The sequence below is a fragment of the Sturnira hondurensis genome, unplaced genomic scaffold (genome assembly GCF_014824575.4).
Source record: "Sturnira hondurensis isolate 20B ecotype Veracruz unplaced genomic scaffold, ASM1482457v3 Scaffold0022215, whole genome shotgun sequence".
Classification (NCBI taxonomy): domain Eukaryota; kingdom Metazoa; phylum Chordata; class Mammalia; order Chiroptera; family Phyllostomidae; genus Sturnira; species Sturnira hondurensis.
In genome coordinates, this window is record NW_028094846.1 from 5,531,224 (window position 1) to 5,656,933 (window position 125,710).

Here is a 125,710-nt window from a genome sequence, read left to right on the forward strand (position 1 = left end):
CTTGGGGTCAATTTCACTATTGTTAAAAAGCTACAGACACAGGTAGGAGCCAAATCAGTCGTGATGGTGTGGGCATCTTGGACGTGGACTCATACTGAGAGAAGAAGGCACCAACTAATCTCCGTAGTACAGAAACGGCCTCGTGGGGCTAGAGGATTACTTCGGCAGCTTCGTAAGGGGTGGGCCGTGTGGATTCGAGTGCTCAGCTAAGGAGAGGCAGCCAGCTCAGTTCCCACACGGGGCGGTTAGTTCAGGGCTCTGTTCTGATAGGCACACCCTGCTCTCTTAAGACCGAAGTAGACAAGCCCCATCCCAAACCATACACAGAAGGAGTAGGGCCCTGGCCTGCAGTTGGTGCTCAGTAAATATTTCAATGAATGGGTGACTATATAAATAGCTTTGACTACTAGAAGGGAATAAAAAAAAAACACTCATCCTAGTAAGCAGGCCATCAATAAATCCTATTTATTCTGTTCTATTCTCGTCTGCCACGGGGAAAACAAGAACTAGGAGGCCCAATGCTTGGCCACTGGCTCATTCATTGATTTCACAAACTTTGCTGAGTACATAGAATGTTCCAGAAACTCTACAAGGCACTGGGACCACTGGCAGAGCAGGGCTGCCACACAACATTCACGGGCCCTTGGCACTGTCGCCCCTCAGAAAGAGATTAAAATTTGTGCTTTGCATTTAGCAAAAAAATCAATATAATTCAGACTAGATTCATTCTATGTTCCGTACTTCTTCTGAGTGGGAAAAAATATTAAAATTATGACATGGCTGAGGGCCCTTAAAAGTCTCACGGGCCCTGTGTAGGGAACTGATCAGCACGGCAGTGGCGAACGTAGCCGGAAACCGATCAATGCGAGGCGGCGCACAGGAGCCAGATGTGCAGATCGGCTTTCCCATGGGGAATCAGGCCTGCATGGTGCCTCGGCTGCTGTGAGACTTGCTTTTGCCAAAACTCCCTCCCTCTGAGTTAAGACTGCAGTTATTTAATGTGTATCTCTGAAGCAACCCCTTAAGTCTGTGCTAAGACGCCCCGAGGACAAAATGTAACCAAATCAATCATTTTTATTGTTCCCTTGCATTTGCAACGTTTTTTTTGTAACCTGTAAGAAGTCACCGCATAACTAAATCTAGAAATAATGAGAACCTTCTCTGATGTAATGTGACTGGAAAGCAATAGAAGCCTGACCAGGCAAGGGTTGGGGCGCTTTCCTCTTGAGAGAGTGGCCACGCGGTCCCTTTTTCTCCACAGGGCTCAGTAGTCCATGTGAATTTGTTTGCCTCATCCACAACACACAGACTCCAGAGGGCCAGAGTCTGCATGAGCCCTGGGAACTGTGTCCACGAGGACGATGGAGAAGCCAGCCTCACACCAGCCCGACACGGTCTTCGTCTTCCTGCCTCTGTCCTCAAGAACTCAGTCCAGAAGTCATTCAGAGAGGCTGAGCGAGGTAGGCAGAGATGACAAGCAGAACTCCAGGATGTGGGAGTCTGGAGGTGGTGATTATGGAGAGATTCTCAACTCGGGGGGGCAGGGGCTGTGTCAATGAGGTAAGGAGAGTGTGTGGGGCACAGTGACAGCAGCCTGTTGGGGGTATTGGGTTCTGAGCAGGTGGAGGACAGAATCCAGTTACAGAGTACGGACCCAGCGACAGTAGCAAGGGAGAATAGCAGGCAGAGCAGACGAGGAGGGTGACCACACAGCCCAGTGCTGGTTGTCAAAGCCTGAGTGGGGTTGGGGAGCACAGGTGTAATGGGGTCCAGGGTGAGGCGTATTCCTGGGAAAGTAGGAGAAAACCCCCCCAAACTACGGTTTGGGGGTAGGGGGAGGGGATCACAGGCTGTAAGAGAATTCTCACAACAAAGGCTAGTTCAGTCGCTGTGTTACTACCAGGGACAAGTTGGGCATGACTTCAAGGGTGTATCCTGACTTAAGATGCAGCCAGGGGAGGCGGGCTCCCCTGGATCACTGAGTCACTCTCGCCCCGACTGGGAAGGGCACCCAAATAAATGCAGAACTGGCAGCAGTTGCTCATTGTGGGAGAAGTCAGAGATGAGGTCACACAGGAGGTCAGGATTTAAACAAAGGGTGGAGAGCCAGGAGGGATTTGGCCGTGAGGCTTGGCATGGAGAAGAGCTGAAAGAGATCCATGATGCAACAGAGAGAGAGGACAGATTCCAGCAGGCTGCTGGCAGTCAGACAGGAGCCACATGGGCTGTTGGAGCTGGTCCACCACAGGCTAGGAAGAAAGCAGGCTGCTGTTCTGATTGTGCCCACTCTACTGGCCTCCGAAGTCACCGAGGACGTGCCTTTGCAAGACGCTGACCTGCTGCCTTGTAGACCAAACCCTATCTGGACTCTTGGGACTCGTGCCTTTCCTGGCCTCCACCATGACCCAGGGCAACACGGTCCATGCTGTCCTCAACTATAACACAGAGGCAGAGGACCATGTACCCCAGATCCTGACGGAGAGAGCTGCTTCGAGACCGTTTGCACAGCTGGCCTAAATTTGGATAAGGAGATGGGGGACTTTGGGGCTTTTGACTTACAGCCTTTTGGGGGGCAAAGGAAGTGCTGGGTCTTGTGGGAAAGGAGGGCTTCAAGCTGAAGTGCTCTGAGCCCCACCCCACAGTTGGAATATTGTAAATAAAGACCTGTTCCTTCCAGCATCAATCGTTGGGTCATTCACCAAGGTGCCAGGTGGACAGGCCCCTGTCTGCTCAGTTAAACAGGTGGCGGCAGTGGTCCATCATGAAGACACAGGGGGTAAGGAAGGCCTCCAGAAGGGCTAGGGGAGCAGCAGAGACAGCCCGGCACAGGGTGTGGGGGCCCAGGCAGGATGAAGAGGGTATTAGCACAGGCCCATGTGGGTGTCAAGCCCCGAGTCAGGTGGATCAAGAGAACCAGTTTCACACAGTCACAAGAAAGAGTTACAAATACGGAAACAGAGAAAACTAGGGTGACTCAGTGGTGGTAGAATGATCAGTATCCATATGGACTTACGCCTTTCAAACATAGAGACAGATATAAAAATAAATATAGACACAAAGGTATATGTGCATGTGTGCATGTGTGTGTTTGTGTGCGTGCACCCTCGCTCTGTCCGTTGAGAGGACGCGTGAGCAGTGACATCCTGATGGTGATCAGTGTATCTACCGTCCACGTTCCCATTCCCAAATACCATTCTCCAGGTAAACGAACCAGGGCTCTCAAAAGAAATGGCAGATACTGCTGGCTGGATGGCTCAGTTGGTTGGCACATCATCCCATCCACCAAAAGTTTGCAGGTTCCATTTGGTCAGGGCACATACTCAGGTTGTGGGTTCAATCCCCGGTTGGGGTATATGCAGGAAGCAACCAATCAATGCTTCTCTCTCACATCTCTCTCTCTCCCTCCCTTTCTCTTCCTCTAAAATCGATAAAAATATCCTCAGGTGAGGATTTTATATATACATATGTGAATATAATCTACATATAAATATAATATGTAATATAAATATATATTCCATAACATAAATATAATATATAAAATATAAATATTATATCTATAATGTCAGGGAAATTACAAGATGAGTTATGAGTTTGAAATATCTAGGTACTTCAGAAAGTAAGAAAATACTCATGGAATGATAGCAGCATTGCCAAGTCAGGGTCAATTCGAAGACAGATTTGCTAAATAGTGATGATAACAAATTAGAAACCAATGAATAAAATAGGAATCCATGAGCCCACACATATATAAATGAATTAATAAGTTAATTGATCAATTCATAGGGGTTAGAGACAGTGTCTCCTTACAGCAGAATGCCAACTAATAAATAAAGAATAAATGGCCAAATTAAATCGGAAAATCGCTCCCGGGCCACCATCATCGTAACACTGTTGATTCAGATGAGAATAATCAGTGGATGCTAAATCTAATGGGTAAACATCTGACGCAGAATGAGATATTTACACAGTCTCAAAGTGCCACCCACAAAATACACATTTTGAAGGGAAAAAACAAGGCTTTTTACAGTTAGGAAACCTGACCCTTTAAGCTCACAGCACTACTAAATAAAACAAACTGAAATTGTGCGCCACCTATTGGCGGCAGTGAGAAGACCATCACTTTTGTGATACTCCCACCAAAAATAAAATTTTCCAAGCGTTGCCTAAATCTAATGATGAGGAAACATCAGACAAATCAAGTTGAGGTACATCTCATAAAACACTTATGCCCTGTAACTTTATAACGGGTAAAATTCCTGAACGTCAAGGAAACACCAAGAAACTCTCCTACTCTGCCAGCTAAAGAGACAAGACAATGAAACTCAGTACTTGACTCTGGACTTGGAGAGTGGCACCTGCAGATTATTGGGCAACAATGTATCCAGCTCATTTTTCTGAGCTTTTGAAAGTTGTATTATGGTTATGAAGACGGGTGTGCCCATCAGGGAATCACCCACGAAGATATTTCTGGTGGAGGGAAGGGGGTGGGAGCTCAGAGACAAGGCATCAATACTGGCAACTTCCTCTTCGGTGGTTCAGGGGGAAAAATTATCAAGCTATTCTTGCCAGTTTTCTTTAAGTGTGAGATTCTTTTAAAATAAGAAGACCAGTCGCTAAAAAATTTTTTTTTAAATAAATAAAATAAGAAGACCAAATTCAATTGGAAAATCTTCCAACTTTTACAATAAAGCCCAGGACTGCAGAAGATGTAACTAGAACTTATTATGTATTCCCTGAAGGACATTTGCTCTTAGTGATTTACAACATTTTTTAAAATCAAGTCTTTTTTTTTCCTGACATAAAAATATCGCTCCCACCTGCATGACTCATCTACAGAGCGAGAGGCAAGGCCTCTGTTTACCCAGGTGGGAGGGCAAAGGGGAAGTAGGGAGGAGAAGACAGTGGTGAGGAGATTCTGCAGTTCTAGCGTTTTCTGCCTCCTGATCGAGGCGCTGGTCCCTGGGGGGATACCCGTTGTGTTTTCCCTCACGCTGTACTCATAAGATCTGTGTTCTTTTCTGAATGCGTGTCACTCACATTTAAACACCCATAGTCCCTGATCTTAGAAAATTCACAATCCACCATGAACACCAGCGGATGACAGCTCTGTCAGAACCGCATCTCTAATGCTCTCAACAGTGGACCATGAAACTAAGCCACAGTGAAGCTCTCCATGCGCAGTTGTCCGGGAATTCCAGGCGGAATGCCGATGGGGACCCAGAGGAGCTGGACACGTACTCATGCACCAGCTCTCCGTCTCACCTTATTCGAAAGGGGCACATCGGATGCCGAGATCCGATGTCACAAAGGGACTCGGCCAAAGCGATGCTTTCACAGTTAGGAGCGTGCCCCAGGGAGCCTGCGTGCTGCTGGCGTGTACACAGCACTGACGGCAGCCCTCCACTGGACGTGGGTAGAAAGAAGGGGCCCATCTCCCATGTGCTGGATGGCGGGAGGATGTGCTTCCTATGCCGGCACCCGTCCAGGCCGGCCGTCCCTCTCCCTCCTCACCAAGGGCGAATGATTCTCACCTACAAATTTCAAGTCGCCCCATCAGAAAACCCTACCACTGTGCAAGCCCTTGCACCCTGCTCCTCAGGTTGGGCTCTTACTCCAAATGATGGTTCTGCCCTTTTTTTTTTCTCATTTACGGTTGACATTCAATATTATGTTAGCTGCAGGTGTACCGCATAGGGGTTAGACATTTGCATAACTTACAAAGCGCTGCCCCAATTAGTCAAGTACCCACCTGACACCATACATAGTTATTACGGTATTATTCACTATACTTCCCATGCTATACTTCACACTCTCGTGTCTACTCTGTGACGACCGCTCTGTGCCTAATCCCTTCACCTCTTGCCCGTCCCTCCCCCTGCCCCCCATCTCCCAGCCACCAGTTGGCTCTCTGTGTCTGTGTACGAGTCAGTTTTGTTTGGGTTGTTCATTTATTTTGTTCTTTAGATTCCACAAATAAGTGGTATTTTCCTGTCTGTCTGACTTATTGCACATGGCATGATACCTTCTAGGTTCATCCATGTGGTCCACTTCTGGGAAATTTTTCTGAAGAAGTCCGAAACACTAGTTCGAAAAGATAACACACACCCCTGTGTTCATCCCAACATTGTTCACAACAGTTAAGATGTGGAAGCAGCCCTGGCTGGTGTAGCTCAGTGGATTGAGCGCGGGCCTGCGAACCACACGATCCCAGTCAGGGTACCTGCCTGGGTTGCAGGCCAGTTCCCAGCAGGGGACTCATGAAAGACAACCATACATTGATATTTCTCTCCTTCTCTCCTTCCCTCCCCCTCTAAAGATAAATAAATACAATTTAAAAAAAAAAGACGTGGAAGCAACCTGAGTGCGCATTAATAGACGACTGGATAAAGACATGTAGATCATGGAATATTACTCAGCCACTAAAAAGAATGAAATCTCACCAAATGCCATAGTGCGCATGCGTCTGCCTCTTGATGCTTTTCAGACCCCAAACCTGGTGACTTTGCTCAGAACACGGGCTCAGCCTGGGGTTTGCAGACCGGCCCTGTCCATCCCCTCCGCTGTGTGGGGAGGTGGTCAGCCGGCAGANTCCTTCTCTCCTTCCTTTCCTCTCTAAAGATAAATACATACAATTTTTTAAAAAGATGTGGAAGCAACCTGAGTGCGCATTAATAGACGACTGGATAAAGAAGATGTACTACATGTAGATCATGGAATATTACTCAGCCACTAAAAAGAATGAAATCTCACCAAATGCCATAGTGCGCATGCGTCTGCCTCTTGATGCTTTTCAGACCCCAAACCTGGTGACTTTGCTCAGAACACGGGCTCAGCCTGGGGTTTGCAGACCGGCCCTGTCCATCCCCTCCGCTGTGTGGGGAGGTGGTCAGCCGGCAGACCCCCGAGTGACCAGTGAAGTCCTTGTGCTGCTTCACAATCACACAAACGCTCTCCACACACAGAGCCCGAGAGGAGGCCGTGAGCGGCGTCTCCTCTCACTGCCCTGGACGCACAGTTCTCTCAACGTTGCCCCTCTCGGCCATAGAACCCCACGGCCCGCGTTTAGGCTTCGGCTCTAAACATAACTTACAAGTTACGTGATTCGGGGTAAATTCCTCAACTCCTCTGCCCCTATCTCCTCAACTGTAAGTTCAAACTACTAATACACACTGCGTCCTGTGCCCATGAAGTCCAATTTAGTCTGGGAAGTTTTCCATAACGAAGCCATGTTGATACATGGCGAGGACAGAAAAAGGAGCCCTACCGATGGAGAAAGAGGGAAAAGAGATGTGGTCATAATAATGGGGCTTATGGGATGACTCACTGCCCTCCCCCCCTCGTTCTGCATACTAACACGGCGGGTTGGGACGGATGTTACTGGGACCCCCGCCCCCCATTTTACAGACAGGAAAACCGAAGGCTCAAGAGGCTGTTTGTGTGTGAGAAAACACACTGTTCCGCTGGTAAAGCACAGCCAGAATTGAAACCCAGGTCGGCTGCAGCCTGCGCCCTAAATAGCAAAATGAGTTTCAGAATCATCCGCTCTAACACAATCACCCGGGGGGGCTTGTTAAAACCTCGGATTCCCAGGCCCGAGCCAGGACCCGCCGGCGGGATGAGCACACCGCAGAGCCCCCACGCCCGAACTGAAGAATCGCCGTGGAAACGCTCCGCTTTCCACTAATGACTCGAGGGAACGTGCAACAGACGCGTATCGTGAACAGACGTGACCAGTGCAAAGACCCAAATGACTTGTGCACATGCCTAAGTGAGTCCACGTGGTGTGGTGAGAGACACCCAAGTGGCTGTCACTTCCCACCTGTGACCAGGGAGAAGACGCACTCCGGCAGGTGTGCAAACCAGCATGAACCCTCTGACCTCGGCAGAGTCAACCCCAGGGGGTAGCAGTCCCAGGCTGGAGACACTTACTTACTCAGCCTGGAAGGCTCCTTGAGGTATTGTTTTTTCCTTCATGAAGGTCATTAATGCTTCTTTCTTTGACAGGAAGGACCTTGGGGAAGTCCCTCTGAGTTCCCCCTGCTGATACCAGCCCCTCGCCTGGTGGGGGCTTCCTGAAGCCTCTGCCCCTGCAGGCTGGGGGGTCAAAACCTCCACCACCACCATCCCCCCAAGATAGGCTTAGGGAATGGCATTCATGGTTACAGTCCACACTTCTCAGGCCTTTCTTTGCTAGACTGGGGGGTGGGGGCGGGAAGAGAAGGGGATCAGTCAAGACACCTGGGTGTTAGCTGTGGCTCTGGCACTGCAGTGGTTGTGCCCTGGCTATGATGATGAGAAAATGATTATGTCCTCATCTTGGCTTCCTGATCTGGGATATAAAGAAGTGTTTTTAAATAATTTCCCAAATCCTCTTGTGTGTACATTGCACGAGAATGTCACGTTACAGAATGAGCCCTCAGTCAACACTTTATCAAGGAAGAGCTAGAGAGCCCTGGCTGGCATAGCCTAGTGGATTGGGTGCAGGCCTGTGAACTAAAGAGTCACTGGTTCGAATCCCAGTCAGGGCACATGCCTGGGTTGCAGGCCAGGTCCCCCAGTAGGGGGAATGGCGCTCCAGAGGCAACCACACATTGATATTTCTCTCCCTCCCTTCTCCTCTCTCTAAAAATAAATAAATCGAATCTTTTTTAAAAAAAAAATAACTAAAGAAACAATTTTCAGAAATCAGCCACCCTGCCACACCCTCTTGGCCTGCCTCCCGACTTCAGCCACAGCCACAATGGGGCCGTTCTTGGGAAGCTGGGGACATGGGCAGTGCCCCACACCAAGGCCAAGGCCAAGGCCAGCCTGCAGGTCTGTCTGCTTCTGCCTCCATGCCCAGCTCAGCCTCACCCCTCACAACCTCAAATTCAACAACGAAAAAGAACCCATTTGCCTCTACCTCCCTCCCAAGCTGCTAACTGGTTCACAATCTCCAAGGAAGCAGAGTTTCTAAACAGATCAAGTTAAAAAGCACTCACCCTGGAAAAGACTCGTAAACAACGGATGGTCCTAAAAAGACATCGTTAAGGGGATGAAGGCCCACACCATGGGGTAGGTGACTATGTTCGCCGTGTATCTATCAAGCAAATAGCTATATCTGGACTCACAACCTAATAATGAAGAATGGCTGGAGATTAATCATTAACAAATGACTGGCAACCCAATGTTACTTAGAAGTGGGTAAAGTCTTGGACAGCCAGTTGACCAAACAGGAGGTCCAGATGGCCAATAAGCAAATGAAAGTGTTGGGCACCCTTGGTCATCACGGACATAGAGATTAAAGCTACAATGTGAGTCCCGGCTGGTGTGGCTCAGTGGGCTGGGTGTTGTCCCACAGACTGAAGGGTCACCGGTTTGATTCCCAGTCAGGGCACATGCCTGGGTCGCAGGTTCAGTCCCTGCTCAGGGCACACACAGAAGACAACCGGTTGACGTTTCTCTCTCTCTTTCTCCCTCCCTTCCCCTCTCTCTAAAAAAATAATGAAAATAAAAATAAAACTACAACGTGACACTGTGGTATCCAAACAAAATGGTTACAGTTTAAGAGGCTGACAATAGTTAGTACAAGAAAGGGTGCCGAGCAACTATAAATTGGTACAATACCTTGGGAAAACTATTTCTTAATACCTATTACCATTATGTATGTTTTTCTATGACCCAGAAGTTCCAGTCCTGATATACACCCAAAGAAATGAGTGTTATACTTACCAGGATCCATACAATAAAGTACACAGCGACATTATTTAATAGCCCCAACTCAGAAAAAAACCCAAAGGTCCATCCTCAGTGGGATAGATAAATAAGTTGTGGTATAATTAATACAGTGGAATACCATACAGCTGTGAAAAGGAATGAACCGATACTCCATGGATGAATCCCACAGACACAATGTTGAGCGAATAAGCCAGACACCAAAGATTGTATTCTGCAAGACTCCACTTAAACAGAGTTGAGAAAGGGGTAAAGTGTCTGTGCGTGGTGCTGGAAGTCAGAGGAGTGGCATCTCTGGATGGAGCGTTGACAGAAAGGGTCAGCAACGGAGCGGCCGGCCATGCCCCCAAGCTTCATCTCAGTGTTGGTTCCACGGCACAGATATTTATGTAACTATCTTTACGTGTCGTGTTTATATAAATGCAAGGTGACGTGCAGAGACATGGAAAATTCACGGAGCCGAATTTAAGACTTGTACGCTTTACGACGTGGACGTTAGAGGTGCCGTTATTTTATTTCATTTTATTGAATTTGTTGGGGTGACACTGGTTCACAGAACCACACAGGTTTTCAACCAAATGTCGTCTGCACACTGCCTCACATACCCATCGCCTGAGCAAAGTCTCTGTCCCCATTTTCCCCCACGGGGCCCCCTCCCTCTGTCCCACACCCCTTCCCCTCGGGCTGTCACCCTGCTGCTGAGTTTGTCGATGTGATAAACATGTTTGTTTGTTTGTTTTGCTTAATCCCTTCCCCCCCTTTCATCCACCCCCTGTTCCACGTGTCCAGACCTCTATTTCTATTTTGTTCACCAGTGTTTGGTCTTTAGACTCCACAAACAAGGGCAGGCTGCCTAAGGTCCCACGCCCACCCCTGCATGGATCACTGTGGCCCAGGACTACAACGATGGGCATTGTCCTGGGTCACACCGTTTATGCCTAGGGCTGGGGGTGGAGCCCACCCAGAGCGGGAATGGACAGAGGAGGGGACCTCAAAAGGGAGGAGGTTCTGGAAGATGAGGAAGCAGGTTTCCTACAAGAAGAGAGACAGAGAACTCATTTCCATCGTTCTGTTGGGGGTGGCTGTCACCACGAGCAAGTGGGATCCAGAAAGCACAGTGGCGGGGGGGATTGGGGGGAGAGAAGAAGAGCGCAGGGAGCCACAGGTGGAGCGGCCTGGGCCCTGGTGCTCCCCTCTTGAGTCCTATGAGTGACCTTGCACTTCCTGCTTTGGGGCTCTGTGAGATTCTGCAGTATCTGCGTGGGAATTTCTCATTCTCTTATGCCCTCTGGCATTTTAAGCCTCCTCCTATTGTTTGGGGAAGTTCCCCACCTTAGGAATCTGCAGGGAGGCAGGGTCACCACCCACTGTCCTTGACGCAAAGGCCAAACGCTCACTTTCCCCTCCTTCCTTGCAGCTAGAATGCAGGTGGGCGGTATGGCCCCTCCAAGGAGACAGCCCCACTTCCGAACCCACAGGGACCACAAAGCATACCCACCCCGGCGGGTGGTCTTGACATGCAGGTGCCTTCCCAGGATCCAGCGCAGTGGCGGTGCCCCGACATGTGGCCCTGTGGCCTTCACATGCCAGTCTCCATGCCACACCGGCCCTTCACCCAGGGAGGCCCCACACCCGGGACCCCAGCCTTCCTGACAGTTTTGCACCTCGTTCAATGTCCCTTTTTGGTAATGCCTTTTGGGCCGAAATCAACCGGAGTTTGTTTGTGCTGCTTGAAACCAGGCCCCCTAACTAATAGAACAGCAGACTCCCAGAAAACTGCCCTTGTATGGTTTATACTGGTTTACTTGCAACGTGGAGAAACGAAGCCCAAGCCAAAGAAGGGTTTCTCCTGAAGGCATTTCCCATGTGTCATTCGGTCGCAAGGAAGGTGCTTAGTAAACAAGCCCTTCTGACCACCGCACAGATCATGTGACAGGAAGAGGGGTAAGCTAACTAGCCTGGTGGTTACCCACGAGGAGATAGTGTATCAGGATGCTGGGGCTGCCGTCACAAAATACCAGACACAGTGGGACATGGGGGTGGCTGGGGTGGGGGGCTTGAACCACGGACACTTCTGTCCTCACAGCACTGGAGGCAAGAAGTCCACGATCAAGGGGCTGTAGAGTTTGGTTTCTGGTGAAGTCTGTCTTCCTAGCTCACAGCCAGCCACCTGCCCACTGGGCGCTCACATGGCCTTTCCTCTGTGTATGCGGGGAGGGGGGGGGGCGGGGGAGAAAGGAAGAGCACAGGGAGACGCGGGCGGAGTGGCCTGGGCCCTGGCGCTCTCGCTCCTGGGTCCCACAGGTGCCCCTGCACTTCCTGCTATGGGGCCCACTGGGTCAGGGCTCGGTCCTAATGGCCTCGTTGGACCCTAATGACCTCTTTAGAGGCCCTATTGCCACGTAGAGTCACACGGGGGTTGAGGGTGTCCATCTGCAAACCTTGGAGGACACAGTTCAGTCCCTGACAGGTATTTTCCTCAATATTGCAGAAGGACACAAGGTTAAATCCATGTCCAAGGTCTGCATGGGGCCTTTGTCCTTTCCAGTCCTGCTGTGGAAGGAAGTATCAAAATCCCAGAAAGGCAAGCTGGCGGACCCCAGGCGAGAGGTACTGGGACCAGGGCATGGAGGCAGCATGACCACAGGCCCCGGACCAGTGGCTGGAACAGCCCAGCGACCCCACGGTGCCTCTCTGAGCTACAGCTGTGCCGGGGCCAGTGCACCGTCCAGCCCCGACTCTCGTCGTGGAGTCTCTCACGTTTGGTCCTGCCTTACTCTGCCCTGCTTTGCAAGTGTCGACAAAACCCCCTCCCAGACCAAATGCGGCTCAGGAACCCTGGAACCCTCTCCCCTACCAGGCCTCCCTTGGCCTGCTGAGCCCATTTTTAGCAAAGAATCCCCCGCCCTGTCCTTAACAGCGAATCAAGCTCCTCTCTCTGCACCCTGATACTTTACCAAATTCCTCTTACTCACTTTCCACCCACTCCCTCACCCTGCCATTGGCTCGAAGTGCCCGGTGTTGTAGTAAGAATCAAGTTCTATTTTCTTACTTACTACACGGCTTTTGAATAAAATCAGTGATTTTGCCATTTTTTAAAAGATTGCATTTATTTATTTTTAGAGACAGGGGAAAGGAGAGAAGGAGAGAGACATCAATGTATGGTTGCCTCTCTCACACACCCTCTACTGGGGACCTGGCCTGCAACCCAGGCATGTGCCCTAGACTGAAAATTGAACCAGTGATCCTTCGGTTTGCAGGCCAGCGCTCAGTCCACTGAGCCACGCCAGCCAGGACTTCATTGCCGTTTTTAGCAAGGGTCAAAATTATTTTTCAATGGACTAGAGGCAAGACCCATAGCTGACATTTCTTTTTAGATGTCTCCTCAACACTTAGCATGTGTCCCAACTGGTACTTGGTCCAGAGACGGATGAGTAGGTGGGTAGTTGGGTGTTAACAGAGAATCCCATGGACTAGCTACAGGGAAATGCCTAAAGCAACTTGATGCCCATGAAGAACAGCAGGCGGGCTCAACCTTGGAAGAGCAGGGTGGACACGGATCAAGCAAAGAGAGCCGGGGGAGCCTGGCACACACGTGAACTACTTACTGTCACTTGGAGCCACCGCAGAAGCAAAGGGCCCCAACCTGGATGGTCCCCGGGCCCCCTGAGAGTCCCGGGTCCAAGAGGCAGCCTTTGGCAGAGAAACGAACCCTGGATGGCTTTTAGGGTTGTTCTGGCTCTGGCGTTGCTTCTAGTGGTCTGAGGTCTGACTTCCTGGTGTTCCATGTGTGACATAAGGGTAACGAGCCTCCCTCGTGGGAGCAAACTGAGAACCACAGGAAAGGGATTTATTGAAAAGAATGCAGCCCTGGCTGGTACAGTTCAGTGGATTGAGCGTGGGCCTGTGAATCAGACAATTATGGTTCGATTCCCGGTCAGGGCACATTCCTGGGTTGCAGGCCAGTTCCCAGCAGGGGCCAGTTCCCAGCAGGGGCCAGTTCCCAGCAGGGGATGCACAAGAAGCAACCATACATTGATGTTTCTTTTCCTCTCTGCTTCCCTTCCCCTCTAAAGATAAATAAATAAAATATTTTTTTTAAAAAAGAAAAGAATGCAAATGCTGTTTCCAAGGAGCTGGGCGGGATGCCAGTCTGTGTTTTGTTTGTAGTATGTCTTACTCCCATGCACACCTCCACCAGACTGCTGAAAGTGTGAGAAGAAAGTGTGAGAAGAAAGTGACAGCTGTGTAAATGTGGCGAAGAGGAGGCGAAGGAATGTCCCGATCTGGTTCCCGGGCACAGCCTTGGAGCCGTCGGATGGGCAGGAGGTCCCGGGACCAGGTGGGCAACTAACCAGGCCAGGAGATTGGCCTCTTTAAGGGACAGCCAGCCGACTGGGTCAATGTCCAGAGAGGGGCAGCCAACTCTGCCTTCTCTTAGGGTGGTCCTTACCTCCACGAGGGTTGCTGAGATGGAGTGGGTGCAGGGGAAGTGGCCAGGGAGTGGCAGGGCTAAGGGTGAACTGGCCAGTCCGTAACAGGGGCCTGGCCTCCAGGAGGGGTCCAGGGGAACAGTCACATTTGAAAAGGGCTCGGGGCAGATGTGAGCGGGCAGCTGTGTGTTTCAGAGGAAGACTCTAGCCCCGTGACAGGTAACTGAGTCATCACTCCCGGAACAACAAGCAGCGGAGGACAGCACCAGAGGGCAGTGGGGAGGCGAGAGGACCAAAGGTACCCGGGTCGCTGGGCCTAGGAACTGTCCTCTTTATTTTCATCCCAGCCAGAACCTGACTTCATTTTATGGAGGACACTACCAGCGCCATTTTTAAATAGCTTCCAGTGGAAGATATGTGATCTCGGCACTCGCACACCGTGCGGAACACGCTTTAACCATCCCAACGCCAAGGCTGTGTCATTCTCTCTGTCGTACAGACAGGGTGCAGTGTTTTCCAGGGCCCGCATCTCCCAACTGGGTCCTGTGGAAGGGTAAGAATCGTGCTGAGTCAGGAGGGGTCCGTGGTTAAAAAACAGCTGGGGCCAGATTGCGTCTGAGAGGTATTACAGCAGAGAGTCACGTCCGTGAGCCCCAGCAGGAGACAGAGGCCAACCTGGGCATCAGGTGGGGCTCTGCCAACTGTTAGCTATGTGGTTTGAGCAGGTAGTAGCCTCAGTGGTATAATCTGTAAAATGGGAGGATGAAACACCTACTTCGTCAGGCTGTTGCGAGGATCCGCGTGATGAGTGAGAAAGCTCTCAGCCCACCTCTGGCGCAAAGACAGTCCTCGTTAAATATGAGCTCTCATCGGTGGGGTAGTGGGTTACCTGTTGATACTATCTTAAACCTGACCCCATCATTCTTTTTCGGGAGAGGTCCATTTACTTCAGGAAAGCGCTCTGATAGACCAGTTGGGCAGAGGAATGAGCCTCTGAAGTTTTAAGACAGCAAGAGCCAAGATCAAAACCTGGAAAATCAGTCTGGGGAAATGAGTCCCCAAGGGCCGGGTGCCCAGTGAGTGGCTGACCGGTTTCTCACCCAGTCTGGCATTATCGAGAAAAGCTTCTGGCCAGAGGACAAGGTCCCTCTGGAGTCTTCATCGCCTTCTTTTTGGCACTCTCCAGCCCCCTTACACTTACACACGCACACAGGCTCACACACAACTCCCTTTCGGAAGAAAGCCACCTGCTCACCTGAGTAAAAATCCTACTGATCGAGTGTTCTTCCTTCCTCTTCAACCCATAAACTTCTAGAGGAACTAATTTCCACAAAGTTTAAATAATTTGCAGTGAGATGTGTTACCTTTGGAACTATCTTTTAAAGCACTTTTTAAAAAAAAATTATTCAAGACTCAGTTCCATCCGTATGCTCTCCAGAAAGCCTTCCCTGACCACCCCAACATTAGACGCCCCTCTTCTGAGCTCCCCCTTCCCACCTAAGCTGCAGGATGCACCAGGGTGCACTGAAGTGACCCGAGCATTTCCGTCCCTGCCTTAACCAGGCATGAAGCTCCTGGCGTGCAGGGGCCCTGACTTCCTTCCTCAGCCAGAAATTCCCAGCACCTGGGTCCGGAGCTGGCCCGCAGTTCCCTGGCACCAATGCCATAGGACCGCATCTGGGCATCTTCCCAGGAAAAGAACCCTGGGCAAGGAAGGGTGGGTCTGAAATGCTACCTCCGTGCCCTGCAAGATGGGTTCTCAGATAGTGCCCCTTCCAAGGCTCAGAGCGGGGTTCTTATTACATCCCGGAAATCCCCTGGTCGGGGGCTTTTGGGGTGACTCCAGTATGTAAATACACAGGGCCGGGTCCCGGGGAACAGTCGTGACAGCGCTGTGTGTGAAAGTTCCACCGGCAGCAGACAGCTCTTTCATTAGTCATTTCGACGCACACAGCTGTAAGGAGTGCAGCAGGGTTCGATCGGGCTGGGGGGTGCACTTTCCACTCGTGGGCGTCTTGAAAACTTTCACACTAAAAAAAAAAAAAAAAAATCAGAGAGAGAGAGTCCAAAATGGGAAGCCAGAAATGGAAGGTAGCCACGCGAAGGCGGCAAATAGAACAGAGAGATGCCTGGACTTGGGTTCGGGGGCTAAGTTGTCCCTGGGGCCCTACCGTTTACTGCCGAAGGGACAGAGGGACGTGTGATGGCCTTGGGCAAGTTCACGCAAGTCCGACCCCTGTCTCAGGACCCTCGAATGCAAACAGAGACACTACTGCCTCCCTGAGAGGCAGGAAGGATTCACTGAGTTGGTGGGTGTGAAAGGCTGGGCTGCCTGCCAGGCCCAATTTAAAGGTTGGGCATGATTGGGGGGCTCACAGGTGGTAGACAGGGGGTTCATGAAGAGGAGAGAAGGGTGAAGGCTGACGAAGAGGGAGGAGGTGTGTGGAGAGCAAGACCAATCAATGACACTGGTTTGATCAAGATAATGTGAAGTATATAAAACAAAGTGGAGTCACTAATGTCAACCAAGATGGCTGCCAGTCGGCCATGACACTTTGGTTCAAGAGGGAAACTACCTAAGTAGGAGAAGACGCATCTGGCATGGAGACACACCCAAGATAGCTACACACGTGATCAGAACAGCTACGTCAGCAGAGCAGGACCACCCATAGATGGGCTCCTGGGGAGATCCCCCACTTGGCATCAGGGGGGCCAAGACACTTATCAAAAGACCCAGGGGGTGGAGTCCACCACTGTCCAGGTACAACTGAGGCAGGTCCCAGACCACTGCCAAGACAGCCAAGCTCCCCACACCAGCACTGCTCCCCGCCCCCCTGATCTGACCGCCGAGGGCTCTGCCCTGCTGGACTGAGGACTTCGCCTGCCCCACCGCCCACCTGGCTCCGGGGATCCTTCCCTGCAGGACGCTGACGGCTCCCTTGTCCACCCTGCTGTCTCCCGGACCTGCAGTCCGAGACTCTGGGACTCGGGTTCATCATCCCCCGTTGACTGCTGTGGGTGCGTTGTATTTCTCTTAGGCTGTTACAGTGTGAGTAGGGTATTCCTGTGTGTTGATGGTCTACTCTGAGTGCCCCTGCGTTCAGTAACAGCTGAGTGAACAGCATAGTCCCTGCGTGTGACTCTTGTCTACTCCTTGGTGCCAGCCTGCTCGGCAGGCAGCTCGCAGAGCCTGGCTGACTTATAGGAAAGACTACATGCCGAACCTGCACTCAGGACGAGGCGCTCGTTGAACCAGTGGCCAGCTTTCCCTGCAGTGCATGCAGAAGAGCCTCGGGGAGGAGATAGAGCAAAGGAAACCTCCCCTTGCCGGGTCAGGGTCAGGGTCAGGGTCATAGGCCCGGAGGAGCTTCGCTCACACCCCTGCTCGGATGGACGTGGGCATTTGTCCAGTTTTAAAAATAGATTCACCCTGAGTCCTGGAGCTGCCTCCACTGATTACCCTGCAGTGACGTCTTTCCTGACCCTGATTCGCTCGGGTGTGACGGGAGAGGCCAGATCCTCCCTGGCTTCACTGTGCTTCCTTCCCCCGAAGTTCTTCTCACGCTACATCTAGGCCTTTGCGACACATTTATCGAATGAGCTGCATTCGACAGGATACAAATACGATGTATTTTTTCTTTTTTTCTCTGTCCCTTCAATGCCTTTATCTGTATTTGCGCGTTCTCTGTGGACGAAAGCTGAGCAATACCATAGACGTTCTAGCCCCTTTTGGCCGTGAAACAAAGAGGCCTTTAAAAGACCGGCCCGGTATAGCCGCCGCCAGGTCTCCCTCCACTCAGTGAAAAGCTTCCCTCTGAGGTTTTGCACTTCGGGCTTGGAAACGCCCAGTGCGAGGGGAAGGTATGGACTTCACCGTTTTTCCAGCTCTGCTTCCCTTAGCCAGCTGCTAATCCTCAACCTCAAGCCTTGGGAAAGAGGAGATCGTGGGAAAGGACGCAGCTGGTTGTGATTGTGGGTGGCTCTTAATGTCATGCACAGCCTCGGTGTCCTCAGGGTTTGGCCAAGTCCAAATGCTGACTTCAACGGACTTCTCCAGAGCACATTGCAGTAAGAGGGCATGGCCACCAGGTGGCAGGAAAGGCCTTTTTCAGGCTACTATCAGGCTTAACGGGGGCCCTCCAATTTCCTTAAGATAAAGCTGAATATGCTTTCTGTCAGTTTAAAAAAACAATAGTATAATAAACAAAATGAATGCCTGAAACCACAAGCACGTTAAGGTGGCTATCATGAACTAAGTATAATTTTTAAATGATACTAACAGCGATTCCCTGCTTGGCCAAACTTGGTCCCGCTCCGGAGGCCTCCCCAAAAGGCCTACAGGTGCACTTCCTTGTAAAGTCCGGGTTCAGCCAGAACCCTGCTCAGTCGGTTTCGCCAGAAGCCCCGCCCTCATATCTAATCGCCTTTGGTGTTTGCTCAGTGACTTCTGAGCGCCCTGGCCTGTCTTCAGCAAGAATCCTGTTGGGTCGGTTTAACCAGAACCTACCTTAACCTCAGTTATTTCCACTTAGTCATGTTTCTTCTTTTTGTTTCCTGCTTTTACTTTTATTAGCATTTATTTCATGCTGAAGTTACTCCCGGGCCACCCATTTTCTTCTATGATGTCTTTTTCTTCCGTGCAGCCTCCTCCCACAGTTTAGGAGCCATCTGCTCTTTCTTGGTGGGGTCCTCTCTGTGTGGTGGGGAGAGCTCCCGTGTGGGGGAAGCGGCCGGGAGCTCTGTAAGTTCTGAGTTCATCTCGGGAGCTTTGCTCACCGGGACCAGCTCCATGACCAGAGACTCTGCATCTAAACCCTTAAGTTCAGCATTCCTCGCTGTACTTTTAGGCATGTGCAGCAGAAACTCGGCCCTCTTTTGGGGCCACTGACCCTGTGTCCAGTCCCCCTGTTTGGCCTGGGCACACCCACCGACTCCACCATTGTAACGACGGAAGGATACACATTGCTCTGTGGGGTGACATCCTTCAGCTCCCCAGTGGCTTTTCGGACGTGCATACCTTTGGTGGCCTGAGAAGTTTCACGAGTGTTTTTCAAGTAAAGATGGAGATTTGAACCTCTTGATTTGCATAGTTTGGTGGGGTTTTCTAGGTCAAGTGAATAGCAAACTATTTTCAGAGGTCACCTGGCAGAGAAACCAGAGTGATTCTAAGGTCACTACCAGAAGGAACTCCTCTTGGTGATCTCTCACCCACTGGCCCCACCGGCTCCTTGGCTATAAATCCCCACTTTCCCACGCTGTACGCCACAATGAACCTGATCGGTCTCCCCGGCCCCCCTAGAAAATCTCATTGCAATGGTCCCTGTACCTGTCACAATGGTCCTGAGTAAAACCTGCCTTCTCATCGTTAATATGAGTCACTGAGTATTTTTTTCCTTTACCAATTCCCCAGAGAACAAAACTTTAAAGAAAATCTTTTACACAATTAAATAAGTACATAATTCACTGGAAGAATATATCTAAAATGTCTATACAGCCCAGAGAGATATACAGAGTCAGTGCAACCACCATCAAACTTCCGATGACATTCTTCATAGAAACAGAAAAAAAACAGTCCAAAAATGTGCATGGAGCCACAAAAGACCCCAAATAGATAAAGCAATCTTGAGAAAGAAGAACAAAGCTGGAGGCAGCCTACTTCCTGATTTTGAACTGCATTCCAGAGCTACGGTAATCAAAACAGCACGGTCCTGCACAAAGGCAGACACATAGACCAATGGAACAGAAGAGAGGGCCCAGAAATAAACCCATGCATACATGGTCGATCAATTTTCAACAAAGGGGTTAAACTATACAATGGAGAAAGGACAATATCTTTAATAAATGGCACTGGAAAAACCAGATAGCCACATGGAAGGAAGGAAGGAAGGAAGGAAGGAGAGAGAGAGAGAGAGAGAGAGAGAAAGAAAGAAAGAAAGAGAGAGAGAGAGAGAGAGGACCCCTGTCTTATACCACACAACACAAAAGCAATTCAAAATGAATAAAGAACTTGAACATAAGACCTGAAACCATAAAACTCCTGGAAGAAAACACAGAAAACTCTCCTTGACAGTGGTCTTGGCAAGGACTTTGGATCGATGCAAAAGCAACAAAAGCAAAAGTAAACGGGTGAGACGACATCAAACTAAAAACCTACCCAGCAAAGGCAGCCTACCCAATGGAAAAAAATATTTGCAAATCTCATATTGAACAAGGGGTTAATATCCAACTTATATAAATAACCGATATAACTCGCTAAGAAAAAAAATCCAATGAAAACTGGGCAGAGAAACAGAATACCTGTTTTTTTTTTTTTCCAAAGAAGACATATCAATGGCCAGTAGGTATGTGGCAAGGTGCTCAGCATCACTAATAACAGTGGATTACAAATGACCCGCAGCGACAGCACCTCCCACCTGTTACAATAGATACCGTGAGAAAGACAAGAGAGAAGTGTTGGCTAGGACGTGGAGGAAAGGGAACTTTCGAGCCACTGGGAGGAATGAAAACTGGTGCAGCCACTAAGGAAAACAGCCCGGGGGTTCCTCAAAAGATTCAAAATAGAGCTGGCACACGTGTTCCCAGTGGAAACAGAATATCGACAAGATAGCTGCACCCCCACGTTGGTCACAGCAGGATTCACAACAGCCACAGCGTGGAAACCACCGAAGTGCCCATGGGTGGATGAAAAGATGCATGAGATGTGGCGTGTAAACCCAAGGGAGTGTTATCCAGCCACGAGAAAGAGAAACCCTGCCATTTGCAGCCACATGGATGGACGCTGAGGGTATTAAGCGAAGAGGAATAAGCCACAGAGAGACGAACAAATCCGGCGCGGTATCCCCTTAGATGTGGAGTGGGGTTTTTTTTGTTTAAGTCTAACTCATAGAAACGGAGAGCAGGAAAGGAGCTGCCCGGGGTGGGAAGGGTTGCGAGGGGGGTGGAGGATGAAGGAAGGAGGGAGGAGGGGTTGGCAAAAGGGTGCGGACGTTCGGCTCCCAGGTGGCGGAGATCTGAGGATCAAATGTGACCCGGGGCGACTACAGCTGATGACACTGGGTCGTGTGACCGAAATTGCCTGAGAGTAGGAGTTCCACGTTCTCACAAAAAGGGGCAGAAAGGGTAAACACGTGAAGTGTCAACAAACTGGATGGGGAAACCCCTTCTTGCTGCATACACCCCATCACCAGGACGCACACCTTAAATATCTCACAGTTCTATGTGTCAGTCATTCCACAGTACGGCTGAAATTTTAAAACTGAAATAAATACCTTCAGGAATGTTGACTCTTACTAGTAAATATCCTTCGGATTTTGACGAGTCACCAGTGACTGGGTTCAGACTTAAATGCGGCATTATTTTATCCTCACAACATCCCTGCAAGCTAATTCTTTATATCGCCCTCCCCATGGAGGGTTGCCAGGTAAAATACAGGGTGCCCAGTTACATCTGAATTTCAGATATTGACTGGAAGCTTGTCCATACAATATCAGGGGCATACTGAGGATGGCAGGAGACACAAACATTTCACAGGGCACACTGATATCAGAGAAAGGCTGTTTGTCTGAAATTCAGATTGAACCGGGCGTTTTTTTATTGTTTCTTTTTATTTGGTGAAACTGGCAACCTGACCCCTATTTTGATGGATGAGAAAAATGAGCCCCCAGCAAAGTAAGTGACTAGAGCAAAGCTAACACTGGCAGGCACTGCCAGGCTCTGAACCCCAGGCCCACTGAAGCCCACTCCCTCGCATCACATTGCTGCCTCCTTATCCGTCCGGGAAGTTCTCGTCACCTGCCAGCTGCTTTCACGGTGCATAAAACAAGCCTTGTCACCATGCCCAGCTAACAAGAAGAAACCCTTTCGGGCCCAGCCAAGAAGGTGTCCCTGCAAGGTGAATTCCTATGACTAGTTTCCCCAAATCTACCTTCCTTGCTAATTTTCCTCTTTTGGAAAAACAATCAAAACCTCCCTCATTCTTTTTTTTTTTCACACTGCTGTTCATGTTTCTGTAACTCTTCCAAGCTTACCTCTGTCACCAAAATTTAAACTCACCGGCCCACCCCGAGTTGTTCTCCTGGCTTCAATTACCTGCTCCTTCGGGACGAAACAAAACACATTTGTGTAGGATACCCGGCTGGGTAAGCGGGGCCCCAGGGAACGGGCTGGGCTGTTCTTTGCCAGCGCGGCCTGAGGATCGGATTCCCCAGTGACCTTTGGGTTCTGTGACCCGTGTCCCTTCCCTTCCCAGCTCAGCTCCCCTTCTCTTTTCTTTTTTCTGTCCTCACCTGAGGACATGCTCCTGGATTTTAGAGAGAGAGGAAGGGAGGAAGAGACAGGGAGAGAGAAAAACATCAATGTGAGAGAGAAACCTTGACCGGGGATGAACCGACAACCCAGGCATGTGCCCTGCGACCTTTTTGGCGTACACAGAGGACAACGCTCAACCAACGGAGTCACTGGGCCCAGGTGCAACCCTTCTTTAAAAAGCAAAAGTCATTTTATTTTGACTGATATGCAAAAATAATATGCATATTTAATGTACACATGTTGGTAAGTTTGGAGATTCACCCATGAAACCATCGCCACAATATAGCCATACACATACCCATCTCTGCCAACAGTATCCCCCCCATCCAACACACACACACTCGTTTTTGTGAGGGGCACACACCATGAGAGCTAGGCTGTGCAGACAGTCTCTAGGCAGGAAGGTGTGGGTGTGACCCCACGGCCGTGGGCGAGGCCCTGCACACTCTATCCCGAGGGCTGTGGTGAAGATTAAAATAGCTTGCAGAGTGAGTGGGCCTGTAGGAGTAGCTATTTAAGTACAGGATGTATCTGGCAAAGCCCAAGCTGACAGCTTCAGCCCAGCGCCTCCCAGAAAGCTCCTGCTAACTCAGGGAGCCCCCTCACCCCCCCGATGCCGTGGCACTTTCTGACAGAGGCGCACCTGCAGTGAAGGTGTTTGAGGAGCATTGGAAGACATTGCCAAAGCTCTGTTAGCAATTTCACTCCTGCTCCTTACAAAAGCAAACCCATGACCCTGACCAGTGCGGCCCAGTGGGTTGAGCATCGTCCTGCAAAGGGAGAAAGGTTGCCAGTGAACTCCTGGTCAGGGCACATGCCCGGTTGCAGGTTCGGTCCCTGACCGGACGTGTACAAGAGGAAACCGACTGATGCTTCTGTCTCACGTCAGTGTTTCTCCTTCCCTTCCCCTCTCTCTAAAAATAAATTTCGATTTTTTCACTGAACCCACGAAATCAAACTCCTCACTGCCTTTGCAGACACTGGTAGAGCCCCCAAGGTGTGTGTTAGGGGGAGTCAAAGGTCAACAAGCCACCTGGTCTCTTTCTCATGGTGGGGGGCGGGGGGCACGGATGTGGTTGCTGAGCCTGTGCCCAATGCTTAGGTCAGCCTTTTGGGGTCATTTCCTCCTCGGAGTCACAGAGAGCTAAGGGACAGGGGGCGGTGCCCTCCCAGCCACTCTCTCTTCACAAGCAAAGGGTCCGTTAACATTTACTTAGCACCTAACAGACGGTAAGCGAATTCTGCGCATGTGCTCTTTTCTGTCTGGTTGGGAATCACGTTTCTAAGCATGTCAGATGCCAGCAGGTCTTTGGAGAGACGAGGGACCATGGGAAGGAGGTTACTTTCTCTCTTTCTGAAAAAAACAACTCCACATTTTTCATAGAAACAGGTATTTTTCATATTACCTCTTTTTGAAAAATGTCTGAGTGTGGAAGAACTTAAACGTGCCTACAAGTGGAGAGACTAATAACCCCCACGTGCTCTCCGCCCGGCCTCAGCACCGGTCCAACCTGCCCTCACACCTGGTCCTCACTGGATCACTGGGGAGCAAACTTGACACACTATTTCATCTGTAAACATTTCCACCTGCAGTTCTAATAGCTAAAGGCTAACTGTGAAAAACAGTGGCAAGACAGTTCACCCAACAATTAGAGATAATTCTCTAATATTGTCCAACGTCTATTCGGCACTCCAGTTTCTAGAGGCCTGGTCAGATGCAGGTCCCATTTTCCTGTCCAAATGGCACCCTCACAGTGGGATAAGCTTTCTCTCTTGTGTGCATCCCGGTGTTTTTTATAATGGCACCAAGGTTTCAGAACTTGGGGGCTGGATGACGACCAGTGGCCTGGGCTGTCCTCTGGATGACAGCACGGGGAGCAGCGTCGTAGCTCTTACGGACGCCTTCACCTGTGTGCTCTCGTTGCTCCTCGTTCTGTGAGCGGCGTGGTGCCCAGGGGCCGGCCAGAAGGGCAGCAGTTCAAAGTCCCAGCCCGTAAGGGGCACTGAGACATTACTAAAGAAGTTAAGTTCACCAGGAGCTCCGTTAATCAGCTCTCTCTCTCAGACACCCCACCGAGCCTGAGGCGGCTGGATCCGTGTTAGAAACTTGCAGTCAGAACTAGAGTGTCCTACACTGAATTGTGTCCGCCTCCAATTCATGTGTTGGAGCCCTAACCCCCCCCCCCCGTGCGATTCTGTCTGGAGGCAGGGCCTCGAAGGAGGTAATTAAGGTGGAAGGAGGTCGGTCATAAGGGTGGGGCCCTGGTCAGTAGGACTGGGGTCCTTACAAAAGGAGAGAGACCAGAGAACCATTTCTGCACCCGGAGGAGATGTGTGCACAGGGGCAGGTGGCTGGCTGCAAGCCAGGAGGAGACATCTCACCAGAAACCAGCCCTGTGGACACCTTGATCTTGGACTTCTGGCCTCCGGACTCTGGGCAATACATTTCTATTGTTTAAGGCACCCAGTCTGTGGTCATCTGTCACCACAGCTTACTCTGACCAATACAGTGAACAATAAAACCTAATAATTTCTCATTGACAGCTGTATTCAACAAAAGTTCATCTACCTCTGAAGAAAAAAATTGTAAAGTTTGTTAGTTGCTGCCAGGAGGAAAGCTGCCTCGATTATTCATGGTATCCTGCCTTAATTATGTGAGACAAAATTTTGCCTATCAAGGGTATCTTTTATGGTCCTTTTTCTCCTTTTGAAAGTAGTTTATTGTTTAAAACCCCAAACTTTGTGCACATCCGCAGCTATTTCTCAGGAAGCATCCTTAGAGATAGAGTGATGATGTAACTCAAAGATTTATGGACATTCCTAACCTATTCAGTGAACATTTCCAAAGTACCCGCCAACAATGTTGAACCAGTTTATATTCCACAAAGGAGTAGGTGAGACTGTCTAGCCCGAAAGCTCATGCCCTCCTGCGTATAGTTTTTAATGCTGTGTTTGGTGTCTCCCAGACACAGACTCTGAGACAAGGGTTCAAGTGCAAGGAGTTTCAGTAACAGAGAGTAAGGAGAGAAAGGGGTTAGTGGCACCTAGCAACAAAAACGGCTGGTGAAGAGAGTGACACTCCACCAGCCATCGGGGTGGGGGGGCACAGCTGGAGCTTAATCACATAGGGACATTCTGGACATGGTGTCAATGCCGCAGAATAACCCCACCTGCTGGGGCAGGACAATTCAGTGGCAACCTCAAGAGTCATTTATGTGACGGCTGCTTGAAGGGAGGAGACGGGGAGCCCTCTGTATTAAAAAAGAAAGAGAGGGAGCAAGAGTTTTATTAAAAAGTTCCCAGGCACAGAGAGCAAATCCTGGCTGTTGAAAGTCCCCTGGAGCGTGCCCAAATGCCCCGGGAAAGGTCCTGGACATGGAAAACCCAGTTCAGCTTCCCTGGTTGCCAATGCTCTCGACATACGGTCACCCACAGTGGCCAGGAGGGGACATCACGGGGAAGGACAAGCATAAGCCCTGCCGTGCCCGTCTCGGGCTGTGCACGTTGTGATTCTACTGTTTCCTTCTACAGTAAAACGCCCGTGACCACAGTCGTGCTTTCCGAGTGCTGAGCCATCAGCCCCGCCGGGGTCAAGGACAGGCTCGCCAGGCTTTTCTTCTGAAAGGACTCCAGCTTTGTGCGTTCTCGTTGAGACGTGTTCACTTGCCTGTTCCTTCTGTTTGTCATACGCAGTTTTAAAGGATTGTATAACCAGGTCTATCAATAGACCTAACCAGGTCTATTTCCTTTTATGTTTTTTGTTTACTTAAAAGGGCCCTTCTCACTCTAAAATCCTGTAGGTATTCATCTTTATTTTCTAGTTTTTTTACAGTGTCATTCCCCCGATTTCACTCCTTGCATTTGGAATTTGTTTTTTCATGCGCTATTAGGTAAAAATCTAGTGTTACTTTTTCCCAGTTTCTCAAATTATTCACCATCTTTCGAATCATTGTATTTTTCTACGTTTTTATCACAGGCTCAGTTCCCACCTGTCCTGGAGTTTATATGTGTGGTCGCTTTATGCTATTCAATCTATCTAGATGTCTCTTTTTATACCACCCTTGTCTAAGACATATTAATACCCCACTGAATATACCTTTCCTAGTTACTGTTCCCATTTAAAATCCTCTTGGCTCACTTTCCTATTATTCTTTCATAATAAAATTGCATGTGCCCCCAGAAAATGATTAGTTAAAACCACAATGAGATAGCACCTCGCCCCTGTCAGAATGGCTACCAATAATAAACAGACAAAAGACAAGTACTGGTGAGGGTGTGGAGAATGGGGAGAACCCTAACCCTAGTGCACTGTTGGTGGGAATGCAGACCGGTGCGGGCACTGTGGAAAGCAGTAGGGAATTTCCTCAAAAAACTAAAAATGGAACTGCCTTTTGGCCCAGAGATTCAGCTGCTGGGCTTATACCCTAAGAACCCCCAAAACACCAATTCAAACACATGTATGCACCCCTACATTCATGGCAACGCTATTTACAATAGCCAAGTGCTAGCAACAGCCTGCGTGCCCATCAGGAGATGAGTGAATGAAAAACCATGGTACGTTTACACAATGGAATATTACGCAGCAGGGAAAAAGGAGCTCCTACTTTTTGCCACAGCATGATTGGAACTGGAGAACACTATGCTCAGTGAAGTATGCCAGTTGGTGAAAGACAAATACCAAGTGATATCACTTATAAGGCGAATCTAATGAACAGAATAAACTCATGAGCAAAATAGAACCAGAGACACAGAAACGTGGAGCAGACTGACAGCGGCCGGAGGGGAGGAGGGAGGGGGATAAGGGTGGACAAAAGGGACTGGTCAAGGAGCGAGTATGAATGACCCACGGACGTGGACAACGGTGTGGGGATTGACTGCAGGAGTGGGGTTTGGACCAGGTGAGGAGGGCAAAGAGGGAAAAATTGGGCAAGTGTAATAGAATAATAATTTTAAAAAGGGGAAAAAAATCACTTTATTAATTCCCATCAGCCTCCCCAAATAAAATCCTACTAGAGTTTTTCATTGGAATGACATTAAACTTAAATTTTAATTTTGGTAAAATTGATCTATTCACAAAAACTGAATCTTTATATAAAAAAAAATGTAGCACACCTCACAGTTAAAAGTAAATATATAGAATTGTTAAGTTAATGTTCTTCGTGTAGGTCCAGCAAGTATCCTGCTGACCTCAATGAAATAAGAATTTGTATAGCTCTTAATGCACATTGCTATATCGTCTCCAGAAAATTTTCACTTCTACCAGAATCATATAAAACTGAAAATGTCAGCTTCTGGTCAAGATGGCAGCATGGACAGACATGGTTTGCCTCTTCTCACAACCACAACAAAATTGCAACTAAAATATAGAACCACCATCACTCAGAACCAGCAGAAATGGAGTTGAATGGAAGCCTGACAACTACGGAATTAAGGAAACCACATCCATCCAGCCTGGCAAGAGGGGCGCAGACGCAGAATGAGCTGGTCCCTCACCCACATGTGGTGGATAAAAATTCCAAGGGATATCTCAGAAGCAAGGAGACCCAGCCCCACATCCGGGCCCCCAGCCCAGGGTTCCAGGGCCAGGAAGATAAGTCCCCACAACTTCTGGCTGCAAAAACCAGCAGGGATTGAATCGGTGGGAGAAACTGCTGGACCCCCAAGCAGTTCCTCGTAAAGAACCCACTCACGGACTCACCTACTTGGATTCACTTCCTCTGGGCTCCAGCGCCAGGGTGGTGGTTTGAGAGGCACCGGTGGTGTGCAGGGGGGCGCTGAAGTGTCTGGCATCGAGGAGAGCAGAAGCCATTGTCCCTTCTCTGGGCCCTCCCCCTACAGAGCCAGCAGACTGATACTGTATCTAAGATTCCATCAACCTAGCAAACACTGTTTGACCTGCCTTGGAGACCCCCAGAGATTCCATCCCACCCAACATATGGGCCCACCCAAGACGCTTTTCCATGTGAATGGCTGATCTTGGCTCCTGCTTCACAACTTCCTAAATCCTCTCAAATAAGCAGCACCTGGCCTCAGTGAGCCTCAGGCCCAGCACTAGCAGCCTAGATTCACAGCTTGGATTCGCCTAGAAATCTCCAAGCCCAGCACAAGGAGCAGCCATCTCAGACGGCTTTATAGCTCAGGAGGGGTGGCCCTGGGCAAAACACAGGTGGGGGCTGACCTTGGCCTGCACCACCTGGAAAATCCCACGGCCAGCGCCCCCAGTGGACAGCTACAGACCATATCAGAGCACCACCATGCTGCCCCGGCATAGCTGATCCTCCTTGGAGGTTGGAGGTTGGTGGTCAGTAGTCACAGCCAATCCTTGCAGCTGACTGGCCTAGGTAAATCCTTCCCATTGATCTGCCAACAGCGGCCAAGGCTCAATCACAAGAGGGGGGTGTACTCAGCCCACACAAAGGGCACACCTCGAGTACCCAGCTTGGGTGATAGGGGAGGCTATGCCACTGGACTCTACAGGACACCTACTACATTAGGGCATGCCACCCGAGACAGGGAGTCAAAGCAGCTCTGCCTAATACACAGAAACAAACAGGGAGGCTGCTGAGATGAGGAGACAAAGAAAATGGCCCAAATGAAAGAACAGTTCAAAACTCCAGAAAAAGTGCTAAACAAAATGGAGATAAGCAATCTGTCCGGTGCAGAGCTCCAAATATTAGTTATAAGGATGCTCAAGGAACTTAGTGAGGCTCTTGACAGCATAAAGAAGATTCAGTCAGAAACGAAGGATACACTATTTGAAATAAAGAATAATTTACAGGGAAACAACAGCGGATTGATCAGCTTCTGGATGAAGCTGAGAATCAAATCAATGATTTGGAACATAAGGAAGAAAAAACAACTGATCAGAACAACAAGAAGAACAGAGAATGCAAAAAAAAAAAAGAGGATATTGTAAGTAGCCTGTGAAACAACTTTAAGTAATCCAACATTCCCTTCATAGGTGTGCCAGAAGGAGAAGAGAAAGAGCATGGAGTTGGAAATCTATTTGAAAGAATAATGAAACAAAACTTCACTAATTTGGTGAAGGAAATAGACACACAAGTCCAGGAAGTATAGAGCGTCCCAAAGAAGGTGAACACAAAGAGCCCCACCCCAAGACACATCAAGATTAAAATGTCAAAGGTTAAAGACAAAGAGAGGGGAGGAGAATGGGTGAGAGGTGAGGGAATTAAGAAGTACAAACTGGTAGTTACAGAATAGCCATGGGGATGTAAAGTACAGTATTGGAAAGGGAATAGCCAAAGAATTTACATGCATGACCATGACCATGAACAAAGGTGGGAGGACTGCCTGAGGAAGTGGGGGGTGCTGGGTCAAGGGGACCAATGGGGGAATAAATCAGGACCACTGTAATAGAACAATCAATAAAATATCATTTTTTAAAAAACCTGAAAATGCCCCCTTGCCAATCTATGCAGGTAAAAACATATTTATGAATTTAATGTGCACGTCTCTGACTTTCTGTGGATTTAAATGATTCTACATATATTTACTGGCTAGTTATATATCTTCTTTGGTGAACTGTATCTTTTGCCTATTTTCTATATTAAGAATAATAACAATTTGGAAGTGCTTTCCCAGCATGTCACTTGCTTCTTAATTTTGTTTATCACATGTTCTGATATCTGAGATATACAATTTTTCCATCTGTGCAAATCTATTCCTTATGGTTTCTTCCTTTACACTTAGGAAGTCTTCCCATTCAAAGACCATACAAATTGTCTATATTTTATTTTCTTTATGTTTCATTTGTTGTATATCTCACACTTCAGTTTTAAGTCTGGAATCCATATTGGATTGGTATCAGCTTCTGGTACGGACACAGTCAAGACTGGGCTGTGCTTTGAGTTTTAAGGCTTGGTTGGTTCGAGTCTGTTGAATAAGCCATGACCATCTTCGTTTTGGAAGTTATTCTGTGCCAGAGCTCTTTGGTTTACTTAGCGGCAATTTTTAAGCCCAGAACTCCTTGGCACACTGTCTTCAGTGGAGTGCTACAATGTTCTCATTATGAAAGAAATCCGAGCAATTACAGCAGAAGCCTTCTCGCCAGGGTCTCGGACCAGGCCCCTGTAGAGTACAGGACGCTAAGGATGACTCAGCGGCCAGCGGCTGTGCCCTGGGGCCTCCGTGAGCCTCCTCCAAGGCTGCTTCACCAGGAGTGAAACTGGGTCTTTCACCAGCAGCGTCTACAAAAGTGTGCCTGACAATGCACTTCAAAGGTCAGTCCCCTGAGGGTACACAGAATGCCCAGCCACAAGCTTGGCATTCCTTCAAGAAAGCTGCTGGGCCCAAAGGAAAGCATGACCCTTGGAGAAGCCCGAAGTCTTTGGCAGACCTGATCCAAGATTTCCCGCCAGGTGCTAGCCCCGCACAGCAACCCCACGGAGCAGGAAAACCCCCTCTCCCATCGACTGTGCGGACCCTCTAAAGAACATCAAGCTGAATGTCTGAAACCTGGTTGGAGTCCTTCCTCCAACGTCAATGGTTGGACCTTGGGTGAGCCACTTCCTGAGCTGCTTTCCTCTTACGAAATGGGTGACTGCCTAGGATTGTCGTGAGAACGAAGTGACAAAAATCCACGACAGTGTCCTGTGTGAGCCGTAAAGCCCTGGTCGAATACTGGTAGTTATTAATTAGCTTAGGATTTAATGTACAATATCCTACTTTTCTTGCTACGGAGGAAAAGGTGGTGCTGGCTGCGCTTGGCCTGGTCAGCCCACCACCTCCCCCCACCCCGGGGGTCAGGCCCACTCCCAACCACATGCACCTCCTGCCTGCAACATTGCCCTAGGCAGGCATGGACAGCCACCTCCAGGAAACTCAGCACTGCCTCTGGGAGGAAGGAATAACATTTACTGAGCACCTACCTTGTGTCAAGAACTGCAAGACAAGCGAGCCCAGACAGAAATGGGGGAGGACAGCCCTTGTGACTTCTTTGTTCCAACTTTCAGTTGTACCAGGATCACGAGGTCCACAGGGATCCAGCATGCGCCCCAGGCCAGCGGGTGTCGGCCAGCATAGATTACATTTCCCCCCCGGGGGGGGGGGGCAGAGCCATGAGCAAGTTGGACGGGAATGTTACTGTGCAAGTTGGGTGGGGTCCCTGGAATACTTGGGAAACGATGAAAAATTTGGCTGGCTCAAAGCTCTGTTTCTGCACTCCATAAGACTCCCACACTCTTCATAGGAAACCGTGACCCCACCCACCTCGTTTTATTCCCCTGGGGTCCCCTTTCTTCTTATCTCCCCCCTTTTAGTGGGGGCTTTTCTCCCAGCCTCAGACCCCAGCTTCTCTGCAGGCCAGTTTTTTAAATGTTTTTTATTCCTTATTGAAAAAGATATCGGACATACAGTTTTAAAAATTCAAGTAGCACAAAAGAATCAGCCACAAAACGTAAATCATCCTTCCCGCCTTGGGGTGGCCACTGTCCTTTCTTCCTTCCAGAAAGTCCTTCCAGAACGTTCCCCTGCAGAGACAGGGTGGCAGTTGAGTTTCTGTGTGAGAGACAGGCTCCTGCACACTGACAGACGCCCTGACAGTTTCCTGGCTTCTACCTAGAAGTGAGTTTATTAAAGTTGTGGATTTTGAAACCTGGTTTAAAGACACTTTGAGTGAAAACTAGTTTTAAAAGTGTAAACTCCTCCTTAAAAAGACTAAATGTGAAGTGTTATTTTATTTATAAACCGAATAATGTTGGCACAAAAATAAGAATTATTTTACTTGTAGTTTGATTTTTTTAAATATGTATAAATTATATTTACAAATATAGCCCATCTGGGCTTGTCCACCCCTTCGGGCCCCCGACATGGCTCGGTCTAAGAAGAAAACTAGGAGAGCACTTGCAGAACTTCTGCACAAGAAGTTGTGCAGAAGAAATACACACACATGTCACCAACCAGGGGATCTTAAAACTACCATCATCACTTTTATAAATTTAACTTTTCATATATTTCAAGTTCCTAAGTCTAATATGAAGTACTTTCAAACATGTCCCACTGTAAGTTCCCTGCAGATGACAGATGTCCGGCCCTGACCACGGGGACAAGGGAGTGACCACACAGAACCTGAACGAGAGGAATGGGGGTGAACTGGGGGGCCAGATGGTCAGCCCCACCCAGGCAGCAGAGACGGCCTCCATCAGTATGTGTTCCGGACCTTTCTTTTCTTTTTTTCCTGAAAAGACCTTCAAATCCAACAAGAAAACTTCTACGAACTGGTTTTCAAACACCAACCCCATCTTTTTAAGATGGGTTACAAGCTTCATCTCTCTCCGCCCACATGCATAAGAATTTCTGCCTGGCTACAGTTCTGATGAGGGACTCATGGCTTGCTCCTTGATTCCCAGCTGTCGGCAGACAAGAAGCTGCTCTCTGGCTGCAGGAAGGTGGCCAGGTGCCTCTCTGATACTTCGTGCTCTCTGGCCCCACGCCCACTCTGTCCAACAGGTCACACGCAGGAGCTCCCAACCTAGTGAGAGAGATAGACAGACAGACAGACATCACAAGGCACTGCCCTTCCCCAAAATGGCCACTGCCAACCTTTTCCCCTTCTCCTTCAACCTGTCCAAAGCAGCAAGGATGGAAGAGACTTGACCGGCCCACAATCGTGGCCCTCTGAAAGTCCATGCATGCCTTCCTTCTCCCCAACACTGACAGCTGCCTGAAAACAAATTTTTTTTCTGATCCCAGAGCCTCCACCCACTCTGTAAAGTAAATATTTCCCTTAGCTTCGCTTTCCCTTTTCCACATTCTGGTCTCTCTCCCCCTGGCATGCCTCCCTCGGCCCTCCCCCACCCCTCCTTTCCCATGGCACTTCTCGCAAGCCCTTGGGAAAGGAGTGTGCTTTTTCCCCCTCTAGAATGGGGTTCAGAGGTGAAACCCAACTGCCTGGGGTCGGGCAGCACAGATGGTTCCTCCCAACTCCGTTTGCATATCAAGTACGTCGGAACATCTGTTACATTTACAAAGAAATATGCTTTATCTTGTTCCTCCTTGGAACGTGCAGCCCTCAGTCCCCCTTCCATTTGCACGGTTGTGATAAAGATAGTGATATACGGAGATAGGATTCGTTTTCCTCCTACTTCTAGTCTAATGCAGATTGTAGCGCAAGAGTGGAGCTAACATGACAATAGACAATGGCAGCAAGGATTTGAGAACTTGCTGAACAAACAGGGAACGTGGGGTTCGAAGGTGGCTGCTCTCTAGCCCGTGTCTAGCAAGTGGAACATCGGCCCAGCGGGGCCAGATCTTCTGATGTGTTAGGATTCAGACATCCAGATATTTTTGGTGGGGAAAAAAATCGTGTCTGTCAACGATGATAGCTAATTCAGAAGATGTGAAAATGCGGCAAAGAATTAAAGTGGACAAGTTTGCAAAGTGGGAGAGGATAGCCGGGCTGCAGTCCCTGGTACTGTGACGTCTCACAGATTCTTATTTTATTGTACTTGCTTAATTTATACTAGTCACGTCTATGATTGTGCCCTTTAGGGAGATCAATAACCCATTTCTGTACTCCTTCTCCGTATTTGTGGTGTACCCATGTTTCCTAGCCTAGGTCCACAGCACTACTAATAGTCCCCACAGGTCAATGACTCTCCTTTTCTTTTCTTTACCACCCACAAAAGGAGCTAAGACATAGTGCTTCTAGAACCAAAGCTTGGCGTCAAATCAGGTTAAAGATGCAATTATAGCAGCTTTACCATTTTCTCGAGTGGCTAGAAATTTTAGCTATAATTTTACTGCAAGTCCTTGTTTCAGAGGAGAACTGATGAAATATGATTAGCACGCACCCACACGTGGGAAAACACCACGATGATGAAAGCCGAAATCGGCAGTGTGTGACTCACTTCTCCTCTCAGTTCACCATGTGCCTTCCTTGACTCTGAGAGACTCCCTCCGGAGCACTTTTTCCCACTCTGGAACTCCCACCATTTGGCACCTTCCCCCAAGGGCATTCACTCTGCATTTGCATCATAACCATGTGCAAGCTGTCTTCCCTGGAAGCCCGGGGACCACACCTCTCCATTGCATCACCATGCCTGGCACAGTCCCTAGCTTACAGTTGGTGAAGCAAGCGTTATTGCGTAAACCATTGTCATCATCCAAATAATAACTACCATGTCCAGAGCACTTACTACGTGCTAGTAGTTCACCTACCTACATATCCTGGAGGCTTTCCCGCAGCGGACCATGCGATCCAAAACAGCACCCCAGTCCTCTCTAGCACACCGTATTTTATTTCTCTGAATAGTACTTACTGCTATCCAATATATGCATTCACTTCTAATAGCATTTATTTGATGCTGAAGTTACTCCCAGACTGTCCATTTTTCTTCCTTCAGTTTCTTCTGTGATATCTTTTTCTTCCGTGCAGCCTCCTCCCCCAGTTTAGGAGCCATCTGCTCTTTCTCGGTGGGGTCCTCTCAGGGTGGTGGGGAGAGCTCCCGTGTGGGGGAAGCCGCCCGGGAGCTCTGTAAGTTCTGAGCCACCTCTCGGGAGCTTTGCTCACCGGGACCAGCTCCATGACCAGAGACTCTGCATCTAAACCCTTAAGTTCAGCATTCCTCGCTGCACTTTTAAGCATGTGCAGCAGAAACTCAGTGCTCTTTTGGGGCCACTGACCCTGTGTCCAGCCACCCTGTTTGGCCTGGGCACACACACTGACTCCACCATTGTAACGATGAAACAGTACACATTGCTCTGTAGGGTGACATCCTTCAGATCCCTTGTGGCTTTTCGAACGTGCATACCTTTAGTGGCCTGAGCAGTTTCACAAGTGTTTTTCAAGTAAACACGGAGATTTGAACCTCCTGATTTGCATGGTTTGGTGGGGTTTTCTGGGTCAAGTGAATAGTGAGCTATTTTCAGGTCACCTCTGGCCACTGTCAGCCAGAGAAGTCTAATATATTTTTTAAAGTATGTCTCCCCCACTAGAAAGAAAGCTCCAAGAAAAGTCCGCCTGCCTAAGTCATGCTTAGCACATAGAAAGCAAATGAATGAATCTTAAGCTTCCCACCTCCTTGGGTGGCAGAGTTGACTTGCACACATGTCTTACATTTAGATTTCAGATTTATCGTGTCGATTATTTGAGGTTCATTGTGAGCCCTGGGAGTGGGGAGTGGAATAAAAATTAAGAATTTGGTTACATTTCCCCAAGCAGTGAATAACATGGTGCGAGAATTTTTGCTGCAATAAAAAAGCCACTTCCTTTGACATATAATGCTTCACATGGCTGGGTCTTGCCACATCCGCCCATATGACACAGTTCATGATGGCCAGGGGGGCTGGCCCAGCCAGATTCCAGACGCTTGCCCTTATCCGAGTGGGGAGTGGAAGGTCGCCCGGATTTTGCAGCTCCCGGGGTGGCTGTGGGATTCTCTACGTTGGGGCCCCGTTCCTACTGCGTTCCATGTTTCTTTCACCTCCAATGCCCGAACACACCGCAGGATCAAAAAACCTACGAGCTCCCAGCCTACGGCACCGTCGAGAAAGTGGAGGATTCTGGAGAGCGTCAGAACTCCCTTGCCCTGGCCCCGCCCATCGCCCCACCCCACTGGCCTAGGCCCGCCCACCTCGCTACGCCCCGCCCCCCGCCCCGCCCCGCCCACCCCGCCACGCTAGGCCCCAGTTATTCCGCACTAGCACCTCCTCCTGCCGCTGCTGTGCTTTCTCATCGTCCGGCGTCACTGCTGCCGCCATGCCCGGAGGTCTCCTGCTCGGGGACGAGGCTCCCAACTTCGAGGCCAATACTACCGTCGGCCGCATCCGTTTCCACGACTACCTGGGGGACTCGTAAGTGGCCACCGGGTCTCCCTGCCTTGGCCTCGGGTTACTCCCGGACCTAGAGGTGCCTTCCCTGTTTCTTCTCCCGGCGCGCTCTCGCCGCTCAGTCCTCTGCCCGCCGCCCGCCTCCTCCCCGCCTACACCGGTTCCTGCACGTGCCTCTCGGCATGTGTCCCCAGTCCCACATCGGCCATTTGGTCCCCTCCCTCGTCCCGGCCTCCCAGCGTGGCCGGGCTGGCTCGGGGCGGGGAAGGGGGAGGGGAACAAGGTTGGGTTTCCGCAGGTCTGTGCGGTGCAGGGTTTGTTGTCTGTTTAACTCTGTTCGGTAAACTGTTCAAGTGGCAGGGTCCAGCCGAGGCCCCCTGGGGACAGAGACCGGGCAGGTAGCCTTGGCAGTCACCTCCCTGGACTTGTGCCCGGGATCGTGTCTTCTCCCTCCCTCGGTTCTGGAATTTGCTCCCGGGAGAAGGTGGGTGTCTACTAAGGCCAGAGTCCAAGGACACTCACCTGAGTGTTCTGTTTGCTGCCTGGCTTTTGCAGACTTCTTGGTACAAAATGTAAAATTCAAAACCACCAGCTGCCAGATACGTGGCCAAAAGACTTTACAAGCCAGGATAAGATTTGTTGACTCCTGTGGGAGAAATCAAGAATACTCTGTATGTAGGTGTGTCCTGCATTCCAAAACTCGCCACACTTTGAGGGAAGGGCCTTCTGAGGTTGTTCAGTTGCACGGACCTGCTCTTGCCAGGGAATGCCTAGGAGGGTGCACCTCGGCTCTCTGAGACCCTTTGTTTCCCAGTGGTGTGACCCCACTACCCCTCCCCTCTGCCTTGCTCCAGCAGCACGTGGTCTGGCAGTTATACCAATATGCCTAGGCGTAAGTTGATTTTATATGTGATGTCCAGGGATCTCTGTATAGACAGAGAGAAAGGAATTTACGGGATTAATCAGTGATTGGACAGGGTTGCACAGAGAACCTGGGAGAGATTCTGTAGGTTAGGCCTGCCCCTTACAACCCATCATCAAGTCCATTTCCAGCCACTCATTAAGGGAAAAGCTAACCTTTGTGAAAGAGAGGACTCAGCCAGGAAAAGGAGGAGAAAGGGAATGTTCAGGCCGTGAAGGCAGGAACAGGCTTCAGAGATACAGACCAAAGCCAGTCTCATACTCAGAATCTAGGCATTAGTATCTCTCCCAAACCCCGTGGGGTTTTCAGAGCCTGTTCCTTCCCATTTCCACCCACAGTCCTCACCTCCATAAAACAGGGACATCTCACCGGCACTCTTAGGCTGTATGGATTAAAAATAAACATTAACATGAAGCATCGTTACTAGAACAACAATGATAAATACTGTCACTATTTAAGGTAACTACTGTCTTCAGAGTTTTTGTTGTCATTCGCCTAGTTTATTGGCCTCTGGATCTGTCTTGATTTGATTAAAAGTGGTACTGTCTCGGCGACCCATCAGTGGGAAGATGAGAAAAATGCCCGCATCTATAAAATGCTATACAAGTCTGCCCCACCCCCAAAAGACCTCTGAACCCTTTGGGTCATTGTAGTGCATGGGTTTTTGCCTAATATACAGGGTCCAGCACAAAGAATGCCCCTTTTTTATCACAAAATCTTTCATTACAAAATCATAAGCATGTAATTCTGTGACATAACAATATCACACTCAAGCACACCACATGACATTTTAGGTGAAGTGTTCAGGTTAAAACTATACATTATTACGTCCACATTGTTACCTGACCAACCACACTCAAGCAGGCATTGCTTCTTCCAGACTCTGTATTTTCCAGACTCCATTCCATATGTGATCTCAGTTCAAACTGTCATTTTTGTGTGTGAGAGACAGAGAGAGAAAGAAGGTGGGAGGGAGAGAGAGGAGAGAAACATCAACTTGTTATTGTTCCACTTATTTATTATTTATGCATTCGTTGGTTCTTGTATGTGCCCTGACCAGGGGTCAAACCCACAATCTTGGCCTATCGGGACGATGCTCTAACCAACTGACCTACCTGGCCAGTGCCAGACAGTTAACTTTTGATTCAAATTATTCTTTTTATGGGGGGCCAAAACTTTAAAATAATTTTAAACTTTACAGACACCCACCCTGACAATTGGATACAGCTAAGAGGTTTGGGAGCTGCATTGGTGTGAGTTTATTGAGGATTAATCACGGTTTCTTTACTCACTTGGTAGAAGCTGCTGCTTCACAGTACATCTGCACTGAACAAAACTGTGTGTTCCCGGGGCTTTCTGGGGGTTAGTGGGTAGGAACTGTTCTCTTGAAGGAGGAAACCCTTTGTCTTTTGAAAATGAGGAAGGAAGGAAGGAAATGGGATCATGTAATTGACGTTCTCTCGGGGCACAGGCTGCAGTCAGAAATTCTCAGAGTTTATTCCTTTTCCAAGCCAAGTGGTGAACTGGAGTTTGGCTTCTCAGGGAGGACAGGGTGTGAAGATGCTTAAAACAAGTTCCTGAGCGTGACTTGGAAATGGAAGGGGAGCGCCTGACTTGCCCAATTAAGCGCTCCTTCAACAGGAAGATGCACCCCGTTCCATTTCTTTTCAAAAGTCTTGTCTGAGCTTTAAATGAATCCTGTTCCATAGAATCTAAGACCTAGATTTTACTCCGAGCTTACTTATTTCAAAAGATACATGCCCCTCTCATTGTCCTTAACAAAAAAGTAAACATACAGGACACCTCCACAGTCTTAACCATATGTCCTCTTTCTTCCCAGTTTTCCCCTAGAGCGCCCCCCACCCCTTTTGTAAGATCTTTTCCTTTCCCAAAGCCTTGGGAATAGGGTGACAGATGTAAGTGGGAAGGGGGTATCCTCGTCTCCACTTTGGGCTTCAGGAAACTTGGCCAAGTTGGAGAGGTCAGCTTGGCACCTACGCTAGGTTCAGTCATCTGGGTTAGGGCCCTGCTGTGATGCCCCAAGTCCTTGGGAGTATGGGCAAATGAGCATTAAACTTTCCTTCTCAGCAGAGAGAGGTGTTTCGTGTTGCCAAGGAGAACGAGACGGTCCTCCAAAGTTTCTTGTGACCTAGCCTTAAAATCTTTAACTTAGGTAACTGTTTACCTAAGAATCTGTAGTTCTAGAAATCTACCTGGTAGGTTGTCAGTTTTCTACCCACTTGTTCTGAAGCAAGAAGAAAAGGAAGCTGCAAACGAAGAGACAGGTAAAGGCCTCCATTGCTTCTTTATCGAGGTACAACTGCTGGGTGTCCTGTTTAGCAAGTGAGCTCAGGCAAGCAGTTTCCTAAAAGATCTTATACCCATTCCCTTCAAAGAAGCCACATGTCACCTTGAATTTTCCATATAAACAGAGGATACAAGCCTGTTTATTTCAGGTTATGTAAGCTGTTTATTATTGCAGTCAGGCGTTTGGATTCAGGGCCTGAGGGGACACCCATTATTGGAGCTGAATGTCAGGGCTGATGTGCTCAGAAAAAAGAATTTAGAAGAGGGTAAGAAAAAAAATAGTTACTTCAGTGAGCTACTTGGTTTGAGTCGCACAGGTTTTATTAGCTGAGAAGGAGTCGGGGTGGTTCCGAAGTGGTTTAAAGAGGCAACACCCTTAAATGAGTCCTTTAAAATATGTGTGTCATCTTAAAGGTCGTATCCTTGCTTGAACTGGGCTTTAAACATTGGTTTTTCCGGAGGTAAGATTAAGAAGCATTCCTCAACAGAAAGACTTAAAAGTAATGGTCTTCATAAGCATTCGTTTAAAAAAAAAGAAGAGGGTCATTTTCGAACGTCATTTTCGATCTCGGATGTGTGGCTTGCTCTGTTGAACATGCTGTTAGTGATAACCTCTCCCTTCCGTTGTGACCCTGTTTTCCCTCACCGCAGATGGGGCATTCTCTTCTCCCACCCCCGGGACTTCACCCCCGTGTGCACCACGGAGCTTGGCAGAGCGGCAAAGCTGGCGCCAGAGTTTGCCAAGAGGAACGTTAAGCTGATCGCCCTCTCAATAGACAGCGTTGAAGACCATCTTGCATGGAGCAAGGTATTGTATCCATGGGCACGTGCCGTGTGGTTATACATCAGGTTACAAATTACAGAGTGGCTTGGGCTTTTAGATAGGAAGGTTTAAGCAAACCTCAGGTTCAGACTTCACCGATCATTGGAAAATCTGCTTTGGTTTGCACGATGACCTTCACCTGGTACCATCCAAAGGCCACCTCCCAGCCCTCATCTTTCTTAGCCTATCAGTGGGCCACACATTTTCTTCTCTTCGCTTGCAGGACACCCCGTCTAACCTGCTGGCTGGTCCTTCTCAGGCTCACACTGAGCTTTGTCCTCTCCCAGCTCCTGATCTATGCTGGAGTTGCCCTGGGTCATTTCTTGGACCTCTTCTCTTTCGTGGACACTCTTTCTCTCAGGGAGTTCATCTACTCCCATCTGTGTACCGATTCCCCAGTTTTCATCTCTAGGCCGGACTCTCCTGGCTTCCCGATTGGCTCAGCCCCTGCCTACTCAGCATCTCCCCGATCTCCCAGCACGTCAAACCTAACCTGTCCGGAGCTGAGGTTCTGTTCTTCTTCGGGGGTCCTGCTCGTCTCAGCTAATGGCCTCAGATCCAGCAGTCCTCTTTAATTCCCCTGGTTTGTCCACATCCTGTGGCCGATTCATCAGCACACTTGTCGGCTGTGCCTGCAGACCATATCCAGAATCCCTTTAGGAAGTCTCTCTCTCCAGGTATCTTTGTGACCTGCCATCATCTCTTTTCAAGTCTTACCTCAAATGACACCTTCAAGGCTGCTCTTGGCTTCCTTCGCTAAAACTGTAACTCCCTTCCGTGCTCCCCCCTCCGGGTCGCTCCTTGGCACATGTCACCGTCTAAAGTACTTGGCACGTTGCCGATTTCACTTGTGTGTTTCTTGCCACCAGAGCGAAGGCTCCCAGGGACAGACTCCTTTGTGCTCTGCTGTAACAGTGCTTGGCACTCAGTGTGTCCGAGGCAGTCGGTCTATGTTATCATAAATGAATACGCTAGAGGAATTGTCTTCTTTCAAAAGGCGGATTTACCTGGGCAGTCAATACGGTGGTCCAAACCTAACCTGAGAACAGTTTAATGACTGTGCTCCAAGGTGCTACTAACTAATGATGTAGGCAGCTGGGGAGGGATGCTAACCGTGTGTCAGGCCCCAAGTCAGGCATTTCCTGGTGCATCCGAAGAGGAGATGCAGTACTGCTTGGGAGTTGGCCCCTGGGGCTGTAACCCTTGGCCATTCCGTACCAGCCAGCCCTGCGTGTCTGAGGCTAGAAGAATCACGTCGAAGAGGGAAGGGCATTTCACTCAGAGAGTTGGTGGGACCTGCCCAAGAATGCCCTGCTGGCAAATGGTGGCATTGCGACTTGAACCTCTGACCAATGCTCTTTTTTGATACTTGATCACAGGGAGTAGGAAGGAGCCTAATTTGGTTGGGGTAGAATAAAACCAGAGCACACGGCTCTTTGGTTTTCATGGGTGCAATGTCACACCTATCAGGCAAGTGGCAGGGCAGAGAATTGCTGCCTAGCAATGATTAAAATAACAGACGGCTGGAGGAAGAGCTCATAGCCCATTATGTAATAGCTTTTCGGGTACGGGAACACACCCAGCCTCCTTTCATAGCTGGTGAGCTTCTGCCCTAGAATTTTCAAAACTGCGCTTGCATGAAATAGGAAACAGGCCCCGAGTATCAGAAGCAGTGCCTAAACTGGCATGCGATTAGTTTTGTGGGGACCCCCAAGTGCCTGTAGAACCAATCTGATCGTCCAACCAAATTGATGGTGGTGGCCTGATAGGCAGCCAGTGGCAGCAGAAGGGACGTGAAGACACTACAATTAAGGATCCACGTCAGAGCGCTTCCGTGCCCCTTTTATTCTTCAGCATCTCTGTTGAGAAATGCACGCCGGTTGTACCTGCCGTTTATGGACTCGTCTGCGCACAGTGCAGGTTCCTTTGCCAACAGGAACTGCAACTCCTGTGTGCTCACCGCAGTCCTGAGCCCACTAAGGCATGTCAGTGCCCTGTCAGATCAGATAATGAAGCTAGATCCCGCTCCCCCCCAAAGTCTTCCAGGGATAGGAAAAGTAGAAACGAATGAAGTTTTGCTAGGAGACAAGGAGAGAGAGAGAAAAGGCAAGTAGGTCGTTGTCCTTAAGTTCCGACTAGAAGTGCTTTATTCTCTGTGCATTTCACCCCAGTGCACACTTTCCTCTGCCCTTCCACCCGTAGGAGGGCTACTCTGTACTTGTCCTTGAAATACATGTTCGACTCTCCAGTCTTACATTTGCTTCCAGTTTTGTGGTTTTGTTCTTCATTTCTTACTGTCTGTCTTGACAGCAGCTTAATGTTTGAGTCGGGATGCCTCTTGAGACAGGGATCGGATCTATAGAATTACCTTTGCACGTGACATTGTTTCTAGAGGCGATGGACTGTAGGGGACCCATTGTTTCTGGTGGATTTCACAGTATTTGGGAGGCCAGAGGTACCTCGGATTGGGATCTGACACTGCCCTACTCAGCTTTTAAACAGGTCACTGCTATTTCTCAAAGCAGTGAAAGCAAGCTGGGTTTTAAGAGACCTGGGCGTGGAAAGGGTCTGTGGTTACAACCGAAGTGCAACACCCTGCTGCCCTTCCTGTCTGTGAATAATTGGGTGGGAGTTTTCATTCATTCATTTGCTTATTAAAATTGCTTAAGATAGCTACTGTGATTATAGTCCTCTTCCCTGCCTTGCAGTGTGCTGGCTGTTCCCAGACTGAATTCGGAGGACCAGCCTGGTTTCGATTTTTCTCTTTCCTCTTCACCTGCCTTTTAGGACATCAATGCTTACAACTGCGAGGAGCCCACAGAAAAGTTACCTTTTCCCATCATTGACGATAGGAATCGGGACCTCGCCATCCTGTTGGGCATGCTGGACCCAGCCGAGAGGGACGAGAAGGGCATGCCCGTGACGGCACGCGTGGTGAGTGGGCCAGGTCCGGTCTGTCGTCCTCGTGACTGGCCGGGCTACACGTCACAGGAAACACTGGGACCAATGAGAGGAGACAGGAGAATGCCTGTTAATATCCATTAACAGCATAACTGTGTTGGTGGCCATCTCAGCGATGGTCTGCAATGCTCAGGCGGAATTCTCAGCTAAACTTCCAAACTGCTTGTTTCATAGCTTTTGGAAATCCATGTAAAATAAATAAATAGGAGAAGGGGTCATCTAGAATTGGGTCATCTTTTCTCTGGCTCACCTGACAGCCCCCCCTTTCGAGTGGTGGGTCCTGTCCTCTTCATAAGGCAGCTCTGGGTTTCAGTTCCCGTTTGTTCTGCCCTTCCTCGCTGGAGAACTAACAGTCCCGCGTCTGCTAAAAGGGCAGCCAGGTGAGGGCCAGTGTCCATTCCCATTAGTATTATTTCTATGATAATCATCCCTACTTAACACAGTACCCACCTGAGGCCTTGCCCGGTCAGCTCTTCTTACTGGGACAGCCAGAACCAAACAGAACTCCCTTCCAAGTGCAGAAAAATACCACGAACACTGGGATGTGCACCTGAAACTACAGTGATACTGACTGTCGACTGTCACTGAAAAGTTGTTGTTGTTTTTTAAATAAAAGTAACGAGAAGAAAAGGATCTAGATCCCAGCCTGTCCCCCCTCCATTACATTCAGAGTGTCATTCCAGATGTGTGGGAATTTTTTGTTTTGTTTTTGTCCCCTTGAGCATTTGTAAGGACAGTCCAGCATTCTGAGAGGCTTTCGTATCAAGAACATTCAAAGGACTCATCCTTTTGATGTGTCTGTGCTTTGCAGGTGTTCGTTTTTGGTCCTGATAAGAAACTGAAGCTGTCTCTCCTCTACCCAGCTACCACGGGCAGGAACTTTGATGAGATTCTCAGAGTAGTTATCTCTCTCCAGCTGACGGCGGAGAAGAGCGTCGCCACCCCGGTTGACTGGAAGGTAAAGGTGCCGAAAGAGCCGGCCCCCAGCGGCCAGGGAAGGCTATGGGGCCAGTGCCCAAGTGGCTGCCCTGGGGCCTCCCCTGGCCCAGGGCTCTTTTCCCAGCACGCAAGTCCACTGGGATGATGTTTCCTCATGCCTTTCCTCAGAGCCACGAGTTTATGGCTCTCATTTCCTCATGAGTTTAAGCTCTTCTCAGAGGCTGTGTTCAAGGTCCTTAACACTATTCTATAAAACCCAGGCTTCCTGTATTGCTTTCTAGCTTTCAGCTTATTTGGACACATGAATTGGTCAGAATGATGTCCTTTCCTAATAAAAGGAGTTTTTAAACCTTGACTCCTTCCCTGATGGCAAAATATTTACAACAAAACTTAGATTGGCTGATTAAATAGTGGCTGGAAAACTCAGTGTCTTACTGTTCTGAAGAATTTCCCTCACTGAAGCTTCATTAAAGCCGTGTAGAATTCTCTAACACTTATTCTTAAGCTTTTAATGTCTAGGATTTCTCCAGTATGTAAGACCTGGGTAATAGCACAAATATTTTAATGTTGCTATCTTTTTAAAATACGCTAACCTGCATACCAGGTTTTGGTTTTTTCTGATGAGCAAATCAGTTAAAATGCTCTATCCGTTCACTGAACATACGTTTGCGGAGCCCAGGGAGAGCTGGGAACCATAAAGTTCCAGCCCTCTTGGACTCACATTCTCCTGGGTAGAGCCAGACAATAAGCCAGGTTGTAGTACACTAGGTGGCGGTAAGTGCCACAGAACAATCGAGACAGGCGGGGACAATGGGAGTTCAGAGGTAGGGAAGCTGTCTTCCCACGCAGCTGCCATGGAAGGAAGGCGGAGAGTAGGAGGCTCTGCCCGAGAGCAAGCTCAGCAGGTTCGAGGAACAGGGAAGCAGCGAGCCTGGGGGTTCTGAAGTGCATGCTTGCCTTTAGGCTTGAACATGGAATTTCACTGTTCTCAATGTCGTTCATTAGGTTGGAGATAGCGTGATGGTCCTTCCAACCATCCCGGAGGAGGACGCCAAGAAACTTTTCCCTAAAGGAGTCTTCACCAAAGAGCTCCCGTCTGGCAAGAAATACCTCCGCTACACTCCCCAGCCGTAGGTCTGCTCCAGGAGGTGCTGGGAGCCAGAGGGTCCAGCCTGTGTCCTGCTTGCAGTCCCGTCAAAACATCCTGCTGCGATCACGGCCGCAGGCTTTGGGTGGCTGTCCTACTGGCTTATTAAATGAAAATGACACTGAAAAAACTCCACGGGATTCTTTGCTTCGTGCCTTCCTCTGCATTCCGTTCTGTTCGTGTATCCCAGCACTCTCTCCTGGCTCTTGTTGAATGCAGTCAACGCTTGAGACTCAGATCCTGCGGGATCTCTGCAGGGTTTCTGATGGACAAGGGAGGGTCTGTCCTGGAGTGACCATCAGGTTTCTTTTAGCTGTTCTTACCAAGCCCTCTCTTCTGTTCCCCATTTTGGGGAGCCGCAGAATTTTTCTGAGGTTCTTTTTCCTCTGTCAATAAGTATGTGACCCTAGAAGATAGAGTAACTGGACATTCATCAGTTTTTGGTGTTTTGATCACAGCTAAGGGAAAAAACTTTTCAATTCTGTACTTTTCCAGTAGATCATTGATGTGGGGTCAGCAGGAGGAGGGTCCTTTAAATATTTTGCTAAGTAAATTTCTATCAAAAGAGGGAGACCACAGAAAAGGCCCCACTTCCCTACACGGCTGTTGCAGGTGTGGGGACCGAACGAGAGCACCAGGTGCCTTTCACAGCAGGTATTTCCGGGGTCAGTCGCTCCGTAGTGGCAGACACAGAAAGGGGTTGCCCTGAGGAAGAGAGGAGAGGAATCTAGCAAATAAATCCTTTGTTAAAACTGGATCGGAAGGTTCTGTGGTCGCATTTTGAAACACTCAGCCTCATGTCCTGAGGGCAGAGGTTTCCTCCAACGGGCTTGGCATGGATGCTTTTCGCCGAAGGCAGAGACGTGAAATGTCTGATAACGAATGGGCAGGCGCAGCTGACCTCACGTGACTTCATTGTGGCACCAGCCTGGGTCCTGTAGTCCCTTGAGTGTGTGACCACTGCTGTCACATGTTCTCCAAATGCCTTAATGGGATTTCAGGCTTGAGAATGAATCTCAAGCCAAATGGTATGTTCATGCTTTGTACTCCAGGCTCACGATCTCTTGGACTCATGTGGTGCTAGTATATCCTATGTGTAGAAAGTGCTGCACACCTGGTACAGCCTCTTGCAGGCAGCCCTCCGTGCTTTGATTGAGTAAAATACTGTAAGCAATAACCCCTGGTGCCACATGTTGGAAAAGTCATGCCTTTAGTTTCCTTGACAAGGTGGCTGACACTATAAAGGTGGAGAATGGAGGTGAACACTCCAGGATTCTCACCGGATCCTGGGGGAGGCTGGTCTGACACGGACGGACCAGGGCTGGCTTCCTGCCCTCACTCTTCAAGTCACAATGTGTTTCGTCCTCAACTAACACTCTGGTCCTGAAAGCATCTCTGACTAACCTCTGGCTCCGTCTCCGGTCACCTACCTACCTGTTAGGTCCCTCGCTGCTCTCCTCTCTTCCACGCGTCGCCTGCCGACCACACTTTGTCCCTCGGCATAACCACAGTTCAGCATCCGGATCACCAGCATTGATTATTCACCCTTGAGTCTTTCCTGCCAGGATGTTGGCCACTGAGTGAGCAAAATCAAAATGGAATTCGTCAACTTTTCCCCCAACAAATGATTGCCCCTCCCCATCCCTCACTTGGGTGCCAACCCTTGGTGTTTCATGTGTCTGTGTCCACGCTACTCACATCGATGGCAACACAAACATGCTTTAGAAGCTCAGAAAAGGGGTTCCCTCAGATTGCGTTCTGCCTGTGCTACCAAGCAGCCCGGAAGCTTGAACAAATTCTCCAATTATAAAATACATGATGAATGCACTTCTGGGTAGAAGTCCTGTCGACACTTCTTGACAGGAAGCCAGCTGCAGAATGGGACTAAAGGTCAACAGCAGAGGGGAGAGAAAAAATGTTGATCAACTTCCCTGAGTCTACTGGCCTCAAACCGTCCTACCTTGTGACTTTCGCCACATAAAATAATACATTTCTGTATGTAGTGTCGCGGCCTTTCCGTGTTGGGCTTCCTGGTCTCTGCGGCCGAAAGCATCCTAATGGATACACGTGCAGGATTGTCCTGGAGTTGTTTCAAGTGCATGGTGATGGGCCTCCTACAGGAAACGGGAGGGCAGACATCTGTTTTCTGCTACTTCATTCCCTGTACTGAGGCTCTCAAGCTTCAAAATGCATTAAAGCCCAGGAGGAGCGTGTTAAAATGCAGAGCCCAGGGCCCCCCCAGAGACCGATTCTGTCAGTGTCCAGAAGTCTGCATTTGTAACACCCAAATGACCATGATGCCCAGCACACAGGACACTGCACACGGCATCCATTTCCCCTGCTTTACTACAAACACCCAGGTTGTATTGAGGTTGGCAAGGTGAGGTGCCAGGCAAAACTCATCTTAAGGTGCTAGGTGTGGGCAACGTGGCAGCTGCCCTGAGTGGGGTCCCTCCCTGACGACAAGGCAAAGCCTCCGGTGGAGAAAGCAGCCCGTCCGACTGAAATGCCAGCAGGTGCCTAGAGTTACCGGTGGAGGTTGGCCAGCCTGAGAATCTCAGTTACCGGCCAGCCCAGGACATGGGAGGGGGAGGCTGCAGGCACCCTGGGGCAGTGATTGGTCAGTCCTGGTCGGCCTGTTTCCAGCCGTCTGGCGAGAGCAGAAGAATGAAGCCACGCGGGGTTTCCGGAACGTGCAGCCACGCCCGACGACTGGCACACAGGCACTCCGCAGCCACTCTGAAAAGTCCTGCCCTACGTGCTCGGTGTCCAGACGGCCCTTCACAAATAGGCTTTCCCTCTTGTTTCTCCTCCTCTCGTGGTTTTCCCTACAGTAGAGAGCCTTGTATTCCTCCAAAGTCTGGTCATAATGGAACAACAGATTCTAGTAAACACACCATAGAATTCAACTTTATTTAACTTTTAAAAATAAAACAAAAAGCATCAAACACTACTATGCAATGTAAGACTGTTAATTGCTCAACGTTGCTTTCAGTAATTAAGATTATGGGACATCGCTCCATTTTTTTTTCAATCGTTACTAACCTGGGGAGGAAGGGAGTAACTTTACTCTGGAAAATGTTAGCAGGGCACTAATTCTAGCAATATCACAAATCAAAATGATAGATTCTATGCTTCAGATGGCAATATATTGTATGACGCTTTTAACAACTTGTGTTTTACTAAAACTTGCTGTCAGCTGAATGCAGCGTCTCCCTCGGCAGGCCATGAGTTTGGGGCACCGCATCCTGAAGAGTCTTTAAACAGCTCAGGGATAATGCAACCACTTCAGGCTGGAACCTTTGTAGCAACCCATCAACTGCTTATAAAATAAACGCAGCAGTGAACGGTTTCAGCAGCTTCTAAGTACACTTCTCATCAGATGATCCTTCAGCCCTCGAGCCAGGACACCGGCTTGGTCTTGTAACGACTTCACTTATCACATTAGCACCATTAGTATCGTTTTCTATAATGGAATCCAGTTTCCAACTAGAAAAGAAAGCCAAAAAAAAATCGAAGTACAACCAGAAAACTTAGGGAAAGTTTCTATTTTGTGATCTGGAACATTCCCTCTAAAAGATCTCGCATGGTAAGGACTTTGAGTGATATGTTGTCAGTAAATACAAGTGCATCTCTGTACCACCCACTGTCAACTTGTAAAGAGATACATTAATTCAATGAGAGCCGTCTGTCTCTTAAGGGAAAGAGAATCGGTCGGAGAACTAGATTCCAGTTCATTTTGTGACTGATTACAAAGTAACTGGGAACTTCTTTCCTAAATCTAAATGAGGATTTAAAAAAATAATGGGGCCTGGAAAAAACAGAGGCAAATGAGAAACCCAGGTACTTGACTCCCAAGTCAGGTTTCCCATTTACAAAATAGGGTTTCTAGAGGAAAGAGGAGAAGGTGACTAAAAAGAACTGAGTCGCTTTGTTTTAAGGGGCCATTAGCCCTAAGTTTGGACAATGCCACTTTCCTTCTCCCAAGACAGACACCGAAGACCACCTGGGTTGTCAGCAATGAACACGGTGGGCCCAGGCTGGGGGTGTGGTGGGCTTGAGGCATACCATATTCAGAGAGCGTGGCTGGGGTCCCTTGGCAAGAAGGGGAAAGAGGGTGCTGATCGCCCCTGAAGCCTGTCCATGGCACGGTTACAGTGGCCTGGTCGACTTCGACCTTTGCTGAGCACCCAGCTACTCGGTCACAGCTGCCCTCTTCCCCACTCAGCAGTGGGCTCCGGCCCCGGCGCACTCCGCCAGGGTGCCTCGCAGAGACCCCTGAGTGATGTGCCCTGCAGGCTCCCTCCCTCCCACCAGACTGGCCTCTACCTGTCCCACGCCCAGGTGACCAGCCCTCACCCTCACCAACTCCAGGCCTGCCTTCCAGCCTATCTGAACCTTTTCCAGATTAGCCCTGACGGCTGAGGAGAGCAGGAAAAGGTGCCGGGGGCCAAGCACAAGTGACTCCATAACAAAAATGTTCTGGGGCCTCCTGTTTCATCTTAAAAATCCACACGAATTTGTCATCCTGCTCTAACACATGTCTGTTCTCATATAAAATGTTTTCCATAACCTGGCCATTAAAAGAGTTCACGTTTTCCTTCAAAGGTCATCCAGGAGCACTGACTTTTCAGGAAGGTGCCCTTGACCAGCCTGAGGCCCCAGGTGCCCCCAGCACCCTGGGTCCGTGATCGCTGGGCCTCTCCCTGGGGAGCACAAACTCCAATGGGAGACCACGGACATTTAGATGCTAATGAGGAGGCTCAACCCTAATCCCAGAGGCCCCTACTTTTAAAGGAAACAGCAGGGGCAGTAGGTAAGGCAGAGGGAAAGTGGGAGAGAGGGGAGGCCGGGCAAAACCACATCTTTGAAAAAGAGTCTGTCATTTTAATTTTTGAGTAATTCGGGTGAACGTGGTCCTCATTTTTCCAAATCAGTGAGTTGTCACTAAGTCTCTGATCACCGCCACATTTTGCTACTTGACTTCACTGTGTATTTCAGCCTGGTAGTTCAGGATTGAAAATAAGAAAAACTAATCCAAGTGTCAAGTTCGTTACCTCCTCTTTTCTCTTCCAGTTATACTCTCTGTTGGTCACGTGAGGACTGGTGTTGACTGAGCCTATTCAAAAACATGCACCAGACGGGAAAACTAAGTTAGGAGTTTCAGAATCAAAGTGGCGGAGTATTTTGAAATATTCATTTGCTCTCTCCCTGTAGGTCTCCCCTTCCCGCTCAAGTGGGCTCCTGGCTTCCTCCCCGCAAGGAGGTTGGTAAATGGGATCCCAAAAGCCTAGCACAGGACTGAGCTACTGGCGGGCCAGCAGGCAGGGGGCGCCCACGTGGTCGCAGGGGGCTGGGCCAATGAGGAGAGGTGGGCAGCGATGCTGTGGGCGGGGCGACCGGGGGAGCGCCCGTGTCCCCAGTGGGAGCTGCTGGTGCTGAGCTCTGACTGCTGCCACGCACAGCAAGTGAGTGAACCAAGTGTTGGCAGACTTTCTGATTTTTTTCCCCCAAGAAAAGCTCAAAATCTGGATTTTTAAAAGATGTTTGTACTTGGCAACTAATTTTAAAATTGTAGAAGAAAACATGCACGTGGGTCAAATCCAGCGTGCTGGCTGGATCCAGTCCACACAGACCGACGAATTCCCCTCCGCGTCTCAGGAATCACTGGGGCAACGGGGTGGGGGCGCTCCAGACCCAGCAGGAGTGGGGTCCTGTCCCCTGTTCCCACTTGAGGTCTCTGACTCAGCTATCCGGGGCTTGCCGGAGGTCTGTGCCCCACGAGCGCTGCGGAGCAGCAGCGGGGCAGACCCCAAAAGACCCAGAAGGCAGGACAGCGGGCAGCTTGGACGGGAGACGCCGCAGCAGCGGGCGCTCCACCAGCTCCGACGCTGCGTGCAACCCCAGAACCAGGCTCGGGAAGCGAGCCCTGAGCACGTCGGAGTCTGACTCACTTGTAGGGGAGACGTGAAATCACACACTGAACGTCTGTCTCCCCCGCCACCAGGGCAGAGGCGCTGTCTGGCCCGCTCACCAACTAGTGCTTGGCCCGTGCCCAGCACACGATGGTGTAAGGATTATGCAAATGAGAACTAATGAGATGTAAACTCTTAACAAAAGGTCACTTTAGCCACACGATTTGAAGTCCTGGACACTGCCCACCCTTAATGAACCGTTCATTAAGAACCGTATCATGTCTAAGCCAGCAGGCCACACGAACTGGAACCACTGGGGATGGCGCTAATTAGAAAAAAACACTCCACCGCTAGTGTTTTCCAGCCGGGGCGGCTGGGAGAGCGATGGCCACGGGCTCGGTAAGGCAGGGCCGCTGAGCGCAGAGGGAAAGAGCCCGCGCGCTTTCTCGCCCCAGAGCAAGGCCTTCCCGGGGAGTCTTCCTTGCCTGCGGCTCAGCACTGTGCAGTTGGGCGCTCACGCACATTGAGGGACTGCAACTACTTAGTGACTATCAAAGTCCACCTCGCAGCAAGTCATCTGAGTCGTGGCATTGACCGCGGGTTGGGTCAGGTTCCACTGTCCCTTGGGTTGGTGGGAGCAAGCCAGCGGCCCAGGCCTGGGCCCACTGCGGGGTCTGTCCCCTCCCCGTGCCCGCTCTGCCGCAACCTGCTGCATGGCTCCAGTCTCCAAGGGCCGGCCCAGAGTCAAAGGAAGAAGCTGCCCCGCCCTCCCTAGCAAGGGCGTGGGGAGGAAGGTCACGGAGCGGAAGGAGCCGCCTGGAACTCTCTGATATGCCGCCGCCCGGAAGCCACGTGGCCGTCACAGCGGGCCCAAGAATGGGGATTAGTGATACGCCCACCCAGTGCCCTCAAATCATTTTCCTCAAACTGACTGAATTTTACATTTACCGAAATGCCTTCCCAATGGTTTTCCTCTCACTAAAAGCCCCCTCCTTACCCAAGACCTTGGAGTTACTATCTTTGACAGACTCGGATGCTTGGATAACCAGAAGCTTGCTTAAATCTGAAGTTCCCTGAACCTAGAGGAGAAAAGTCCAAATCAGTCGGATGAACACTCTCTGCTCTCTCAGCTGGCTGCTTCCTAACCTTTCCAAAGAAGACAAGAAATTAGCCCAAACCTAGAACTGGACCTCCAACCCAAGCTCTGTCTTTCTCACTTCACATCCTCTTTAACGTTGCTTCAGAAAGCCTGGTACAAGCAAGTTATCTTTTGCTTATGAACAGACACCAACAAGGAATTTCCTGCACCTGACTTGTGACCAGACTGGACGTCCCTAGTTTAAAACAGAATCCCAGCCGCCACCAAGTCACCTTGACCTCTACACAGACATTCAGGGGCTCTGGGCCCTGCCTCCTCCCCCCGGGGCAGGAGGGTCCTCTTTTCTTGGTGTTTTTGCCCACAACACCTGCCCTCCCAGAACACAAGCAGCAGACAAGTGGCAGTAACTGTCATTTCTGGGTATCACATGGCACCTGATTTAACCCTCCTGACAACCTTACGAGGTCCCTGTTGCTACTGTCCTCATCTTATTAACGCGGCCCCTGAGCGTCCAGAGGCAGCTGGCCGGTGCTCACACACCCTGTGGGCACAGGGGTCAGGCCCTCAATCTGAGAATGCCTGCCTCCAAACCCTGGTGCTTCCACCAACTCCACCGTGGGCACGCTCCCGTGGTCCCCTCCCTCATTCCCCTTCTTTCAAAGCTAAAGAGGTTTTCATTTTCCATTAAAAAAAAAAAAACCAGCACATTGCCTTCATCCTCTGAATTGTTGAGAGTTACAAAACAAAGATGTTTAAAAAAAGGCAAACACACTTTTTAGGAGGTTTGCCACTGTTTCCAGGACACTGACTTTCATTAAATGGATGGCCTTCCCAGCCAGAAGAGGCAGAAGGTGTCTCCCCAAAGGGGCGTGGTGGGGACCTCGCTACCAGATTAGAGCTTGTCAGTTCTTCTCAGGCCTCCTGGCCCCCCGGGATCCATCGGCGGGTGACCTACTTGGGACCCTGCTTCTGCTCATCCTATGCCCCATCACCTGCTCGGTGTTCACACCTCCCCTTTGTTACAGAGACGTGGATTGAGGCCCAGGGCCTGTTGCCCAGCTGTGCCCACGGCCCCTTGTGTGACAACAAACTGACCTGGCCCTGACTCTGCTCCCTTCTCCATCAATCAGCACCGATACGCCCAGAACCACGGTGTCATTTCCTTGGTGGGAACTAGGAAAAACACACCCCAGGCATCGTTCCTGTGGGGAGGAGGCACAGCCCCACACCAGGGCACGCAGCGTGGCAAGCAGAGAGCAGGCCACTTCAGCCCCCACTTGCCGGCACACCCTGCCCACAGAAGCCCTGGGTGCCTTTCGACCCTTGTGTGAAGGGCAGGTGAGAACTGCAGGTTTTTAAGGTGGTCGGTTGAGTTTTAGAGTCACTGTGGGTGGTCCCCGTGGAATGCAAAAGACCCTGTAGAAAGGACCCTCCTCACCTGCTTACAGGTTTTAGGTAAGATGCAAGGTGCCAGATACGGCGCCTCTGTGTTTGTGTCGATGACGCTGCCGTACACAACGATCACCAACTTCACGGTGGCATAGTCGATAGTCATTTCGTTACAACTGGACACTGTCTCCACGTACGCCACGTTCAGCAATGCGCACTTTTCAAACGTTAAGTCCTACAATGAAATGACATTTTTCCTATAAATCGTACCCAATGCTACCATGGTACCCAGAAGGAAGGAAACTTGCAATTTGACCGAGTTCTTTGAAGGTGTCAGAAGGCGCAGGAGCCCACAGATCAAGACGGAGAGTTTACTGAGAGTTCCGCCGAGATCCTGACCCCAGAACTGTGCTGCCTCTGTTGCAACGTCCTGGCCAGGGTGGCCCAGGCCAGCGTGGGTGCCTGAGTGAGCCCTGCTGGGCTGCAGCGGGCCGGTCAGCTAGCTGGGCCTCCCGGATTTCTCTTCTCACAAGATCCAGAGTCAAAGACACACAGGTTTTGCCCCACAGCGAGCAACCGATCATTACACACCCCGCCCCCCCCAGCAAGAGGACAAACAGGATGAAAAGCCAAAACAAACACAGCAAGGCCAGGAGCCTGAGGTGCCCTTCGAGGCTCTGAACCGAAGTCTTCAGAGCCGGAAGGGAGCTGTGATGGGGTGAACTGGGTCGCCCTGCAATTCCTCTGTTGAAGTCCTAACCCCCAGGACCTCCGGACATGGCTTTATTTGAAAGTGGGATTGTTGCAGACGTGACTGCTGAAGTTAAGATGAAGTCCCACTGGAGGGGGGGCAGCCCCCTAATCCAACATCTTCCCAACTCCGTGGGAAGATGGAGACACACTCACAGGCCAAGGAGGCAGGCCCCGGAGGCAGGCCCCAGCCAACCCTCCCCACAGCCCTCAGGAGGAGGCAACCCTGCCAAGACCTTGGTTCGGGTTCCCAGCCCCAGAAACTATGAGACGACAAACCTCTTGTTCGAGCCGATCAGTGCGTAGGTAGTGCTTTGTCAGGGCGGTCCCAGCAAAGCAGCACAGGGACTCAGGTTACTTCGATCAGAATAAAGAAACACGCGAGAGAATAAATTCTGGAATCCGAGTTTAGAAGAGCAGGCACAACCTTCCTTTCTGTCTTTGTCCCCAAAATACAAAGTGCATTTTGTAAAAAGAAACCCAGGGAATGCAAGTTTGTGAAGGCAAGGTAATCATGGCACTGACCTCATCGATGAGAGCCGATTCGAAATACTGGTGGGCGGTGCTGAGAGCAAGCTTCAGCCATATTTTGTACTCCAGGAACGGCCAGAAGACATCAAAGCCTTCGTATAAATCCTCCAGGGAGATGAAGCAGGCCTGAAACCACAAAGTGCCATGCAGCAGGCTCAATTCAGAGCCGAGATACCAGCCCGGCGGAGACCATGATGCCTGCGGACTTGACCTTCACCACGCCTCTTAGAAAAAGCATCGCCTCCCCTGGAATTAGGATACCCTGCCATTCAAAAGCATTGTGTTGTTGGAGAGGCTGTCCGTTCTGTACAGGGTAACACAACCTGCAGTCCAGTGAAAGCTACGGACCTACTGACAGGCCAGGAAAACCCACACTCGTCAGCGGCTATGATGCCAACAGAGCTCACGAGCCCAGGATTCGGGGACTAACGAAGCCCGCGTAACCTACGTGCTTTCACCACCACAGCAGGGAAAGTGGGCCCATGGCTACTCTTTGTTTCCAGAGACGAACTGCTGCTCGGAGTCAGGAAGACTGTGCTTTCAGAAGTCACGCTCCACGGACCTCAGTGAATTCAGCCCAGCCCCGTGCCCAGACTCGTGCCTTCTATCCTCTTCTAGAAATGAGGCCATGCAAAATGGGCAGGGCCACACTCCGCCTGCCCCACGCACCCCTAAGACTCTGGCCCCACCCCGTCCCATCTGTGAGTCCCAAAGGTTTGAGAATTCTTTGTCAGCAGGAACTCGGGCTTGTTTCGGTTTGAATGCCCCCACAGCTAGTGGGGTGTCGGGTTGCTGACTCGTTGAATACATGACATCCTAGACAAGTGAGAAATGGAAGGAAGGGAGTTTGAAAACAGGCATCCTTTAAACACACGGCTTTTGTAATGTGGGCCGTTTGCTGAGCGCCTCTGCTTGCCAGGCACTTCCCACAGGTATTTTCCCCCAACCTCATCACCATCCGACGTCAGATCAAGTTCCCTTTGATGAGCAAGGACACAAAGACTCAAAGGGCTTAAGAACACCTGGCTCCGGACCCCACGGGCCAGGCCATCAGATGCCAGCTCTGCCTCCACCATTGCTGCTCGGTGGCTCAATAGTACACCAGAACCCCCGGGGAGGAGCACCCACCGCCCTTCCTCACGTCCTCGAAGAGGAGCTGACACGTGACCCACGACACACCCGGAACTGGGGCCTCACCTGCAGAATCGTCTCGCAGATGGCGGTGTATTCGATCTCCCGCTTCAGCAGGCAGCTCAGCTCCCCGATGATGTCCCCGCACGTGCAGAACTCGGTGAACAAGGTTTGGGACCCTCTGTCCGACCGCAGGGCTTGGCTGATTCCGAAGGTGGGCGGCGAACTGTGCAGCTGCGGAGGGGAACCCAGAGGGAGACACCCTGACACTGGGGCCCCGACTCGAGCTGGCAGTGTTTCCAATGGAAGGAAAAGAGGCTTTGTGACTCCCGTCCCGCGGGAATCAGGCCTCGCCGGAATCACCGTTCCTTTCCCATTGCGACTCTCCGAGGCACTGGTCCTAAACTTTAGCAGATTTGACATATTTAATCAATGCGCGTGGCAGGATATTTTTGTCATGGATTCCGATGGGAGCTCAGCACAGAGGCTCAGCATGTGGATTGTGACGGGAGCGGCACCGCCTGATGGCTAAGGACACAGACACAGAGACAGGGGACAGACCCCCTGGGCTTAAAGCCCTCCTGGACCCCCACTGTGTGCCCTGGCGGGACACGTGAATTACTCTCTGCACATCAGTGGCCTTGAAAGATGAGGCTGTCATAAGGAGGAAGTGTCATAACACGTTGCCACTGTTGACAGCACTGTCAAAATTTACCACCAACCCCCTCATCTCTCCAGTACTTCTAACATACTATCTACTCAGCTCACTTATTTTGTCCAGTGTCGCATGTCCTTCTGTGCCCCTACTAGAAAGGAAACTCTGAGAAGGCAGGGGCTTTTGTGTGTTTCGCTAACTCAGTGCCAGACGGTGAGGTGCTGCGCGCTGTGTGGTAGTTAGGAAGCGAACATCTGCTCAGCGACAGGGCCAGAAACTTACTAAGTACGTGAGTCTGCGTTATAATAGGCTTATCATTATAGCTTATTTTCCTAATCGACTTGGGTGGTTTTAAGGTGTGAAATACCCACTCCAAAAAACGGAAAGCCAAATACATTATTTATTTTACGATAAGGGTTTGTCACTTGGAACCGCATCTGATCTGGGAATTACTTGGGCCTCCCATCGGTCAGATGAAAAGTTGTATTTTCCATGCTCATCCTATTTTGACCTCCGAGAGGATGGGCCGCTGCGGTCCTGACTGCTTTTCTTTAGGTGAGGGACTCAGCCACGCCAAGTATGGGGCTCCTTAGTCATGGAAGAGTCTGCCCCCTCCCAGCGCTGTCGGGAGGGGCGAGTAATGACTACGCAAGCATTTTGTCCAACTGGGAGCACCCCCCAGATACCGGGTCTAGTGCCCTCTCTCAGCCACAGTGTTCACTCCGAAACAGCTTCACTCACCAAAGAGACCGTGTTACAATTCTGACACTTTCTGGGTTCCTAAACTTTTCCTTATGGTGTAAGTACATAGTTCAAACGCATTTTAAGTAAAGAATAAATAGTTCCTTACGATCGCCATCCCTGAAATGATTAAGTAGATTCCTTGTGGCATTTCACCTTCTTTACAGATGACATCTCCGTAGTCAAAATAGGCGAGTTTGGTTCTTTCCTGAGAGAGAGAAAGAAAAAAGGTACAAGAAAAAATCAACACAAAAGGTTCATAGTCTACTTTTCTAAGGAGAAAGAAGATTTTAAAGCAAAAATGGCTTTTAAGTCGCATGAAAAAAAGATAGATTCTTTGGTTTGTTCATGAAGTGTAATAACATACCGACATGCCTCATTAACGTTTAGGGAATGAGTAAGCACACTATAGACTTTGCGACCCTGACCAACATAGCTCAGTTGGTGGGGCATGGTACCACAGGACAGAAGGTGGCTGGTTCGATTCCTGGTCAGGATACAAGTCTGGGTTGCAGGTTTGGCCCCAGGTCAAGGTGCATGTGAGAGCAAACTTATCGATGATTCTCTCTCACATAAATGTTTCCCTCCTTCTCTTTCTCTCTCCCTTGCCCTCTCTCAAAAAATAAATAAATAAAATCTTAAAAAACTATAAAACTTGTGATTAGCACCCAGCACAATGACTGATAAAAACACCCAATAAATGCTAGATGTTTACAAGAAAGTGTGATGATTCTGATAAAAGAGACTGAGACAGGACGTTCTGGAAAAATCCAGAAAGGCCACAGGACTGTGTCTTGGGTGCAGGGGGAAGACTTCACAGAGGAAGGAACAGCTAAGCTGAGGCCTCCTGGAAGAGTTACAGATAGCCAAGATTTGATGAACTGAGGACCATCCGGGGCAGAGGGCTCGGTGTGTGCAAAGGCCCAGAAGCAAAGAGAATACCTGTTCGAGGTAAGTAGAGACTCAGTGTGTCCCAGGGACTCAGTGTGTCCCAGGCAGGGAGTGGCAGACAACAGGGCTCAGTTTTCCACTGAGCCCCAGTAGGCACAGTGCCCAGGGTTCACAATTGTTTTAGGGACTCACAACAATATTTGAGTTTCTTTTAAAAATCAGAAGGAATCTAAGAACTTTTAGGTAGAGGAAAATGTGTTCATAGGAAAAGAGTTAGCACTCGCTAGTACGGATTTCCAAAGGGAATTTCAAACACATCTGGCACGAAGGAAAAATACTAGCAACGGCATCCAAGGGGTCAGACAGTCCCAGTTCCGGAGAGCCCCGCGATGACTCCTGCCTTTCTGGAGACCAGGGAAAGTGTCCTTATTATGGCCACACAGACGCCCCAGGTGTATCTACACGCCTGGACCACAAAACACAGTGCAACCACATGTGTGGTAAAGCACGCGCCGTTCTTTCTCACAGAGTTTTCTTGGTTCCAAAAATCTAACAGAGATTTTAACAGGTGATGAGGACTTTTCGGATCTACTCTCTTAGCGACATTCAAATATCCCGAGCATCAGGGTTAACTCTAACTGCTGTACACGGTGTCGCCACCACTTAACGTATCTTCTAACTTGGAAGTTTGCACCTTTTGCCCACCTGCCACCAGTTCTCCCAGCCTCCTCTGCTTCCCACTTCCGGTGACCACCAATCTGATCTCTTTTTCCAGCTTCAGTTCTTTCTGCTCATTCTTCCTTATCTCCCCACTCCTAAATGTTGGGTAGCCCAGGACTCAATATTTGCATGCCCATAATAATTTCCTAATTTATCTCAAGTCTCAAGACTTTAAATATGCTCTCCATGCTGACAACTCCAAAATGTCAGTCTCCAATTCCGCCTCCCCGCTGGGCTCGAGTCATCCATTCAACTGCCTACGCCACACGTGGATCTCTAATAGTTTTCCCAAATATAACGTACGCGGAATAAAACTCTTGCCCCACCACCACCATATAAATCTTCTCTCCCCCCATCTAACCAAATGGTAGCTCCATTCTATTCAGACGAAAGATTCTAGAAGTTATGCTCTCCCCCTGGCACACCCAGTCCACCAGCATCTGTCAGCTCTCTCCTGAAAACATCAAGAGTCTGATGGCTTCTGGCCACTTCTGCAAGTCCAAACTGCCATTCTCTCTTGCCTCCCTCACTGTTATTGCCGCTTACTAGTCTCCCTGGCTTGCCCTTGACCCCTGCAGCCTTTTCTCAACACAACAATCAGTGGTCCTTATCAAACGTGTTAGATCCTGTCACCTCTCGGGTCTAAACTTTCCAGGGGGTTTCCATTTCATTCGGACAAAATGTCCCAGTCCTTGCCGTGGCCTGCAAAGTTCTCCAACCTCAGGCTCTCCCCAGCAGCTCTCACTTCACCCCCTCCCTCTATCCCGGCCCCCGCCAGCCCAGCAGGGCCTCGGTGATGTCCTGGAGCCCGCAGAGTGCACTCCCCCCAGGGCGTTGCACCTGCCTGGGGCGTTCCTCTCCCTTCCACAGGACTTGCTCCGCCCCACCTTTCAGATCTCTTTGCAGATGTTGTCTTCTAGAGCAGCCTTCCCTGACCCCTTCATATATAATAGCCGCCCGGACACATTTCTTTTCCACACAGCATTTATTTACGTGTTGGTATGGTTAGTATCCACCTCCAGCCATATAATATGAAGTCCAGGACAGCAGGGACTTCATTTACTTTGTCCACTGCCATACCCCCAAACCTCAGACCGTCTCGGGCACGTGGAAGGTATTCAATACATGTGTGTTGGAAGAGCCCAGATTCCAACAGCAACACCCAGTTCCTTTTCGACCACATGTGACTTCTTGAATATATGACAGTCTTCACTGCCCCCCATTACACCACACCCAGCGGTTTTACTTGTATATTATCTTCCTGGCCTGTACAGTCATTTAAATTTTCTCTAAAAAGTCTTTTCCAGAGCGTGCCTCTGAAAGTCCAGAATTCTACGACGTAAAATAAGATGGGATTAGTAATAATCAGGTGAAAGAGAAAGCTCATCCTAAACAGATAATCCATCATAAAAAAAAAAAGAAAAAAACAACAACAACAAAAACCCTGCCTTTTAGGATCAAAATGGAATGTTTCTGCTGGGCCTCCATTGTGACTTACCTTTTATTGGCCATATGGGATCCTTGCTCTAGTTTCCTTTGGTTGTTGTTGTTAATTTTGCATTAAGGAGGGGAAAACATGAAAAATAATGATCATCCAAGCTGGGCTGGAATAGAAGATGGAATGCTTACCTTGAAGAACTTAATGAGAACCTCTTTATTTTCCAGCCAAACAATCTTATGGAGATAATCGTCAGGCGTAGGAGGTGGGATTGCCATGGGAAAGTTGTTCAGTGCCTTTATTTTTGAAAGAAGCACCTAAAAACGAATGATGGAAATAATGGTAATCAGACCCTATAACAGAAAAAGGAATATTCGGTTAAAACTAAGGAAATCTAAATAAACATCTGTTATGCAAATGTAACCTTGATTTTTGACTCAGAGCTTCCTTCATGCCATTTAAATTGTCCTCTAACTTTTTCGGACCATGTTCTCCTCTTATTACTATTTTCACTGACTTATTATCCCAAATTCAACTTACCCTCTTTACACTCTAGTTAACACACACAGACATATATATTCTCTCCTGTCTCACTCTCAAATTATCTAAACTTCATAGTTGGTCACTGTGTGATTTAATACCAGGCTCCCTCCATTTTTTTATGCGTATGGTTTGCTTCTTTCAAGCCTTCTAATTCTGGAGGATATTATTCCCGTTTTATGGACTCTGAGAAGCCTTCCCTGGCTTCCCTCACCAGGTGAGAGATAACCACTTATCTGTCTTGTTCCCACGGCACCTCCTACAGGCCTCCCTTGCGAAACTCATCACATTGCCGTGGTCTTGTTTTTATGCACGTGTTTCACGCTGCGCACTACGTGACTTTGGCTGATTGGATGAACAAATGGCTAAGTGAAAGAATTAGGGAGAGCCCGTGAACTTCGGGGTCAGGATTGTAGTCACTAGTTATCCTGGGCTCCATAGGAGGTATCCAACACATAGTTACTTGATGAAATCGAATAGACTTACCTGCCACCTTGTGCCCTGGGATCAATAATTATATCTCTTTGGCAACCAGTAGGCACATAATCACCGCTATGGAATGACTGTCTACCCATAAGCTTTCTAAACAAACCAAGAGGGAAAAATAAGTCTCTCTCCTCATAAGGGTTATTATTTATTTATGAGTATTAAGCCTTCAAAGCCTTCCAAGTGATAAACGCAAACCATACAAAACACAATGTGTATAGAGGTGTAACTTGAAGAACACTCTGAAGAGGCCCTTCCCTCCCTTTCACAGACACCAAGGGGAAATCGCATCACCCATTCGGTCCTTCGCCATTGACGCTGAAGACACTGAAGAGACAGGGCCACAAAGGAGAGAGCTGGCCAGAAGCCCAGGGCACGGTGACCGTGGCTGGGAGCTACCTATGGCCAGGAAAAGCCTGTGACACCCAGAAGCAGCTCGTCAGTGGGCAACACAGAAAGGACGCGGGACCAGAACCTCCATTTTCCTGCTTCGTGCTCGGAAGCAGATAGCCCCCTGTGTCAGAGAGAAAGAACAGTCTTACTTGCACACACACACACACACACACACACAGTCCAGATGGTAAGTGTGTGGAGTGCTAGAAGTCAACATTGTTGCCTCTAGCACATGCTCCTGATTTTTTCACAGATGCATTTATAATTTTCCAAAAGTCCGTGTATCAGCTGACTGACTAGGTTGTCTCCCCTGCTCCTCTCCTCTTAGAACAGCCCCTTCCTCAACGCCACCAGGACCCCCGGTGGGCCCCTCCCTACCACGCTAACAGTGTGTGACTCCCAGCCCCCCAGCCACAGCTGGGGGAACTGGGTAGTGCGTAGCCCACCAGAGGAGAGAGAAGCAGAAAAATCTAGAGTGTGCAGAGGGAGCCAAAAGAAGATGCCACCGAGGCCAGGTGGTTGGGTCCTCACTCGAGCCCCTTCCCAAGGCCTGGCTGCCTGGCCTGGCTCCTGCAGGCTCCGCAAGGCTCTCTGTGTTTTTACACTAAGTCTCCCGAACCCACTTCTGTGCTAAACCCAGCTCAGGTCAGTGTCCCACTTGCAGCCAAGTTGTTCTGACCTGAGGTGCACCAAGCAGCACCTGGGCTGGTGACCCTGGCAGTGACAAAGGCTGCAGGCAAACAAGAGGTGGACACGAGGTCACTAGGGAAGCAGTGCGGGCGGGGGTGCCCGGTTGAGGGAATCGAGCAACATAAAACATCGCTTTATTACCTTATTCATCTCGACGCCTTCGTGCTTATCGATGATGCCCCTTGACCAAAGGAAGGAGAGGTGCTTCAGAGACTTGGCGATCACCATCTGGATGGCCTGCCTGGTCTTCAGAGCGATGACGACATCACGCCCCTCGTGCTCTATGAGCCCTGGAGCAAGTGACACCCCCCGTAAGCCCACGGTGAAACGGCCGCAACAGTAAGCAACACTCGTACAACGGGCTGCAATCTCCAAAGGACTGGCGCAACATCCTTTCGTTCCTGTTTCATGCAGAACTTGGGAGGCTGGTGGGACCAGATCTAGTTTCCTCTCCACTCTGGAGGAGAGAACTGGAAACGGGCTCTCCCCACCAGCGAGGAGAACTCCGCTCCCTGCCCAGTGCCGGTGGCGCTGCGACCTACCGTATTTTGCTGTGTATGATGCACAGTTTTCTGCCCAAAATTTTGAGGGAAAAATGAGGATGTGCATTCTGCATGGGTATGATGACCACATACCATGGGTAGAATAACCCTGTGTACAATGCACACAAAAAATGGGCGTGCACCATACACGGCAAAATATAATAGCTCCATTATGAAACCCATTCCTCTGCGATATCGCTACTTACACTTGTCTCACTCACATGTATAACTTTACATAAATTACAGCATTAGAGGAATTCTGTAATTTTTGGTGGGCAGATGAATAAATGACTGGATCAGAGAGTCCCTGGACTTCAGCCGGTGGGCCTGTCGGAGACCCAATCCCGTGCCGTTTCCTCCGTGAGAAGTCATGGGCAGGGCTGGAGTCGAGGTGAACACTGTAACTGTTGCGCCCTTGTAACCTGAACATTCGCCACAAGGCCTGACTCCTGGAAGGTGCCCGAGTCATCCCTCCAACTGCAGCAAGCAGCAAAATGAAGGACAGGAGGGTCAAGAGCAGGTTCTGGTGTCAGGCACACCTGGGCCTGAGGTCTGTCTAACTCGCCGCTTACCAGCCACGTGACCTCAGGCCGTCTGACCTCCCCAAGCCTCAGTGTCATCATCCATGAAGGAAGACGGCAATAGCATTTGCCTCATAGAGTAGTTATGAGCAGCCAGTGCGGTAATGTCCGTAAGTAAAGCTGCTAGCACACTCCTGGCACAAGCAGCATTCAATAACCCGTGGCAGTAACCATGTGGGAAGAGACGTTCCCTTGCACAGGACTGGACCAAGGAAACTGTGTAATATTTCACACTCCTCTAAAACACAATGCCAGACGGCAGCTCCCAGGCCCCTCATCTTCAAAAGCACAGCACTAAAAATCTGCCTATGTGTAAAGGCAGCAATGGGCCCCGGATTCTCTGAGACAGGGCTCAAATATTCTGACTTAGAGTCTCTAGCGTTGAAACTCCATTCATTAGACAATGTTATTTCTGTGTTAATTTGGAAAGTATGATCCTTATTAATCCACGTGGCATCCTACAGTGTGGTTATAAGTGCAAAGTGGCTTTACTTTATTTCTTGTATAATAATTTCCATCTACTAAGGGCCCACTCCAGTCCAGGCTTTCTGCCAGACACTGGAAGCCCGGTCACGGCCCCTGACGAGGAAAGCAGGCCCAAGATGCTTTGCGTAAGACCCTAGGACGCCTGCTGTGTGCTTCAACCAAGCAGGGCAACTAGGATGCCCCGGAAACGACGTCCCTGGCAGGTTCCCACTGCGGAGCATCCTGGCAAACAAAGTACAACCAAACCAAACCGCCCTTCGTCACACGAAGGCGACCTTCGCAGGCCTTTTTGTCACAACCTTAAGGAATCTGATCCTGTCGCCTGAATCCATCTTCCACCCTCCTCACTCTTCCCTCTGAGCTCCTGCAGCAGATGTCAGGGCTCCTCAAACTTTCTGCAGTTACCTGCTCTTGTGCTCACACCCTCCTCTAGGCCCTGCACTCTTTGCACGTCGGGCCCATTACACGTGTTCAGTAAGTGCTGCTTGGACAAGTGCATACATGACCATGTAACTGAGTGAAAGCATGAACCGGCCCTTCTCTGGTTCAATGACGGGATGGTGGGTCCCAGAGCAAACGAAGCCTGAGGCTCTGCTGGAGGCAACCAGGCCAAAATGGAAGCTGCCCTACCTTGGGCTTTCATGAGGAGCGGGAGTTCTCTGGAAAAGAATTATGCTGGAAGAAAAGAGAAGGCAGCAGGAAAAGAGGAGACCAAATATGAGATGGACCATCTCCGTGAAAGAAGCCAAAGGGAGGAGTGTCCAGGAGCCCGGCAGGGTTGCTGAGGACGGCACATGGTGGACGTCACTCATCACAGGGTCCCCAGGAGTCAGAGCTGACTCAGTGGCAGGTAACACACACGCAAGATGTGACTTCGGGAAATCAGATTCTCCCACGACCTACCTAGTTCTTTGACGGCATCTCGCTTGTTGGTTTCCAGAATCTCATATAATTTCTGTAAGAAGTTAGAAAAAACACTAATTTGTTACAGCAAAGTGCATTTTCTGAGGGAAAAGTACAGTCACAGAAACCTCCTCTAGTTTGCGAATCAGGGGAGAGACACCTGGCTCAGCTCTGCCAGTCGCGCGATCCTGCTGCCTTCCCCACGCTCACACGCCCCTCCTGGTCTCCTCAGTGCTGCAGTGCAAATTTCCACGGGGGTTTGGGGGGGGGCTGAGTTCTCCTTTCCTCTGCCCTCCTACCACTGTGGACCGGCCCTCGCTCTGAGGGCTCATTCCAGTCTCAGCTCCTGCCTGAAGCGTTTTCCAAGAGCCCTCACTACCTTCCGACGGGGCCGCCAAGACAGATGAAATGTCTTCTCTGCTCTGCATTCAGGAAATACAAATAAACAGCGCCTTCCATGAAGATCATAATAAAGTTTGACGATAAAGAGCTGAAGAAAATTAAAGAGCCGAGACTGGTGTTGGCAGCACCTTTACAGCAACAACGGAATCCCCTTCACTTGTTATAACTCGCCTGTCCAGCTAATACGTGGAGCGACTGTGTGGAATGAAAACACCTAAGGAGTTGGTTTTGCTGGCTTTTTGTTTGTTTGTTTGCTTTTGTTTTTGTTTTTGTTTTTGTTTTTGCCAAAGGACCGCTGCTTGTCTCTTACCTGATATATTGATCCTCGGCCAGAAATCTGTTTTACTAAAAACTTGGCGTCCTCTTGACTTTTGACGTAGCCCTTGGTGATGCTATACAGCAAGCTGAGGCGCTTTTTGATCTGCACGTCGGCCACATTTATCAGCAGTGGGATGATTGTCTGCAGTAACCGAGAGGGGAAAGCGCAGACTAGGGCGGAGCTCTCGACCTGTGGTCTCCGGACCGACAACAGCGCCACCCAGAGGCGCATTAGAAATGCAGGTTCTGGCGCCCCGCCCCAGCCCCGGGGGGACCAGGAATTCCCGGGGTGGGGCCGGGGAGACTGGGTTTGGTTAACGAGCCCTTCAGGTGACCGCTCTCAGATTTGAGAGCCGCTCTCTAAAGAAAGGAAAGCTCAGCAAATGACTTGCTTCTGGAGCTGTGATGGGAAATTCCCCCCATTTTCCCTACCCCTAGATTTGAGGAGACAGGAGAGGGGGGGTCCCCCAGCCTGGGTGACAGTTACTAATCGAAGAAATCGTATCTGCAGCCCAGTTTCTTCCCTTATAAGATAGGCAGGAGAATGTAGTGACCGAGGAGACTGGGATTTTTAAATACGAACTTTCCTGGATTCAAATACTATCTCTGTGACCTTGTGCCCAGCTACGCAGTGACTTGGGGACTCCGGGTCCTCCTCTGTACAATGAGGGTAACAGTACCCACCCCGCGGACTGGAGCAGGGCAGTCAGCTCCAGAGACAGAGTCCCGGGGAGCGCAGGGCAGGCGGTGGGGAGCCAGGTCACAGAGGAGGGAGGTGGGGACAGAGGAAGAACGCCCCAGCGCAGGACTCCCCGGTGCCGAGAAGGGAGAGGTGTTTTCAGCTGCTGTTTCGGTCGTGAAACTTTGGACAGAAGGGGAGACCTTACAGCTTGTGTTCCACGATGCCCTGACCCCCCCAGGCTGTTCTGGGAGGACCTCACTCTTTGAGGTCTCCGATATCTTTTCAAGCTCTCCCAGAGAGATGTGCTTCTCTGGGAAGTACCTAACTAAACTCCATACAGTGGCGACGTCCACTTCATAGGGTTATTGTAATGATTTCATTAGATAATGGGCCATGTTCCTAGAACACCAGAGGTGCTCAACAAAATAAGCTGATCATGATGGCATTAATTATGTGAACTCCTTGAATACGCTTCACTGAGATTCATCAGGGTGCTGGGAGGAAGAGAAAATGGGGTTCACACTCTCCAATCAAGTCCACTCCCACAATAATACCTCTTTAAATCTGTGTTACTCAGAGAGAGTTTCCTCCAAGTAGTACTTCCAACATAATTGTTTCCTATTCATCTGCATAAGATCTGTTTACAAAACCCGATTACCGAAGGAAGCTTCCACTGTAAGACCTGGCTATATTCCTATATTCCTAATTTCATGTGAGCACTCAGCTAGTAAGGTGACAACCACAAAGATTCAAAATGACCCCTCATGCAGATTTTTTGTATACAGATCTGTACAGTAGCTCTACATTTCTCACAGCTGCTGAAGTTGGGTAACGTTCACAGAGACTGGGGAAGGACCAAAAAGGAACGTCTATATGCACAAGTCTGGATATTTCAATGATTCTTCCTTTAAGATAACCACTGACTATCTCTGAAAATGGGGACTCCATGAAGGACTCTGATGTTTACCTTTTGCCATCAGGGTTTACAGCCACTTCCTAAAAAATATTTATCTTTGCCCTGGCTGGTTTAGCTCAGTAGATTGAGCATGGGCCTTCGAACTAAGGGATCGTGATTTGATTCCCAGTCAGGGCACATGCCTGGGTTGCAGGCCAGTTCCCAGCAGGGAACACAGGAGAGGCAACCACACATTGGTATGTCTCTCCCTCTCTCCTTCCCTTCCCCTCTAAAAATAAATAAGTAGAATCTTTAAAAAATATATTTGTCTTCTATAACTTTAATACATACTGACTGGGTTAGTTGATGTAATAAGAATCAAAAGACTCAAGAAAAACACTGTGGCAAGTGAAGTCACCTAAAGCCAAGGTAAAAGCTTATGTGAGGCAACTGTGTTGGAAAAAGAGAGAGAGAGAAGGCTTAAGAGGAGAAACTGAAAATCTGAAAGTCTCCCCTCAGAGTCCGAAACCAGAGCCGTGGAGAGAAGGAATAGCTGTTTTTGAGGAGTTTGAAGGCCACAGTGAAATTAAATTCCACAGGGATTATGCTGTATGAGTGTGGACTATAGAGAAAAATTTTTAAAAATCCTCACCCGAGTCTACCGCCATACCACCCTGAACGCGCCCGATCTCATCTAAAAATCCTCACCCGAGGATATGTTCCTTGATTTTTTTTTTAGAGAGAGAAGAAGGAAGTGAGAGAGAGAAACATCGATTGGTTGCCTCCTGTATGTTCCCCGACTAGGGATTGAACCCACAACCCAGGCATGTGTCCTGACCGGGAACCGAACCCACAATCTTTTTGGTGTGTGGGACTATGCTCCAACCAACCGAGCCAACTGGCCAGGGCAAGAAAACATTTTTACACCTCTGCACAGTTAAGGCATTACGAGCCAATTTTACTAAGACTTGGACAACTCGTTTCTGGTTCTACCCTGCTTCAGATGGAACCAGAATTTTCATCCATCCACTCGACAGAGCTTTATGAAGTGCTTTCTACAGGTTACTCTTCGTTCCAGAGCTGCAGGGTGACGTCGTGACAGAGACAAAGATGCTACCCGAGGGCAGTGCACTGCACACACAGGGGAAGGGGGAGGAATGCGGTGGGGAAAGGATAAACTGACACAGGGGAGAGAGGTCAGGAAGGCAGGGCGGGGCGGGAAGTGGGGGGCACGGACAGAGGGCAGGGGCCGTTCTTCCTGGGGTTCCTTCTGGAGGAGGCAGAGATGGGAGCAACGACCTGAAGGAGGTGAGACAAGAACCCAGCAGGTCGCCTGCTGAGAGAGAGGATTCCAGGGGGGTGGGGGTGGGGGAGGGGAGACAGCGCCTTCCCTCACTTATCTCAAAACAGTGCTGGCTTCTTAACACCTTTACCAAACAGTATGCACAAAAGACCCAGCATTGTCAAATGTGAAGATTTACCTTAATGAGAGGAATAAATCGAATTATTCTCAAGTAGCCTATTACTACTGTAATCTGAATAAGAATCATGTTGTCTGGTTTGAATTTGACGAAGTAGACACAGAGAATATCAACAATTCCAATGAGCAAGATGAAAAACTCCAGAGTATTCCAATGTTGATGAAAATATTTCCTTTTCAAAATTATTATCTGTTTAGAAAACAAATAGAACAGATGTCATTTTATAGTGCCTATACAGTGATGTGGGGTGAGGGGGAGTAGTGGGGGGGTGTCTTAGAAATTAACAGTTACATTCTCGACTACCAATGAGTTACATTCCAAAAGTTGAGTTTTCAGTTATTCACATGGAATTTGAAAATAAAATATTTTAAAGTTCCAATATCAAAAATTATAATTTGATTCAAAATGTATAATCTATAATGAGCCTGAAATGACAGAAACAAGCCATGAAAAAGAGCAGTGCACAGGTTCGTTGTGAAACTATTGATGATTAAAGAATGAGAACAGTTAATTCTGATCGACCTTATCTGTGAAAGAAAAGGTAGTTCTCATATGATGGGGTGAACCTAGCAAAAAGTTTGTTTGTATTTGCTTATTTATTTTTGGCACCATTACAGAGAGAAATTGAGGGAAACCTCCATGTCCATTTTTTCAGTTCTCTTTACTTGATTTCGATATTCTCACCACTTTTGTGTGAGAGTTGCTTTATTTGCCTGCTATCTGAGACTGTGGTTATTCTACTGATTTTTTAAATAAATCCACAAAATTCAGAAAGATTACTAAAATTCTAGGATTCTATCAAGTGGCTTCTAGTATCAAGTTATTTCAAAAATATGACAAAAATAAGTTCCCAATATCTGAGTTGCTGTTTTTACAGGATACATTTCTGTTTTAAACAGTACCTTCAATGCTGACTGTAATGCATATAAAAATATAAAATAGTAGTTTAATAATATCAGTGTTAACACATTTAACTCTCTTGCCACTGGCCATAAATGAGTTATAATAGGATAAATGTATATTAATGACATGATATGTCCTGCATATTCGAATTCTTCTGAAAATACAACGTGGTATATAAATTTCAGAAATTTATTTTTCCTGAAAGAAGAGAAATTGAATAAAATGTCAGATCACTTTCAAAGTATAAGAATATGTGAAGTTCAACATTTGTATCAACAAATCATTAATAGTAATTTAAAGAAAGTATAAGTAATATAAAACAACAAATAAGTAAAAATCTAAACATACTTTCTATACAAAAAAATCATAATGGAGAAATAAAAAATTTTTTTTGTTAATCTATATCAGGACAGAGAACATTTTTTAAAACTAAGGCACACATACATAGGAAAAAATGCAAAGATTCATACGTTGAAAGAAAATAACAAGTTTAGAGAAAAACATTAGCATTGTCTAAAATGAAAAATGGAAAAATATTCTAGTCAATCATTACCATTATGTATTTTCAAATTTTGTCAACCCATCTAACGTGGAGTCCAACTAAAAGTTAACTCTTTATATGTCAAGACCCTAGGGTTTTCATTTTTTAGTTCCCTTTAAACTTAATAAATGGAAGAAAGTAAAATTTATCAAAATTTGCTATGAAAGGTATGTTAACATCCACTTAAAATTTAGTAGTGCTGTGCTCCTGGTTGCTTTTGACACATTCTATTATTAGTCAAAAAGCCTGGTCTTCCTCCTCTAAATGGTACACAGGTTCACAACTTACATAACAAAGCAAAGAATCGACCCAAATTAGGTAACACCTGTCCCCTGTGCTGTCTGGGAAAGTCGATGGTAGATGTGATTGATGCCACGGTGTGTTTTTCCAAAGTGCAGACGCCAGCAGGACCACCAGAAGGCACCCGTGGAACTGAGCAGAGAGCTTACATCCACGTGCTTTCGTATTCCTCAGCCCAGCTCAGTGTTACACAGAGAATACCAGAAGAATACGTAGGGAGCTCAGGATGCACTATGACTCTAAGACATGGCAAATAAAACTTGAGGAATCCCGAGATGGCCATCCGCTGTGTCTTCCTGCCCACTCTCTCATAGAGAAGTCATCGAGCCCTGGCCAGGGGCTCAGCTGGGTAGAGTGTCGCCCCAAACATTGCAGGTTTGATCCCCAGTCAGGGCAAATACAAGAATCAACCAGTGAATGCATAAATAAGTGGAACAGTAAATCTCTCTTAATATCTTTCTCTCTCCCTCTCTCACTTTTTCTCTCTCTCCCTCTTCTTCTTCTTGCCCTCTAAGACTCAATAAATAAAAATTAAAAAGAAGTCCATGAAGCTGCTGGAACAGAATGGCAAAAGAGAAGGAAGCCCTCTGCTCAGTCACCTCTCAATCAGTAACAGTCCACCATAATATAAGTTGTTTTTTTAACAAGAAAAATCAAGATAATATATAGAAAAGTCATATTTTCCAGAACATTGCTGTTAAAGCTTCACAATACTCACCCGTATGGAATAAAATGTGCCTTATCTTTACGATATTCCAAGACAGTTAAAATGTTTTTAAACTTGATAAGCCAACTTCTAGCTTTTATGTAAGTTGAAACATCGTAAATACTCATGAATCTAACAGGAAAAATATACACACATTGTTTTAATGAAGAGCAAGTGCTAGCCTTTGGGGTCAACAGAAAAGGGAGAGCTATACTAAATATAAATGTAATATGGGCATATTAAACACGCTGAATCTCTGTATCCACCCACCCCCCACTCACAGTCATGGTCAAGGAACAATGTTAGCCTCAGACTAGGCCTCCCAGATGGGTCACCAGACAGCTGAACCATAAGCTCTCACCCAGAAAGGATTCCCTATCATTGTTGTCCCGGACCATCCATTAGCTAATGCTTGCCCGGACTGTGACCAGATACCAATGTATCTCTGAGATGCTGAGCCTTTCCCACCAGGTCTAATTGTATCTATCGGCATCCTCAGCGGAGTCAATTCCTCCAGATCCTGCTCCACCGTGGGGAGCAGTCTGACAGTGGGCTCCAGGCTTCCCTACTCCCCTACCCGGCGATTTCGTGCATGGGACATACAGACAAAGTCATTAGAATAGTAATGAAACCATCTGGGTTCTCTTTCATGACTCTCCTAATCGCTACTCTAATTACATCATACTCAGATCTTCCTCCATAATCCCCTAATGTCACCAACCTCCAGAGGGGGGAAAATTCAACCAACTAAAATAGGAAGTAGATAAGTGGATGGACGGATGGATGGATGGACGGACAACAAAGTAAATGAAGACAGAGGAGACAAACAGATGGATCAGTTTGGACATTTAACTCTCAGTTCATTCATTCCTTATTACATACTCATTCAGTTTTGGAAATACCAGTTAAATAAGTACTACACTTACTTCCCTTGGATGGGGCAATAGCTTTTGGTTGCGCCGATTAATATCCGGGCTGCTTTTCTATCAAGGATTCCATCTTGACACTGTTTTTCAAAACTACTCTAAACATACAATTTTAAATAAAAATTACTGAGGAGACTGAAACATAAATGCAGTGAGCTCTGTTTGACCTTAGAATGTTAATATTGTATTACTAGTACTACTATTAGTGAACGCATTACCCCAAAATAGTNGGATGGATGGATGGACAACAAAGTAGATGAAGACAGATGAGACAAACGGATCAGTTTGGACATTTAACTCTCAGTTCATTCATTCCTTATTACATACTCATCCAGTTTTGGAAATACCAGTTAATTAAGTACTACACTTACTTCCCTTGGATGGGGCAATAGCTTTTGGTTGCGCCGATTAATATCCGGGCTGCTTTTCTATCGAGGATTCCATCTTGACACTGTTTTTCAAAACTACTCTAAACATACAATTTTAAATAAAAATTACTGAGGAGACTGAAACATAAATGCAGTGAGCTCTGTTTGACCTTAGAATGTTAATATTGTATTACTAATACTACTATTAGTGAACGCATTACCCCAAAATAGTCTTTGATCAACACATTGCTACGGCAAGAAATACATTTATTCCATTTCAATATTTACCAAACATTCTTTTTGCAAAGTACTGCCCCAGATGTTTTAAAAGACACAAAGGCTCCTGGCTTCAGGAAACCCAAACTCTGTACTGCTCAGGGTTTACTCCAGAGATACAAAATAGCATCAGCAACTCTTTCTACCGTAGAACAGATGGCGCGAATTATTGACTCAAAGGGCAGCTCATCATCTCAGCTTCCCCAGGAACGACCAAGAGATAAAAGTAAACTGTCCTTTTCTTATGACTTTTTTTCCGGGCTTATTGAGCTGTCATTGACATACAACAGTGTGGAAGTTCCAGGCGTACGGCACGATGACTTGATATACAAATGTATCACAAAACCGTTCCCACGGTAGGGTTAGAACACATTTGTTGCCTCACAATTATACTTTTTTATGCGTGGTGAGAATATTTTAGATCCACTGCCCTAGCAACTGCCAGGCGTGTCATGCAGTATTGTTAACTGCAGTCACCGCGCCGTGCGTTAGGTCCCTGGAACTTATCTTATGATGGCAAGTTTTCACGTTGACTGACATCTTCCCATTTTCAAGACCTTCTTTGTCTCTTGCGGCCAGTGTTGGCTTAAAGTCGCTTTTATCTGATGGAAGTGTAGCCACGCCTGCTCCCTTCTGGTTGCCATCCCATGAATTACCTTTTTCCCATCCTCTACTTTCAACCTGTGTGTGTCCTTGGAGCTAAGGGAGCTTTCTTAAGCAAGCAGAACATAGTGTGCTCTGGGCCGTTTTTTTTTTTTTTTAATCCATTCAACCACTCTGTCTTTTGATTGGAGAATTTAGTCCACTTACATTTAAGGTAATTATTGATAGATAATTATAAGAATCATTGCCATTTTGTTCATTTTTTTAAAGTTCCTTTTGCCTTCTCTTCCTGTCTCCCTTTGTTGTTGATTTTTTATATGGTTTCCTTTAATTCCTTCCCTGTATCTTACTAAGATACAGTACCTCACAGATATAACTGGACTGTATTCTCATGTCACCCCTCACCCTGAAAAAATATCAACAGAAAAGTCACACCTTTGGATGTTGCCGTGGATATTAAACTCGGAGGTTAAAGTTGCCTCCTGGGACTATTTCCTTACTCACTAAACCTCCTCACACGCTGAGCACACTCTCTTGCTTTATTAATGTACCCATTGCTCTACTCATCGTTCATGAGCTACTCACTTTGCAAGCTGCAAATCTTGCCTAGGCCCAGGTGCCCAAAAACCACCTTCCCCACATTTTATTGGTCAAAACAAGTGACAAGAACAGCCCGGATTTGATGGGGGGAAGGAGGTGACTGTATTTTACTGCTCTGGCTAAAGGGCCTTTCAAACTCTGAAAAGGACATACTTATGAACTGCAACGTGTGAATGTCATTGAAATCCAATTAAAAAATATAAAGTGTGAAAAAGCACATTGATCACATTCAGGAGACAATTAGAAATTTGATCATTGACTTGATATTTGATGTTATTGAGGAATTATTATTTTTAGGCACCATATATTAGTGTTTTGCAACGGTTTTTAAACAATTTTAAACTTTAGAGATCTGGGTACATACTAAAATACCTGCAGATGAAATGCTAAGATGTCAAATAATGTGGAAGGTGTGGAAGGTGAGTGAGGGTGCAGATGGGCAGGGTCGGTCCTGTGGGTGTGGCTTTTAAAGACGGGTACGTAGGGATTCATTATACCACCACACCTACTTTTGTATATGTTAGAAGTTTTTCAGAGTAACATCTTAAAATGAAAGTAAAAAAGAAGAGTGGAAAGAGTATTTTATACACTTGTATTATTGAGTATAATGTTTTACTAGACTATAACCAAAATGTAGTATGTGCAATTTGACAAATTGATTTCATTTGATTTTACCTTGTAATCTTCCTGTATTTATGTTAGAACATTAAATGTTAAATTGGAAATGTTTGAAGAGAATTTTGATTCACTAGATTTATTTTAACTTATTGGATTTATTAATGTAATGATTACTTGAGAGACTTTTGTATAAAAGGAACTCAAATACGTCAAATTTATAAAAGCAGTCTCAACTATTCGAGGATTTTTATTTACTAAATATGTAAATGGCACCAAGCACTCCTCAAAGGCCCCTGAAAAGTGAACCACTACACTCTGCTAGACTTAGGAACAGAATAGTAAGATTTGTTACTTGAACTTTAAAGCCTGAGATTTTTAATTTTTAGTCTTTAACTTGTACAAATCAAACACAAATTTCACAGCCAGCAGACTACCAAAAGGTGAAGAAACATTCCTCTGGTCACCGACCAACCGTATGTAAGAATTCAAAGCATTGCAAAGATAAACACAAAGGTCAAAGCATTTTACGTGAACAGTACCAACCATTTGTATTATAGCTACATGCAGCCTGGCTTCTTCTATCAACACTTCGTCTGTCGGGGACTCCTGCTCTTCCCGCTCATGGGAAACGTGGAGAAGCTGACATGCACTAGACTGTTTTAAAAGCATACGAAGATAACATTAAAAAGAAGTAAAAATTACGAGGAGGTCAACAAAGAATTCAATACCGAAATCAAAAACTTCTAAAACAAAGGGCCACGTGTACACAGAGAACCTTCTCCACATGAGAAAATGTTGCTCTGAAGTGGGGCAAAGTAACTACTGTCCATTTGGGGAGATGTCAGCGTGAAATGCTCCCCCCACACTGATGGTGCTTGGCTGCTCTCCGGAGCAGTCTGTTTTTTCTAAGACTTATCTGCGGAGAGATCGCTCAGTTCCTGAATCAGTAGGAAGCATCAGTGTGCTGAGTTCACTCACAGTTACTCAGCCAGGGTGTAAAAACAATAATTCTCCTATATTTGACAAATATGTTAGACCACCAAGACCTTCTCTTTAGAAACAGAATTCAAAGAAGATTTTTCACCAAGATAGTAAAGCTAATAGATATATTTACCACCACCACCCCAAGTTTTCTGACATTTAATTAGCAGAATCAAGTTTTTTATAATAAAGTAAAGCAAGAGAGGCAGACCCAAAGAAGGAAAGAAGTATTATTTGGGGGAGGGGGGAGCAGGACAGCAGGTAGCAACTCACAGGAATGCTGTATTTAATTGTCGTTTTTTCTTCTACTAAGGTCCAGTTAACATTTGTCAAAATTTTCTCTGTTTTAAATAATGTTCTTGCGTTTTCTATTATCTCCTGTATGTGGCTAAAGGCATTTCGCATGGCCATTTGTCTCGGCAGAGAAATAGCGCACATCCCTGTAGCAGAGAGACGCAAGAGCCTGAACAGAGTGCACCAGAGCCGGCAAGGGGAAGCAAAAATGGTCCATGACATCACCCGCGTGGCTGAGGGCAAAGACAATGTTTTTCCTCTATGCTCCAGAAAAGTACTCAGCTATCTGTTTCCTTTGGGCTGTATAATTTAACTCTAGCAGACTCGACTACTAAAGAATGTTTTATTAGTTTCCCTTCATTCCCTAGAGCTAGAGACAAGACTCACCACTTTGAGGCACCCAAAGGGCATTTCCCAAAGTATGGAGAACTCCACGAGTCTTCTGCAGGTAGGCGGGCTGCTTTATGAAACCAGCCAGTTCCTGGGCTCCACTCTGTAGCTGGAGAAGCAGACTGGGCATCCAAGTTTTAGCGGGTCTCCGACTGAGTCTTACAGCAATAAAATGTAAAAGCCACTGCAATAGAGCATCTCTCCAATTTAACACCCCTGCAACGAGTCAGCTTAGCCCACTCACACGAAGGTCTGTCCCAGTAAAACTGTTCTTCATTCCTAATTGTATGTGGTTTCTCAGTGTTTCGGTTTAACTTGATCGCCTTCTCAATGGGCACCGTGTGCCACAGCCGTGCTTGAAATTCTGGGGACTCCAAAAGGTCTGGAGGCCCATCCCTCTCGGTTCCCTAGGGCCCCGAGCAAAGATGCATCTGACTCTATTTAGAAGTGGTAAGCTTTGGATGTAAAGCTCCCCTGCCTGAGACCGCACAGGGCGAGTTTACCCCTGTGCCAGATTACGTCCTACCCATGTAAACAGCCCCTCAGCCCCTTTGCAGTTGCTGCAGGGAAATGTGATGTATATGTGGGCCACTAGGTGGCAGCAGGAAGTTTGAATGAACTCCACGTTGAGGCTGATCCTGAAAGAGTATGAGGAGGGATCTTTTAAAAGCATTAGACCAAATGGAAAGTTGATTTGAAACCCTTACCAAAAAACAACAACAACAAAAAAAACCCACAATGAAACTAATTCGATTCTATCAAGTGCCTGTTAAAACATGTGCCACAAAGTATTTCCAGAAAGGATGAGCATTGATTCTGAGAGGATAAAGGACTTGCCAAATACTTTTGTCTCGTAATAAAAATTCTGAGGTTTAGTGCATAAAAATTTCATACCAGATGGAAAAGAAACAAGCCATTACCGTGACAGTAAACCCCCCTGTTGATCTTGCCTTGGAGTATGCTAGGAAGAGGAACCACAAGCAGGGAGCCTGGAGAAACTCAGAGTTCTGTCCTAAGTAAAGAGAGTAGGACAGAGCTGGGCCCCTGGGGCTGAAGAGATGGCTGGGAAGGGAGCTGTGGCGAGCCTTTGGGGGTCACATTAAGGTATTAAGGTCGCTCGGACTTCCGCCAAGATCGAGGCATAGGTGGAAACACTGTGCCTTCTCCCACAACCAAGTTTCAATATAACAAAAGTTTTGGAGAACTAAGACACACCCAGAGACCAGAAAACGGAATTATACAGAAGTCCGACAGCTACGAACCGTTCAACGAGGACGGTAAGAGAGGTGGAGCAGCGGAGCTGGGTCAGGCAGGACAGACCTAGGAGCGCAGGCAGCCCGGAACTAGTCGGAGTGCGGGGCAGGCTGACCAAGGTCGCACATTCACACACAGTGAGACGGACCACGCAGGCCCCAAGGGGCGAACCCAGTGGTGGAGGGCTGACAGCGGTGGCACACTCGCGTGCAGTGGAGCGAGGCGCGTGGGCCTGGTGACGGTGGTGGCTGTGGTGCTGGTGGGGGTCGCGGCAGCAGGAGGCGGAGGGAAGCCATTGTCCCTCTTTGACCCCGCCCCCACATACAACGTCACAACCCAGCAACTTAGTTGCCCTGCTCTCGTGAAAACCTAGGGCTCCGATCCTGCTACTTAACAGGCATGAACAGCCCAAAAGATGGTGCAAGAAGAACTCAAAGTCCCAGAGCCAATAACTCTAAGCAACCAACAGATTGCCAGCCTCTCAGGAGCCCAATTTAAGACACTATTTATCAGAATGCTCACAGAATTGGTAGAGTACAGTCACAAATTAGAGAAACATATGAAGGCTAAACTAATTGAAATGAAGGGAGATGTCCAGGAAACCAATAGTGATGGAAAGGAAACTGGGACTCAAATCAATGGAATGGACCAGAAGGAAGAACGAAACATCCGACCAGAAAGGAATCAAGAAATGAGAATTCAAAAAAATGAGGAGAGGCTTAGGAACCTCCAGGACATCTTTAAACGTTCCAACATCCAGATTAGAGGGGTACCAGAAGGGGGAAAGAAACAGCCACGAGTGGAAAACGTATTTGAACAAATAATAAAGGAGAACTTCCCCAGTCTGGCAAAGGAAATAGACTTCCAGGAAATCCAGGAAGCTCAGAGAGTGCCAAAGAAGTTGGACCCAAGAAGGAACACACCAAGGCACATCATAATTACATTAGCCAAGACTAAAATGAAGGAGAGAATCCTAGAAGCAGCAAGGGATAAGGGGACAGTCACCTACAAAGGAGTACCCATCAGACTGTCAGCGGATTTCTCAAAAGAGACCTTACAGGCAAGAAGGGGCTGGAAAGAAGTATTCCAAGTCATGAAATCCAAAGACCTACAGCCAAGATTGCTTTATCCAGCAAAACTTTCATTTAGAATGGAAGGACAGATAAAGTGCTTCTCAGATAAGGTCAAGTTCAAGGAGTTCATCATCACCAAGCCCTTATTATATGAAATGCTAAAGGGACTTATATAAGAAAAAGAAGATGAAAAATATGAACAGTGAAAGGACAGCAAACACACAGTTATTAACAACCACACCTAAAACAAAAGCAAACCAAGAGGACAGCTAGATCAGGAGTGGAACCATAGAAATGAAGAACACATGGAGGGTTAGCAACAGGGGAGTGGGAGGAGGAGAAGGGGGGAGAAGGTACAGAAAATAGCATAGACAGTAGGTAGAAAATAGATAGGGGGGAGGGCAAGAATAGTAGAGGAAATATAGAATCTAAAGAACTTGAGACACATGGTTATAAACTAGGGGGAGAATGGTGGGAGGGGGAGTGTGCGGGTGGAGGGGAATGAAGGGGGGGAATAGAACAACTGTAATGGTATAATCAATAAAATATATATATTTTTTAAAAAAAGGTATTAAGGTCGCTCGTGCTCCAGGGCAGGCCGCTGCTGATCCCAGCACACTTGGCCACTGCAAGCAAGAATGAGCCGATCGCTGGAGAACTCAGCCCCATATACTAGCTCTCCTCACGTAGTGGCCCCCTTGGCAGTGAGGTGGGGAGTCACAGGAGGTTCTGCCACGGTGGTGATGGGGCACAGCTTCAGGAATGGGTGGGGCTCTCGAGAAGACACAAGCAGAAGGATGAGGGCAGGATTCATCAGTCTGGGTCCCTGTTTACAGGAACTTGCCGCCTTCACCATTATTCTTCCACTCCATGTTTTCTAAGAAACCTTCTGATTGCTAACTTGGTTTATCAAGGAAATGGGTATTTAAAGGCAAGTACCCTGAATAATGGTCACAATTATTTCAGACAGAGAAAGAAATCATCCTCGTTATAAATTAATGCATTGATTATCTGCTTTATCCATATTCTCCTGAGAGGGCAGTGTATATAAATCTGCAGCAATCTGATTGTTGGGAACTGCCCTGCCTGGTTTCAGAGCTGTAACCCCCCACGGCTAAGGCTGAGTAAAGAGACCTTGGGACCATGAGCCATTAAGGGGACAAAGCTTATCTTCCTGGCAGGGGCACTGCCTCTGCCCCCTTTTACTTCACCCTGCTTGGCCCAGGACAGCTGACTGCTTAGCACATGACAAGTAAGATTCCTCAAGGGAGGGAAAACCTAAGACATATATGGTTGAGAAAGGGCCCTCAGGGAAGGACTTGGGAGGCTATAGAAAAAGGGGCTGATGGACCCTCACCCCTCAGCTTTGACATAGCCTGAGTCCTCACTCTGTCTGCAAGAAGTCTCCTAATCTCTTCGCTGCCTTACTTCCCCTGCCTGACTCAAGCCTGAAACGATGACAGAGGGCGGTACAGCCCTGTGCTGGAAAGGGCGGGTTCCCTGGGTGATCAGGCCTAAGAAAGAATGCATAAAATGCTATGAAACCTGCTTTGCTAAGAATGCCCTCAATTTTCGGATTAGCATCCAAGCAGGAAACAAGTTTGTTTCCCAACGTTTTATGGCCCGTTAGCTAACTGACCTTGACTCAGAATAAGCCCTCCTAGTTCTTTGGATGTTATCTATTGTTTGATCCTTACTGCCTGACAATGACTGATGAGCTTTACCTGTATTCCTGTCCAAACTGAACCCAATAAAAGCCCACTGAGGAACAGGCTCCTGGCCCTTCTCCTTTGAGAGATTGGCCACTTTGCCTCCCCGGGCAGATCATGCCTTGGTAGACTTACTCTCGTCTGTGGCAGACTGACCGCAGAGCCCCCCGACACTGATCAATCCTAGAAACCCTGACAGAATCAGGTCTCTGCATCCGCAAGCCGAGGGCATGGCCGTGGCCCTATTAGATGATGTTAAGGCCCCACGAGAAAACTGTGTGTAGTCCTACCCTGCTCTCTCCCTCCCCCCGTGACCCCTCCACCCCTGACTGTCTTGTCCTGCATGCTACCACGTGGATGCATTCCATTACCAACAGCCTCAGATTGCTTCTAGAAATAGGCAACTGTAGCAGAGCCTACTGACTGTGAACGCCGATTGTGTTCTCTCCTGCGTCCTGTATCACTAGACTCTCTGAGTTTGGGCTGAGCTCATGGCCAGGCAAGTAAAGATACTAGTTCCCAGCTTCCCCTGCCCATGTGACTAAGTTCTGGCTAATGGGATGGGAGTGGTAATGATACACATAACCTCTGGGCTGTGCCCTTCCAAGGAAGCTGTTTACCCTACATGGCCACCCTCCCCCATTTTCTCTTTCCAGTTGGTTGGGTTGAAGATACAGAAGCAATGAACCAGCTTCTCGCCTGCAGACGAGAGCAGCAACCCAAGAAGTAGGGAAACCACGGGAGTGAAAAATCCTGCTTCTCTGGGCAACTTTGTGGGGGCAGAACTAGCTCATTCTTCTGGACTTTCTGGTAGAAGGAAGGGAAAAACCTTTGTGTTGTTTAAGCCACTGTCAGTGTGGTATCTGTTAAACTGGCTGAACCAATATTTCAATTAATGCAGAATCTACAAATAACAAGTGAAAGAAAATGCATGGTTTCATAACCAACTCCTTGAGCTCCATAAAAAAATGTCCCCACAACCCCCAACAATCATCTATTTACATTATTCTCCCCAATTAATTAATGAAAGGTAGATATACATTACCTAATTTCTTGGCTAAATAAGTCATCATGTTTGAGTTTATTCCCATAGTCATTAATGATATTATTTGGACATATAATATAAACTAAAAAACAAAGCACACAGACAGAACCAAAACATTAATTAGTTCTCCAAAGGAAATCATTGTTCAGTTAACCAAAACCAGAATTCTATCTCAATCCACATTTTAAAACCCTGCCTCTGATCATTGAAGCAAAGGGTTGTTCTGTGAGCACTTTTTGCATATAATAGAGGACAAAGATTAGTGTTCAATCCGAGTGAGAAAACAATAGATTTCGTAGCTCCTGGGAGAGAGAACAACACTGAGAGCCTGCAGCCACGCAAAGCCAGCAGGGTGGGAGCCATCAAAGACAGGGTGGGGGAGAGATCCCTGCAACAGCCGGCAGTGGGGGACGAGTGTGCCTGCCAGGAGTACTTCCTGCAACCGGACAGGAGGCTCTGCAGGAGGCTGGAGCCGTGCAGGAGGCTGGAGGCATGCCCTGCGGCGGCAGAAATACCGCCACCTTGCAGTTCTCGGCTCTGCAATCGATTACCCACGGGATTTGGGGCCAGTTAATCACTTGGAGTCCTGGTGTCCTCCATTGAAAAATAGAGTTGATAGTAATATGTCCTTTGGGGAGCGTTTCCCAAGCTTGAGTGATAACAACAGAGCATCAGACGTGCTTTTCATACTTTTAAAAAATCATCCTCCCCTTAGCATATATTTAACTAGCATTTCAGGTTTTTCTCTAGTGGCTATTGGGATTGGAATGCTCTAGGTAGGGTATTTTTTTATGCTTTCTGGCACCTATTAAACAATAGCATTTATGTACTCAATAACATTTGTTGAGCATTTACTGAGTGCCAGGTATTATACGGAGCATCACCTCAATCCCTGACTGGAAATTGAGGGTCAGCAAGTGCCAGCAACTTGCCCATGGTCACTCAGTCTGTGAAGGGCGGAACCAGGATTTGATCCCAAGTCCGCCTGTCCCCCACGTCCATCATCTCTACTTGACTGGTGGTCCTTTTCCCATTGTCAACATCAGTAAACTCTCCTCTGCAAGTTCCCTTCTCTTTAACACATTTTCCAAACCTACTTCCATCATTAGGTACCATGCCAAGTGCTACAAAGTAAGTACAAATGAATAAATACGAATAATCACGAGACATGATTTTTTTCCTACCATTTCTGGCACCTGGGATTTCTGTTCAGCCAGATTATAAATTTCAGGAGCCAGGAGCAAGCTGAAAATGCCTTTAATTCCAGACCATGCTATAATAACTCCCCACTTCCAGTTGTATTTGTAATTTGAATGCATCAGAATAGGGCTCACTAACACAACAGTGAACAACCTGTGGAGAGAAAAAAAATTTTTTAATCACACTTTATGTATGAATGTTATTCACAGTTAAAACCATGTACAAAAACACTAAATCTCATACACAATTTTTCATGAAATGAAAGACAAAAATCCAGTTTATTGATAAGTTGCTCGAAAACTTTCTGGAAGTAACTAAACCAACTATCTTGCACATAATACATGAGTCTTGAAAAATAATGCTGGAAGTTCTATAAAAATCTAAGAAATCATCATTTACGTTCATGTGTATTGTTTCAAATTTGATAGTAAATTTGCTTATGGAAATTCTTCAGTTCATATCCCCAGGCTTGTCTCCCCTCTCAGTAGCCATGCCTACATTCAGAAATTACCCTGGAGGACACACAGATCATGATCCAAAAGTAAAATGATGGTCAACACATTAATAAACTTAGCTCAACCAGCCCTGGCCAGTGTAGCTCAGTGGATTGAGTGAGGCCCTGCCAACCAAAAGGTTGCCGGTTGGATTCCCAGTCAGGGCGCATGCCTGGGTTGCGAGCCAGGTCCCCATTGGGGGGCGCTCATGAGGCAACCACACATAGATGTTTCCCTCTCTCTCTCTCTTCCCCTGTCTCTAAAAGTAAATACAGAAAACCTTCAAAAACAAAAATAAAAAATAAATAAACTTGGCTCAACCACGTTTCTTGTGTTCCCACAAGAGCCATACGCCAAATGCCAAACACATCATTTTGATTTGTGCCTTATTTCTCTACAGATCATTTTTCTGTGGGATCCTGCACTGAAATTTAGGCTCCATCTTTCAGGAATCTGCACCAGAAGAATATCAGAACTGTCCTTCAAATAAGATTTCAGTGGAAGTGAAACTGACGAGTTCTCAGCCTCCAAAAATATACTGCACATCAGTGGCTATGTTGGGAATTTCACAAGACAATTGGGAAAACCCCTATTACTGCAAAACAGAAAACCGATAATTGCCATCAGTGAGGTGGATGATTAATTTGGACACATTCCTCTGCCTTGCATTGAAGCCTTTGGCAAAGTTAATTCATACAACATTTTCAGCCTTAACTAAATCATCTTTCTATAAAATACCAGTTAGTTCAGCCAAAACAGAACTTGGGTTGTGTCCTGGTGGCAAAAATGGAGAGGCTGTAGAACAAAGGCTTAGGCGTACTACCTGGGTTCAAATTTAAGCTTCTTTCACTAACTGTGCAAACCGAAGTATGTTATATAACTTCTCTAAGCCTCAGTTTCTTCTGTAAAATGGAGATGATGATAATAATTGTACTTGCCTCAGAGGATCATTAGGAAGGTCCAATTAAGTGAGGCAACATTCCTAGCACTTAGAATGACGTTTTGAATGTGGTCAGGGCTCAGTACATTAGCAGCAATTATTACGTCCAGGCCTTAGTTTCATTCATCCTCTCTGAAATGTTCTTCTCAACAAGGAAGTCCTGTATGGAGACCCCAGCCGTACGGAAACCCCTTGGGGTGCCTCTTCCGCTGAGGTGGAACCGTCAGTTGACACGGCGTCTCTGGAACTCGCTAGCCTGTGACCTTGGACAAGGCACTTTGCCTTTCTTGGCCAGTCTCTTCATCCATAAAATAGAGCTAAGAATGTTTATCTCCAAGTGCTGTCAGTAGGATGAGATGAGATCATGGATATGCAGCCGAGTCAACCAATACAGAAAACATGATGGGTCTTTCCTCAGCTCTCTGACCTCTCTCAGCTTGCACACAAGCTCCCACGGTGCGGAGACGGTGAGCTCGAGCCACGGCCCTCCATGGGGGAGGGACTCTCTGAGTAGCAGGCTGCGCCTGCAGAGTCAGCAGAAGCCCTGTTCCACGAGAGAGGAGCCCCCCTTGGCCAGGCCCATCCTGAATGACACGAACAACGTTCAAAGACACTGCCATCAATTCCTATGGTAGACTGCCACACGTGGGCCATGGCGACTTAGAAAAAGCATGCTGGTGGGGGTCAAGGCTAAATCCTAACTCTGCCCTTGCCAGTTGGGTGATTCTAAGCAAGGCTTTAACCTCTCTACGTGTCGCCTGCGAAATGATAACGCCTGCTCCTAAGATTGTGTTAGCATTAGTGGCGTAACGTACATGGTAACTGCTTAATAAATGGCTTTATCATAGCTATGATGATGACAAGTGACGATGAAAGTTAACAAAGTCCCCAAAATGTTAGAAGCCATTAATCAGGTCCAGTGAAGCTCAAACTTGACGAGCATGTTGAAACAGTTCCCTGAATCTCGTGTCCAGGGATTCAGCTCGATTATTTGGGATGGGACCCTGACTGTGCGTTCCTATCAGACACACGGGTTATGCTGATGCTACTGTTCTGCTCCTTCTCGTGTTACAGACAAAATCTTGAAAAGTAAATAGACACGCACAGCCCTCAGGGCACAGCAAGCCATAGCCAGGACATTGAGGACAACACGGGTCTCCTGACTGCACGTCCAGAGCCCTTTATTTGCGGTAACCCACTGTGTCCCAATGGTCACGGTGAGCCTGGGAACCTAAGGCCACTAAGCAAACTTTAAAATAGAATCCATACCTTACAAAGTTCAGTGCTACAAATAAGATCAGCGTGAAAGTTATAGTGTGAAATTGAAAATAGGTGGGTTTTCCGCATCCAATAATAATGCCAAAGAAAGCGTATATTATATGTTGGAATACAGATGAAAACATTGTTAAGAACCTAGAATGAATGGAAAGAAAATCACATGTTCAGCAATGTATTTTTCCAATAGCTTCCTTTTCACATGAAAACCTGCATCACCTGTCTGCCATTCCTGTCCCAGCAGAGGCCTTCCCTTCTTCACTGTCACTAGCAGCATTGAAAAGTTTGAGGGAAGGAAAATAGACCCTATTCCCCATCACCCTCATTGTGCCAGTATCTGTGGGCTGCCTTGCACAGCAGAATAATAAGAGCAAGGCAGAAAAATAAGGACCCCTACCCCTACCCTTCCCCCCAGGCTGGTGATGTGGCAGTTTTGCTGATATTAGCTGGCAGCATGTCAACTGTGGGCCTGCCACAGCCAAACCTGGTTGACCTTGACTCTGAGAGAGCAGATTGGGTCACCTCAGTGCCCTCTACATGACTTCTCCCTTCGTGGGCTACATGAAAGTCCCTTACCTTGGAAGTCCCTCCTGTCTGCTTTTCCATCTAACTGATTTCCTAAATACCCTGCAAGGCCAACTCTACTCAACTCAACAAAACCATCCTAAGCACAGTCTCTGGAGGTGATCGCACTCCTGGTTCCTACAGTGCCAATGATCTACACTGTTCACAAGAAGAGCACAAAGCATCGCCCAGATTGCTCTCCAAGCACCTGTGTGCCAGCCCCACCCTCAGAGGTTCTCACTGAGTAGATCGGAGCCCCAAGGCTCAGGAGTGGAGCTGCGTGGTTCTGCGTGGGGACCTCCGTGGGTCAGGGCCAGCTCTGACTTCACCAGGTGGATCTCATGTCCCCTCTCCTCTTGGGTCCTCTATTGGGACTGCACCCCCCTTCAGCTGACTGGGTGAATGCATCTGTTGCACAAACCAGTCTCCCTGGAGGTGGGTCTCAACAACTACACTTGGAAAGAAGCCTCATTTTGGCTGCAGATATAAACCCTGTTCTAATCCTCAGCCTGATCCTCTGTCTAAATCCAATCTTTTGATTCAATTGATTCCAAACTCCTGGAAGGGAAGGGAATGAGTGGGACCTCGAATCCCAATGCTCAGTTTTCTGAAAATTTAGCAACGATAGGATAACTGACTGAGTACAATGCTTGTTAAAATGTCTCTACAGGCCTTACAAATATTCCTTACATAAAGTAGGATCCCAATAAGCATGCAATTATTTACACTTGCCAGTTGTCTGCATAAATACATCCACCACTTAACAATGAGTGCCTTCTCAGAAGGGACTTATTTTCATAGCCCAAACCTAAGCAAGATACAAGCTCCAGGCCACAGTAGACATTAAGCAAGGACTGGGTGAACAGGCGAAAGAATAAGCAACTGAATCAAGACAGTATGTAATTTACAATGATGCTGATAGCACAATGAAGCTCAGGAAACTGTCCAAGTTCAGACCAAAAAGTGTATGTCCTATGAATTAGTTATTCCCAAGCTTCTGGATTTGAATAACCAATAAGGTGTCATCCACAAATACCCAGAACTAGGATAGTCATAGGTGCCAAATTTTTTAAATTTTGCTGAGTAGAGCTATAAAAAAAAGTACCATCTTCTACCACTGGAATATCACAAAAGAAAGAACATTTTCAGTACCAAAAAAGTAGGAAGGCCATCATTTCAGAACCATGGACAGTCTTTTCCATTGAAGAAATGAATCTCCATGGGAAAACTCTGGATTATGGCTGAGTTTTCTCATTTTCACATTTGCTTTTATACAATGTGAAAATTTCTACACTAGACTAAGATTTGGTGTGAAATGATTCCAAACCAATTCTGTAGTTCAGCAGCCTCTCAGAGGAAGGCTGACCCGTCTGTCTGAGCAGGCAGGTCTGCCTCTGTCTGGAAATTCCACACGACACTCTGCTTTACCAGGCAGAGAGCGCAGCTGACAGGCTGGCCAGGGTTGTGTCTTTCTGCTACAACTTCCCACAATTCAAAGTAAATTTTTATCAGAGAGTAATGTACAAAACAGCCATGGCCTCTGAATCACTGGTGTATTATCCGGAATGGGAGTGTTTACTCATGTTGATCATTGTTGGTACCTTCTTTTCCAGGAAAGCTGGTAGTGAAATTAAAAATAAAAAGGTAGAAAAAAGTTCTAATGGAAGTTTTACTCGTGTCCAGGAAGGCAGGACCAATTAGGCACCACATTCTATGAGACCCGCATACCGAGAACAAAAGACTTACTTAGTAATTATTAACTCCATCTTCGGTTTAAAGCTTAAGGAATCTAAATTCAGTCCTACAGTCACTAAAGCAATCATACCTGACATTTTTAAAAATTCCACTAGAGAGAAAAAAAATAAACAAAGTTAGTTGCATTCAAATCTGCACACCAAGGTACTTTGTCTTGAGTGAAATATTGGTGGGGAACTTAAGAGTAATATTTCTTGGAAAGTTGCTTCAAGGGATCGGCCTAACCCTGGAGCTCAGGGGTCAGCAAACTTCTTCTGTATGTGATCAGACAATAAGAATATGGTCCTGGCAGGCCAGATGGTCCCCGTGGAAACTACATACTCAACTCAGCTGTTGAAGCATGTAAGCTACAGTAGGTGTGAGGAATGGAATGAGGGCCCCATAAATAATGACAGAGGAACTTGAACTTCCGATCATTTTCACATATCAGAACATATTATTCTTCTCAGTATTTTTTTAAACCACTGTAAAAGGTAAGAACCATTCTTGGCTCATAAGCTGTGCAAAACTAGGAATGTTTGGTCCACCAGCCACAGTTTGCTCACCCCTCTATGGAGGGTCGTGGAGGGTAAGGCCAAGAGGAAAACAGACAGATCAGCCTCCGCCCAGCTCTGCGGGGACGTCCCGGGGTTGTGGGCCGAGCTCAGTGACGGTGGGTCCTGAAGCTCGCTCTTCCTTTGCTGAATATAGACCCCCTAGGGCTCTACACAGATGTGTAAGGAGGGTCTGGGACAGGAACACAGCTCAGAGGGAGGTGTGAATACCACGAACACCAACAGTTCTCAGCTGCAGAGCCTTCAGAGGGAACGTTGTAAACGTCAGACAGAATCTAAATAGAATTTAAGCAACCAATGGCAGTAAAACCAGCAGCACTGGAAACTTGGATAGGGAAAATTCCTCTCAAAATCTTATTTCCAATTTCTATAATTAGTATTACTAGATTATAAAGCTCGTCACAGTCTTTTTCAGTAATAGTCACTACTTAAGAAACGACTTCTGCAATGAGAAAACCACTGAACAACTTTATCTTAAATATGAAGTCATCTTATTTGGTACTGTCCCGATGCCATTGAATATCAGGAGTGAATGCCAACATTAATATATGTATGTATGTGTTTTTTAAAGGCTGAGGTGCAAAAATGCACACCAAAATGTATCAGTGATCACATTTATCATGTAGATTTATAGGTGATGGTTGCTCTTCTTTGCCTTCTCAGAATTTTTCCACCATGGAAGGCCAGGGAAGAAGCCAAATCTGGCTGTTCCCCAACAGCCACTATGGCCCTTGGGGACTGGCCACGCCTACCAGGCACTGAAAGCTTCCCCAACTCTCACCGGACTCAACTAGCAGAGGACCAGGGCAAGTGTGCCAGTGGCCGGCACCCTGGCTCCCGAGATTCAGTGACCCCCCCAGACAGGTGCACCTGACTTCTCCCTCCCCTTCCCTACCCCAGCCTCAGGTGAGGGCCGCTGTGTCTGCCGTCCCCTCAGCTTGGGGCTCATGAAGTTAAAGACTGCAGGGCCAGAAGAGGCCTCAGGGACACCTCTCCAGACCCTCTGCTTTGAGACACAGGTGGCCAAGGGACAGAGCAAGAACCACGAGAGCTGATTCCTCCTCAGGACCTGCCAGTGACTCCACGTGAAATCAAGCGGTGGAGCCCAAAAGGAATGAGAGTCACCACACAGCGGAAGAACACAAAGGGAAGGAGCACAGAGTTGAAATTAAGGGGACATCGAAAGAGACCAGGGAAGAGCGGGAGGTGGCAGAGAGATGAGACGATGAGAGGCACAGAGGGGCCACAACAAAGGGGAAGTGGGTGGGGAAAAGCAGCTGGATTCAAGATCAAGGGAAAACGGAGATGTGCAACGTTCACGTGGAGGCGTGCACTGGCCGGGTCCCTTTCTGCCTTACCGATGTAGAAAATCATGTACACCACCGAAATGCAAAAAACGACATTGGTCAGCGTGTTGCTAAACAGGTCGGTCAGTACAAACTCAATGATTCTTGCACACCAGTATCCAAATAGTATGCTTCCCGAAATGCTCAGAGAGAAGTCCAGGATTATGTGAAGCTCTAGAAAATGAAAGGGAGAAAAAACAAAGTTGAATGATGACTTTTGTTTCCTTTGTTGGTGGCATGTTGGTCTATGCACTTTGGTTGGCTTGTAGACCTTGGATGGAGACCTTGACCTTCAGCAGATGGAAGTTTCCCCTGAAAGTGTGACAAAAGAGGCTCTCTTACCACCCACAGCCTGAGGTTTCTTGCCCAGGGACAGAATGCTCAAACGTCTTCAGGAGCCAGTCCGAGAGAATTATGGGAAGTCTCAGGCAAGCTGGACAGTGAATATCCATCCAAAAGATACCTGAATATCCATCCAAATTCAGTTTTTCTATAAACGACATCAGGGCCAAGCAAACCTCGTCCAGGATCCCCACCAACCTGCAGTCCATTTGTGACCCCTGCCCCCAGCCCGGGTGGCATCTGAAGAATGGACAAGGGAAATTTTCTATAGTCACAGTGACTTGAGATGGCAGTGACAGTGAGTGAGCAAGTTTCAGGCAACGCCGAGGGTCGTCCTCAGTGACAAAGAGTGACGCATCCCAAATGCCTACCATGAAGCCCCGCAAACCCCTCTGTACCTCCACCTTCTCTCTCTCCTTTTAGCGTCCTCCCCTCCCACGGCTGCCGTACCCACGTATCAGGGGGACGCCTCCGGCCTCTTCCTGCTGTGCTTGCTCCCCCTTTCTTCTCTGCTACTACCATGGCCGGCAACCCAGTGAGACGCTACGTTCCACGGCCCAGTGAACTTGAATCGTGCACATCTGACTGTGAGCACTTCGAGGACCCGATGCTCCGGTGCTGCCTGAACCATTATGCTTTCGCAAGGACCAAGCCAATTCCCCCCCCACACACACCCCACAGGGAGATACAGGCTGATCCTGGGAAGGAGTAAATTTGCACCAGGTGAAACTATCTGTGTGTGCACATGTGCATGGGCATATTGAGGGAGATGGATGAACCTAACATTCTATTCTTTCCCTCTTCCTGTCCAAGAAAAGACATAGATGACAGGTAATTATTTTCTTATTGCCTGATAGGCTGTTTGAATTGGTCCCAGAGTCAGGTATAGAGAGAGCAGGAAAGTCATCTTGAACGTGTTTTAATTTCAGGATGGCTTGAAATCCACCAGGCACATATGATTTTTTAAAAGATACAGAAAAAAATGTCCCTACCCTTTAACACGAACATGTGAGGTAAGTTGCTCTGAAGAATTCCAAAGAAAATGCACGTGATGCAGCACATAATCATCGACTCCCCTCGAATGATGTCAGTATACATTTTGGAAATGCCTGCAACAGGAAATATAAAATACAGTTTAATACGGTAAACGACACCATTGCTCGTGCACAGGAAACACAGAAACATGAAGAGAAAGAGAATGCTGGGAAAACAGAGCAGGCAGCCACAACTGCAGGACAATTACAAGCACTGTTTTTTCACTTCTCCAGGGGGGCCTCTGCGTCTCCGGGGGCAGAGGCGCGTGGACAGGACACTGCCTGAGGTGCCCGTGGTGGCCTCAGACCACGTTTGAGCTCCAGAATGAGACCAGACACTTCGCAGGGCACGATATTTAGCTCGGATAAACATGAATCGTTAGACTCCTGAAGAATCACATTTTAGAAATGAGTACAAAGTGTGACCTGGCAATTCCACTCCTAGGCGTACCCCGAAGAGAACGGAAAAGCTGTCCACACAAAAACGCACACATGGGCATTCACGGCAGCATCGCTCGTAACCACCAGAAGTGGAAACAACCCATCGTCCATCAGCGACCAAATGGACCAACATCTGTGACCTCCCCCGGCAGCGGAATATCACCCAGACACAGAAAAGAACGAAGTTCTAACTGACTCATGTTGCAGCTGCGGATGAGCCTTCGAAACACCACACTGAGTGAGGGAAGCCAGACGCACAAGTCACATATCGCGTGGTTTGGGTTATATGGGATGTCTAGAATAGGCAAATTGGCCTTAGTAGGAAAAAGGTCATTGGATCCAGAACCCAGGTAGCACCTAAGCCTTTCCAACACTTGCTGCCTTTTCTAGTAAATGGACTTTCTATCTGACTCCTTTGCTGAAAACACTGTTGAATATGGAAACTGCAATAAATAAAGTACATAGTTTATATACTATATACTTTATATAGTGTATATACTTTATAGACTATATATACTTTATAGTCTATACTGTATATACTGTATAAAGTATATACATTTATATACTGTATATACTTTATAGTACAGTATACTATATACTATATATAGTTTTTCTAAAAGAAAAAGGCAGGTAAAGGCAAGAAAGGAAAAAACTGAACTTAGAAAAACTAGAGAAAGAGAAGAGGACAGAACAAGAAGCACTGAGTATTTGGAATATTAGCATCACAAGTATCTTCCACCCTCCTCTGTTTTCACAGCTGTAGGGATAAGTGGGTATAAAAATTGGACTAGCACTTGCTGGAAGGCTTGGAGGTTTCCTACTCCAATCATAAGCCAATATCTTCCCCCAAAAATATATAACCAATACCTGAAAATTGGCTAGGGACATATTTCTGAGTCAAAAACAGAAACCACAGCATCTATTTCATGTTTGTATTGCTGAGTCAATAAAACATGACGAAAAGAAGGAATCTCAGAGTGAACTCATCTCCTCCCAAATCAGAGGAGAAGTAGTACAGCGCCCCCTACCCTCCAACCCCTCTGGGGAATACGCTTGCATCGAATAACATGTTTGCCAGGCTGTCTTCTCTCCCCATTTCCTCTCAGTCAACTACAACCACCTGCCCAAGGCTAGCTCATTCAACATGGAGTTCCAGCAAGAGGTAGCGAGGCCCTGAAAAAGCTTGAGTGGGATAAAGCACAGTCTCTATCTTATCGCTTAGAACTCAGTGGAATGGAACATGAATGCTGCTTTTCACTGTGTTCTAGAGAGGCTGCATTTCCCCCTTGGAATAACTCCCTGGAGGTTATAATTGGTATTCTTTACCCCAAATCCTGAGTGGCCTTATTTGCCCTTCATCCTTCAGTTCAGGCAGGGCTCCATCTCTAAGAAAAGCAGCACATGCATCTGCTTGGCTGGGGCACAATTTGCGCTAGAAAAATATAACCCAACGCAAATGACTTATTCGCCTATCTGCAAGGTGAAAGAGACATGCATCCGACGTACCGATGGTTTTCAGTGACTTCACAGAATGGATAGGGTCCGTGAGGCCGATGGTCATGCTGAAGAGCAGGCAGCACTGCAGGTCCCAGGATTCCTTGTTGAGTTTCATGGCCACAAAGCCAATGATGATGAACGTGGTAGAGAAGCTGATCAATCCGGTCAGTAAGACCTGCGAAGCCAAACCATCGCGCAGTATTAGAGTGAGCACCTAAAGACGGCAGGACTGCATGTCCTCACGTCACACTCAGATCCTGGTGACGTGCATTCTCTACGATTCCTCTGGGAGGTCGCTGTAAAAGGGGTTCTAGTTCACCTGCCTCAAAGAGGCCACCCCTTCCAAACAAACGGGATTCTACTTCCCTGTGAAAAGACCAATGCCCCACTTTCTCTTCCAGCTTAATAATATTTCTCCACATTAAAATGATGTTCGTCACACGAAGTGCAAATTTCCCCTGCTTCTGCGTAAAACATTTCCTGCTTCCCTCCGCAGTCTCCACCTGCAGGCCTCCAGGGGGAAGAGAAATAAAACAAAGGGCGAAAAGCACTTGCTACTTGTTGGGCCCCTTGAGTAAACACATCCTGGGAGAAACGTCACTCAGCAAAACTTGTATAGCACCATTCATTGGCCACGCTTTTCTCATGCTGGAAAATGTGGTGTTTTACAGGGGGCCTACTACCACACCAAACAAAAAATAGTCAATTTCTGTTAGTGAGGAGAAAGGAGGGAATGGGTCCCAAATAGGCCATGGGCAGTGCCTGCCTCAGAAATGGAAACAGAGTGTAAAACTTTAAAACCAGTAGGAGGGACAGAAAGGATAAAGAAACCTGAGGCAACTTGACTGAGAAGGGGAAAAGCATGAGAAAAAGCACAGGAAGACCATGGTCAATACAAAGTACAAAAACTATGTGGGAGAAATGAATGCAAATCTATTTTCTTTGATTTTTTAAAAACTGACCTTTAATTTACAAAGGATAAAACTCATTCTTTGGGGGTACAGTTGTCTGAGTTTTGACTAATGCATACAGTCATTTGGCCATGACCACAGTTAAAACCAAAGCAGATCCATCTGCTTTGGGACAAATCCTAAAAACTGTCCCATGCGGGCATGCCCCTCTATAGTCAATTTCTTCCCTCATCCCCAGGGCCCGGCAGTCAGTGATCTGTTCTCCAAACCCGCAGTTTTGCCTTTGCTAGAAGGAAGGTGTGAAAATGGAATTATACAATATGCAGCCTTTTGAGTCTGGTGTTCTTTCCTTTAGCGTACACTTTTGAAATTCTTCTATGTTATCCCTATAAGCATTCTGTTCCTTTTTTGTTGCTGAGTAATATTCCATCACTGTGTCAAACTTCATAATTAACAAAACAATCTGAAGAAATTTAAGCCCTGGCTGGCGTAGCTTAGTGGGTTGAGCACAGGCCTGCGAACCCGAGGATCTCGGTTCGATTCCCAGTTAGGGCACATGCCTAGGTGGCAGGCCAGTTCCCTGCAGGCCAACTCCCAGCAGGGGATGCATGAAAGGCAACCATACATTGATGTCTCTCTCCCTCTCTCCTTCCCCTCTAAAGATAAATAAATAAATAAAATTAAAAAAAAAGAAATTTAGACCTCTGCACTCAACAATTAGAGAATATACATTTTTCCAAAGCAAACACAGAACATTTTGGAGAACTGATCACATACGAGGCCACAGAGCACATTTTCACGACACACAAGGTTTGGAGTATAAAGCACATTCTCTGGCCACACTGAGATGAGATAAATGATCATGAAAAGCCATACTTGGAAATTTCAAAACAATTTCTAAATGATTAATGGGTCCAAGAGAAAAGTACAATAAAATACGGACAGGTTGGGGATGGTGATAAAAACACGAACAACCAAAACATGTGGGATTACACTGAAAAAGTAGTTACAGGACAATTTAAAATCTTAAATGTACAAAACACACAAAAAAGAGATAAAAATTTTCTTTGAAAGGAAAAATAAAACAGTCTGGCAAACATGATTAAGAAAAAGAGAGCGAAGGCACAAATGAAGCAATCTTAGCCACAGAAACTGCTGTCCACGGACACGCGGAGACGAAGTCAGCCATGAAATCAGAATCCAGGCTCGGCCCTTTGTCGGCCTCATTTGTGCCGTCTCAGCTGAGGTCTGCTTATATGTAAAAGGGAGGGGACGTTTACTCAGTGCCAAGTCACAGCCACCACTCAGCAAACACTGATGCCCCTCCCTCCCCTCCACTCTCTGTAATGACGGTTCTGCAGAGTAAGGAGGGCCAGACAACCAAGACTGGGGGTCTGTGAGTTACTATTACCCTTCTTCATCATCAATCATCCTCTCTGTCAATGTGAACAAGAATTGACCATAGTTTGCTTTAAAATGTGTTGCTTACCTGCCAAAGCACATTCTTGAGGATGTAAAAGTCCACATCCAAGGCAGCCAGAAATATCATTAAAGGTGCAATATAACAATAGAGTGAAAAACTCGGTGTTCTGAGAAGAGGGTAGATAACCTGGAACACCTAAACTAACGAAAGAAAATAAGAATTAGTTGGCTGCCACCTTGAAGCATTAGCAATTGCATCGATGATATGTTTATTAATATAAATTTTAGAATAACCCAATTTGCAATGTATGAGAGACTATCTACAAGGCCAGTCCTGGGGTTCCTGAGGGGTTTCCTGATCTGACTGTCTGGGTGAGTTCTAGGCAGTCCCCTACAGTGAGGGCTTGGGCCCCCTTGTCCCATTGCTTGGGACAAGTAATCGGTGTTCTCCAAGGTGATCTTGGGTAGCTCAGAGATAAGTATTTTTCAGTTGTTAGATATTTATTCTAATTTGCATTAAGAGGGGGGAAAGCCTTGCACAGGTACTTGTGATTTTACAGACATTTGTTTAGGATTTTAAAATCTTCCAGTGAGTCAGATAGAGAAAAATAATATATAGATAATAGTACAGATTGCAAATAGATAACACAGCAACAATGACTGAAGTACCACAAATATTCCCACCCAAAAGGTTTTCGGCCCAATGAATGCTTTAATCTTCATCACTTAACTTCTACGCACCTCAGTCTCCTCGTCTGTAAAATGGGGATAGAGTAACCATTCCCACTGGGTCATCATGAGGATGAATGAATGACCTCAAGAGTTCATAATGAATTAATAAATTAATAAATACAAAGCACTTAAAAGGGAGCCTGGAGCACAGTAAATACCCAGATGACGTCAGCTAGCAGTGCGGGTAGAAGCATCGTCTCCGTGTTTGAAAAATAAAAGAGCGGACACAGAGTTTTATTGAGCACACTGCTATGCATTTAAAATCAAGAGTTAATAAGTTCACCACTTAGTGGAATTTTACGGTATCTATATTATACACGACATGTGTCATAGATGTCTCCGTATTACTCTATCATACAACATTGAAAGCTGACAGAAGAGAGCGGCCATAATTCATCCTGATGGTAACTTCTGCCTTTGAAACTAGAGTCTGCACGGGTGTCGAAGGCGGTAACGCGGAAGAAGCCAGTGCGGGTCCAGGGAAGGGGGCCAGGTTCCCACGGAAGTTGATGAAGAACCCAAGCATGCCACCAAATTGTCCTCCCTTCCAAATGGGCGTTTTTTCTCCATCGTCCCTCACTGAGGTCTCCTGTACCTAATGGTTTTCCACTTCCGAAATGTTTACTACCACATGAATATTTTCGGCAGCTGTGCACATGTTTAAAAAAGCCATACATTCGGGGGTGCCTGGCAGCGCACCTTGTTTGGGGTCTTTGTTCTTTCACTGACTCTCTAATGTGTGGCGCGTACGTTACCTCAATAAAATCGTAGGCCAGCCGTCCCACCACGAACCCGACCAGGGAAAGGACGGTCAAAACAACGACTTCAGAATTCTTTAAAAAGGTCCTCAAAAATCCTGAAGAAATAAAGGTATGCGTTATTTAGACAGCATCTATCACTTCAAAACAATTTTGTATCCTCTCTATTTAATTTTAGATGTACTCTGAGAGATATATCAGAATGAATAAATAATTAACAGAAAAAAAACTTCCTCTGAGTGTCAGGTCATTACCAATGCTGCCTCTTCAAGTGTAGGACCCACATACTGAGGCATCTCTTAGAAGTGAATTTGGAGAATACTGAAATTCCAAAACCTCCCCTTTGCCCACCTGTGTCCCTTAACTATGGCTCCACTGATGAGAAATTACAAAAAGCCAAACTTCATATCTACGTAGTACACTTTATATTAATAGTTACTCATCCCGAACTACAGAAACACATATTGGACAGTTTTCCTAAAAGCCAGGAGTACTTTTAACTGAGTTCTACCCACCGTGAAGACTGCCTTCACCAGACAAGTCATCAAAGACACTTGTTAATTTTCTGTCTACACGTCTTTTCTCGCCTTGAAACCATCTGCTCTAAGATCTGGTTCTTCTGGAGGAAACGGAGGGACCACAATCCAACTAATTCATGCCTCAGGCAAGATTCATTGGCACCCCAGATTCTGCACTGACTGACATCCAGCCAAACCAGTAAATGTGTATTCTTGTTCGTAAGGCCAAGGGAAACTATTTCCGCAATGCCCTTTACTGCTGGGCCACTTGTCTCTATGGAATCACCAAAGATCTGGAACTAGTAAAGTTCATGGTCACCAGCACTTGTAGTGGCAACAGGCACCAAGGTCATGTGTATTTTAAAGAGCCCAGAGAAGGCAATTACACTCCCTGATACGATGAGTGACATTCAAATGTTTTAATGCACAGTTGCTTCATTGTCTGTTTCTTTACAGTCTTCCTAATCCAAGACAGGAGGTTAAAGCAGCTGACATTTTTCCCAAGTAAAAATGTTTAAAGTGGACTAGAAACTTCTCTAATCACTAGTATTGAACTGTGGAATCGAGCACCTGCATTTTTAATGTTTTTATCTGCATGACTAGCATTCACCATTCCCACTGAATTCTTAATCGCTGTTTAAGAGGCCCTTCCTGCCCTGGCTGGCATAGCTCGGTGGATTGAGCATGGGCTGCAAACCAAAGCGCCGCTGGTTTGTATTCCCAGTCTAGGGGGCGCGCCTGGGTTGCAGGCCAGGTCCCCAGTAGGGGCCACGTGAGAGGCAAGCACACATTGATGTTTCTCTCCCTCTCTTTCTCCCTCCCTTCCCCTCTCTCTAAAAGTAAATACATAAAATCCTTATTGTGAGGCCTGTCCTAATTTCTCACAGGGGTCAGGGTCAGCAGTTCATCTTCCCATAACACAACAGGCAGAGTTGATGACTCCAGCCGCGCAAACTGTGACCCTGTGTCTAGGCTCTGTTCGCTCCCGTTGCCTCCCCTCATCCCAGCCCTCTTGGTCAGGTGAGGTCTGGCTGGCAGCCAGACAGTGTGAGGCTCTTCCTCCTCCACAGAGACTGTGGACCATGCCTTTTCGCTGTGCTACCCACATTGCCTTGTAATAATGTGTTTGCCCACTGTCCCCACAGAAGGACTCCTGGAGGTGGAGGACTATCTTATTCTCCTACGCCAACCACGCTGCTGTGCTCGGCCAATGTCACTGAGTCAAGGAACGTAGGGTGGGGACTACTTACAATGAAATGGAGCTAGATTGACAGCGCTTACTCACGTCTACGACTTCACTGGGCCCTTCTTTGGATGTGGCTGTGATCACTCTCTGCACTGGCCGAGGCTCCAAGGGCAGAGGAAAGGTGAGATTTCAAAGCCACCACCTACCTCCCAAAACAATGGTGGAACAGGCGAGCATTGCAAAATGCCCCGGAGCAACCATGTAGTCCGCCGATCTTCCACAGACTAAATCAGGTTTGATGCCTTCCCTTTGCCCCCAGAAGGTAGAGTTCAACTCCGCCATTGCTTTCTCAGGCCTTCCTGGAGAATTCACAAGTGAGTTGTCACCGACAGGCTCGCGACTGCAGACTAACCTGGGATAATGTGCACAAAGGAGCAAATGAGACCTGCCAGGACCCGACGCAGACACCCGAAGCTCTTCCATCTAACACTGTGCCGCACTCAGAGCTGAGCACGCGTCTTTCCACGGGGCACGCACCGACACCTCCCGTTCCAGCTCCTGCCCGGGTAACATTTTCGGGAAGCAGTGTTAGTGTGTCTCTGACTGCCACNGACACACTCGAGACTGCAGACTAACCTGGGATAATGTGCACAAAGGAGCAAATGAGACCTGCCAGGACCCGACGCAGACACCCGAAGCTCTTCCGTCTAACACTGTGCCGCACTCAGAGCTGAGCACTCGTCTTTCCACGGGGCACGCACCGACACCTCCCGTTCCAGCTCCTGCCCGGGTAACATTTTCGGGAAGCAGTGTTAGTGTGTCTCTGACTGCCACATGCACATGGCAGAGGGCTTTGTGTGGCATTGCCCTTGCCACTCTATGCCATGGCGATGTGTTTGCCTTCCCCTCTGCACAGCGAGTTTCTGAAGGGCTAGGGCTGAACATCCATTTCTTTTAAGGCTGGGCACACAGTCCATGGCACATCCTGGCCTCTCCCTAAATAGCCGATGAACTGGACTCTTGGAGGGGAAACGCTTTCTCCATGGGTGCAAGTCACTCCGGAAATCCCTGCCACTTCTGCAATCCTATGTCCCTTTTCCCCCTCTAGGACCCCTCCAAAACCCAAATGGCAAAGGGGGACCAAGGCCAAAGTTGAGTCACACCAGTTAGGTGGGGAAGGAAAAGATGGGGGCTGAATAACCTGGGAAAAAAAGGGAAGAACTAAAGATGAGGTTTGCTCATACGGTGTCTTTCAGTGAATTAGAAAAAGTTCCCTTTCCTAACAACTGGGCACGTGGCTTGGCACATGAACAATAGACTGACTTTCAGCCTCAATACTGCCATACACTGGTGCCCTTCTGAAGGACACAGTCTACCCCGTGGTGCTAAGGACTCATTCTGTTTCAGTTTTCCTTGCATCTGGTCTTAACCTAAAAATTCCTAGAGGTTCCTGAAGTATCCCCAATAATATTTAGAGTTCATTTTTGGTTCTGTTTTGCACCTCTTTGGTCTACAAACCACAGTGATTTTTCAGCCTCGCTTGACCCGCTTGTCACTACAGCCTCACTCTCAAATCAAGCTCTTCTCCAAGACCAGCAGTGTCCAAATTGAAATCCAGATGAAGGCTGTAGAAAAACACAAAGAACAGTGTTCACTCAGCTCTGGGTCTGTTTGCCGGGCTCAGTACAGCCAACTGATACCACACTGAAAGCTATGTCCACGCCTACTTCCTATTGGTTTCTTCCCAACTCACTTTCCTTCTGATTGGCTACATACGTCATCCCCACCACCAATCCAGAAGCAGCTAAGTGACCCAGTTCCAGGGAAGCTTGCTTTCTTACTGCTCAGGCTGTGTCATACCCACAACTGTCCTAACTGATTTTCTTTGCCTGATGTAATAGCTGAAACGGTCACTGACCATGTAGACAGAACCTCCTCTCAAATTTTTAAAACATAGACTTTCTCTTTCTCAACCCTAACTCCCTTCAACATTACCTTGTCTCCCCTCTGACTTTACCACTGATCCGTTCCATTTTCTTTTTCTACCACTCCCTTTTCAGTGGGACTTTCTCACCCCCATGTCCATCCTTGACACCTATTTTTCACTGGTTTTTCGGTCCTTAATTTGAAGACACAATATCACCCACTTTTCATGGGCGAACAAATGCATCCCAAATTCTGTGATGCCTAATTTAGGTATTTTTGCCTCAACCCTAATCCCTAAAAACAAATACAGTGTGAATTTAAACCAATGAACATCACTGATCAATTTTTAGTTTCCTTTCGAGGATGTTGGTTTGCGACAATGAAGTTCTGCTCTCTCATCCCTATGCCACACTCATCAAATGCTCCCCCAGGCACCGCCTTGGGCACTTCAAAGGTCTCCCCAAGTGGCCTCACAATCCCACCTGAGATTTCATCTTGTCTCGGAAGCCACCTCTTCATTTGAGAACGTTCTGCTGTTTCGAAAGCCTAGGAATGAGAAACAGTTCCTTTTCACACCCACCAAGGATGGGCTTCTGGATATTTCTTTGAAGTTTTACTTGAAAACCGGACTGTTCCTTTTTACTTCCTCCCTTCCCTCTCACATTTTAGGAAAAAGCGGTAGCACTTGATCGCTGTTTGGAAATGGCTTCCTCAGGATCACCGAGTTCATCGCTTGCAGCACAGTGGGGTCAAACTTACCTTCATTCCACAGCAAGGGTCCCTTTTCTCCAGCTTCTAACAACACTTTTCCTTTCTTTCCTGCAAGCTCCCACAAATGGCCTCTAGAAGCCTGGAAAGATCCTGCCAATAATCTACTGATGGCCCCACGGGCTCTCAGCGACACTCTCAGTGAGGTCCTCCTGGTTTCCGCCTCCCTCCCCATCCTAAAAAGGCAATGCCACATATTTTAGGGTTTGCTGTGAATTTCTCACTTCAGGATCCCAATTTTTGTGATATATTGCTGTATAACAAAGACGCAGACCTAAGTAGCTTAAAACAACAGCAATCACTTATTTAACCAAAACCTGCCGTTTTGCAGGGCCCCTCAGAGAAGGCTTGTCTCTTCTCCGTGCAGCGTCAGCTTCTGTGGCTTGATGGGAGAATCCACTTCCAAAACAGCTCATTCATCTGCTGGCAGGTTGGAGAATGACCACTGGCTGGAGCTCAGCCAGGGCTCTGGGCTGGGGCCTCTCTTCCTGTCCACATGGTCTCCCCACAGGCTGGCTTCTGGGGGCGAGCACCACGGGAGAATCAGGCAGAAATTACATCACCACTAACTGCCTTTTATGATCCGTGGAAATCGCACAGTACCCCTAGCACGAGAGCCAGGCCTGCCCAGATTCAGGAGGAGAGAACAGAGGCCCGCCTCTCCAGGTGGGGCATGCCAGGATCAACCCCTAGGAAGAGCACCTGGGAGAAGAGATGTGGTCGCCCTGAACAGTACAAGCTGTCACATGGCAGATCAAACACACGGGGGTGGACTGCCAGCCCTTCGTAACCTGGGGTGTCGTGTTAACCCGAAGAGCAGTCTGCCTGCATTAGCCACGTCCAGAGGAGTAACTCGCAAAGGCTGGACCACAGGCCCGTTGTGATTCTCGACCAAAGTCCTACCCTACACGGCCAGATGAAAAAATGTAACAGTCTATAGTAAAACTTAATTTAGCCAACTCACAGGGTAGAGCCTCACATCCGGACACGTCGTCCCCTCTTCTCTGGTGTTAAAATGTCTTTCATTAAATGAGAGTGACAGCAGTCAGCAGGTGTCTTCCTAAAGATGTCCTACCAAGCTCCCCTTTAGTCTTTCACACCTTTCCAATCAATGAAATACAACCGTCTAAGACACCACTGTAAACCACAGAAGTTAAACCACTGAATTTAGCCTCTCCTTGACCAACTCTCAAATACTTCACTTTAATTTACACTATGCACTTGAAATAGTGATTACTCTATACGTGTTCACACAACTTGCTGCTTAACAGCCCAAATTCAAAACATACGGGCATTTTGACTGTTCTCTGCATGTATCTATAATTCAATGCAACGATAGGTCAGAAGCAGCATATGCCTTAAAACATGCTGAAGGTACAGATCGATAGACGCGAATGTGTTCTCAGACCCTCAGGCCAATGGGATTGCTGAAGGGAGAACTGGTAATTCCCAGGTTCGATGCTTCAACAGTAACACAGCTTTCAAGAGGAAGGTCAGAGAAGAAACGAGACACATGGGGTGTGTGTGGCTTGTCTGCCGGGGGGAACAGGAATGGCGTGGGGTGCTGACACGAGCAGGATATGTAGAATAGGGTTCAGGAGTCATTTCTATAAGGTGAACAAGCTCTCTAAGTTAATGGAGTCCAGTAAGGTCTGTGAATAAGGTAGCACCTCAAGAGAATTCACTCTACTATTATTTACTAACTCATTTACCTATTGGCCCTTTGGTATGAAGAAAAGCAAGACAAAGTCCCTACCCGCAAAAAGCTCACAAGTCGCATGGGCAAACAGACATGAGAAAAATGACACAGAACACGGAACAAGGCCTCAGCACCACGGTGCCCCGAGGAGGGGGGGCCCTTCCTCCTGACATTGGAGAGAGAGGTGGTCATGGGGTGGAGCGTACCGACTACTGCACCAAGGTGAGGACTGACTTCTTCCCCAGCTTTGCTGCGGTATAATCAACATATAAAATTATGAGACAGGACTGATTTTTGAGAAGTCAAGCTGGAGGCAAAATTAAGAGGAGGAGGTGGTGTCTTAGTCTGTTCGGGCTGCTATAAGAAAAATAAGATAAGCCAGGTACTGCATGAGCAAAAAAACGTTTATTTCTTACAGTTCTGGAGGTGACGAAGTCCAAGGTCGTGGTGCCGGTAGACTCGGCGTCTGCGGAGAGATTGCTTCCTGGATAGCTGTCTTCTATTTGTAACCTCACGTGGTGCAACGGGCAAGGGGCAAGGGAGCTATCTAGGGCCTTTTTTTTTTTTTCAAATCCTCACCTAAGGATATGTTGCTGATTTTAGAGAGAGAGAGGAAGGGAGAGAGAGCAACACTGATGTGAGAGACACTAATCAGTTGCCGCCCACACACACCCAGACCAGGGATCGAACCCACTGCCCTGATCCAGATTCTAACCCACAACCTTTTGGTGAACAGGATGACACTCCAACCAACTGAGCCACCTGGCCAGGGCTAGGACCTCTTTTGTAGAACCTAAACCCACTCATAAGGGCTCCACCCTCATGACCTACTCACCTTCCAAAGCCCCCACCTCCTAATACTATCGCACTGGGGCATTGCATTTCGAACACGAAAATACTCGACCGTAGCAGCTGGTGAAAGAGTTAGAAAAGCAGTTCGTAAGAAGGTAAGGGAACCATAAGAACATAAAGGAGCCCGCACAAAGAACTTCAAGAAGTCAGCATCAGCAAATGAATCAAAAGCTCCACAAAGTTCCCACTCAATGACTAAAAGGTGACTAAAGAGGGGAGAGTGGAGTTTGCAGCAGGGGTCTCCAAAGGGCCTGTCTTTCCCAGCACTCTGAAGCGAGACTGGGAATCCCTCCTAGTCACCAAGACCACCTGCCTAGAAAGTAATAGCATATCAAGGTCAAGGCTCAGAAAAGGCAGAATTGGAGTACTAACAACAAAAAACCCGGCCTCTCCCCACATCGGTGCAGTGCTCGAAGGTAATGGACTTCCCGCGATCCGGAGCAGGGTGAGGGCAGCAAACACAGAGCTCCTTTTCTGGACCCCGCCCCAGACACCCGCAGGACCTGCGGCCCAGCGGGTGGGAGTCATCACCCTGCTCTCTGGCTGACAGCAACTGAACTGCTCATACGTTAAAAAAAAAAAAATCTAAGACTTTAAACTTTGTGAGACCAATTTAAAACAGTGTTACCCCCAAACCATGGCTGAGATGCAACTGTTGAATTGCTGGTTTCCTTCCCTCCCCCCCTTCAGTGACAGCTCACTTTCAGGGTGGGGAAAGAGAAAGGCATAAGAAAAACAAACACAGTAAAACAGGTTTTTCAAAAAACATGTTCTTTCTATAAAACATTTCCAGAAAGCCACAGCATAGTAGATCAGGGGCTTTTAGATACACTAGGAAAAAAAACCCCGGAAAAGGTCTATTCCAAATCAGTAACATGAAACTAGCAATGATATTTAAACCCTAGAAAACAGCAAACACAACAGAAGGGATAGGGACGTGGAGGCCAGTTCTAATAGCTGCATTACCAAACCTACAGAACAGAGGAAACGTAAACCTAAAACTGAACAGATTTCTGGTTCCTAATTTAAAGACAGGAAGAGGTTTAAGACCAGAGGTTTACTAAAAAACTGCATCCCACCTCACAGGTAAATTTTAATTTGGACATAAAAAGTAACAGTTGTGTGGACAGGGGACCCCGACCCAAACTGTCCTTTGTGCTTCTCGGCTCCAGAGGGCCATCCCCCAGCTTTCCTTCTGGGGGAGGGAGAAGGAAATTTCCCCGGACACAGCCACTCTGTCTTCCTCCATAGAATTCTTCAACGGGATGGGAATGTCCTGTCTCGACTGTATAGAAAGTTATTAGATTCTCTAACCAGCTTTTGAAGTTTCCATGGGGTGTCTGTGCCCCATAGCCAAGCGCTGTCCAGGAGCCGTGGAACGCCCACCCAGGGGACCGCGCGTGGCGGGGTGCGGGGAGCAGAGTGGAGGCCAGGTGGTCTGGACGTGAGCACACTGGCAAAGGGAGAACAGAACAGGGCTGGTTCAGTTTCATACTTAGACGTTTTTTATAAGACCTTATCTCTGTTTTCTCAGCTTCCATTGTCATGAATAGGTTTGCCTTTACAAATACTAGAGGAAAGTGTGGCTTTTTAGGAAACACATGCGCAGTAGAAGGCGTGGTCTTGGCTTGTTTTCCAGCCACGGCTTAGGTCACAGATCTTGCGCTTCTCACTTGGCCTGAAAGGAAGCAGATATTTAAAATCACATTTAATTACCTTGCAATATAAAACAAAAAGTGAGCCAGTTTTCACAAATGAGCCAGTTTTTCACCTTTTATTAAATATGCCGGGATGACGTTCGTTAATAAAAATTGTATAGGTTTTGAGTGTACAATTCTGTAAGGTGTCGCCTGTATACTGCATCGTGCACTCACCCCCCCAAAAGTCTCCCCCTGTCACCATCTATCTGAACCCTCCACCTTCTTCATCCTCCCCCGGCCCCACTCTTCCGCTGGTCACCACCATCCTGCTGTCTGTCTGTGAGTTCTTGTTTGTCTGTCTTGTTCGTGCACTGGTTGCTCTCGGTTTTATATCCCACACGCAAGTGAAATCAGATGGTCCTTGACTTATTCCATCTGACTTATTTCACTTGGCATGATGTTCTCAAGATCCATCCATGTTGTTGTGAATTGAAGCCAGTTTTGAAAATAACAGACATAAAAATCAGTGTGCCCCAGCCCGAACCTGTCGTTAATTAAACCCTGGTGCTGGTATGTCAATTCAAGTATTCTCCCCCACACATGCTTTTTAGAAATATTTAAAGCTGCGAGGTCACATTTCCCACACAATGAGTATTATTGTTCTGCCTTCTGCCGTGGACTACAGGGACTTTTTAATAAAGTGCCTAACCTCTCTTGTCTGCGCTTTCCTCACTACGAAATGAAGGGGACCTTTCGGAGGTTCCGACAAGATCTAACACTGTCACAGTGTGAAGGTGTGAGACACGGGGGCTTGGGGAGAGGCCATTCTTCCTGACTCTTCCTCCGTGTGAGAGGGGAAGGAGGGAAGTTGCTGAGCCAGGCTAACAGGGTGGAGGGAGGAGAAGGAGGAGAAGGTGGGAATCAGGCTGTGTCGCCGATAATGCAGGTCTTCCCCTTCTCCCTCCCCACTGCTCCCCCTCCAGTTCGCCTTACAGAGAAGGCCAGGTGACTGTCCCTGCTAACTCCCTCTTATCTCCCACCCCAAAGTCCTAATGGCAACCCACTGCCCCTGAAAACAAAGCCCAAACTTTCTAAGCTCACAACTCAGCACTTGGAATGGAATGATCACCTGAACTTTCTAACCTTATTTTCTACTGTTGCTTAACACAGACTCGACTCCAATCAGCCACATGGATACCGAATGCCTCCCTAGTCCCACATCAGAACTTCGCTGAGCCCACACCGCCCTAGGTCTCCCTCGTCAACTCTGCGTGTTTACGCACAAACTGGGTGGTGGGCTCCTTAAAGCCAAGGCCGGTCTGAAGCATCCACTTCCCTTCAGGAGACCTGGGAGAGTGCTACGCAGTGGCTCTAGATATTGGGCACAGACGCTGGGCAAGGGACGAGCTGCCATACTGTTAGACAGGTACCTTAACCTGAAAAACCACAGCCTCCTTCCCACAAACTTAAAGACCTTAGGTACTGGATATCCACACTCAAAGAAATAAAGTTGAACCCCTACCTCACACCATAAACACAAAAACAACTGAAAACGGGTCACAGAGCTAAATGTTAGAGCTAAAATACAAAACTCTCACATGCACACACAAAAAAACCCTATAAAAGTAAATCTTGGTGACCTTGGATGAGGCAATGCTTCTCAGATACGATGCTGAAGGCACAAGCAACAAAAGGGGAAAATAGAGAAATTGCACTTCACCAAACTTGGAGCCGTGTGCTTCAAGGTAATCCGCAGAATGAGAGAAAATATTTGCAAATCATCTATCTGATAGGGAACTTGAATCCAACACACGTAAAGAATGCTCACAGCTCGACCATAAAAAGACTGTCCAATTTTAAAATGGGCAAAGGATTCAAAGAAACATTTCTCCAAAGAAAACATACAAATGGCCAGTTAACCCACAAAGAGATGCTTCACATCATTAGTAAATAAGGAAACGGAAGTCAAAACTACCTTAAGATACCACTTCACACCGGCTCGGTGGGCTAGACTGGTCTGAAAGACAGTAGCGACTGTTGACAGTGATGTGGAGAGCCCGGAACGCTCGTTTCTACTGCGTGTGGGCGTGGAAAATGGGAAACGCTTTGGTGGGTCCTCAGTTAGACACAGGAGCACAAAAGGACCCAGCAATCCCACTCCCGGCAAGTCGACCAAAGACAAATGAAAACACGTGGTCACAAAAATCTGTTCACCAAAGTTCATGATTTGCAATAGTCAGAAGAGTGGAAACTCGAATGCCCATCAACTCATGAACGAAGAAATGTGAACCCATACAATGGAATATTAGTCATCCATAAAAAGGAATACTGATGCCTGTTACAACATGGGTGAACCTTGAAAACACTAAGTAAGTGAAAGAAGCCAGGCACTAAATGCCCCATGTGTGTGATTCTAACTGAGACACGTCTCAAACAGGCAAATCCACAGACAGAGGAAGTAGATTAGTGGCCGCCAGGGGCAGGGGAGGAATGGAAGTGACTGCTCATGGGTGTGGGGTTTCTTTTGGGGGTGGTAACATGTTCTAACATTAGACAGTGGCCATGATTCTACAAGTCTGTAAATACACTGAAAACTACAATTCTATGATATGAGAATGATCCATTAATAAAGTTGATATTTTTTAATATCTTAGGTATACCTGCCACCAAGATCGAGGACTGTACCTTCCCCATTCGCAGGGACCATATTACCACAACAGGTTGTCCAAAATATAGAGTTAAAAAACCGAAAACGCTTTTTCAAACTTGCCCACTCTATCTCCTAGGAGAACATGCCTTCCTAGTTATAAATCGTTGGTTAACATTAAAGGCAGAGGAAATTATGTGAAATTAAATTATTAATAAAGGTAATAACATTACGATTAGTATGAGACATTCTCTACAGAAATAATTCAGGTATTACATTAAGTTCTTAATATTAAAAGTATGAATGCAACTCAGGAGTTATATCACAGGTCAGCACTTGTAACTACTTACTGAAGGTTGTTACAAACCAGAGTACCTCAGAATAACAACCTGGAACCCAGTACTCGTCTTTTCTGACACTCAAACCACTTTCCCCACAACTCACGTGGTGTAGCCATTTTTATGAAGATCGGAGTCACGAGGTCTTCTAACTGTTGTTTCTGCTCCACAAGCTCACTGATAGAAGCTTCCAGGTGGGTTTCCAACCACTCATTCTTTGCACGGCAGGCACTGAGGATGGTATTCTAGAGACAGAAACAGAAAACGTACTTTCCACTGATTTACCGAAAAGCAAGACTCTGCAGTCTCTCTGAACCAGCACCATCCGACAGGCCTTCGTGTGGTGATGATCTGTACCCACCGTGCCCGATACAGCCACCGTCAGACACGCGTGGCCCCCAGGTACTAAGACAGTGGCTACCACTGCATGTCTCTAAGTTTTTAATTTTGCCTGTGTTTTGTTTCATGTGTGATTTTGTAAAGCATTTTATGGACCACAAGTGAAGTGTGTAACTTATCATGTTCGCAGACTCGGTGACATCAACGCTTTAGCAACACCTAATTCTCTTTCGTTAGAAGGTCACAAGGAAATTCACAGAACATCGATGCTGCAGAGAAATGCAGGAAATAATTTAAAACCAAAACTCATCCCTGATACCTCAAGTGTATCTTTTGTGTGAATGTACATCCGAAGCAATAAACCAGTCCACGTGCAAGACTTAACCTACTAAATATGCAAGCTGGCTTTCAATTAGCTGTCTTTACATCAATGTGCCTCTTTCTCATTACATGAAACTTGGCACCTTAAAAGCATGTAATACATATATACATATACCCTGAAAGAAATGATGTATATCTAAGTTTTGAAGCAAAACAATGAGCATTAGTGGGTCCTTCTAATCAACAGAAGACCCAGGTAGAAGGCCTCTAGTACTATGAAGCCCCCCTCTGTGCCCCTCCCCAATTCCATCTGCCCCGCCCACCTCCTCAAGGTAACCACAGTCTGCCCTCACACCTTTACTTCCCTGTTTACAATAGCTTTACCTCATAGGTAGGCATCCCTAAACAATACAGTTTGATGCTGCTTGCTTTTGAGCTTTGTAAAAATCTAGGTTGTCTTTGGCAAATTTTTTTTGGCCGAACACTACTTTCCCAAGCTTCATTCGTGTTGCTGGGCGAGATACTTAGTACCTCTCTCTGCCACTCTTTAATATTATTTCACTGGGTTTTATGAGTCCATCCACTCTGAGCAGTTCATTAAGGAAGGAGGGAGGGAAGTAAGGAGGGAGGGAAGAAAGGGGAGGAGGGAAGGGAAGTGAGGGAGGAGACGGCAGGAAGGACCGCCCCCCACCTCTGGAGTGTGAGTGCGGAAAGTGAAGATTCGAGGCAAACATCTCAGACTTTAGGACAAGCGAGGATCACAACGTAGTACCTTGTCTTCTTTAAGGAATCTCCCCGGTCCCTTTTCGGCATCTGTGACAGTTGTAGAGACCTTTGTAATGTATTTTTTCAGAGTCAGCCTTGCATCTGAAGAACAGGGCAGTAAAATGTACAATAGTAAGACAAATTTGCTCCGCTGCAATGGACTATGACACACCCAGAGCTTTACAGCGACTGTGTGGAGACTTCGTTTGTGGTGCTTTCCCTGAACTTCAGGAACGATGACACTCGACCCACACGGCGCTTTGGGGCATCCATTATGTCCCTAGCATTGTGCAGCGCTGCTAACGTCCGTGTGTCTCACCAACAGTATACTCAAGCCTCTTTGCATCGTGCACCTCAGAACCCTCCCACCTGCCCATTACCAATTCCAAGGCCTCTTCCACATTTTCATATATTTGTCATAGCTGCACCTCACTTCCAGGTACCAACATCTGAATCATTTTCCTTTTAAAAGAACACCAATCCCCTTCACGAGGGCCCCACCCATATGTCCTAATTACCTCCCGAAGGCCCCACTTCTTAATACCATTGTACTGGGTATTAGGATTTCCAGGTGTGAGATTCTGGGGACACAAACACTCAGACCACTGTGATTCCCAAACCCCTCTGATGTCAGTTTCCCCTTCTGCACAATGTAAGTAATAAGGCACAGTCCTCCTGGGCTCATCATTAAGGGTGAAGCTAAATGTCGTATAAGGCGTGCCAGAATCCTGGCACAGTGCCTGGTACACAGTAAAGCCCTTGGTACATTTCTCTCTCACCACCTTACCTTTTTTCCACATACCGTGCCCAATTCCCCACCCCTCCCCCCCCAACCTGATAGCACTGCATTGCCACCCAGGGGACAGGGTTACAAGGGGGTAGAACTTTCCTTGCTTAACTATGTGAAAGGAGGGATCTTTCAGAGTGAGAAAAAAAAAACAAGGAAAATAACAAAAAACCAGGAGCAGGTTGTACGTTGTGTGGAATGGTATGGCTACAGATATTTTCAAAGAAGATGTAAAACAGCCGTACTATAGAAAGGTGTGAAGGGTTAGGGTTCATCACCTCCATGAAATTTCATTAATATGATTACAGTTTATTAGCTGGCAAGATATTCGTATGGCCTTCATTTTTCATGAAATTGAAGACGCTCAAATAATTCTGATTTAAAAAGGCAAGAAAAAGTTCCCCCAAGAAACCCCGGGTGCCTGGCTGGGTGACACCTTTTAGTTCCAGTGCGGTTATGATGTCACTGGCTCCCCCTGAATCACTATGGCTGAATATGTAACAATGATCAGTGGTGAATGTATCTGCCGACTACGAAGACCACACTCAGAGCATGTATTAACCAATGCTCAGGACATTTCCACTCTGTCTCCAACTGCATTTTTGGCTATAGACTTTTTTCGTCCCAATGAGACAGGAAGATGTCCCTCCAGGAACTATCCCCAATCTTTCCTCTGTTGCTTATCTGCTTATTCAAGGAAAGTGTCTGCATTTGTGATGGAACTATCTGGGCCAAGGTTGGATGGGAGATTCTTCCAGAAGAAATGCCTGATCTGAAAGTTCAGCCTTCTCCGTCTCACTGTCTGCCTTACCCTATAAACAAACTAGGTTGCAATTTTGCTAATATGGACATATTTCAGGGGTTTTTATATCTCATGTATATTTTAGCACAGGCCATCTTTTTAATTCTGGCTGCTTTATCGGTGCATTACCTGTGGATGAAATGGAAGAAACACAAGAAAAAGGTAAATGAGTGACGCAAATAGAAATAGTTATGGAAGCTCAGAGTTTAAGACATAAGATTACCAGCTTCTCCGAGGGAAAGTGCCACGACTTATTCCTCTTTGTTACCTCACCCGGCCCCTGCCACTCACCACCAGCATCTCTGGACGGCGCCTTGCACAACTAGGTGCTCAGCAAATGAGTACTGAACTAGAAGGTCCTTCCTTAAACGATCTAATCCAACCCCTCTATTTCAAGCTACAAAACACGTGAAAAAAAGTAGTGGGTTACAGTGAGCAGGGTGCACAGGAAATGAAGTTATGTGTCTGGGCCCAGAGGTGAGTCACCAGGCGCTTCTCAGGTGCTTCACCCATAAAATGAAGGGTCGGAAACAAGATTTCCGTTAGACTCCTTCCAGATCGAAGAAAGCTAAGTATATAAAGGTTGGCACCTATTTTCTAAATGAACTGTAATGTCTCATGTTAGGGTAACTTTCTGGGGAATGGCACCCTTGAACTAATTCCCTGCTTTGCCAACAGCACCATACTTCGAGGCAATCTTAAAAGCTCATTGACCTTTACAATAATCGGATTGTTCTGAAATGACTATGGTTTTATTGATTATGCCTCGAGGCTGTTTAGTAAAAGGATCTATTTTGCCAATATTCAAACACTTTCTCCTAGATGAATGCTCTAACTATAAAAAAAGCACTTTTTAAATGTTTGTTGATGGTGATAACACTTATTATCTTTCACAGGAACTACACAAAAGAGCATTCTTCTGCCCTTGTACTGTTTTCTGTAGTAACCTTTCTCTTGTATAATTAAATAATGTGTAGTATTAGAAGTTTAAGTATAGATCTCCAGAAAACTTAATTTGAACTACAGTAAGAAAAAAACCCACCTATAATATAATTTCCTTTTCCCCCTTCTAGCAGAAAAAACAAGCCTCCTTAGATACAGCAGGTAATGAACTAGAAAGCCAGTCCATCAATGACATTGACCAGTTACTCTGCAAACTCTTGGCCACAACATCAGTGATGACCGAGTACCTGAATCAGGCATCCCACCATCCCACAGCAAAGAGCGTCAAGCACCGAAAGCTAAAGAGGAAGGATAGACGAGGAGCGAGAGGGTACCCTAATCATCCAAATGTGAATGCAGCTTAATCCACCATGGAGACTACACAAGGATTCTATGAGAGAACTCATATAAGGTTAAAAATGGTTCTTTGTGAGCCTTTGTAATTTTTTGCTACTTTCTTTACTGAAAATTTTCCAAAGAAGTCTGGGTTGAAAATTTATTTCTATTCAGCTAAAAAGACATTCACCCTTGCCCTTGTCCAACTTAGTTGGTTGGAGTGTCATCCTATACACCAAAAGGTTATGGGTTCGATCCCCAGTCAGGACAGATACCTAGGTTGTGGGGTTGATTCCCTCTCAGAGTACAGACAGGAGGCAACTGATTGATGTTTCTCTCCTACATCAATATTTCTCTCTCTCAAACTAATTTCTTCCACCCCTCCTTCCTCTCTCTCTCTTAAACTAATAAACATATCCAGAGGTGAGAATTGAAAAAAAAAAGACATCCAAACTTACCAAAGTACTGGGAAAAAGATCGTACACTATCACTACTTCAAATTTAAGTATTTTTAATGTACTACATTACTAATTGTTAACCAATCATAGAACAGAATCTTCAGTGTTTTAATAAATCTCTGATTTAAATAATATTTGCGATTTTTCTTACTTTCCTGAGCAAATTTTATGGCCACAAGATGACTTAATTTCCCATCTCAGATGCCCTTTGCTAAAAGAGCACAGAAGTATTAAGGAATAGATCAATGTTTTAAATATAATTTTTCCATTTTTAGCATGATAAATGATGAATTGAATATCAACATTTCCTTTTTAATTCTGGAGTTTTGTTGCCCAGCCACCTCAACTTTTTTTACAGTATAGTTACCATATCATCCAACAAAAACTGGGAGGCTAATCTGAGACTAGGACAGAAGATTGGATTAAAAATATGAAAAATCCCAGAAATATATGAAAATCTCAGGTCTATAACATACCATTAAATTTTTTTAAACAATCCTTGAAACAGAAATAACTCTATAGCCTCTAACGGTAATGGCAAAGAATAACACCTTAGTTTATTGTGGGTCATTAAGTTTATTTATGGTCCTACTTTCCAGGTTCCCCTCCTTCCTTCCACTCTTTCTTGGCACAATCCTACCCCATTTCCACAAACGCTTGTTCCATCCCTTCCAAGCTTCGAGCTGTCAGCTGATTGCTGCTCACAGGACAATGAAATATTTTTCTTTGAATGGGAGACTCTTGAGTGTCCGAACCTCAAAAACCCAAAGACATTTACCTCTAATAGGATTTTCAGCAGTATGTAGAGGACTTTTTGGGGTACAGAGTCCCCAGCTCCTGAAACCCCTCCAGGTGCCTCCCACCTTCATCACCAGAACAAAGAAGGGAAACAGTTTATGCACTTGGAAGTCTGAACTCAATAAATGTTCAAGTTTATGTCGTATTGTTTGTGTTTCTGACGCTCCAGAGCTACATTCTCTTGAAGCTCCAATCCTTACAATTCTATCCCTAATCTGGAAACAGGATACTAGTTTATAGTATTATCATCTTCTTGTATCTCCATCACTAGGAAATGTTAGGTATAAAATCCCCAAGAATGTAAGGACCTTAACTGAAACATATGGATATTAGAGAGAGGAAACCAATGAAACTCTGTGCCCATAAGCCCCAAACTGTTTCTGTTCAGAAAAGTTACAGCAAAATTCATCCCCGGATGGTGTTTTCTAAGCAAAAATAGGTTTTAAATTATACAATGTGAATTTCACCTGTAATACAATTAACTACTCAAGTGGGGGGTCAATTAAATTCTTTGTAATTTGTCTTCTTTTTACTTACAGAGCTAATTATAAAATTGAAGGCACTGACAGAAATTATGCTTCTAGAAAACATTTAGGACAAGAGGAAAATTACCTGCAAATCAGTCCACAAAGTCTAATTCGCCTTTTTCCTCCCAATGGGTTTCCTTCCCTCAATTTCCTTATTTCCATGAATTGTCCAGTCCCCCCTCCTTTCACTGGTAAGCGAGGTGATTACTGCTACCAGGACGAAGCTTCCTAAATACCACTTGCATCCTTTTCCTCTTCTACCTAAAAATTCTCGCCGGCTCCCAGTGGCTACAGAAACGAAGTGAAAACCTGAGCCCCATGTTGAAGGGAGCCATCGGGCAGTCATAACAGCGGCAGCGTTTTTCCAGTGCGGACTGCACGCCAAGCACTGGGCGAAGTGCTTTGTATCATCCCACCGCTTCTCCAAGGCCCGTCTCAACTCCAGCGCGCTCTGACTTCAAGCCTCCGTCCACTGCACAGCACGTACGACCTGCCGTGCTCCTTTTAACCCTTAGGGAAGGGTTCTTGCTGCTGCCGTTACTTAATGGCAGGGTGTGCCTATGGTTTACCATTCCCCAGCTAACAACCGCCCACAGGGCGGGAACAACCGGTTGTATCCACAACAACGCTCCGTAAGCATTTAATAAACGCCTGCTATGAAATATGCCTGCAAATCACTACGCAAAAAGAATGCCATGATCGTCACCTTTATTCGTTTTTCGACCGATGCACGCATGCATACTTACAAAAGTGGATCTTCCTGAAATCTTTCCAGGGCATTGCTAAAGCCCTGGGAAATGACCTACGCAAAATGTCAGTAAAACTCAAAAGAGCACGCGGCTTTTTGACCTTTGATGGACGCAGGACATACGCACACCGAAAAGCGCACGGGTGAGTCACTCGATCTGCCGACACCCTGTGGGTGTCCTCACCTGCCCAGTCCAGGAACTCGACGCACTCGGTCTGGGAATACCGAGCGGCAACGTCTCGCGCTCTCTCTCCCCGGAAGTTCAGAGCTTCAATGTCAACATCCAATTCCACAAGCGCTTTCAAAGTTTCCAGACGGCCCCAGGCGGCAGCGCAGTGGAGGAGGGTATAACCTGACAAACAGAATGGGGGGACAGCCAGGTCCGATGGACCACCACCGTCTCCAAGACTCATCGCGCAATATTATTATTGAGCATCTACCATTTACCAGCTTACTACGTGCCTCGGAGTATGAGATACTTTTATTTATCTTATTTAATACTCCTCACACCCTATGAGCAAAATAGTTATTAGTCCCATTTTGCAGATGGAGAAACAGAGACAGAAAATGACTAGAGCACTTGCCCAAATCTCACAGTAAATAGTGAAGTCTGCGTTTTTAACTGCTATGCTATACCGTGTCAACACACACACATCCTTATATATATATATATGTATGTATATATACATCCTTATAATACATGCACAATAGAAGGAAGGTGTATCCAATTTATCCAACTTTAAAGATAATACCCACATCCTGAGCTAGTCCTGAGCAACACAGATGAGGGAAAAAAGACAATACCTCTGGCAGTTTTTTCATTCAGATTCACACTATATTTTGCCAAAGCTCTGATCACATCACTCTGCCCAGCCATGCAAGCTGCATACAGCAAATTCCTGCCGACGATGTCTTCTTCCAGGAGGAGCTGCCTGGCCTGGTCATGATGAGGGTTCTCAGGGTCCTCAAAAACCTTCTGCAAGCCTTCCACATCCCCTGTGAGAGCAGGCTGCAAGAGGGGATTCACGGGGCCTGCTTCCTCCGGCTCTTCCTCCTCTTCCTCCTCCTCTTCTTCCTCCTCCTGTTCTTCTCCTTCTTCAACTTCTTCTCCTTGCTGGGATAAAAATACTGATCTTTCTGAACTCTCTGACTCTGGGGGTCCCTCTGACTCCATTAACTCCAAAATTACCTGAGACAACAAGAAAAAAAGTAATAGAAATCTACTCAAGACAAATCGGAATTTATATATTTATTCAGTCAGTCCACTGACAATACAGATGGGGTGATGATTCTCAACTGGGTGAAAATAGTTATAAAGTAAAATACTTCATCCATTCAATTAAAGAGTGTATTGTGCACCTACCATCAGTGAACACAGTCAACACACTGCCTGAACATATACTAAAATGCTAAATAGTAAATTCAATAAGAAGAAGAGAGCAAGGTGGGCAAGATTCACTGGGAAAAAGATCGAAAGAGAACATTAGAGAGTCTCACCTGCCTAAACATGAGTCCCTATTAGGGAGAAGTAAAGAAACACAGCTGGATCGCTGGAACCAGATTATTAAGATGTGGAAAAATTAGGTGCTGATGATGTTTCGACAGAATTCAGTCACTCGGTAATGCTTCCTGAAAGCTTACTAATACTGTAAACTAAGTGAGGGATAGGTATCGTGCAAATTACAAAGAAGAACCCAATTTATTTCCTGCCCTCAACAACTTTTTCAAGGGAGAAAAGGTGACATGTATAAAATAAGTGTAATACAAGGTGACAAATGGTAAGTATCACAAGAGATGAAGCGCTATAGAAATCTAGAAGGGACAAGATTAATTCCAGCTAGACCTAATCCAGGAAGTCTTTCCAATGCCTACCCTGGCATAACACATATGAAACTGGGAATGGTTCAGAGAGGAGGGTCATGGGCCCCTCATATATGTAAGAATGCCCATAGCACCACTGTTCATACGGCAAAAATCCTGGGTGGGGAAAAAAGACAAGGCCCATTAACTGGAGCACCAACTACAGCATATCCACATAAGATCCCATATAGTAGTGAAAGTGAGCAAATTACATGCACAGATCATGTGCTAGGCAGCTCTGACAGGCTCCAAAAGCCCCTCACCCTGCACCCTGGGTGCAGGCATTCACACCTTTGTGTCCTTCCCTCCTCATGAACGAAGGCTAGACATGGTGACTTTCCTCTAAAGCGATGGAATGTCACTCCCAGAATCCACTTACAACAGACTGTGACTTCCGTCTTACCAGTATTCTCTTCCTGGCCCTTCCCATGTGCTGTGATGGAGAGGGCTGCTTTTCAAGAAACAGGGGTCAATCTCTGGCCACCAGCCAGTAAGACACTGAGGCCCTCAGTCCAACAGCAGGTGTGGGACTTAAATCCACTGACAACCACTGAGTGAACTTGGAAGTGGATCCGATCCACCCCAATTGAATCCTGAGATAACAGTGGCCCCACACGACACTTTGACTGAAGCCTTGTGAGAGACCCTGAAGGTAAAGGTCCAGTTCTGGATGCTGACCGAGAGAAACTATGAGAAGTCAAGTGTGTGCTGTTTTAACTACTGAGTTTCGGGGTAATTTGGTATACAGCAAAAATAACCAAGGTGCACAATATGAATGAATCTTAGCAATGTAATACTAACTAAAAGCATAAATCCAAAACATTATATATATCAAGACATATTTTTGTGATGTTCAAAGCCAATAAAATCAAAATAGACTTTTTAGGAATACAAATTCAACACTATTTCTAAAAGACGAAGAAGAAAAACAAGATTGAACACAATTCAGGATGGTGTCCCCAGGGGTGGGGTAGGAAGATGCAGAAAATGGAATAAAGGGGATCACACACTTAGTAAAGAATAGGGCATTTAAGCTGGGCCATAAGGAATGCATAAGATTTGGTCATTCAGAAGGAAAGGAGATCTAGTTAGAATAGCATCTCGTTTTACTATAACCCTACATTAATCTCCACCTTCACTAAATGTGTATAAGACTTCTAAGCTGTTGAAGTTAGGAATCCTTTGATTGCAAACAACAAATAGCAAGACTGACTTTAAAGTACAATATTTTCTCACATAAGAAATTTAAAGGTGAAGATGATTCGGTGGCTCAAAAAAAAAATCCAAGCTCTTTCTGTCTCTGTATTCCATCACAGTGTGTAAGACGTTCATTATCATGGCATTGCCTCATGGTGACAATATGGCTGTCATAATTCCTGGCATCGTGCCTACATTCATGGCAGGAAGAAAGGGGAATCCCTTTTCTCCCTAGTGCTGTTCACCACTTTTAAGAGGAAAGCAAATCAAAGTCTTTCCTACCAAGTCCCAACAAACTTCCAATTATATCTCAAAGGCCAGATTTATTGGCCAACTGCTTCTATATATAAGAGAAACAAAAGAAAAAAAAAGAAAGAAAGCTTCTTCCTGCCTCTATAAGGAAAACAAGCAAGGTACATGGGGTTAGGAATGTGTGTTGAGTCAGCCAATCAGCCACGACGCCACCATAAGATTTGGTCTAAGTCTTATGTTTCGTTCATTTTACTGAAAAAATACAGTGCAAAGGAAATCTAGCATCTATCATCTTTTCAAGTTCCTGGCATCCAACTGTCCACCCTCCCCCACACACACACATACACACACCCCTGCTACTTGGCCTAGAATAGCTTTTTATTTCCTCCATTCTTACTAGTCAAATTCTAGTTAGGCCAAGCTACTAACCTACCTTCTTCCTACAACGTTTCTTGATTCCTCTCTAGAATACACCTGGACCAAGCACACAGCAAGCACTCAGTAAGCAAAACCTCTCATCATCATCGAACCAACATCAACCCTCCAGCAAAAGCACCCATTACGCAAAAGGAAAATATGTTGATGCTATCGTGTCTTCTTTTCTTTTTTAAAAATACACAGTCTTCCTATGTCAAGTCTTGAGTAAATAACCTTCAGCTCTTCCACACCAAACACTTGATTACAGACAGGTGATTCTGTCTAGAGCCCAGTGTGAACCCAGGTCAACTCAGAGATCCGGAGACAAGCTAGAGCAAATCTGGAAACATGATTCAGGCCAGGATACTCAAAGCTACCTTTCCTATATCCTGAAGTGGAGCTTACTTTCCAAACGAACACAGAACTAGCATGGTTACAGTGGCAGTTCTCAAATTCTCTGATCTGAGGGCTCTTTACAGTCTTAAAAAACTTTTTGTTTATGTGGGTTATGCCTATCAATATTTACCACACTAGAATTTAAACCTGAGAAATCTTCAAGATGCCTAGTAATCCATCTTAAAACAATGACATGTTAACATAAAAAATATAGCATATGTCAGATAACTGTTTTTACAAAAAATACTGATGAGACGTGTCATTATTTTACATTTTTGCAAATCTCTTCCATGTCCGGCGTATTAGAAGACAGACGACCCACCCGTCTGCTCCTGCACTTGCTGTGACGTCACGGACCCTGTGCTATCCCCTCCTGCAGCCTCTGGAAAACCACTGTAACATGGGAGACAATCAGCGCAAAGTCACCCTTCGTCTAAGGACAGGAAGATCATGTGACTGGCAGATTCCATGAAAATGTGTTAGGGATCCCCAGGGACTCCTCGGACCACACTTTGAGAACCGCAGGCCCCCCTCTCAAAAGGAGGGTCAGAGAAGGTATCTGAGAGCCCAAACACTTGTGGAGAAGAGAAATTAAACCTTAGGCCCAGGCTGAGCTAAATCCAATGGAGTATTTCCATTATTTTTCCCCCTAATAATCAAAATAGTTCAGCGCTCATGGGAGAAATGAGATCTGTCACAGACAAAAATGAATTACATTTTCTTTGCCCACAAAAGGCATAACATGAATGGAAATTGCCACCCCACTACCTACAACGACAAGTTCATAGAGAATATGAGTGAGAGGAGGGGGAGGGTGGGACTAGGAAGGCAGAATGGCCTATGGACTGTGAGTTGGGAGGCCCATGCTTTGGCTCTGATTCTGATATTTATTAATTAGGTGCCTTTGCTAAATTCACTCTCATTAGTCAAATAAGAACAGCACCTGCTCTGCCTTGCTGAATTAATGTGGGAAAACCGTCTACAAAGTTTTCCTTTGAACTGTGAAGTTCATGTGAACTCTTTTGACGCTGCTAAGGCACGAATAATAGAAAATCACATAGGTCATGGCCCCTACCCCATCGGTCTTTACAGTCTTGGGAAAGCCAAAGTAAATGAGTATTGACAGAGTGCTATACGGGATGTAAGCGCTATATATGGTGATAAGGGGTGTTTTACGAGTAGCGAATGGACATCTAAAGTGGACTCAAGTTTGGAGGTCCTGGATAGGCTTTCCAGAACAGGTGACCCTTCAGTACCGAAGAGTAGGAGTCTTAAAGGAGACCAGAAGGACGCAGGTTACAGGAGTAGCAGAAACAAAGGGGAGGAGGCAGTCAAGGCAGCATGAGGTTGTAGTAGACGAACAGATCTTAAGGGCTTTTTAAGCCAACTACATTCTTTAAAATGTAGTCTCTTGAGAATTTTAAGCCCCAGTTCTGGGAGATGGTATCCAAAGGCGACCTGGGCCCCTAGGGTTAAACAAAGGGGAAACCTGGGGAGGACTGTACAGAGGAGGAGCCCAGCCACACCACCCAAAAGGTCCAGCGGAGGGAGCAACAGAGTTCGCCTTGCGGCCTGAATCCCGCAAAGACCTACCGGAACCCCTGAAACTGCCCGCAAGGCGAGACCCGCTACTCCAAGCTCGGGGCACAGGCAGAGTCCCCTCCCTTCCAGTCCCCGCCCGAGCAGCCTGGTTGGGAGATGCCCATTCACCCCACGCCCACCTTGCCCTCCGCGCTGAGCCTCCCTCTCACTGCTGCCGAGACACCTGTCTTCCGCGGTCACCATGGCGACGACGCACCCGGCGCCGTAGCACCGCCCCAAGAGCCGTGCTCCAGGCCCTGGGCCCGGGTGGAAATTGCAAGATGCGGGAAGGCCAGGGTGGGTGAAGCTGGGTGATTTAAAACCGAAGTGATTAGCATCGCTGTGTTCGCAAGGTGGTGCGCGGATTTTTTCCCTTATTTTGTACGTTTCCTGTAATATGTACTATGTTTGTTTTACAGTTTTAAAAATAAAATTTAGCCCTGGCTGGGGTTGTTCAGTGGATGGTACAGGGAGCCACCAAACCAAAGGGTCACCAGTTTGGTTCTCAGTCAGGGAATGTGCCTGGATTGCTGGCCAGGTCCCCAGTAGGGGGCACGTGAGATGTAACCACACATCAATGTTTCTCTCCCTTTCTTTCTCCCTCCCCTCCCCACTCCCTAAAAATAAATCAATAAAATCTTTTTTAAAATAGTAAAATTTAAAAATAAGGCTGGAGTATTGGTAGCTGACCCATCTTAGTCTTATCTTCAGCTTAAATTCTTATCCTAAATTCTTAAATGGAAGAAGTTTCCAGAAATACGAGGATGCATTCTAAAAACTACTAGAGAGTGTAATTATAATGGACAGCTTAATTTTCTAGTGCATTAGATATCTTCGTCTGTGGTCTATGGTCATTGTACTGTCACCAACAAGTAGCGTTTCCTGAAACCTCACAAGTGCCAGCTACGGCAGGAGTGGAAGGAACTCGGAAACTCACTCTCTGGATTCAGGAATTTAAGAGTCAAAACAGATGACTTTTTAAAAAGTGGGTAGGGATAGGGTGGGACAGGGGTGGCAAAAGAAACAGCAGAGAAGGGCCAAGCTTACCCAAAAATTACATAAATGTTCACATGGATCAGACAGAAGATGGAGAGGTGGTGGGGTGTTTTTTTGTTTGTTTGTTTATTGTTGTTTTTTTTTACTTAAGAGAAATGGTGAAGGGAAACATTAATTTCTTTACCATTTCTGCAAGAAAATCCTTATATATTTGAGAGGAGCTCAGAACACTTGAGCTGAAGGTTGAGTAGCCTCGTTTTCAAATGAACATTTGGCCTAAAAACCAAGCGAAGTATTATTACCATTCATCTGAATTTCTAGAATATAAGATTTTGAAATTTTTAAAACTGTAATTATTAAAATGTTCTAACTCAAATAAGTTTTGGTAGTCAAAATTTTAGAGTTTGACATTACAATGTCAACAAAGGTTGCTGCCACAATCAAATGCCAACAGGAGTCCTCAATCTGGTCTGTGGTTAAAAGAAGAAACTTCATTCAGGTGAATAGTGTACAGACCTGGGAAATCTGACCCCTTGTCAGGGAGACATAGCCTCCTGCAGAAACCAAAAGGTCAGGCCAATTTATATGAAGTTCCAACCCTGTTTCCTGATTGATCCATTTTTATGCAAATACAGAATCAGAATTGCACAATCTGATTGGCCCAAATAGCGCTATCCTGATTGGTCAGCGTCATGCATGTCGATCGACCATTATGGAGCTACTCTGACTGGTCAGTATAAATGCAAATGAGGAAATAGCTCCACACGTCTGATTGGATGTGGCAAATCTCATCCATGGATGGAAATATATCAGGAACATATGAGTATATGTTGAGTCAGGTGGTGGGAGCACAGTGCAAATATGGCATCTGAGTCTCCAGCTTTTCCTTGAAATGCAGCGTGCGTCAGAGGCCTCTGTAAATTACTGCTGCTAGACTTTAGTTATGTGTCTACCACAAGGAGTCCTTCTTAGCAGATACGTGAGAAATTCCTTCTCTAGCTCCATGACAGACAAGAATCGTAGTCTAGAAGCTTTGTTATCTTCTAGGTTGGTCCTGCAGTCACCATAAAACACATTTGCTTTACTAAGCACTCATTTCCTACTGAAGTTGGTGAAGGGCAAGACATTTTAGCTACTTCACCTTCAGTATGTTCTATAGGGAACTGTTCCATGTGGCATGGGAAATGTAGCCCAGCCTATACTTGGAAAACCCAGTGGGGAGCAAGTCGGCACACAGGACCCACTATTCCCCACAAATAGGTTCTCCCAGGGGGAATCGGGCCTGCATTGTACCTAGGCTGCTATGAGGCTTGCTTTTGCTAAAACTCCATCACCCTGGATTGAGGCAGAAAATGTCTACTACATATCTTTAAAATAGCTCCCTAAAAGCCTGTGCTAAAGTGTAGAATGTAACTAGTTCAACCGCTTTTCCCCTTGGTCTGCAATATTTTCTCTTTGAAGTAATTAGCAACATTCTTTCCTTTGCCATCTGTAAAAGGTAATCACCTTCAGCAAACCTGTGCATAGTAAATGAGGACCATCCTCAATGTAATGTGCCCAGAAAAGCAATAAAAGCCTGTCCAGACAGGGATCGGGGCCTTCTCTCTCACTTAGAGAACGGCCATGCCATCCCTTTTTCTCCACAGGACTTCTGTAGTACGTGTGAATTTGTTCATCACAGCCACAACACACAGACCCCATGGGCTGGAGTTCACATCAGTGTTCTCTTAAAATATTAGAAGAAAATAAGGAAGCCATCTGCATACTTAATATTCCCATTGCAATCAGTGAGCCCAGTTCTCTGTTGATGTCTCCTGCCATGAACCTGACCTACAAAGGACAGCCACTCCTGAACTCATCAGTAATTCTGAGTATTCCTTCCACAGGCGCCTTCCTAATTCCTTTAGTGTATCCTCTGGTCCCTCCCATGGAATATAACCATCTGTGGATTTTCCAGGGTTGCCTTGTATAACTCTAGCTTGCTCACTTTCACTTTTTTGAATTCTTTAATCCAAAGAATTACTGAATTACTTTAATCCAAGAATTACTTTTTACTGCCTTCCATGGCAATCCTGGCATCTTTCCTTCATCTAACATGGGCTGTCACTCTCCACGCTTATGAAGCCATTCTAGCAGCACGTTCGCACCATCCCCTGAGATCCTTGTCAGGTCATTAAACCCTGTGTCCCAGGAGAGTGCTTCCAGATTAAATCTCCCTTATTCAGGCTTGTATTTTGAATACCCTGTGTGTACTCATCCAGATGTCTCCATCCTATATGTAAAGGTCCACTCTTTCCCAACCAGCACCCTGACCTTGGCATAGCAGGTTTGCCGATGATGACAGCTTCATCTTCTTTGAGGCTCTGCTACTCTTATAATTGAGTCCTGGACCTGGTCCTCAGCTTTTCCTGCCCTCCAGTTGCAGAAGAGGAGAGCCTTTGTATTTTTCCCCAGGAAATCTTTTGCTTTTCCTGCTTAGTGTTTAGTGGCCAATTTATCAACCTATTTCATTAAATAGCACCAAATAAGGTTAGCAACAGCCCACCCATATTTCTTCTGTATTTCTCTAAACCTGATACGTTGTACCCACGAGGGTGTTTCCTCCCATCAGAAGTTCACTGAGGGCAGAGCACCCCAGTCCTGCTTGGAGGACTTGTGGGGAGGGGCCCTGCCAGCAACTGGCTGTCTCTGATTTTTTCTGAGGTTATTGACAGGGGAGATGTGGTGAATATCAAGGAACTATGGGTAAGCTAACCTTCTTTGAGTCAGTGCAATGTTCCTAAAAATTCCTGTTGATCTTCCTATGTATTGCCCCTTACCTTCCATTTTTCTCATTTTCACCCCCAGTTATTTTTCCAAATGAGATGACTGACCCTCCCCTTATTCACTTACCGACTGTATGAATCAGGGATAGAATTTTCTAAAGCCTTCTGCTCATGACCCTGTAAATACTTTCTGTGGATAACGTTATCTGATGAAAGACCAAGTTATGATGGTATAACCAGGGCGGGGGAGGTGGAAACTGGCCAGGAGAGAGCCTGACTTTAGTTCAACTTCTTTTTGAATCATCATCAGGGAAGTTTACTCCTAGTAAATACATTCATTTATGTCTCCCCTCCATCTTGTACTATTTTTATGTTTTCAGTATTTGCACTTAGACTTCTGATAGGTTTAGTTATTGTGGACTATAAAGATCCCATTCCTTCACCCCAACAAGGACAGCCCTGAAGGGCCGTCCAGCTTTAGAGCTTCCCATAGAGTCTTCAGAGGCCTTTGTTGAAACTGCAAAGGAGTCCAACTTCTTATATGGAACGGGTCCAACTTCATCTTTTTCCATATTTATATCAGCACCATTTATGCAACAGCCCAGACATTCCCCAGCTTTGAGATACCACATTTATCACATATTAATTTCCCTCATTCCCAGGTCTTTTTCTGGATTTCCTACCCTGATCCTCATTATAATTTACCTCTCAAAACAACTTTATAAAAACGGTATTATTTCCTTTTTACACAATGCTTAAGAGATTAAGAGATCTGACCAAGAACACAAAGCTAGTCAGTCACCGGCCTAGGATTTGAAACTATGGGTGTCTGGACCTGAAGGTCATGCATTCCCTCACTACAGGCTAAATATCGAAAGGTAGTTTTCCCTTTTCAAAGCCAAGTGGACAAACCTTTGCAGATTCCACGTGTAGAACAGCTAAAGAAAACCTGGTTAAATTCATTCTTAGCCTAGGATAGTTATTAGGATAGCTAATA

At 47.0% G+C, this 125,710-nt stretch overlaps 4 protein-coding genes and 2 pseudogenes across 6 annotated transcripts; 2 read left to right on the forward strand and 4 right to left on the reverse strand.

The window, feature by feature from the left end:
- Positions 1–18,728: 18,728 nt before the first annotated feature.
- LOC118979246 (60S ribosomal protein L17-like) lies at positions 18,729–19,510 on the reverse strand (annotated as a pseudogene).
- A 15,273-nt stretch (positions 19,511–34,783) lies between these two features.
- Positions 34,784–36,173, reverse strand: LOC118979247 (60S ribosomal protein L17-like; annotated as a pseudogene).
- PRDX6 (peroxiredoxin 6) lies at positions 36,096–45,806 on the forward strand. The gene is made up of 5 exons (XM_037034983.1): positions 36,096–36,266; positions 40,123–40,279; positions 43,082–43,228; positions 44,067–44,213; positions 45,200–45,806. Exons 1-5 carry the CDS (start codon positions 36,172–36,174, stop codon positions 45,326–45,328), a joined length of 675 nt encoding a protein of 224 aa, XP_036890878.1. The 5' UTR covers positions 36,096–36,171; the 3' UTR covers positions 45,329–45,806.
- A 2,390-nt stretch (positions 45,807–48,196) lies between these two features.
- On the reverse strand, positions 48,197–98,964 carry SLC9C2 (solute carrier family 9 member C2 (putative)). The gene is made up of 27 exons (XM_037034984.1): positions 98,763–98,964; positions 96,850–96,950; positions 95,430–95,558; positions 93,039–93,204; positions 91,050–91,166; positions 89,728–89,889; positions 87,807–87,906; positions 85,491–85,634; positions 82,772–82,940; positions 81,588–81,669; positions 76,096–76,262; positions 75,385–75,495; positions 72,748–72,845; positions 71,463–71,582; positions 69,903–70,101; positions 69,001–69,189; positions 65,935–66,084; positions 65,223–65,274; positions 62,852–63,000; positions 60,793–60,918; positions 57,662–57,760; positions 56,223–56,390; positions 55,020–55,151; positions 53,794–53,979; positions 52,254–52,335; positions 50,399–50,460; positions 48,197–48,830 (listed from the first exon to the last, which is right to left on the reverse strand). The coding sequence occupies exons 1-27, from the start codon at positions 98,896–98,898 to the stop codon at positions 48,795–48,797; spliced, it is 3,432 nt and encodes a 1,143-aa protein (XP_036890879.1). The 5' UTR covers positions 98,899–98,964; the 3' UTR covers positions 48,197–48,794.
- Positions 98,965–103,690: 4,726 nt separating this feature from the next.
- ANKRD45 (ankyrin repeat domain 45) lies at positions 103,691–121,184 on the reverse strand. Of its 3 annotated transcripts, none has more exons than XM_037034960.1 (6): positions 121,116–121,184; positions 116,054–116,438; positions 115,434–115,601; positions 109,859–109,953; positions 108,533–108,671; positions 103,691–105,479 (listed from the first exon to the last, which is right to left on the reverse strand). In XM_037034960.1, the coding sequence occupies exons 2-6, from the start codon at positions 116,421–116,423 to the stop codon at positions 105,448–105,450; spliced, it is 804 nt and encodes a 267-aa protein (XP_036890855.1). In that variant the 5' UTR covers positions 116,424–116,438; positions 121,116–121,184; the 3' UTR covers positions 103,691–105,447. The 3 variants fall into 3 exon arrangements, with proteins under 3 accessions (XP_036890855.1, XP_036890854.1, XP_036890856.1); XM_037034959.1 differs by having other exon boundaries at positions 121,093–121,184; XM_037034961.1 differs by lacking the exon at positions 121,116–121,184 and adding an exon at positions 120,965–121,035.
- TEX50 (testis expressed 50) lies at positions 111,279–112,747 on the forward strand. Its single transcript, XM_037035285.1, has 2 exons — positions 111,279–111,602; positions 112,514–112,747. The coding sequence occupies exons 1-2, from the start codon at positions 111,279–111,281 to the stop codon at positions 112,745–112,747; spliced, it is 558 nt and encodes a 185-aa protein (XP_036891180.1).
- Positions 121,185–125,710: the final 4,526 nt, after the last annotated feature.

Coding starts and splice junctions, on each gene's coding strand:
- PRDX6 (XM_037034983.1), top strand. CDS start 36,172: ATGCCCGGAGGTCTCCTGCTCGGGGACGAGGCTCCCAACTTCGAGGCC. Junction 40,280..43,081: donor ACCATCTTGCATGGAGCAAG/GTATTGTATCCA, acceptor CCTGCCTTTTAG/GACATCAATGCTTACAACTG. Junction 43,229..44,066: donor TGCCCGTGACGGCACGCGTG/GTGAGTGGGCCA, acceptor TGTGCTTTGCAG/GTGTTCGTTTTTGGTCCTGA.
- SLC9C2 (XM_037034984.1), bottom strand. CDS start 98,898: ATGGCGGAGTTGAACTCTACCTTCTGGGGGCAAAGGGAAGGCATCAAA. Junction 87,907..89,727: donor GTACATGATTTTCTACATCG/GTAAGGCAGAAA, acceptor TTTTCTCTCTAG/TGGAATTTTTAAAAATGTCA. Junction 72,846..75,384: donor ATGTAGCTATAATACAAATG/GTTGGTACTGTT, acceptor TTGTATGTTTAG/AGTAGTTTTGAAAAACAGTG.
- TEX50 (XM_037035285.1), top strand. CDS start 111,279: ATGTCCCTCCAGGAACTATCCCCAATCTTTCCTCTGTTGCTTATCTGC. Junction 111,603..112,513: donor GGAAGAAACACAAGAAAAAG/GTAAATGAGTGA, acceptor TCCCCCTTCTAG/CAGAAAAAACAAGCCTCCTT.
- ANKRD45 (XM_037034960.1), bottom strand. CDS start 116,423: ATGGAGTCAGAGGGACCCCCAGAGTCAGAGAGTTCAGAAAGATCAGTA. Junction 115,602..116,053: donor GAATGAAAAAACTGCCAGAG/GTATTGTCTTTT, acceptor TCTGTTTGTCAG/GTTATACCCTCCTCCACTGC. Junction 109,954..115,433: donor CGAGTTCCTGGACTGGGCAG/GTGAGGACACCC, acceptor CCTGTTCTTCAG/ATGCAAGGCTGACTCTGAAA.